Source organism: Echiichthys vipera, assembly GCF_963691815.1.
Source record: "Echiichthys vipera genome assembly, chromosome: 3".
Taxonomy (NCBI): Eukaryota; Metazoa; Chordata; class Actinopteri; order Perciformes; family Trachinidae; genus Echiichthys; species Echiichthys vipera.
Window position 1 is genome coordinate 34269745 of NC_139828.1, and position 144179 is coordinate 34413923.

Genomic DNA, 144179 nt, shown 5'->3' on the forward strand with positions numbered 1-144179 from the left:
GCAAGGCAAGGCAACTTTATTTGTATAGCACTTTTCATACACAAGGCAGACTCAAAGTGCTTCACAGCACAACATGTCATGAATTAAAATGCATTACAGAAAGACAAAGAGAATAAAATCATAGACAATAATAAAACGGTGCGGACGTTAAAAGTGCAAAGTTTTAGCAGAAAGCTAAGGTGAACATAAAAGTTTTCAGTCTAGTTTTAAAAGTGGTCAGAGTGGGTGAAAGTCTTACATCTTCAGGAAGTCTATTCCAGCTGTTTGTTGCATAATGACTGAAAGATGCTTTCCCTTGATTTGAGTTTACTCTGCGGACCACTAACAGATTGGCCTCAGAGGATCTTAGGGCATACTCACACTGTCCTTCCGTACCGCGACCCGGACTTTAGGGTACTTGTCCCCCCTCCCTCTCCCCCCCACACTGCCAGGGCCGGCCAATGCTTCTTGCTGTCCATACGACATCACACCGTAACACATCACACGCATTGATCGCGTGTGTGTGGCTTTGTTTACAAATCTTTCCACAGACCTCGGAGTTTTTGTGCGTCTTGTCGACTGTTTTTGAATATTTTCATCCGACCAAATCTGCAGTAGACACTCCACCTCCGCATCACACCAACATGAACCTTTCACTGCCATTGTTGTTGTTGTTAAATGTCCGCGCATGGTCCGTCCTTCTATTTACATGTCCGAACAGGCGGACATAACGCTACTGCCGTAGGGCTCGTGCTCGGGCTCGTGCTCCCACACGTGCGCACGCTCGTGCTCGTACATGTGCAAACTGCTCGTGGACGGCCCGCTTGCCGCAGTTGTGCGCGGAGCGGGTGCACTCACACTGCTTAAAGGTTCTAGAAGGCTTATGTAGTGGGAGCATATCAGTGATATACTTCGGCCCTAGACAATGTAGTGATTTATATGTGAGCAGGAGGATTTTAGAAATCAATTGTCTGACGTACAGGAAGCCAGTGTAATGATTTAAGAATTGGTGTAATGTGCTCACATTTTCTGGTCTTTGTTAGAACTCTAGCAGCAGCGTTCTGAACAAGCTGTAGCTGCCTGACAGTTTTTTGGGGAAGACCTGCAAGGAGACCATTACAGTAGTCTAGCCTACTGGTAATAAAGGCATGGACAAGTTTTTCTAAGTCTTGAGCTGACATGAGCCCTCTAAGTCTTGTTACATTTTTAAGGTGATAGTAGGCCGATTTTGTTACTGATTTGATGTGACCGTCGAAATGTAAATCAGAATCCATAATAACCCCAAGATTTCTGGCTTTATTTGAGGTTTTCAGGGACAGTGATTGAAGGTGTTGGATGACTTTAAACCTTTCTTTCTTAGCACCAAAAACAATTATCTCAGTTTTATCCTCATTTTGTTGAAGGAAATGTTGGCACATCCAGTGTTTGACTTGCTCAATGCACTGGCACAGACGATCTATGGGGCGATAGTCATTTGGTGATAGTGCTACATAGATTTGCGTATCATCGGCATAGCAATGGTGGTCAATGTTATCATTTTGCATGATTTGTCCTAGTGGGAGCATATAGATGTAAATAAAGTTGGCCCCAAGATTGAACCTTGGCGGACTCCACACGTTACGTTGGTTTGTTCTGAAACAAAGTCGCCAATGGAAACAAAATAGTTCCCACCCAGTTTTCCAACCTGTCCAAAAGTATTGAGTGGTCGACAGTGTCAAATGCAGCACTGAGGTCTAATAGCATTAATACTGAAGTTTTGCCAGAGTCTGTGTTAAGACGGATGTCATTTATAACTTTAATAAGGGCCGTCTCGGTGCTATGAAAAGGTCTAAATCCTGACTGGAGGTTGTTGTGGCAGCCAGTAGAAGCCAAGAAGTGATTTAGTAGTTGGAGTTCAACTTTCTCAATTATTTTACTTTTATGAATGGTAGATTTGAAATTGGTCTGTAGTTGTTGATAATAGAGGCATCTAGGCTCAGCTTTTTTAGAAGAGGTTTAATGACCGCAGTTTTGAAGGCCTTTGGGAAATTGCCCGATTGAATAGTTATTCTATTACTATTACTATACTATTTGCAATACGTCTGTTGATAGGCAGTCAAAAACATTCTTACAGAAGTTGGTAGGTAAAGCATCAAGACAGCAGGTGGTTGGCTTTAGATCTGTCACTGTTTCCACTAGAGTTTTAGAATCTATGGCATTAAAGCTTGCCATCATTGCTGTGTTATTTTGGCCTAAACAGGGTGGTGATCCAACTTTTTTTTTTGAGATATTGATGGCACGTCTGATGCCTTCAATTTTATCAGTATAAAAGAATGCAAACTCATTGCATTTCTGTGTGGAATGGAGTTCGGCTGGTATTTGTGTTGGGCGGTTGGTCAGTCTGTCGACAGTTGCAAATAGGGTTTTGGCCTTATTAGTGTTGCTGTTTATGATATTGGAGAAGAATGTTTCTCTCGCACTTTTTAAGACTACATTGTAGGCCTGGAGCCTCTCTTTATAGATGTTGTGGTGAATATGAAGTTTTGTATTTCGCCAGATTCGTTCAGCCTTCCTGCACTCTCTTCTCTGTGCTGTTACAACAGCAGCTTTTCTCCAGGGTGCCTTTTGCTTACCAGAAATTGTTTTAACTGTAACAGGTGCAATGACTAATATCTATGATATTCACAATTTTGGAATTAGTTGTTTACAAGATCATCAGCATGGCATGGGTTTAGAGGTGGTAGCGAGGAGATGGCATTTTTAAAGAGTACATTAGCATGTTCATTGATGTAGCTTTTTTGACATTCTTCTATTCTGTTTGTGTCTCCAGAATTAAAGAAATATTAAAGAAAACACAGAAGTGATCAGACAATGAAAGATCAGTCACAAGAACATCAGAAACATTGAGACCTTTTGTGATAATCAGGTCCAGGGTGTGTCCTTTACAATGAGTAGCCTGTTTCACATGTTGAGACAGTTCAAATGTATCTAAAATAGTAAAAAGTTCCTTTGCACCCTTGTCATTCAAATCGTCAATATGAAATATCATAAGTCACCAGTTATAACTAGGCAGTCAAAGTCAGTGGAGATGCTAGACAATAATTCGGTAAAATCATTGACAAAATTTGCTGAGTATTTAGGTGGCCTGTAAATAATTAACAGGAGAATTTTGGGAGAGCATTTCAACAAGGCACACAGGTATTCGAATGATGTAAAATCACAAAGGGACATCTGTTTCCCCTGAAATATGTTTTTAAATATAGCAGCAGCCCCTCCCCTCCTTTTCCCAGATCCGCATACATCAATAAAGTTATAGTTGGGGGGTGCCGTCTCGATCAGAATGCTTGCACTGTTATTTTGCTCCAGCCATGTTTCAGTTAAAAACATAAAATCAAGTTTGGAAGTGGTAATAAAATCATTGACTAAAAATGATTCTGAGGAGTGAGCAGCGTCAGAGCTGGAACGAACTACTGAAGGTGGACGTTGAGGGCGTAGAGGGGGTTGACGTGAGAGGGGCGAAGTAGGGCTGAGGGTTTGTGAAGCAGGCCTTCGTGGAGGGGGGGGGGCGGGTGAGAAGGGGTTGCCACTGAGATGACGCTGAGGGGGGGATCGCTGAAGTCGGTCAAGGGGGGTGAAAATAGAAGTAGGGCGGGGGTAGCTCCCGGAACTCCAAGGGGGAGAAGGGGGGAGAAAGGCTTACTTGAGGAAGGGAGAAGGATTGAGACCTGGATGGAGGCTTGCGGGGTGTGGGGGAGGGATCTTCACGCACATTCGAAATGAAGGGGGCGGTAGAGGGGGATGGACACCTCTCCTCTTTGCTCTGGTGTCTCTCATGGTCAGCACTCTCCTTTTGCAATGGCAGTCCTCCTTCAATGTTCATGATAAGCTGTGTTGTGTCTTCCTTTTTCGTTGGTTCCTCTTGTCTCTTGTCCTTGGTCATGAAAAGCTTTACTCCCAGCTTATTTAGACAAAGTCTGTCTGCCTTAAAAAGATGCCTGCAGTCCCAGAAAAAGCTAATATTGTCAATAAAATGCATTGAACGAGCAAGATAAGCGCTGGAGAGCCACTCATTCAGCGAGTAAAGACGACTGAATCTCTCAGCTCCTCTCCCGATCGGGGGTAGAGGACCACTGATAAACACCTCAGCATTCACAGCGCTGACTGTTTCAAAGAGTTTATTGAAGTGCTCTCTCAGCTCCCTTGATTGTTGTTTTTCAATGTCATTAAAACCAATGTGCAGAATGATATTTTTCACAATTCGGTGTGCAGCCACAATTTCCAGGATTCTGTTTTACGTCTAGGAAGACATTTCACCCCTCATCCAAGAGGCTTCATCAGTCCATGCCTCTCAGGTGCTTGTTTTCTTCCCCTTTGGCCTCTGAGCTTGTGGGTACGTTATCAGCTCTGTGTTGCAGGGTTCTGATAACTATTATTTAAAACAGTACAATTTCATGAAATAAATAACAAAAAAAAAAAAAAAATGTTGGATGTGTTATTGACTTATTGACTGATGATGCTTCCCCTGAGTTACCGGCGGTGTCAGTGGGTGCACTGTTGTCTGCCATCCTCGGCTTCCGCGCATCATTTGGGGTTCGATTCCTTTCCCCTGTGACCTCTGTGACGTCATTTCAACACTTTTTCTACTCGTACCAACAAACTGAATTCGTGTTCACAGGGGAGACTTCGTAGTCGTAGAAAATAGAGTCGTACTCACAGCTTTTGGATTCATACTCACATAAAAACAATCCTAACCCGAACAGTTTCTCAGACTTGTGCATGACAGCAGAATTTTGTGTACAACTTTTTTATTTACGAATACGAATGGTTAGAATCAAAGAGGAAACTTAATCATGGACACATCTTTTTGACAGCTTTCTTGCTCCATAAATAATGACTTACAGCTGTGTCTGACCTGCTGTGGCAGCATTTAGAATAGAAAATAACAGAAATAAAAACAGCCAATCATCTCATTTATTTAGTTAACACCCAACTGCAATCCATTAGTCACTGTTTCTTTGTCACTGAAGTGTCATTTAATACCCAGGTTCAACTTTTTTTTAAATGTTAGATGAACAATAAACATTACATTTATAACAAGTGACTTATAAGTTTATGTTGCTTTTCAAGATAAGACATAGTTCGACTTTTGACTGAATAACATTTAGATAAACAACATAATTATGTAGGTCTAGGCATTAATGAGATTAAGTTGGTTAATAATAACGCAACAGCACTTTAATGTGGATGCTGTACAAGTTCAAGAACCATTGTTAGGCATTTTCTGAGTCCTTCCCCTTTATCTTAGGCACAAAAAAAATGGCTGGTAAAAATCCACTACAGTGGCTCTGCCTCTAATTGGCTAGTACGCGCTGCTTTTAATGATTAGATTGGTTAACTGTAGGCATGACAAACAATGAGCCAATCAGAGGCAGAGAAGGGCGGGCCATGCCGAGGTAAATATTGCTAAAGACAAATTTATTTTAAAAAGTTTACCTGAAATTCAGGTAAATTGCTTCTAAAAAAACGTTTTTTTTTTCAACGTCAAACGCATAATTTTACGTAGGAGAAGGGAGTCGCGTTCTTTGACTCTGCCTAAGCTCAATGCGTGTCCATCATGGTGAATTATTGTGTTTGTGCAGGATGCACAAATTCCAACATGACATCGAATTCAATGGAGCTAGTTTTCATGCCTGGATCCGTAGTGTACAAGCTTAGCGACAGGACTTCAATTCAATTCAATTTTATTTATAGTGACAAATCATAACAAAACGTATCTCAAGACAGTTTACAGAGTAGGTAAAGACCACACTCAATGACTTATTTATGACAACCCCCCCCCCGTAACGGCAACGAAAACCTTCCCTACAACATTATTACTCTAACTTAAATAACTCCAAAGTGCTGTTTAGTACTCTCGACAAACTGGTTAATCCGCTTAGATCAATTCCTGCTGAGTTCCACTTTTCAGTGAAATGTAATGAATTTGCCACATACTTTAACGATAAAATTTCCAATATTAGAAATACAATTCTGGCTTCCCCTACTGATGGGTGTGACCAATTTCTCTGCACCCAACACAGCATTACCAGCACTCTTTCCAGCTTCACACTGATTCAGTCCAGTGAGCTTCAAGATGTGGTGCAGCAGCTCAGTTCTGCAACATGCTCTCTTGATCTGATGCCTACAAAATTATTCAAAAATGTTTTTAGCTGTTTGATAGAGGATGTCCTTGATATTGTTAATGCCTCCCTACATTCAGGAATCTTCCCCTCATTTCTCAAACATGCTATTGTAACACCTCTGTTAAAAAAGGGTAAACTTGAGCCACTTGTATTCAAAAATTAGCAATTATATACTGTAGGTATCTGTCAAACCACAATTTGTTTGATGTTTACCAGTCCGGTTTTAGATTTAACCATAGTACCGAAACTGCCCTGCTAAGAGTTGTTAATGATCTTAAAATGAGTACAGACAATCATGAAGTTTCTATTCTAGTTCTTCTTGACCTCAGTGCAGCTTTTGATACTGTCGATCATAAAATTCTTCTTCAGCGCCTTGAACACGGTCTAGGCCTTAAAGGCACAGTTCTTCATTGGTTTTCTTCATATCTTACTGGAAGGTCTTTCTCTGTGTCCATTGGTAATAATGAATCTGATGAGGTTGGCATTTCATGTGGAGTCCCCCAGGGGTCAATTCTCGGTCCTCTGTTGTTCAACTTGTACATGCTACCACTTGGGTCCATCATAGAGCAACATAATATTTCATATCAGTCATATGCTGATGACACACAGTTATACATTTCTGTTTCTATCGATAATCTATACCTAATAAATGATCTCATCCATTGCATCACAGACATCAGATGCTGGATAGTAAAAAAAAAATTACAACTTAATGAGGACAAAACAGAGATTCTTTTGGTGGGTAAAGTTTTAAGTTTACTCTTAAATATGGGGACAGTGTCTGCCTCCCGAATAACACTTGGGAGTTTGTTCCACAGGAGAGGAGCTTGGTAGCTGAAGGCTCTGCCTCCCATTTTACTTTTGTAGACATTAAGAACGCAAAGTAGCCCTGCATTCTCAGAGCGCAGTGATCGAGTCGGGTAATACAGTACTATGAGCTCTTTAAGATACGACGGAGCCCAACCAATAAGGGCTTTGTAGGTAAGAAAAGGAATTTTAAATTCTATTCTAGATTTTACAGGTAACCAGTGCAAAGAAGCTAATACAGGAGAAATGGATAATGATAATTGATAATAGCACTTTAATGATGGGGGGGATTCTTATTTGTATTTCATGTGTCCTCAATCCTTCGCCCTCGAGTGACCTGGAAATATATCTGGTTTGTCATCAAATCCCCTAAATCCCCTTATTCCTGTTCTGAAGAGCAAGGACACTGCCTGGAGAAGGCTTAGGCAAGGACACAAGAGGCCGTTCCTTGGCAGAAGTCTTGTATCAGGCGGACACACTCCTGCTCTGATACTACAACACTGCAGCTTTATACTGGGACAAATTCTGCTCAGGTGTAAGCTCACACTATGACTTTTTGTTCTGATTCCCTGTTTAGTTAATATCAACAGATGTGCGGTAATTGTAGGTTTGATTAATAAAGGAATCATATAATATCTTTCAACAGCAGATTGATTTTTCTTTGCATTAATTTTACCATTTTAGCTTGAATCATGGATAATACAGTCAGGGAGAGGAGGAGTATTTTGTCTCTCAGCAGTAGAACATTTTTTTTAAATATTAGTTTTATGAGACTGAAAATCCCTGTGCATCAGACATATAGTGTATTTGTATGTCATATATATTAACTAGTGATGTCCAAATGAAGCTTTATGAACCATTTTCTTTATTTCCTTTAAATCCACCAGATGGAGCTTTCTGTTCAACAAAGGGTTAGACACTGAATCACCATTCATTGAGCCCTTTTTCTTTAGACGCAGAGCTACATCTAGTGGACTCAACAAATACAAGTAATGCTTCATGAAGCTTCATTGTGTCGTTGGGCAAGACACTGAACCCCGAATTGACCCCCGTGCTGTGCATGGGTGTGTGAATGTGATATGAATGGTTAGATTAGATTAGATGGTATGTAGATGTTCACTGCCATCAGTGTGAACGTCTGTGTGAATGTGACAAGTAGTGTGAAAGCGCCTTGAGTAGTCAGAAGACTCGAAAGGTGCTATATAAGTCCATTTACCAATACATCACTATCATTAACATAATTTCCCCTCCCTCAAATGTAAATACTACTAAACTTTTTCTACAATTTGCAATCACAACCTGGATTATTACATAAGGAGACCGACAAACATATTACCATTTAATGCAGACATACATATTTAATAAATATTTAAAGTGTCGCTGGCTTCACACAGCAGCTGGCTCACATAATCAATTCAGAATAAATGTTCTTAATGAACGTGCAGATGTTTGTCAAACTGTTTATTTTAAGGGGCATCATGCAGAGACACAGTAAGTTACGCAGTAAGTGTGTGTAAATATTAAGTTTTTGGACAATACGTCACCACGTCTGTGGAAAAACAAACTCCAATAGTCGTTTTTGCTAAAAACACGTTTCCTCGACTCCACTCTCCTAGCATCTTTTCCTGGCATCGCTTCCTTGTGTGTTACATGGAAGGGACTATAGATGCCAAAATAATATGTCGTTGGAGTCACAGGAGGCCTTTTGTGAACAGTTGTTCTTTGAGGTTAGATTGTTGGATCTCCTGGGAAGGGATGAAAGGGCAGCATTGTAAATTGGAGATAAGTGGTGTCTAAGACCTCCTACTCTGTTTAGCGATGGTTTCTCTACTTTTACATAGATGGCTTCTTTTACTCCTCTTTCAAACCATCTGTCCTCTCTGTCCAGGATTTGGACATTGTATCAGAGAAAATCAGGTGGCTCTTCATCAAACACTGCATCCCTGTGTATTTCAAACCCGGTAACACACTCAGACAGAGACTAGTACATCCCAAGGACAGAACACCACACACCAACAAAAGCAATCTGGTTTATGCTGTTGTCAATGCAACGAGGAATGCAAAGATCTCTACATTGGAGAAACAAAACAACCACTGCATAAACGCATGACCCAACACAGGAGAGCTAACTCCTCAGGCCTGGACTCTGCGGTCCACTTACACCTCAAGGAGAAAGCCCACTCCTTTGATGACAACAATGTCCAAATCCTGGACAGAGAGGACAGATGGTTTGAAAGAGGAGTAAAAGAAGCCATCTATGTAAAAGTAGAGAAACCATCGCTAAACAGAGTAGGAGGTCTGAGACACCACTTATCTCCAATTTACAATGCTGCCCTTTCATCCCTTCCCAGGAGATCCAACAATCTAACCTCAAAGAACAACTGTTAACAAATGGCCTCCTGTGACTCCAACGACGGTCGTTTAGACTCAATAGAGCACTAACGAAGTCTAAATCAACTTCCCACCAACGACTGCCACTCTAATGACGATCGTTGGCACTTGGAGCACAAAGGGTTTCAGTGACATCATCAGCCTTGTGAGAGGTTAAATACCTGGATCTCACACCAGTCTCAAGATCAGAGTCAACAAAAAATTATTCCAGCAGTCAGGTTCCTCCATGTCAAGTGATAAATCCTACATGGTAATGACTAATTTGGACTAATCAATTCATTTTACAACAATATTTAACATTGGCCAGTGGAAGTCTTTCTTTGTGTGTAAAACCTAAAGACAGACCCGGCCCAGTAGCTACAGGAGACCGGAGTCTGTATGAGCCTGTTTGAACCCATCCCCTCCAGCAAATCACACCATAAAAACAAGGATTAGAGGAGTTTGACTGACAGTTGGCGTTAGCTGTTAGCGTTAGCCGTTCCAGCTAAGTAAAGACGAATGTGATGTTAGCGGTGAAGGAGAAACCTAGCCAGCCTACAGTAGCTGCGCTGAACAACAAACAATCCTGGCAACAAGCAACGCCCAACGCTGTTAGCTGCTACCATGGAAACAAAACGGGACAGAAAGTCATTGTCAAACCCCTCAAAAAAAATTGAAATACTAAATCAGACTAAATATATTTTTTTATGGAAAAGTAATACTTTCATTCTATACCCATCAAAATGCCCCGTGGGTGTATTCTTTTTTTTTTTTTTAATAGCTTTTTAATAAAGATTCTACGTATTCAACCTTTAAGAGACTGGCCCATGGTCTGAAAATGCTCTTGAGAAGTTCCTTCTCAACAGAAGGACTGTTATTTGCTCTTGGTGTAATTGAAAGCAAATGTGGGAAGCATGTAAGCATTCTGCAGATGATCCTCCTTCAGCAGATGATAACAAAAAAAAAACAGTCTTTGAGTATTATAAAAATAAAAATATGTAGAGGTACTTATCCCAGTGTTATCAGTGGAAACACACACACACACACACACACACACACACACACACACACACACACACACACACACACACACACACACACACACACACACACACACACACACACACACACACACACACACACACACACACACACACACACACACATACAGCTAAGACAAGTTAACAGGTCAGGTCACTTGAATATTTTAGATTAGTTATAGTAATGATATTTACACATAACATATTTTCTACCATATGTGATGCTGCTTGTTTTAAACCTCTACAATATTCAGGATCCAACAGTTTTTTATTGGTCAGATGTGGAATCTGAAACTGTGTTTCATGTTGAGCTATATGTGGTCCACTCAGATTTCTCAAAGTCTCATAAACATGTGCAGTGCAGTGGTGACAAAGCTTGCAACAGTTGCACACAAGTTACACACACACGCATAGTATTGCAAATATTACTTTTACAGTGTAATCACTATGTGCAATATCCAGATAAAACTGCAGCATACTATTTACATCCAGAGCCAGCATTTGGTGCCAATGCAAGAAAAGTGTGCCATGAAACTGATAATGTAACTGCAAAAAATGCAAGTACTTAAAAAAAATGTCATTAACCGAATATAATGTAATAAAAATGTTGAGCAGATAACCAAATACATTTTTGCATTTAATGTAATAAATAAATATGTTTCATGATTGTTACATTATAATTTCAGTGGCAAGAGACACAACTATCTCTTGTCATAGCTATGGGTTATGAGGAGCCTGCTACCACCAGTAGGTTCAGATGGCTGTTATCGTCTATATTCACATATTCCACTTTTTAACACTCAACTTCAAACTAAACCAAACCAAATTACTTATGGTAAGGCAACAAAACTACATGGTTAGGTTTAGGAAGAAATCATGGTTTGCATTATAATGCTCACCTTCGTGGTGTTAGGTCAGGCAACCAAACAACACCTCATTTAAATAAAGTCACTGTGACTTTTAGGCCGCACTCACACTGTCCATCCGTACCGTGCCCCCTGCTTTAGGGTACTTGTCTTTTTCATCCAACCAAATCTGCAGTAAACACTCTACCTCCGCATCACACCAACGTGAACCTTTCGCCACCATTGTTTTAAATGTCCGTGCATGGTCCATCCTTCTTTTTTCTATGTCCGAACATGGCCTCATGCTCGTACACTTGCGTACGCTGGTGCTCATACATGTGCAAACGTGCTTTACAAAAGCCCACCTCTCCCAAACGGGCCGTGGCTGGCAAGCGTACTGCACCTAGTTGCGGTACGGTTGCACTCACACTGGTCAAACGAACTAGACTTTACCCGTGAAACGTGCTTGGGCACGCTACGGATGGACAGTGTGAGTGCTCCCTTAGGGTATGTCCACATGTCCCAAAACAACCTTTCCTCCCCTTGTTTTCTGTATATGTGGAGCTGTAACTCTGCCACAGAAATACACCAAAAATGGAGAAGAAGAGACGGAGCATGCACAAATCTAGCGACTGTTTTTGGTGTTATTGGAGACTTTTGTGGTGTTTTGGACACTCTGACGTTAAAACAGTCACAGGCGGTCAGCAGTGGGTGTTGCACAAAAATATGCAGATTAGCTGGCCAGATGACAAAGCAAGGGCGCCATTCTGAAATTTATCCACTCTGGGACCCAGTTTCAGAAAATAACGTTTTCAGGCTCCTATAACGTCCCATCCATTTGGATGATCGCCCAAAACCATACAAAACCTTTGCATTTACAGAAAAACTCGTCTCGCGTGGATGGCCCCTTTCCAAGTTTCACATGGTATACAAATTGCGCTCTCTGTTTTAATGCTCCTCCTTACCCTGGTTGCGCTTCATACTTCCTCATCTAAGAGCAGCCATTCAAGATGTTGAGAGCAAGATGGGTGATCCAGCTTATCAACAGAATAGAGGGTAACAGCCTACTGAACCAACTAGGAAGTAGAGTAGGGCCATACTGCCTCATACTGTAACTATGGTAGTGAGAACAACTGATAATACAAATTCAATCGTCTGATAACATTTAAACCAGGAGTTGGTGGTGATAAATGTCACAGTCTAAATGGCTTCTTTGCAGACCTGTTTCTGCAACTAATCTGGATCAGTTAAATTAGATGTGACCACATTACATGTAATTATCGCTTTAAGAGTGATACACAAGCACACTTATTTGGTTCAAACTGCAGGCCTGGTGGTTGTGAGTGGAATCATGTCATGCCTGATCTGAAAATAGACCATGTGGTGAAAAGCTGTCACTCTGAGTGATGGTTGGCTCATGACTATATTCGTGATGGCATCCTGCAATAAACTGTTGACAGAGGTGTAAACAAACTGTGCTTAAACAAGAACCCCAGAGCTACTGTGGTATTTACAATTAGCATAGGTTGGCTAGAGGATAGAATGTTAGGATGTGATCTACTTTTCTGAATTTAGATAGCCACTGCGGTCATGTAAAGCGTTATGAATGTCAAATACTTTTGTATTGGTAAACTTAAAATGTGTGTGAGATACATTGAAAGACAATAGTTGCTTTCATTTGCTTTCCTTTCCTTGTTTGTGCTTTGTCATCCGCAGGTCTCTGCTGATCGTGGTGGTGCCTGCTGCCGTGGTCCTGCATGACGCTTCCTGCTACTATTATAATTTATAACCTTAGCTGTGCTTGTTTCTACTATTCTGCTGTATTAACTGCCATAACATATAAGTCATATTCACATTACTATAGATATTATTATAGTTACTGGAAGTGTGTCTGTCTTTGTGTCTGTCTTTGTCTTTCTCTGCCCATCTGTCTTTTCTCTCTTTCTCTCTCCTTTTCTTCCTCCCCAATCGGTCAAGACAGATGGCCTTCCTCCTTCCTCCACAGAGCTGGGTCTGTCTGACGTTCCTGCCTGTAATAGGGAAGGTTTTCGTTGCCACCGTACTCTACGGGGGAATTGTTGGGTCTATGTTTATCATAAATAAGTCATAGAGTGTGGTCCTTACCTAGTTTGTAAAGTGTCCTGAGATAACTTTTGTTATGATTTGGCACTATAAATAAAATTGAATTGAATTGACCTGAGGGCTGTACTATGAAGCGCGCTGAACATACCCAGGGTTTCTTTGGATAACCTGGATCGACGAATACGAAGTTCAACAGTCCCACAAAACTCACATTAGAGTTAATTTGTCAAGCTAGGTTTTCTGCTTTAGTTTCAATGCGCATTACCATAAAAAGGGTGCATATCGCGTCATTTGACTCACCCTTTGGATAGATAAAGGGCCGCAGATTTCACTCAAGAGGAGCAGATCATTATAATGAACTCCTGTAGAAAGTATGATAACAGCAAGGGGGCTAGGGAGGCGTTCTGGCAAAAAAAAGCCAGATCATGTAAATCTGTAAGTGAAAAGATTCTGCATATTGTCTAAAGATAACCATGCCAAATGCAGAATTTATCAACATTAATCCAAACAGATTGATAATGTTTTAAAAATGCTTTAAGTTATATTTCAGGGAATTCGAAGGTGTAATACACCACACTGGCCATAATTCCATAACCTTTAGTGAATATGTTTTCCATGTGACATAAGAATTGGATTTTTTTAAACTGCACATCGCATGGGAATCCCGCACCGTCTCACAGAGGACACTGCCTCCACTCTACCACTCTCTAACAGAGGCGGAGGTTTCCTTTTACCTGAAGGACTATGACCAGACTCGATTGGGCAAAAAGCTCAGAAACTTCACGAACATATTGAGCATTGAGTTGAGCACAGCTACAACCTTCAGGATAGCACAGCACACCGTATTTTTGCTCAGATTTTCAACATCACTGACTGCGTGCAAATATGGAATCGGCAAAGAATCACAGTGAACCAAAAACACACTGCTCAACACTAAGTGCACGTCTTCTTTGTGTAACATTGCCCACATAAGGTCCAACAAGGACGATCAAATAGTGAATACCCTCTGAAGAGAACCTGTGTCTCTCATAAAGGAAGTCTAGGAAGCTGATCTGAGCTTTAAGGAGCCGATTGAACACCAAAGTCTAGGTCACTTAGCTCTAAGTCTTACCTGAAAACCTCCTCCTGACCAGGTTTGGTTGAAATCACAAGTTACCATGGTAATACAGCGCTTCTTAAAGAGAGCGGCTTTTGTGTCACATGGTGAAAGCAAATGTTGGTCTTATGAAGACCATTATATTTATAAAATAAAACAAAACAAAACATAACACAAAAACCTCTATAAACTAAAACGTTCTTTATAGCGTGTCTTCACATCATAGTAGTTAAATGGAGGTTTGGGTCTACTTGGAGCTGTTTGTGTCATGCCGTCTTGACTTTGTTTTAATAGAGGCTTTGTGTTGATTTACTAATGTCCAGAAATCACATTTAACTCCATTATGGAGGTTCACAGCATAACTGGCTATTGGCAAATAATGGATAAGTATTATAGGCTAAAAACAACCATGTAAGAACGTGGTAGTGACAAGCACCACCTGGGTAGACCAACCCCTGCTGACTGACGGAAAAAATGTCACTAACTGTGCGGCACATTTGATTTTAGTGCAGGAATGTGGCCACCGACACTCGGATCGTATAACTCAGCAAAAAGGTAAGTGCAAGTTCCTTCATTAGTAGGTCATACAGTATACTCAATCCCCATTATTTTAACTCACTTTTTGATGGATAGGAATTTAACAGGCAATTAACTATATGAAAAATATTACTGACTAAAACTTTAAACTAAAAGTAAATGTCTGATAAGGTGAACTAGTTTTTCAGAGACAGTGATTACTGTGACCTGAACAAATTATTTCGTTTTTGTTTTTTTTAGCTCGCTAAATAGACGCCAAACTAACAGAAAGAAATGCCAATATTAAAATGTCTTACATGCAGACTTCTGAAGCTGATGAATCTCATTGCTAACCACATGTAAAACCATCAACCGTCTACAATTTAAAATATATTTTAATATAGATGCAATTCAATTCACACAGAATCTTTTTAAAGTTGCAATTGTATTTCAGGTTAGACTGTCATTGGGATGTTGCATTTCAACAATGTGACACAAAGACAGGACACATCACTGATTGATGTCAGCGCAAGGTGTAACTTTGCTTTTGAAAATGCACAGTCTTGGTTGGGTTTTAGCCACAAAATGGAGAGCAGCACAGAAAACAAGGTAATGTTATTGACTTATTTACACCCTTCTACAGGTGTAAATATGTCACTTCACAGGGTACAGTCGCAAAAAAATAGTCATCAGGACCGCCTTCTATGCTCGTGCTCCTTCATGTGCAGTCATGCTGTGCTAAAGCCCACCTCTCTCACCTGGGCCAGGGTCGGGAAGTGTACCTAGGCACGGAACGATACTGGTTGAATGAACTACACTTTAGCCATGAATCGTGCTTGGGCATGATATGAATGCCAAGTGTGAGTGCAACTTCTCATTCATTCGATGTACAGTGCTGGGATAAAGTCTGAGGCCCCTTTCACTATCTCTCATCTGTTTTGCGAGCACCATTGGCTTAGCGCCACCAAAGATGAGCACGATTTCTTCCCCCTTATCCCAGAATGATAATCAAGTGTTTATTAACCATACTCCACAGCATTGACAATACAAGAGGACACACACAATCTGAATGGACTGCCTTTATATTGCCTGTTTTTTTTAAATTATTGATGAAGATAAGAAGATTGCCTTCAGGTTTTCGATTTAAAGCTTAAGGTTGTGTTAGGGCTGGGCAATATGACAAAAATCATCATATATAAGTCATTTCATATCCTGATAACAATATATATCACGGTATAGCACATTATCTGTAAATCAAGTTAAAGAGTAGTTTATGTAAAATCACCACATAGAAAGGCTTATTTCCTATTACTTTGTGATTAAAATACTTGAAAAAATATACATTAAAAATTAAACAATAAATTTAGGGCTCAACCTAAATACTCAAATATTCTTTCATTGGGAAGGTATTTGATATTCATTGTCAGTATTCAGATAGGCCTATTTGTTTCTTAATTTAATGTTTAATTTAATGTAAGCTGTCACTACATGTGACCTGCAAAATACGTTTTCCCAGTACATTCTTGGACTATTTATTCTTTTTAATTGCACTGTGAACGTAATGCAGGCTTCAGCTGGCTGCTTCTTAAAGTGCATGATTTATGACACCGCGAGATAAATGAAAAAGCAAATCATGAAACGAAAGACATTTTTCTATCGTCACACGACACATATCGTCATATCGCACAGCCCTAGGTTGTGTAATCTTAGACATTCTTTGTTTTCAGGGAAATAGTTAATGATGTTGACAATCTATTAATTAATTGGCACAAATTAATCATTTGTGGACACAAATTAATACCTGCTGGAGTATGTCTGCATGGGGAGCATACCTATGTTCCCTTAAAAAAAAAAAAGGCAGATGTTTCCCGCTTTCCCCCAAAAAAGGTCCTATGTACTGCTTTGCTTTTCAGAGAAATTGTCCGATGTTCCCAGGTCTGTTATTTTTTCCACAATCAGTGCTGAATTCCACGGCAAATAGGCCTATGTAGACCCTAACACTACCCCCTTATCCTGACCCTAACCCTAACCGTAACCCCTAACTCTAACAAAATGCTGAATTAAATCAGCGAAGGCATAGGCTTATGAGAGCAGAGAACATAGGACCAGGGGAACATAGGGATGACCCTGTCTGCACGCAGTTAGCCTCTTCTACTGCTAGCATCTACTGGAGGAGTAGCTAGTGTAACTACTGTAGAAAGCTGATAACGAGGTACTGGTGAAATCAACAGCTCCCAGTCAAAAAGAACACAGAAGTTATCAATGAAACATACTAAATTCTGGTGAGAAAGCCAGGCTGCACAACTAGAAATGTTATCAGCTCCTCAGATTTTCTTTTGACAAAGAGCTGAAGCCCTCCACCATGGCTGCCGTAAGCCTTCAATAGGCTGAATAAAGGACACAAAATATAGTCCATTATGGACTGGCTCGTGCTTATTGCTGGTTGCATTTAAACAAACCTGCTACTGCACCAGGCTGGTGGCAAACATCCAGATATCCTGCTGGTGCCATATGGCTTTGTCTTAAGGTATCTGAACCTCCATAAATGACAGCCGAGCTATTAGCGGAGGGAAGGCCCTGGCCCAGGCCAACACCTCAGTTCACATGAACGAGGCTTCAGTCACCCACTATAGAGGCCAAGCCTCATGATATCCGGGTCTTTCACACAACAGCTTTTCTGTGTTTATGTAATGCAGATAGATCCTCTTCTTTACACTCAGCCCAAACAGCTACAGTTGGCCGCCGAGAGCCACTTAATTGTTTGCCAGGCAGTCTGGGTGTCCATGAAGGACACTGTCTCGTAACGGGTTGGCCGACAGCAGGGGTGACTGCTGACCTTCTTGCTGCCGGAGATGCTTCCATTGTCCATCAGAGCCTTGAGGGCCAGATCATAGTTCTTGCGGGAGCTATGGCATGTCCCAACACAATACTTAAAGAGAACAATTTCATCCGAGTCATAGCCAAGACCGAGATCCCTCACTCGCATCTCCTTTCTCTCCAAGTGGCAGTCATGACTGCTCTTTTTCTTCTTGCTGTTCCTCCTTGATGTTCTTGGCGAGTTTTTATCACGAGGGGAGCGCCGCCATCTGCTCTGCTGGATTTCCTCTTCCTGCATCAGTGACCACTCTTCTACAAGACAAACAAAACACAGACAGGACAGTTGGGTATTCTGATTGTCGATGCTGGTAAAAATATTATTATATTGAGATATTTGGAGAAATGTTTTAACTGAATTAAATATCAGTCGGATAGAATGATACATTTCTAATGATACAGAGTCTCTCATATTTGTTCGGTTGGTATCATTTGGATGTGTTGAGCTGTGTTAAATATTCAGTCTAGACAAGGCAAGGCAAGGCAAGGCAAGTTTATTTGTATAGCACAATTCAACAACAAGGCAATTCAACGTGCTTCACATAAAAAATTAAAAGCATGGGGAGAAATAAAACATATACATTTAAAACATATAAAAGGTAATCTAAAACATATAAAAGATTTAAAACGCATAAAAGTTCATTTAAAACATAAAAGATGGTTACAGTTACAGAAGTTACAATGCAGTTTACTGAAAAGCAGCAGCACATAGAAAAGTTTTCAGTCTTTGTTTAAAAGAAATAAGAGTTGCAGCAGACCTGTAGTTTTCTGGAAGTTTGTTCCAGATTTGGAGCATAAAAACTGAATGCTGCCTCTCCATGTTTAGTTCTGACTGTGGGGACACAGAGCAGACCTGTCCCATGTTTGGTCCTGACTCTGGGGACACAAAGCAGACCTGTCCCATGTTTAGTCCTGACTCTGGGGTCACAGAGCAGACCTGTCCCATGTTTAGTCCTGACACTGGGGACACAGAGCAGACCTGTCCCATGTTTAGTTCTGACTCTGGGGACACAGAGCAGACCTGTCCCATGTTTAGTTCTGACTCTGGGGACACAGAGCAGACCTGTCTCATGTTTAGTCCTGACTCTGGGGACACAGAGCAGACCTGACCCATGTTTAGTTCTGACTCTGGGGACACAGAGCAGACCTGTCCCATGTTTAGTTCTGACTCTGGGGACACAGAGCAGACCTGTCTCATGTTTAGTCCTGACTCTGGGGACACAGAGCAGACCTGACCCATGTTTAGTTCTGACTCTGGGGACACAGAGCAGACCTGTCCCATGTTTAGTTGTGACTCTGGGGACACAGAGCAGACCTCACCCATGTTCAGTTCTGACTCTGGGGACACAGAGCAGACCTGTTCCACGTTTAGGAAATGAAACTCACCTGCCCTCGTTCACTTCAGCCCAAACTATCATGGATCCACCACCAGGTGCAAGTTTAGAGCTCTACTGCTTCTTACTAATAATCACAAATACCTTTAGACTAATTTTAATGAGAGGAAGGCGTTTTTTCACGGATGATTGTAATATATCTGCACCTTCTACACTTTGTAAACAGCTGCATAATCTTTTATTCAGAAATTTCTGTTTTTGATCTGTATCAGGATTATAATCATTATTATTGCTCTGATAAATTGCAAAATAAAATTTATTCCATGTGTTTACAGATAATGTTAGGAAACCAGCAAGTCAAGTATAGATATTAGGGGTGGAACGGTTCACAAAATCCACTGTTCGGTTCATATCATGGTTTTGGGGTCACGGTTTTTTGGTTCGGTTCGGTTGTTTTTTCTATTTGTTTTAGATTCTAAAAATACCATGTATCAGATCTAAAGCCTAATAATTAAAAAAAAAATCAATCAGATATTCTTAAGGACATATCATGCAAACATGCAAAAACTGAAATGATAAGGCAGCTTGTTTAGGGATTACTGTAACAATCTTAAATGAGAGTGGAGTGAGATTTTGAAACAGTAGGAGACAAATTGCTACATTTACGCATTTATATATTTATTTGGCAAAATTCTAGGTAAGAATATGAACACTTTTACATTATCAAATCTTAGGAAAAAAAAGAAGAAAATAGGTTTTCTTTAACTAAAATACGCACAAACAGAAAGCACTGAACTGATTGAAATAGGGCATCAGGGTTATTTAATTAATTTGGACTTGAGGCCGGTTGACGAAAATGATCCAAAATGAGGGGCTGGGAAAATATGAGCATCACATTAATGGATATTGTAAAACAACGCAGCAACATAGGAGTGCATACAGTATATTGTCTTTATTGTATCAATGTAAATATTAGTCATAGGCCTCAACAAGCTTGTCAAAAAACAATCCTTGTTAAATTAACAAACCTGTTAACCAGAGGTTTTCACTTAATTATTGGACTAAAGTAAAGTTTATGGCTACTTGAGTATTTTATTTACATGCTACTTTATTCTTCTACTCTACTAGAAATCAGTGGAAATATTTGACTTTTTACTGCACTACATTTATCTGATCACTTCAGTAACTAGTTACTTTAACAGGCTTACAAGTACATATGAAACACTAGTTTACTAATAAAAAACTGGACTGACAAAAATGAACGTAACATAAATGCAGAGTAGCTTGATTTTTCTGAAAATGCCTTCTCAACTTATCCTCTTTACACACCGATATGGCTGCAGAGTAAACACAGGCTTCACTGTGACAGAAACAAAAACTTCTCCGTCCATTCTCTGTCAGAGTAGAAAGAGACGTTGATGTGGTGATTTAACCACAGATTTAACCAGACTGAAACGATTTAGAACAACAACAGAGCGGAGCTTAGCGAGCTGTTGCCAAGAGGATTCTGAAACCCACGAAGAAGAGCGGAGCGGGAGCGTTTGACGCGCTGAGACGTAGCGCTGAGATGGACACGAGAAAGGACAGCGGTCATGAAAGCTTACGCTACGTTGCACCTCATAAACCGAAAGGTACACACGTGTATCAAACTGTGACATGCTTACCGAACGGGTCAGATTTTTTCAATAAACCGTTCCACCCCTAATAGATATATAAACTAAGTAGACTAAATATTTACAGAAACCTGTCATTTTTCAGTAAAATATGAAGCATCAATGAGATTTTCTCCTGAAACTATCTGCTAAACAGGCGAACAGCCCACACATGTAATCAGATATCATTCATAGAAAACTGAAAAACATGTCAGATAGTGAAGTTTTTTGGTGATGATAAAAAGTTTCTTTATTTATGTATATTGTTTTTCTTTAGTGGTGAGCAATCACAGAGTTTTTCGTCCATCACTGCCACAAACCCCTGGATGTATTATCTTCCACCAAATGCACAACTGCAATGCATTGTGGGTGATATCCACCTCTAGTGGACCATCGTTCACTCGATCACTCAGCCCTCTGAGCGTCCATCTCACCAAGTTTCCTTCAGTTTATCAGACTAATGGAACGACCCTTAAGATAGGGGCGGGGATTCCCCCGAGGGAAAGTGGTGAGGTGAAGTGAACAAGGGCGTGTTGAACCACTACTGAAACGCAGCAATATTCTTATCTTCCACCAATTATGTCACATTTAAGACACAGCTATGGGTCCCTTGATAGTTTCTGAGGAAAGTGGTTACTAAGTACCTTCTAACAACACATGAGGAATTACTTAGGTAGTTAAGGGCAAACATTTAAGAAATTAAGGGTTTCCCTTACAACACCCAAAGGAAATCCTTAAATCCTATTTTTCCCTCAGGTATCCTTAGATGGAAATTCAAGAACAACCGTAGCAGTGGTTTAATGCATCTGGGCAATGGCCTTTAAAGACTGTATGGTGAAACATTTTCACACTTTACCTAGTTTATACATTGTTAGAATGGAGTTTATAAACTAGCAGAGGAAAGCATGTGTGATTAAAGTAAAAGCAGACATGGGCGTTGAAACTGGGAGTGAAATTCCTCTGGTTATCAGCTGAATGGTGCAAGATGTAGAGTCACTGTGTGGGGTCATTACCAGTATGGGAGTGGAGCTGCTGGCTGAACTCCAAGGAGCTGAAGTTGCCTTCTCATCTGCCAGGAACATTAAAAATAAAAACTCATCAAATGTACCTACTCCATTGTGCAGAGCTGGTCCAGGTGTTTGACTGATTTCTACTTCCTGAACTCAGGATGGATTTGCCCTGCACTTTTCCTAAATGCCTAACTGCGGGATTTCCTTGGGGAAAGGTATATAATGCTCATTTTCAGGAGCATAGGTGCTTGTCCGGTCATGCCTTGATGTTTACAAAAAGAAAACTTGTAATCACAAGGAAAAAAAGGACAGAAAAATGCATTGAAACATTCCCCAGGCAAAGAGCACGGAACTTCTTAGTCAAATCCTGCTCAGGTACATATTCAACCATGTTAAAACATGCCACACGGGTTTGCATTATTTCATGTAATTATACAACTATTCCGTGTTATAGTTGAATTGGGCAATGATCAGAAAATCATGTCTGTACTAAACATTAGTATTGTTTTTGGTAAGAGCGCAGTCATGAGAAATTCTTAGTATGATTCTCTGGTGTGTCAGTGTAATATTTTTCATAATATTATAATATAGCTCTTGAAGGAGAAACACAAATTAGGGGTGCCTGAAGCACCACAAAATAAGTCAGTATCACCAGTAATTGACATGCGCAGTAACTGCTTCAAGCACTACAATAACTGTACGGTAACCCTTTTTGGGCCTTTATTCTTTCAATGTATATCGGCTTGGGGAGAAGGCATGTCCCATCAGATAAAACTATCATCTTCAATAATTGTAAAAAGAAAAAGAAAAAGAAGAAAACAACATGACATGCAGATCTAATGGAATTTTACAGAATTTTAGGTAAATAGATTTTGACTGTCTCATCCAGCAGTTAATGTTCTTTTTCTACATCCATTGCTACTTTTTATTAAATTTTGAAGTGTCCTCAGTATCATCAGGAATCACAGTGAGACTATTACTAATGAGAGCCAGCAGTGGGTCCCGAGTTTTGTGAAATGCTGTCAAAGATCCACTCTGTGAAAACCTGAACTTCTCCAACCTTAGACATTGTAAAATTTCACGTATTAACTGTTATGAGTCGGTGGAGAATGTTATGTCTGGCGAGCAGGGTGGTAAAGGCCACGACACATTGTGTAGTAATGGGCAGATTTTTAGATGGAGGGGGCCCAAAAAGAGCAGTTAGGGGATTGGGTTCCAAATTTGGGTTAGGAGCCTGTTTGAGGGTTTGAAATATATCGGACCAAAATTCAGAAAGCTTTGTTCCAGAACATGTGTGTGGTCGGCTGGGGACTGCTTACAATGGTACCAAGCGTCACTGTGACTAGGGTATATCTAAGCCAATTTAGCGTTGGTGAAATGGGCTCTATGAAGCACCTTCCACTGTAATAGGCCGTGCCTGGCACAAATTGAGGATGAGTGGACCAGTTTTAAAATGTCCCTCCACTGGACCTCAGTAATGTCTACCCCCAAATCCTTTTCCCATGCATTTTTAGGTGCTACAGTGGGGACTGGGCTCATAAGAGCGATCTTATTATCAATATCAATAATAATATCAGTCTTTTATGTCGTACGTTGAGAGCCAGGAATTGGTCCATCTCAGCTTAAGGGGGGCAGTTTGGAAAATGTGGGAATTGCTTTTGGATCAAATGTCCCATTTGAAGGTACCGAAAGCAGTGGCTATTAGGCAGGCTGTATTTGTCCGACAAAAATGCAAAGGACACAAAAACAGCTTCGTCATACAGGTCATTAAGAGTTTTGAGGCCCTTATCTGACCATATGTGAAATGTTGGTTGGTTGGTGCCACAAGAAAGAAACGCATAGTTATTCAAAACTGGGGCAAGGATCGAAGCCCCACGCAAGCCGTACTGCTTCCTGAAGTGGATCCAAATTTTTTATGGTATAGGTGACGGTGCTAGCTTCGTGCTTGAGTGTGTTTGCGGGTGACGGTACTAAACACAGATGTGTAACATTAAGGCACTCTTTCTTATTTTGCCGGTCTGCTGTCGGTACAGCAGCTTTATTAGGCTCCAGTGCTGCTGACGCCCCGACTGTGAGGGATGGTCATTATCATGGAGACTCTGCGCACCCTAAGTTTAATTTTCTAATGTTTGTCAGCTTCCACATGAACCAACACAAGTGTTTCAGGAATAACAACCAAGCTGTGGTTTGTACTCTTGCTGTAAAGCAGCCGAAAGACACCAGCTAATGAGCTAATATTATTGTTAGCTGACATTAGCATTAGCAGTTAGCATCAGATTTTGTCAAACTCAAAGTCAATCCGAGGAAATCTGTAACGTCAGTTGGTGTGTTACAGCCGGGAGAAACCTAAAACATGCAGGACAGTGGCCCTCAAGGAGCAGGGTTCCCCACCCCTGATATATATATATATATATAGATAGATAGATATCTATATATATATATATATATATATATATATAGAGAGAGAGAGAGAGAGAGAGATTCGAAGCTTGAAATTAAATGTTTGCACTTGCTGTGTATATTTTGTTGTATGTATTGTACTTGATATGTTTTTTTTGCAAGCCAACAATGTTAATAAAATGATCAAATGCATTCAGTGGCACTCATGGCACTACTTTTATTTTCACTGGTAAAAAAACTTGCTAGTGGAAATTCTGATTGGCTGGAAACTATTTAAACTCCTGCCTATGCAATTATTACCAGTTCTATTTCATTTCATGCCTGATACCACAACACTAGAATGTTGTGCTGTTGCTGTTAGCGATCATCAGCTAAGGGAAGCATACCCAGTATGCCTTGCGAAACTCTTTGTGATTGGTCAATGAAACGCTACCAGGAACGCCGAGTGGGCGTTCTTGTGTCATGACGGAACCACCCATGTCTGCAGCTGGACCCTTCTCCCAGGATGGGCAGACATCTGCCACTTCACTGCGGAGTTTAATAATGTTGCAGGCCCAGAAGTAGTGGTGAAAATGAGGAAGTGCGAGTCCCCCTTCATATTTAGGGAGTTTTTTTGATACAGGCTGGTTTATTCCTTAGCAAGGATCTTACAATCTATGTTTAAAAGTGAGACCGGTCTGGATCCCTGTCTTTCTTCAGGAGCAATGTAATAGATGCCTCATACAAGGTCGCTGGTAGTCTGCCTTCAGTAAAGGAGTAATTGAACATTCTCACAAGGATGGGGACTAATAGCATCGAATACGCCTTAAAGAACTCGCCTGTAAAACCATCAGGACCAGGAGATTTCCTGTTTTGCATAGATTTGATCGCTTCATGCACTTCCAACAGAGAGATGGGTCTACCGAGTTCCCTAGAGATATTTATATCAATCTGAGGACACGGCAAACAATCTAAGTGATTAGGGTTCGCTGCAGTAATTGGGCTGCATTCAAAAGTATGTAGTGCATTGTAAAGATCAGAAAAATAAGTGTTGATAATCACTGCATCAGAAAGGTGGCTACTGTCCGGTAGTTGAATTTTAGAGATCAGCCTGGAAGCACTAGCTGCACGAGCCTGCTGTCCCAGGAGTCTCTCTGCCTTATTTTCCTGCTAAAAAAAAACTTTGTTTGGATTGTCACAGCTGTCTCTCCACTATGCGTGTCATTAAGAGTAAGGGAAGTGGAGTAAGTTCCATCAAGTTTTAACAGTTCCTCCGCAATGTCCACCAGCCTAGCCCATTCAGCCCTTCTCATTTGAGAAACATAGGATATCACTTGTCCCCAAATAGTAGCTTTAAGCGCTTCCCACAGAGTGCCACTGCTAACGCCAGGGGTGTCATTAAACTCTATTTAAGAGCATATTTAAGTCGCAACAAAATCTTTAAACTTACTATCCAAAAGTAAGAGTGAGCTTAACCTCCATGGTGAATGTGGAATTGTATTCAGTGGAAAACTAATGTCAACTGTGGTAGGAGCATGGTCAGAAGTGGCTATTGGGTGATGCATTCACACAGTCGTGGAGATTGTTATCGAGTAAAAAGAAATCAATTAGGGAGAATGTGTGGTGTACATCTAAAAAAAGGAGACAAAATTCCCGACTGTGTTGCATATGTTTTTACTGTGTTTGCTGATTTGGATCGTTTAATTTGTGTAGGGGAAGATCTGTCAAGAGTCACATCCTGCACCAGATTGAAGTCCGCACCCATGATAATGCGTTGACTGTCAGCGTTTGGGATGTTGGCAAATAGCCTTGTGAAAAACTGTTCATCGTCCCAGGTGGGTGCATAAACCAAAACCAAGACCACTGGTGTGTTCTGGAGTGTGCCCGAAACTGTGACATAGCGGCTGTCAGTATCTAGGATTACATTTGTCGCCTCCTTTTATGAATGATGATAGCTGCCCCTCTAACTCTATCTGTAAATTTGGAATGGAATAAGTGGCTCATCCATGCCCTCTTAATCCTTGTGTCTTTTTTGGGGGATTTTATGATTTTTTTGGCTGTATTTCAGGTTGTGGTAAGAACTCTTGTTTTTAGCCAAATTTGTGAAATCCAATGTTTTTTTGTCTGTCATGTCTTTTGTACTCTAGTTCTGCATTTTTCTCCCTTTGGAGACCTTCGTGGCTGAAAACGTCCATGCACAAAACACTGCTATAAAATCATCAGATATTAAATTCTTTTTCATTTTTTTTCATAAATTTCTTAAACAAAACCTGCTCAAAACGACCAAACATTCAATGATTTTCAGGATTTCAACCTATAAATAACTTAAAGTTTTAGTGATTTATCACAAAAAAATACAAAAGGACTTCCGGTTTGGCTGAGAAGGAGTAGACACGGGTCTTGCTCCCGCAATTTTACTTTTCATAACCCCTTTTCATAAGTCACTACAGTAATAATATTTGTCTTGGATACACCACCTAAATATGCAGACGCATGCAACCAGACAGACTGTAAAAGACCAGGAGGCGAAGGCTAGCCCCACAGAAAAGGCAGGCGGCGAGATTAGCATGGCCATTACTAACCTCTTGGAGCAGCACCGCACAGCCACATTTTAACACACTGTGGACATGTTGACTTGAGATCCAGTGTTCACATGTGGCTTTCAGTTCGTTATTATATATTTTCTTCACAGCTTTATTTTATTTAATTTGTAATTTTTATAACCCATCACCATAGGGTTAACCGAAGTATTCTTGTTCACTGTTTGGTCTAAGGGCTTTCATGAATCCTGACACTTATCATAGACTGATGTACAGAGGTGACCTGTACAGATGTGACCATGTGCATTCTAACCCAGAGTGGATGGTGGGGTTTCATACAGGGATTATATTTATCTTATCTGATGTAGAAAAATACCCTCATGGCCTGCCTGCCCTAAGGCGTCTTGGCGCACTCTGCTGGCTGATTTGACTTACTTCACACAGTTTGCTCTGGAATATACGGTATATCTTCTCAGTTTATTATTTTGTTTCTTCTCTAAGGGGTCAAACACTGTTAGTTAAGGGAGGAGACCCCGGAAGCTCAGTTTAGCTATTATTTGCGAGCTGGAGAGCTCAGAAGGTTTTTTTTTCTATGGGAGTAGCCCTCATATTGGTCAGAATGTCACTGTCTTATCTTATGTTGTTTTGTTCTGTTTTATGCGTCGTCGTCCCCTTTTTTTCTTTTCACCCTTTTTTTGTTTTGTTTTGTTTGCTCTGTTTTACCCTTCCTCCCCTCTCTTCCTTCCTCCACTACTGCAGAATACTTCAGGTCACACAGTGTCATTCTACTGTAACTTATTATCAGTGTTCCTATAGCTAATGCTGTAAAGACAGGTACAGGAGTGCGTCTGATCTCCTTGAATAATAAGGGAATGAACAACGCAATCAAAATCAGTAAGGTCCTGACACAGTTACAGCACCTTAAGGGTGATGTGATGTTTCTGCAGGAAACACATCTCAGATCAGCTGACACCCCACATATTAACTTATTCCATTCCAAATTTACAGATAGAGTTAGAGGGGTAGCCATCATCATTCATAAAAGGGTCCTGTTTGAGCAGACAAATGTAATCCTAGATACTGATGGCCATTATGTCATAGTTTCGGGCACACTCCAGAACACACCAGTGGTCTTAGTTTTGGTTTATGCCCCCACATGGGACGATGAACAGTTTTTTACAAGGCTATTTGCCAAAATCCCAAACGCTGACAGTCAACGCATTATCATGGATGGGGACTTCAGACTGGTGCAGGATGTGGCTCTTGACAGATCTTCTCTCACACAGATTATACTATCAAAATCAGCACACAGAGTAAAAACATATGCATCACATTTGGAAATTTCTGATCCCTGGAGGTTTAAAAATCCAATGGTAACTCTTTCTCCACACAACCTCCTCGACTGTGTGAATATGTGTTAATATCAACCAATAGTCACATCTGACCATGCTCCTTCCATCAGTTTTCCACGGGATACAATTCCAGGTTCACCATGGAGGTTCAGCTCACACTTGCTGTTGGACAGATAGTTTACAGACTTTGTTGCGACTCAAATCCGTTCTTACATAGAGTTCAATAACACCCCTGACATCAGCAGCGGCATTCTGTGGGAAGCGCTTAAAGCTACTGTCCGGGGACAGGTGATATCCTACATTTCTCAAACAGGCTAGGCTGGTGGAAATTGCTGAGGAACTTGTAAAACTCGATGGAACTTACTCCAGTTCTTTGAGGCATACTCAATGCTATTAGCCCCCATCCTTGTGAGAATGTTCAATGACTCCTTTAATGAAGGCAGACTGCCAGTGTCCTTGTATGAGGCATCTATTCCATTGCTCCTGAAGAAAGATGGGGATCCTACTTCATGTGGCAGCTACAGACCAGTCTCACTTTACAAAAGCGAGCGGAAAAAGCAAAGGTGGGGGACTCATCATGTCTATGAATAACTGCTGGTGTAACCCAGGACAAATCTCAGTAAAGACAGTCTCTTGTTGCCGGGACCTCGAGCTGCTAGCTCTTAGCCTTCGGACATATTATCTGCTGAGGGAGTTGAGTCACAAGATCACCGTCTGTGTTTACATCCCTCCGAGAGCGGACACTGCCTGTGACAAGATCCACTCAGTCACTGCAAGGCTGCAGACACAGCACCCTGAGGCATTTATGATCATCTCTGGGTATTTTTAATCATGCAACTTTAGATTTCTACTGTTTTTCACCAGGTTGTTGAATGTCCCACCAGAAACAACAGGACAATTGTATGCTTCCTCCCACTGTGGACGTGTGATCACAAACTGGTTCACCTACAGCCATTGTATACCCCCGGGCCAAAAACAGCCGGTGACAACTCACACCATCAAGAGGTGGTCCCCTGAGATGGAAAGTGCCCTGAGAGTCTGTTACAACACCACGGTCTGGGATGTGCAGATCAACCCGCACGGTGAAGACATAGAGGGAATGACACATTTTCTGACAGAGTACCTGAACTTCTGCACAGACGTGGTCTCTCAGCTCTTAACTTAATAACAAGCCATGGGTAACGCAGGAACAATAACCGATTCAACCATCCCTTGTCCCCCCCACCCTCACTGTAGCCATCGCTCCTTCTTCCCTCTACACCCCTCCCCCCGATACCACAACACCCCCCTCCTCCTCCTCCTCCACCTCAACACAATCCCCGCCTCACATCACCACAGACCAGGTCAGAGGGCAGCTGAGGGAGCTCCGTCCCAGGAAAGCAGCAGGCCCGGATAAAGTGTGTCCGAGACTACTGAAGATCTGCTCTGAACTGGGGGAACCACTACAACGGATCTTCAACCTTAGCTTGCAGCTAGGGAGAGTGCCTGCCCTCTGGAAGACATGATGCATCGTTATGGTTCCCAAGAAGAACAGGCCCAGCAGGCTGAATGACTTCTGACCAGTGGCAATCACTTCACACCTGATGTGAGACGTTGGAGCGGCTCTTCCTCAGCCTCCTCAGACATCAGGTACAACACGCCCAGGACCCCCTGCAGTTTGCGTACCAGCCAGATGTTGGTGTGTGGGATGCCATCCTCTACATGCTGCACCAGTCCACTCCCATCTGGATAAGGGAAGCGGCACAGTGATGATTCTCTTCTTGGACTTCTCCAGTGCCTTTAATACCATCCAGCCCCCTTTACTTCAGGACAAACTGAACAGGATGGAAGTGGACCCCTATCTGGTGTGCTGGGTCAGACAACACCTCACTGACAGGCCACAGTACGTCAGCCTGAAGGACACCATGCCTGACACTGTGGTCGGCAGCACTGTGGTCAGCAGGACTGGAGCCCCTCAGGGCACAGTGCCGGCCCCTCTTCTCTTCACCCTGTACACCTCACACTTCTGCTTCAACTCGGAGCTGAACATACAGAAGTACGCCGATGACACAGCCAGGATAGGATGTATCAGGGGTGACAGAGAGGAGGAGTATGGTGGGGGACTTTTCTCTCTGGTGCCACACTAACCACCTACAGCTCAACACCTCCAAGATGAAGGAGCTGGTCATTTATATTTTGGGGGGACATCATATCCAATAAGGACACCTCCAGACTGGATAAACTCATCAGGCAGACCGGCTCTTTGGTCGGCATGAAACTGGACAAACTGCTGGACATTATGGACAATGCCAGCCACCCCCTGCACACCGTCAACAGCAACCAGAGGAGCCTGTTCAGTGGAAGACTGCTTCTGCCCAAGTTTAGGACCAACAGACTCGAAAAAGTCCTTTGTCCCTCAGGTTATCATCCTCTACAACTCCTCACTCGAGGGGGAGGAGGAAATAAAGAGGACAGAAGGAGTAAGAGCCACGCATTGTGCAATTAGTAATCTACTCTTACCTCATACCTGGACACTTATCTTCTTTTTTTGTGTGCAATAACTTTATCCACCACTTAAGTGCAATAATTTAATCGTACTGCTCATTTCTGTCATATACATTCATACATATTTTATCTTATACATTTTCTCTACACTTAAGTTATCTGATTTCATTTTCCGCAAATTTTATTTTTACCTGTATCCTTACAACCACTAACTACGAGTTGATTGTTTACTGTTTTTCTATACTTTCTGTATTTATTTAGCTTAGAGTTTATTGATTATCCTATACTGTACTTTTTCATACTTCCCAAGTTTTTTTGTACGCTGCTGGAGATTCAATTTCCTTGCGGGAGTCAACCCAAAAGGATCAATAAAGAGAAGTTTAAGTCTATGTCACTTTTAAACGTAGACCCTAAGATCCTCGCTAAGGTCCTCACCCTCTGCCTCAAAGTGTGATGTCATCAATAATTTCGCTAGACCAGACAGGGTCACCTGAGACACCTTATTCTTCAACACTATTTTACCAATCTAGACCAACAACTTAACGACGTTATTTGGCAGAATAAACCAGAATAAACCAGCCCTAAACCTGAAGGGGGACTAGAACTCCCTCATTTCTGCCACTACTTCTGGGCCTGCAACATTAATAAACTTTCATATTGGCTCCTCAGTGGAGTTGCAGACATCTGCCCGCCATGGGCTCATACTGAGATAACATCTTCCTCCTGCTCTTTGCGTTCTACAATTTTCTCACAGCTCCCCATAGCTGCCCACAAGGTCTCTCCTAATCTGGTTGTCGTCAATACCATAAAAATTTGGATCCACTTAAGGAAGCAGTACGGCTTGCAAAGGGCTTCGATCCTTGCCCCAGTTTTTAATAACTATGCGTTTCTCCATTCCTGCACCGACCCTACATTCCACATATGGTCAGATAAGGGCCTCAAAAGGCTTAATGACCTGTATGGCATCAGCCTGCCTTTTAGTTACTTCTTTCTGTACCTTCAAATGAGACATTTTATCCAAAAGCAATTCCCACACTTTCCGAACCCCCCCCCCTGATGTTGAGATGGACCAATTCCTGGCTCTCAATGTACAACACAAATGACTGACATCTGTCATTTATAATAAGATTGCTCTTCTGAGCCCAGTCCCCACTGTATCACCTAAAAATGCATGGAAAAGGGATTTGGGGGTAGACATTACTGAGGCCCAGTGGAGGGACATTTCAAAACTGGTCCACTCATCCTCGATTTGTGCCAGACACGACCTATTACAGTGGAAGGTGCTTCATAAAGCCCATTTCACCAACGCTAAATCGGCTAAGATACACCCTAGTCACAGTGACGCTTGTAACCATTGTAAGCAGTCCCTTGCCAACCTCGTACACGTGTTCTGGACTTGCCCGAAGCTTTTTGAATTTGGGTCCAATAAATTTCAACCCTTAAAACAGGCTCTTAACACAAATTTGGAACCCAATCCCAAGACTGCTCTTTTTTGGCTCCCTCCGTCTAAAACTCTGCCCATTACTACAGGCGCCAGACGTAACATTCTCCTTAAATGGAAACATGCTTATCCACCAATTCATAATAGTTGGATACGTGAAATTTTACATCTACAGTTAGATAAGTTAAGGTTTACACAGAGTCGACCTTTGACAGCATTCCACTAAACCTGGGACCCACTGCTGGCTCTAATTAGTAATAGTCTTAGGGCGCACTCACACTGTCCTTCTGTACCGGGCCAAAAACGGTTTTTCAGCTAAAGCCTAGTACGTTTAAGCAGTGTGAGTGCACCCGTTCCGCGCATAACTGCAGACAGCGGGCCGTCCTCGGTCAGACGGAAAGAGGTGGGCTTTTGTAGAGCCTTTTGCACATGTACGAGCACGAGCGTGCGCACGTGTACGAGCACAAGCACGAGCCCTACTGCGGTAGCGGTATGTGCGCCTGCTCGGACATAGAAAATAGAACGACGGACCATGCGTGGATATTTAACAACAACAACAATGGCGTTGAAAGGTTCACGTTGGTGTGATGCGGAGGTGGAGTGTTTACTGCAGATTTGGTCAGATGAAAATATTCAAAAACAGTTGACAAGACGCACAAAAACTCCAAGGTCTATGGAAAGATTTGTATACAAAGCCACACACACGCGATCAATGCGTGTGACGTGTTACGGCATGATGACGTATGGACAGCAAGAAGGTTAAAGGTTACATTGGCCGAGGCCCAGGCAGTGTGAGTACAAACGGGGCTGGGGCGCGGGGGGAGAGGGAGGGGGGGGCAAGTACCCTAAAGCCCGGGGCGCGGTGCGGAAGGACAGTGTGAGTGCGCCCTTACTGTTACTGCTGATGATACTGAGGATACTTGCTAGGGCACCCCCCCTTTTTTTGTTATTTATTTATTTTTGTTGCTTTTCCTCTTCTTGCTTTACCTTATTCGTTTTGCTATTAGTTTTTTTTTTTTTTTTTTTTACATATTGTAGGTGCAACCGGCACCCAAAGAGGTTTGTTAATTTCTGGATTAACTCGAACTTTCAGTTTAACTATGAGAAGGCCTCAGCCTTGCTTAGACAAAGGAGAAAAGACTAGGCCATAAACCTGGCTGCCTTTGTCTCTGAGGACATGGCCACAAAACAAAGGCTGCCATGCCTTCTCCCCCACAAATCACACCCAGGTGTGATTCTCCAAGGGACCCCAAAACTGTTCATTGGCTGACTTGACCACTGACTATGACATTACCGATGTAAAGTGTAAAGTGTAGCACACAACCTGCACTTCCTCTTTTCTCCCGGCTCTTCCTCCCGATCTCTCTCCCGGAACACTCAACTCGACGCGATCCTGCGGATCCAGGAGACCAGTTTCCAGCTGTCCCTCGGCCCTGAACCTGGCGTATGGTGTAGGCAGCAAAGGTTAACCAACCGGTTATCCTCAACTGATTCAACCATTCTTCAAGCAGCCGCTGGCATCAAGCAACGCAAAACATCTCCCATCTCATTGACTGGTAACTAATCACCAACTGGGCATCACTACATGTTATAGGACTTCATGAACGGCTAGATACAATTGTAACTTTGTCATAAGAACTGAGAGATCAGGCTTCTGGTCTTTGTGTAACTTAAATGTTCACACCTTCTCTGCAGGGGTCCCAAGCCCCCACCTCTCCTCTTTGTCTCTCTCTCTCACACACACACACTCACACACACACACACACCCACACACACATTTGCTGTTAGCTTTAGTTAGTTATTGTGTTTTGTTTGTTGCATTTATTAATGTGTTAATAAATGTTTGTGTTTAGCATATGTCTGTTTATTTAATATTACACAAAGATGAATGAGCCAGCTTCTACTAAGGAAATAACTTTTAAATCCTTCAACTAATTAAACTATTACATTTATCGGTGTTTAACCCTTAATTAGTAGTTTAATATATTTAATGAGACTTTAATATTAGTTGTCACTCCGTCTATGACGGTGGTGCCCCGAGGAACTCTGGTTTGACTAGAGTAATTTTTATTATTATCTTTGATAATTATTGGTGATAACTAATATTTAATATACTTGATTAACGATAAGTTTATTGAGAATACTCAATCTCATAATATGAACATGAGTCAAGGCCCAACATTTGATTGGTTCTCCGTGTGAAGTTTTAATAAATTAAAGTTATTCATTTTTAGTAATTTTTCTTTATTAATTTTCTTTATCAAATATTTTATTTGATAGTCACATATTAATCCAATTAAACCCAAAGTACCTACAATATCTACTTATGTAACATGTTATCTGGTTACTTGGTTGGTTATTGTTACCGTGTCTGACGTGGGTTGTTGGGCGGGATCCATGTTGGGTTTTTTTTCTCTTCCTGCCTTTTTCTCACCTTAAAGCAAACACACTGTACAAATATTATACTTTTTTCTTGTGTATTTGTCTGCACAATTCAATTTTAAAAAATGGAAAAAAAAACTAAAATATGAAATATTTTGCATATAATACATAGTAGAAAGATGAAAACCTTTTTGGTGAGTAGTCTTGGATTTGTCAAAGATTAGCAAAAAAAAATTGATTGCATTAGTATTTTTATGAAGTTCAAGATACTGACTCTGGAGACCTCTGGGACTGGAAATGTCCACGCACAAAAACTGCTATAAAATCATCACATATCTGTATTTTTTTCTGATTTTGTTTTTCATTAATCTCTTAAACAACTTAAAACCTGCTCAAATCTACCAAACATTCAAACATTTTCAGGATTGTAACCCTATGATTAATGAATGATTTAAAGTTTTGGTGATTTATCACAAAACCCCCCACAAAAGATGAATTATTTTCCATATAATAAATAGTAGGGAGATGAAACTTTGCTGGTGATTAGAGTCTTGGATTGGTCAAAGATTAGCAAAAAATGTATTTGATTGCTTGAGCAATTTTTATATGGTTCAAGATACTGACTCTGGACACCTTTGTTGCTCATTAACTTCCATTATACAGCATTTTAAAAAATATCACTGCCATTACAGTATAAATGAATGCATTCTGTAATATCAGTATTTCCTCTTAAAAAAAGTAGTGATATTTGACATTTTTACTGTATTCCACCAGATTCAACCATTTTCCATTGTAGGCTGATGCGCGAAAATGTGTGTGAGTGTGTGTGTGTGTGTTTGTTTCATGTGTCTTTTGAAGGCGCTGGCCTCCTACCTTTGCTTCTTCCCTAAACAAAAACAACTGTGTGTTTGTGCACCTGGCAGTCAAAGGGAAACATGCAGCTTGTGTGAGTGGTCATAGCAGAAAAGGAGAAAGACCTGGAGCAAGGAGAAGCAGCCAAATAGGAGAGGCATTTTAGTATAGAACAGGGTTTAGAAATGATCATGCAGCCTTCATCTGCCAGCGAGCTGCAGGACTCATCTGACAAAGACACGAGCTTCGAGGAGGAATCTGACACTGAAAGCTCACTAGAGTCCTCCACTTCCTCCACAGTGTCTCTTACCCTTCATCTGAAAGAGGAAAGGATACTATGGATCTGTCCATCCTAACAGTGAGTGTCTCTGACCCTTCATCTGAAAGAGGAGAGGACACTATGGATCTGTCCATCCTAACCGTGAGTGTCTCTGACCCTTCATCTGAAAGAGGAGAGGACACTATGGATCTGTCCATCCTAACAGTGAGTGGACCAAAAAAGAGGTGTGTGTCGTTAGGGCACAGGCCTAAAAAGAGGTAGGCCAGCTGCACCAAGTGTAACAAGTGCATGACCTGCTGCTGGAAATGAACTAAACTAACTAACTAACTAACCAACTAACTTACGAACCAATTAGGGATGCAAACAATTAATTTTGATAAGAAATTACACGATTAAAATTAATTAGTTAAGTAAATAAGTTTTGAACCTGTAATCAACGGTTCGCGGCAGACATACTTTACGCACACGCAGGAACATAAGCAAAGCAGTTCTTTGTGAAAAGCAGGACCTTTGTGAAAACGGCAGCTGCTTCCAGAGAGAAAACCAAAGTTGTTGACAAAGAAAAATAAAACACGAGAAAGAATCTAAGATCTCTATATTGGAGAAACAAAACAACCACTGCATAAACGCATGGCCCAACACAGGAGAGCTAACACCTCAGGCCTGGACTCTGTGGTCCATTTACATCTCAAGGAGAAAGCCCACTTCTTTGATGACAACAATGTCCACATCCTGGACAGAGAGGACAGATGGTTTAAAAGAGGAGTAAAAAAGCCATCTATGTAAAAGTAGAGAAACCATTGCTAAACAGATGAGGAGGTCTGAGACACCACTTATTTCCAATTTACAATGCTGCCCTTTCATCCCTTCACAGGAGATTCAACAATCTAACCTCAAAGAACAACTGTTCACAAATGGCCTTCTGTGACTCCAATGACTGTCGTTAAGACTCAATAGAGCACAAATGAATTCGAAACCTACTTCCCACGAACGACTGTCACTCTAACGACGGTCTTTGGCACTTAGAGCACAAAGGGTTCCAGTGACAGGTTCCAGGAAAGGTTAAATACCTGGATCTCCACACCAGATAGTTAGACCAGTCCTAGCCTGGTCAGATGCATACATGAACTGATGAAGCCTCTTTGATGAGAGGTGAAACGTCTTCCTAGACAAATAACCAAGTCCAGTTGCTTTTGACTGAAATTGCTTAAGGGATAGTTCTCTGACGACAACAACAAACACAAACGAGGAGCGGTACACTGACACGGTGAAGAGGGTAAAACAGAGTGCAGTATTGAGCCACTTTAAGTTGGTCGATGACAACAAAGAAGGCAAATGCACATTATGTGGAAGTATTTTAAAGTACAACAACTCCACAACGTTGAATTACCACCTAAATATGTGACAGATTCAGCCGTGTTACAAGCAGCGAGTTGTTCTCAGCCTACAATCACCACAGCGTTGGGACGAAGGGTATGTCAGGCATGAAAATCAGTGACCTACGAACGTACGAACGAACGATGGAATACTTCCTGGCCCTTTGAGTGGAAGCCTGTGTGAAACAGTAATTCATGGCCGTGGTGACTGACGTTGAATGCTGTCCTCTCTGATCTGAATATATCTGGATATCTAAATATCAGAAAACACCGGATCTCAAATCAACATGTCCAACATGTGTTAAAATGTCTGTTTAGCAATTTCTGTTCAAAACTCTTGATAGTCAAAATATCAGCAATCTGTAAGGACTGTAACTACTAAAAATTAACTCCGGCCTGTTTGGGGTTGGTAATAGCACAGGTACAGTTGGCATCAACTCACGGTTATCCAGATAGCATGATAGGGGCTCGTCCAGATTGAGATCAATAGCCTTCCGCGGTTGTCAGGTCTCTTCCATGAGGATGGATGTTATGCTTAAGCCTTAGAGATCGAAGAGAGTCTCCTCCTACCTCCGTCCTTCATTACAATGACAATCCTGGCAGGGAATAACAATGCATGTTTGAAGCCCAGGTTGTAAAGCTCCAACATCCCCTCTCGGTATTTCTCTCGTAGATGGTGATGGGAGAGTACTGTACTGTAGCTTCCCTCTATTTGCCCAGGCTTCATGTATGATTTTCTCCTTTACTTGGTATCTGTAAAGCCTGATAATGACAGCCCGTGGTTTCTGCCCTGGCTTCGGCTTCTCGGATAGCATACGATGAGCGCTTTCACATTCTGGCCGTGATTCCAAGACGCCTTCCATGAGCAGCTCTGCAAAGGAGGCTGTCGGCCGCGGCCCCTCCAAACTGACCACTCTGATATTTTTTCACCGGGTCCGGGACTTAAGGTTGCTAAATTTAGCCAGCAGCTTAGCGTTTCTTTCTGCTAGCATGGCACAGGAGGTCTCCAGTGTTAGCAGACGTTCATGTTGTAGATTCACATTTACCTTGAGGGAGCCTGTCTTCTGAGCTCGGTCGTACACTGTGGCATGGACGTGGTCCAGCTTTGCTTTGAGCATTGAAATGGAAGCTTTAAATTCAGCGGAGAGGGCTTGGCGGAGTTCTTCCATAAGGTTAGCAATGGCCGCCATGCTAAGCTTGTCAACTGCCTCCTCTGTGGGGCTAACCTTCACCCCCTGGTCTTTTACAGTGTACCCACTCTATTGGTCTGGTTGCATACGTCAACATATTTTGGTGGTGTGTTCGTCAAACGAAATTAATATTAGTATTTGTTTGACTTTTGGGGTAATGAAACATGGAATTACCAAAAGTTGTGGGAGCGAGACTCAACACGCATCTACTCCATCTCAGCCAAACCGTAAGTCATTCCATTGTTACTTTGTTACAATGTCAAAAATAAAATACTAATACATTACTTGTCCAAAAAATAGAGGAATAGCAAAAATAAGTACAAAGACAAAGATGCATGATTTTAAAAGATACAGTAGATTAGACTGATTAATACATACACATGGCAGCACTAAACTCCTTTTTATTGTTGCCATCTGTCCTGTCTGACTGGTAGAATAAACATACATACAATCCACGGTCTTTTCTCCTTTTTCTCTGCCAGCTGTGAAGAATAAGACTATGATGCATGACAGAAACCAGCAAAGTGAATGGATTTTTTTACCCTGTTGTACATAGGGGCCTTGATTAGTTGACCAAGGCCATACTTAGGGCGCACTCACACTGTCCTTCCGCACCGCGCCCCGGGCTTAAGGGTACTTGTCCCCCCCTCCCTTTCCCCCCACTGGCCAGCCCGTTTGTACTCACACTGCCTGGGCCTCGCGCAAATGCTTCTTGCCTGTCCATACGTCATCATGCTGTAACAAGTCACATGCATTGATGACGTCATCGCGATGCGTTGCTCTGTTTACAAATCTTTCCATAGACTTCAGAGTTTTTGTTTTCGCAGCTAGGTGTGGAACGGTTGCACTCACACTAGTCAAACGCACTAGGCTTTACCCGCAAAACCTGTTTTGGCCCGGTGAGGGAAGGACAGTGTGAGTGCGCCCTTAGTGTTTAAAACTACCAGGCAAATTTCCAGAGGCTACTTGAGTCATCCAGGAGTGACATGCCGCTATTTTTTGGCCTCCATCTCAGATTTATGAAGCTTTGTTTTTCAGCATCTTAGCTGTACAAAAAGAGTAATGTTACAACGCACAATGGAAATTAAGAGTTCCTGTCACAGTTCCCAGTGTTCCCCTCTTATTTTGTCCATTTCTGTCCTGTGCTTCCTGTAGGTTATTTTGTTACTCACCTTGTGTTTCTGTTCTAGGTCCGTCAACTCTCCTTCTCTTCCTGTGTCCTTCCCTCCTTTGTGATTACCTGCCCTGCCCTGATGTGTTTCACCTGTGTCATTGTCTCATCCCCCTGTGTGCGTAATAGTCTGTTCCCTTCACATTCTGTGCCAGTTTGTTTAGTCGCGTCTATCATTCCAGCGTTTAAGTCCTTGTGTCCTTGTGTATTTTTCCAGTTGACTTTACCTCTGCCTAATCCTTATTGGATTTGTTGCCTTTCTGGACTGATTACGTGTACCGAAGCCTTTTCTGAAATAAAAATTTTCACCGTGCCCAGCATTTGGGTCCAACTCTGTCGTTCCTTAACAGTTCCCTTCCCAAAGTTATAAAAGCCTAGCAGTGTAAGCCTGCAGGTAGCCAATGTAACATGGCCCCTGCATATGCAGAAGTTATTAATATTTACTGGGCATAAAGTTTCCTAACAAACAATATGAATTTTTACTACTTTTTATAGTTTGATCGTTTATATATCAAGTGTCGTGATTAGTTCTGGACAGTTTCTCTCTTTTTTAATCGTTGTTTTTGTCTCCCTCTGTCGGTGTTTTTCTGTATGTGCTTTCTTTCTGTTTTCTGGTTTGAGTTTGTTTTCCTGGCAGGTGATCCTTGTCACACAACGGAGCGGTTGTGTTGTTGCCAAAACAACAATATTGCTAAAGCACGAAGAAAAGAGCACAGTACCGTTATACTTGCTGTGTGTTTGTTTTTGTGAAACAATAATAATAATAACTTTGAATACTATCACAATTAAGTTATCAGTCTGTGATGTAAATAACAAAATGCAAACAATAAAGGCTTTTTCTAAAAGTGTCTCTATTTTAATTGAGAATCGTTTTTACATAAATTACACAAAAGGAAAAGAAGATATGAGATGTTTTACATAATTCGGCCATAAGCAGTCAAACTGACTGCACATCGCTTCACTTCGGTTTCATTGTTACATTTTTCATGCGGTTTGCTTCTTTCATTGTCTCTCTTGTCTCTAACTTTGTTAGCAGTCTCCAGCTGTGCCACTTTGTGAATTTACTTGTAAGTCAATTATCATATAGCTGTATTATATCGCCTGTTTGGCACCATGGGCAAACAAAAACGGGAGTTCCCCTCTGTGAAACAGCGAGCGGAACAGTTCGGTGAGGAAATAATGCGACTCTGTGGTGCAGGGAAAGCCAAGGAAGACTGTCTGCATCCTGAGCACCTTGCGCTGGTGTGGGCACCTTTAGTGGGGCAAAGGCAACACCAGAAACTGTGATGTGCTATAGCAACACCAAGTATGACGAGGACAACCCGGACAAGATGCGAAAGGGGTAGGCTACTCTGTCAAAGGCGGTACGGAAGACGGCCGGTTCTGGATCAGAAGGCTGTTGTTTCGACCTATAGAAGTAGTTTATATTTATACACCGGTATATATACACACAAACTATTTTAAAGAGTTTAAAATCACAAACTTAGATAGTAGCGAACACAAAACAACATATACTGCAGCCATAATTACAAAATGAATTCAATGGATCTTTTGGGCAAGTTGAATGTATTTGACTTAGCGTTTCCTAAATAGAATCCCCGCTTTTCTTGCAATTCATAGTTTCAAAAGTGTGTGCTTTTAATTGGGTTACCTGTATATAAACTACTCCTATAGGTCCAGACAACAGCCTTCTGATCCAGAATATCACCTATAATGCGAGGGGGTGCATTTCACGGCAGGGGTGCTGAATACAGCACAACACCGGTCTAAAGAGCTGCAAACGAAACTGAACCTCAGACACTTGAAAGCTCTATTGGTCAGGCTCCGTCGTATGTTAAAGAGCTCATAGTACCGTATTACCCAACAAGATCGCTGCTCTCTGAGAATGCAGGGCTATTTGTCGTTCCTAGAGTCTCCAAAAGTAGAATGGGAGGCAGAGCCTTCAGCTACCAAGCTCCTGTCCTGTGGAATCAACTCCCAAGTGTTATTCGGGAGGTAGACACTATCCCCATATTTAAAAGTAAACTTAAAACTTTCCTCTTTGATAAAGCCTACAGCTAGGGCTTACAAGCCCTTAATAATGCTGCTATAGACCTAGTCTGCCGGGGGATAATCCTGTTCCTGATACTCTGAGCCTCTCTCCTCTCTGTCTGTATCATTCATGTCTCATGCATGTTACTAATTTAACTTCTTCCCCGAAGTTGTTTGTGCTTTGTCGTCTCTCAGGTCTCTGCTGAACATGGTGGTGCCTGCTGCTGTGGTCCTGCATGACGCTTCCTGCTGTTATTATCACTATTACTCATATATAATATCATTAGTTCTTTAAATTATAAAATTTGTAGCCATAAAAACATCATCAGTAATTTAACTTATTGCATCACAGGTGTCATTACCACTACTAATCATTGATCATATTTACCACCATAATTATTATCATTGTCATATTCTATCATCTTAGCTTGTTTCTACTACTCTATTCTATTAACTGTCATAATGTATAAGTCATAATCACATTACTATAGATACAGTGGCAGCTGCTGGTCTTTCAAGTAGGGGAAACTCATTTTTCTCGTTACTCTTCAAGAAAATGATCTGTGACCTTGTCCTTCCAACTAGGCGTCTTTTCCAGGGACTTGACCAGTGTCCTGTCAATGGCAGCAGAGCTAGGCTGCTTAAACGCCCATGGCCCAGCTGGAGCTGCTGCGCCAGGCTACTGTGAAGTGTGACCGCCTGTGAGTGTTAATGATGGTGACGGCATTTATCCAAAGACTGTCTAGTTTGGCTGCAGTGGAACAACCCGCTCTACGCTTCCCCATTGAAGTCAGTAGAAGCTGAGCGTCCGACTGTGTAAAGCGCTGTGTGCTGTGTGGATGAATGACAAGGAAGTTGTGCTGGTTACCTGTGATAAGTAGCTGATTCTGAACAAAAGATGAAGGCTTACTAGCGTGTATTTAGTCAATGAAATGTACACACAGCAGTTCATATTTCACCACTTTTTTTTTTCTTGGTGACATTTTAGGGGAAGCTGAGCTTCCCTTGCAGTTAATATTATAGTTACTGTTACTTTTGTGGTTGCTTGCATCTCTGGGACTGTCTTCGTCTTTGTGTATGCCTGTCTGTTTTTGTGTCTGTCTTTGTCTCTCTCTGTCCATCTGTCTGTCTTTTCTCTCTCCTTTTCTTCCTCCCCAACCGGTGCAGACAGATGTCCTTCCTCCATATAGCTGGGTCTGTTCCACGTTCCTGCCTGTTAAAGGGAAGGTTTTCAATGCCACAAGATTGCTGTTGCTGCTCATGGGGGAATTTTTGGGTCTATGTAAATCATAAATAAGTCATAGAGTGTGGTCTTTCCCTACGCTATATGTGAAGTGTCTTGAGATAACTTTTGTTATGATTTGGCACTGTATATAAAATTGAATATATATATATATATATAAAGCTGACTAGTGGATTAGTGGATGAAGATCAAATGTCATGTGAGGACATTGCAGTGACTCATATTCATTCTATAGAGGCTTACATTAACTTGACCAAAAAAACAAGTCAGAACTTTACAATTGTATGTATATATTAGGATATTTAACATTAATGGTTTGTAAACTACACGCAAATATTTGATATTAGATTATATGATATTCCTACAGACTCCAACTAGGCATCTAAGGGCGCACTCACACTGTCCATCCGTACCGTTTAGGGTACTTGCCCCCCCTGGCCAGGCTAACACTGCCTGGGCCTCGGCGAGAGCTTCTTTCCTGTCCATACGGCATCACGCCGTAGCACGTCACACGCATTGATGACGTCATCGCGATGCGACGCTTTGTTTACAAATCTTTCCACAGACCTCAGAGTTTTTGTGCGTCTTGTCCGACTGTTTTTAAATATATTCATCCGACCAAATCTGCAGTAATCACTCCAACTCCACATCACACCAACGTGAACCTTTCGCCACCATTGTTGTTCTTAAATGTCTGCGCATGGTCTGTCTTTTTGTTTTTTTTATGTCCGAACAGTCGCACATAAAATGACGTCTGATCCGCCGTAGGCCTTGTGCTCGTGCTCGTACATGTGCGCACGCTCGTGCTCGTACATGTGCAAACACGCTCTACAAAAGCCCACCTCTCTCAAGCGGGCCGTGGACGGCCAGCTGGACGCAGCTAGGCGCAGAGCGGTTGCACTCATACTGGTCAAACGAACTAGGCTTTACCCGAAAAACCTGTTTGGGCACGGTACGGAAGGACAGTGTGAGTGCGCCCTAAGACCTCAAGATGAAGATGACATACTGATGGAGGGAGGACGGGAACCAGGCTGCTTTTAAGGCCACTTTACAGTACAGGTGAGTGCCCACAAGGGAAGGATGGTTCACAGTTTAAAGCCGAGCTAGAGTTTGTTTTTTACAAACTTAGACGGCCCAGAGCCTGCTACTTGGATAGTGGTGTTCTGCTCTTTTGTTTGCAGGTACCAGGCTGACATGATTAGATGACTGGGAGCACCCGGCCATTCCTCCCAGCTAATTTAACCTCGCCTCCCCAGAGACCAGTGTGCATTTCCTTTCACCTGCACCAGGATATTTTCTTTGTTTAGTTGGTCCTTTGTTAAACACTGACAACATGCATGTCAAGATCTGGTTCTGTCAATACCCTCCTCTCTTCCTTTTTGTGTGAGTTTGTCTCCCTCTGTCTGTGTTTCCCTGCATGTGTCTTTCCCTTGTCTCTGTCTAAGTCCAGTAGGCGTTCCCCCAAGCTGCAGCCTATTATGCTGATTACCTCACCACCTTAAATACCTCAAGCTGACAGGCATGCAGCGCTGGACCGTCGTTGACCCTGTATTGTTTCCCGTGTTCCCGTTTCTCGTCCGTCTCCTTGATCTTCCGTCGTCTCCTCATTCCTGTTGTTTCCATGTTTGTTTAGTTAGTTATTGTATTTGTATTCTTTGTAGTGTTTTGCATTTATCCGTTTATATTCTTAGAAGTTTGATTTATACTTTTACTTTTTGTCTTGACAGAACGGTCCGGCCAGAACATGGACCCCGGGGACATGGAAACCGAACCCCCAGGCTTTTCCGTGCGTCACGCGGTCACTTCCCAAGGAGTACTCCTCTGTAAGCATTCACAGACGCTGCAAGGAATTCTGGAGAATCTCAGTCAGTTGACTGCCTGCGTTGCTCGTCTGGAGTCAAGAGGGGGACCTTTCCTTGCTGCTCCCGTGAATGTTGAGTCACCCGCTACTACCGTGAGTACTCTCCTCCCTCGTGAGCTCTATGTTCCGGCACCAGAGCGTTATTGTGGAACGTTGGGTGAATGCAGGATTTTTCTTTTCCAGTGCTCTCTGGTGTTCGGTCAACAGCCCCTCACATACGCTAACGATAGCACCAAGATAGCCTATGTGCTAGGCTTGTTGTCAGGTAGGGCTCGAGTCTGGGGAGTTGCGTTTTGGAACAATCCCCTGACTCGGCAGGCAACGTTCCAACAGTTCTCCAGTGAGATCATGTCTGTGTTCGATCATCCCGTCTCTAATAGCGATTCCAACAACCGGTTGCTGGATTTATGCCAGGGTTCCGCTTGTGCGGCGGATTACGTTGAGTTTCGCACGTAGGATGGGATGATCGGGCTCTTCAGAGCATTTTCTTTAAGGGGCTTAATGAGGAGGTAAAGGACAGTTTAGTGGGTAGATCTGAGACTGCTAACCTTCAGGAGCTCATTAGCCTCGCTATAAAGATTGACAACCGTCTGCGTGAGAGACGCCGCGAGAGACGGTCAGGGTTTCCCATGACTCCTGGTCCTCCTATTAGTTTTCCCGAGCAGATCGAGCAGATCCCCGTGAGTAGTCGGGTTCCTCTGTCCTCCGCTCCTGACCAGGAGGAACTCATGCAGCTAGGTCGTAGCCATTTGACTCCCGCTGAACGTGAGCGGCATATTCGTAACAGGCTATGCATTTATTGTGGAGATCCAAATCACCAAATAGCTAATTGTCGGAAAACGGTTAAACTGTCAGGCTCACCAGTCACAGGCGGGGTCCTGGTGAGTCGTTCAGTGGTCCCAAATAATCCCCGTCAGCGCATAAATCTGGATGTTGTGTTGTCGTGTGAGAGCAGGGAATATTCCCTTCAGGCACTTATTGACTCAGGTGCCGACACTAATATAATTGATTGTGAGTTTGTTGCTGTTAACCCCATCCCCGTGAACCAGCTGGAGACTCCCTTAAGTGTTAACAGTCTCAGTGGGAGCAAACTCGCTAAGATATCCGCTGAGACCTTACCCTTAACTATGTCTCTCGCTGGTAATCACTCTGAGTCTATAGCGTTTCATGTTATGCCTTCCACCAATGCCCCAGTAGTTCTTGGTTTTTCCTGGCTTATCACTCACAACCCGGTCACTGACTGGTTAACGGGTCGGATTGTGAGTTGGAGTAGCCATTGTCATTCTTCCTGTCTACGCTCAGCCCCTCCTAGTTGTCCTAGTGCTCTCAGTTCCGCTGTACCTGATCCGCCTGATTTGCCTTCCGTACCTCCTGTGTATCACAATCTTGCCGAGGTTTTCAGTAAGACCAAGGCTCTATCTTTACTTCCTCACCGTCCTTACGACTGCCCCATTGAGCTGTTACCCGAATCTACTTTTCCCACTAGTCGTCTTTAAATCTGTCAGGTCCCGAACGAGAGTCTATGGAGACTTACATAAACGACTCACTCATGTCAGGGATTATTCGCCCTTCATCTTCCCCACTGGGAGCGGGGTTTTTCTTTGTGGCCAAGAAGGATAAATCCCTGCGTCCCTGCATAGTTTACCGGGGACTTAATAACATCACCATCAAGAATAACTACCCTCTACCGTTCAATTCAATCAATTCAATCAATTCTGCATTCGAACCGTTGCATGGCGCAACCGTCTTCTCGAAGCTCGACCTCGGCAATGCATATCACCTCGTGAGGGTGAGGGACGAGTGGAAGACAGCCTTCAATACGCCACTCGGACATTTTGAGTACCTGGTCATGCCTTTCGGTTTAACTAATGCCCCGGCTGTGTTTCAGGCTCTGGTTAATGGCGTGCTTCGGGATATGCTCAACCGCTCCGTGTTTGTGTACCTAGACGACATCCTGATTTTCTCTAAAGACTTGAATGAACATGTGGTGCACGTTCGTCAGGTTCTTCAGCGTCTCCAGGAGAATCGTTTAGTTGTTAAAGCCGAGAAGTGTGAATTTCATGTGTCGTCGGTAGCTTTTTTGGGGTATATTGTGGAGAGCAGACAGGTTAGGGCTGACCCTGCAAAAGTCACGGCGGTGACCGAATGGCCCACACCTACCTCTTGTAAACAATTTCAGAGATTTTTGGGTTTCGCTAATTTCTACGATTTATGCCAATGCACTACACATTCTTCAACGCATTCATACACCCTCATACACCAATGATTCTGACCTCATTGTTTCTTTGTTTGCATATTTAATAAATGTTACTTTTGATTATCCTTAGTTGGTGGTGCCCACTTCATATAAATTACTGACATGTAGAATGTTTGCCCTTTTCAATACAGATGGGCCATTTCCTATCCATCACCTGTCTCTGCAGTATGTATGCAGAACTGAGTAATCCAGACCGAACTAACAGAAAATGTTGTTAATCATAGCACATTATGTTTAATCATCACATTAAGTAAAACACCTACAGCAATAATTACATTGCTGATGATCATGCTGATGAAATCAGAAAATTAAATACTTGCCAAGGGCTTTAGGCCAGGTTGCATGATCTCTTTTGTCCTGCTCCAGATTCTCAGCAGGAGACAAAGAGGGCTGTCTGAGGACACGTTGGAGGCCTGACTGAGCCTCTTTTGTGTCCTCCTCAGAAAACACATCTTCCACTAGTGTCAGCAATGATGCCACCACCCACAGGACCACCTGATGATATCAAGAACACATTTACTTTAGTCAGCAGGCTGGGTGGTTGTTAAGAAAGCTGGAAGATTCACTGATTCACTGCACTTCATCGTAAAACACATCAAGCAGCCTGGTCTCACCAAAAGGCGTGTGAATGACACGCTATTTCTCTCAAGCCATCTCGCGTATAATTACAACGCATGTCATGATTTTTGCGTGTCATTTCACGCCATGTAGTCTCAATTGACTTGTATAGTGCAGAGATGGCGTTGTCATTTCACGCACGCATGTCATTGAGGGAAAACCCACGTGTTCGTATTTGTCCGCCACCTTGCGGAGTAATACGAAGTGGTGGAGCTTTCTGTCAGAGGGTTGTTTTTAAATCAATATTTCATGTGAAGGAAGGCTAAAATAACGGGCGTGAAATGCCCTAACCCTAACCCTAACCCTAACCCTAACCCTGGGGAACTACGGGCGTTAAATGACACGCGAAAAGCTTAATATGCGTAGACATGCACGCGAAAAGTCATGAAAGTCATGAAAAGTGGCGTGCTATTTATACGCCCTCCCATGAGACCACGTAGCATCAAGCAGGAGATAGTTTGCAATCCCAGAGACACATGCAGTCAGAGTTAAATGTTTTTCACTGGAGCACACTGGTGGAAGGAGGGCAAAATTTACAACTCAAAGGGTGTGAATTCAGTTTCCAGTAACATCCGAGGCTTTGACTAATACCTTGAACAATCATTTCCATTTCATATTGATCTAATGCGATAGAAGCACTGTTCACTGCTCCAGTAAATAGGACCAACCTTAGCTACGATTTGGCCACGGGAGAAATTTCTTGTCCACTCAGCTCATAGAACTATTCAGCTCAGTTATGAGTCAGAACGCATGCTAGCTAGACTCAAAGTAAATAGCGTTATGTACGGTTGACAAACAGTACATTTAATACTATATATAACTGACTAACCAATAGGAGAACAATAGGGAGTTACACTTACACAGGAAGAAATAGATCCTAATAAATACTACATCCCTCCCCTTTTAAATTAACTCGACACAACTGAATGTGCAAAAATACAACAAAACATTCTGCTTTACAGATACTTGTTGAAACAGTACAGTGGCTGCATACATTATTTTTTTTTTTAAGAACTATCCATAACTTTGTATCAGCCACCTGTTAACAACACAGTTCATTTAGCTGGTGCCCTGGTTCTTTCTTGGTAATGCCTTGGCCCCTGTGGTGTCTTCTCTGGGGACACCCTTTCCTTTGCAGGTGTAATGGTTTTTGGTGTGTCATGAACAGGACTGAGCGATGGGTCTGGTGGTGAGTCTGATGGGTCAGGTGCAGGCAGCTGCTGTTTGGCTGCATGTTCAGTAACTGATCTACATACACAAAAAGAAAATTGTTTTATTTCTTGGCGGTTTGAACGCACCGTTCAGCCAACCCATTTGTTGCAGGGTGGTGTGGAGCTGACTTGAAGTGCTAGATGCCATTCATCTTCATGAAAAGTGTAAACTCTTCTAAAGTTAACTGTGGATCATTATCAATTCAATTCAATTCAATTCAAAAAACTTTATTTGTCCCCAGGGGGCAATTCAGGGCACACAGAGCAGCAAATAACGACAGTGCAACTATAGGAAACATTTTAACCTAACAACAAGAATAAAGTGTGAGAGAAGAATAAGTGTCAGGATGTTAGTGTGTTAGTACAGGTAGAACAAGTGTCAGGATGTTAGTGTGTTAGTACAGATAGAACAAGTGTCAGGATGTTAGTGTGTTAGTACAGGTTAGATACGGAGAACATCGTCGGCGTGAGATGTAGAAAGACATGCATGTATCAGATGTAAGCAGACATGTGAACGGGTGTACATGATGTAAACAATGTAAACATGCAGTAGACTGTTGAAACAGGTATGAACAGAACTGTAGTGCAGAAAAATTATAAGTGGACAGTGATCGGATTCAGATGAGGTCAGACATGATACATGTGTGTGATGAACAGACATAAACAGAACTATAGTGCAGTAATAGAGTATAAATATGTTATATAACTATAAGCTAAGTAATAAAGTGATAGTGGTGCATGGCAGGAAAACAGCAGTCTAAGTATATGCTGGCTCTGTGTAAACAGATGAATACTGAAAAATAAAGTGACCATAGTGCTATGATGGATACAATATAAGAGCTGATAGACAGAATAAAGTGGAGTAGTGCATTAATACCATAAATTAAAATAACTAACAGAATCAAGTAGACCAGTAAGACCATCGTAACAGAATAAGTCCGGTGTGAACATAATAACAGAATAAATAAGTAAGTGGAGTAGTGCAACAGACCGGAGTAACATTTAAAACGAATAAATAAGTGGCGTAGTGCAACAGACCAGAGTAACATTATAAACAGAGTGAACAGAATAAAGTGGAATTGTGCATCAGACTGGTAGTTCACAGCTTTGAGGACAGGAGTGGAGGTAGATAGCCAGTTCACGTGTCCGGTAAGTGTCCGGGGTGGGGGGGGGGGGTTGGGGGTGTCCAGGGGGTGAAGGTGTCCAGGGAAGGTGTCAGGGGTGGGAAGGGGGGGTGATGGTGATGGTGTCCAGGGAGGGTGTCTGGAGAGGGGAGGAGGAGGGGTGATGGGAGGGTCGTCCGGGGTGGAGAGGGGGGTGAGGTGTTCAGGGAGGGTGTCTGGAGTGGAGGGGGGTGATGGTGTCTAGGGAGGGGGGGGGGGGGGGTGAAGTGTCCAGGGGAGGGTGTTAAGAGTGGGGAGGGGGATGGTCAGCGGGGTCAGGAGTTGAGGAGCTGGACAGCCCTGGGGATGAAGGCTGCTCTTCTCCTCTGTGTCCTGCAGCAGGGACAGCGAAGACGGTGTCCTGAAGGGAGCCACTCAAACGCTGAGAAGAGAGCATGAGAGGGGTCCTGCATGATCCGACCAGCTAACCTGAGTGTCTGCTGCTCGTGGATGGTCGACAGAGTTCTAACAGGAAGTCCAATGATCTTAGAGCAGACCGTGGCTACGCTCTGCAGGCGGTTTCTGTTCTGGAGGCTGGTGGAGTAGAACCAGCATGTGATGGAGAACGTGATGATGCTCTCGATGAAGGAGTAGTAAAAGGTCAGGAGGATGTTCTTGGTGACTCCAAAGGAATTGAGCTTCCTAAGGAGGTATTTCCGCTGCTGACATTTCCTGAGAATCTCCTCTGTGTTGGAGGAGAATTTCAGCAGGCTGTCCAAGATGGTGCCCAGGTACCTGTACTCCTCAACTGCTTCAACAGGCTTCCCGTGGAACACGGTGTTTGCTGATGCAGCCAGTTCCCTCTGCTTGTTGGAGAAGGTCACCACCACGTCTTTGGTTTTGTTGACATTCAGCTCCAGGCAGGAGCTGTCACACCACTCCACAAACTCCTGAAGAGCTGGTCCGTGGTGCAGAGATGGGCCTGACAGCAGAGACAGGAGGACGGTGTCGTCAGCGTACTTCACCAGATGACAGTTAGGCTGTGTGGTTCTGCAGTCATCGGTGTAGAGGATGAAGAGCAGAGGTGAGAGCACACAGCCCTGGGGGGAGCCGGTTGAGGTGTGTTGGAGGTCGGAGAAGGTGCTGTTGACCAGGACTCTCTGTGAACAGTTTGTCAGGAAGTCCAGTATCCACAGGATTAGCTGTTGGTCCAGATGAAAGAGGGCTGAGAGTTTGTCAGCCAGGATGTGGGGCTGCATGGTGTTAAATGCAGAGGAGAAGTCTGCAAACAGGAGTCTGGCTGCGGTGTTGGGGCGCTCCAGGTGTTTGTGAACAGTGTCTATTATGAATGTTTTTGCATCATCGACGCCCCTGCCAGCTCGATAAGCGAATTGGAGCGGGTCCATCTGGGAGTGGGTTTCCCTGATGATGTGTTGTTTTACGATCCTCTCCATGGCCTTCATCACAAGAGAGGTGAGGGCCACCGGCCGGAGGTCATTCAGACATTTGACGGCACTCTTCTTGGGGATGGGGATCACTCACTATTTACTCAGGCAGGTAATTTCTGGAAAAGTACAGTAGTACAGTAAGTACAGAAAAAGTCCTTTCCGAGGCTGTGGATTTCATTTGTATCACCTCTGGCCATTTTGAGTGGGCGTCCACAGCTATTAAGAAGATGGAGTTTTTGAATGGGCCAGCAAAAATCAATATGCACTCTCTGCCAGGGTGCCGACGGCCACTCCCACGGGTGCAGGGGTGCTGGTGGGAGTGCATTTTAAACACTGTGGCATCCCGTATAGATCTTGGTGATACTGGATCTCTAGCTGTAGGCTTTTCTTCCTCAGTTATCAACAGAGGGAGGCATGACAAGCCATTAGTGTTACAGTGGTGATTAGTTCCCTTAAACTCAATGTCATATGAGCAAGCCCCCAGGAACAGTGGCCGTCCTGTTCTGTTTTTTTAATCCTGTAATGTCTTGTAGACTTTATATTTCACTAAGGCTTTTGTTTTCCATCAGATCACATACGTAGATATGTATTTTGTGCATGCGCAAAAAGTTGCATGCTGCCTGTTCGTGCCTACTCCAGCCTTTGAGTTTGCTTTTTTTTAAACTTTCTTAACTTTTACTCTCTTTTTGTTCATTCTGTTTCTTCACACTAACTTCTGTGAAGTTATGCCCTCTACAATGTTACCTTCGATTGTTTTCATGTTTCTTTTCATGCTGTTTTTATCAATGTTGCTTCCAACGGGACACGCTGTCTTTGTTTACTCCAGAGAACAGCTGATCGCGCCAATGCCGACCAGCATAGTGGCCAGACGAGCTAATATTCCACCCGAACTCTGGAGAAAAACACACCGGGGAAGCAGAGGTGGGAAGCAACATCGGGGCAATAGAGGAGGGTGGAGACAACAAAATGGATGAACTGACGGCACTAACGCAGAGCCATCCGGAGTACCGTGAGATCATAGATTGGTAGAAAAAGAAGAATTCCTTTATTCATCCCGCAATGGGGAAATTAAATTTTCACTCTATTTTTTTTTCATTTTACACACACACAGGCCCAAAATACACACACATGCACAGACAGGACCTATATACATGCAACTAGTGGAGAGATGTTAGAGCAAGGGGGCTGCCAGTGACCGGCGCCCCGAGCAGTTAGGGGTTCGGTGCCTTGCTCAACAGCACCTCATCAGTGCCCAGGAGATGAACTGGCATCTCTCCAGTCACCAGTCCACGCTCCATTCATGGTCCACACAGGGACTCGAACCAGCGACACTCCAGTTCCGGGCCAAGTCACCTATGGACTGAGCTACTGCCGCCCCAAGGTAACCTAGAGGAAGCCTACGACCACAAGGACTGTGAGGACTGCATTAATTTTGCATCCCGGCAGTTATTACTGGAAATGTAAGGTCCCATTTGATGAGATGGGACCTTACATGAGATGGACGAACTGGAAGCACTCGCCAGGACGCAGCGGGAAAAAAGATAGAGGTACAGTAATGTCAATGTGATGAAGTAAATGAAATAAATAGTTTAATGATGGTAGTTACCGTTGTTGGAGCAGAGTGTTAGCTTGCTAGCTTACTTCGGACGATACTAATCAATGAATAGCTGAGTCGACATGTGGTAATGTTACTCCACCTTAAATTCATCAAGGATGTTTGAAAAGTTGAGGTTATACCTGTTCAGGTGTTATTTTACAGGTGTCTACTGCTGGTACGTCAGTTAAATTGCTTTTAGTTTTCCACCCCCTTTGTAATAGTGAAGCTGTAAGCCTTTGTTAATTGTGCCGCAGTTATGTTTGTTAAAGTTTACAACAGTGTTTAAGTGCAGTTAAAGTGTATAACTGTTAATACTCCACACCTTAGCTTTCCCATATCATTCATAGACGAAATATACATATTAATTCCACTGCACATTACTGCTTTTTGCTCTCTGGTTAGACTGAATTGTATTGCAATGACAATAAAGTTTAATGAATCTCATCGTATTTTCATTTTAGTCTTATAGCACACCAAACATTGGTTTGTTATTAAAATGTAACATCCAGCGGTCAGATTTCTTTTCTGCACTTTTAAAGTATTTTAGTACCACCCCCAGTGACACAGCATAAGGTGCTCCTGTCCCATCTACCTTTGCACAGCCCAGTGCCACAGCATAAGGTGCTACTGTCCCATCTACCTCTGCAGAGCCCAGTGACACAGCATCAGGTGCTCCTGTCCCATCTACCTCTGCACAGCCCAGTGACACAGCATCAGGTGCTCCTGTACCATCTACCTCTGCACAGCCCAGTGACACAGCATCAGGTGCTCCTATCCCATCTACCTCTGCACAGCCCAGTGACACGGCATCAGGTGCTCCTGTCCCATCTACCTCTGCACAGGCCAGTGACACAGCATCAGGACTGAAAGCTGCACCAACAGACCCTGCTGACTGGCCAGCTCATCTTACAGACAAGGTAAGAAGAGAGTTAGTACACAGAGGATCATTTCAAACAAAAACAGTTACACATTTCCATAAAATAAAGATGGGAGAAGGTGTCAACATGACTTTTTTAAAAGAGCCTTAGTTAATGGGGAAACAACCAATAGAAGCTGGCTGATGTATTCCAAAACAAATGATAGCTTGCACTGCTTTTGCTGCCAAATATTCTCTACAAAAGATTACAATCTTAACAAAGAAGGACTAAAGGACTGGAAAAATGCAAGCCAGTTGCTGAAAGCTCACAAGGATTGCCAGGAGCATATTGCCCACATGGCAACATGGAGGGAGTTGGAGGTCTGTTTTGCAAAGGGGTTAACAATAGATAGGCAAGAGATGGCACTCGCTGAGGCTGAGAAAAACAGGGGGCGTGATGTTCTCTCATGTATCATGTAAATAGCGGTGTATAAAGAGGTCTCTCATTTTTCCCTACTGTGTGCAATAGTGTGTGTTTTCATATCTGCACTGGTTTCATTATTTATTTTGTGCAATACCATATTTATATTGCATTTTTAATTCATATTATGTCACTTGTTTACTTGTGCACTGTTTAGCTTAATATGTTTGCCTTATTTATTTTGTATTTTCAATTCATATTATATTACTTGTTTACATGTGCACTGTTTAGCTTAATATGTTTGCCTTATTTATTTTGTATTTTTAATTCATATTACATCACTTGTTTACATGTGCACTGTTTAGCTTAATATGTTTGCCTTATTTATTTTGTATTTTTAATTCATATTATATCACTTGTTTACGTGTGCACTGTTTAGCTTAATATGTTTGCCTTATTTATTTTGTTTTTAGTTGGTGTGATATTTTTTACTCAAAGAAATTAAATCTTGAATACACACATGCAGTTTCTGTGTAAGTGTATGAACGTTGATTGTGAAATTGACTGCTGTGATGCAAGGGGGGGCCGGCTAAAATCTTGCCTAGGGCACCAAATTACTCAGGGCTGGCACTGACCAGTGCCATCGCCATTACTGTTTACATTCCGCTGTCTGGAAATGCAGACGCAGCGTGTGATGTCATCAGCGCTGTGACCGCGGCACTACAGACGAAACACCCCGGAGAATTCGTCATCATCACATGTGACTTCAACCACGTCTCTCTCTCATCCATTCTCCTAACGTTTCACCAGTTTATCAAATGCACAACAAGGGAAAATAGAACCATACATCTGCTGTATGCAAATGTCAAAGAGGTATACTGCAGGGTGCCCTAGAAGCCATTGACTGGGATGCACTTTACAAACCACACTGCGAGGACATTGATGGCATCACTGATTGCGTCTCTGATTACATTGGGTTCTGCATAGACAACACCATCCCCAGCAAAGAGGTCCGCTGCTACCCAAACAACAAACCCTGGGTTACCAGCGACCTGAAGGCCGTACTCAACGAGAAAAAGAGGGCCTTCAGGTCAGGGGACCATGCAGAACTCAAGCGTGTTCAGAGAGAACTTAAACACAGCATCAGGGAGAGTAAGGAAAACTACAGGAGAAAACTGGAATCCAAACTGGAGAAGAATAACACCAGGGCTGTATGGAGGGGGATGAGTGAGATCACCGGCTTCCAGAGGAGAGGAGGAGAAACAGCTGAGGGAAATGAACAACGTGTGAATGAGTTTAACCTGTTTTTCAACAGGTTCGACCCCAGCTCCCCCAGCAGCCCCCCTGCTGCTCCTCCGAGCAACTACCTCTGGTCACAACCCCCCCACAGCTCCACACCAGCTACACAACCCCACACCAACCCCCGCAGCAGACACCAGGTTCCCCCAGCAGCTTCAGCAACAGACTCCTTCAACCTCGCTGCCTTAAAGAACGGAACAGGAAATTATTCCTACCTGCTGCCATCAGACTTCACAGCAACGCTGAGCAATACTGAGCAACGCTCAGGGAATAAACTCACAGTATTTGAAGTGACTTATTAGTGAAATGCACCTTTCTCTCTCTTGCACCTTAAAATCCACATAGTATATTGTAATATAGTGTTTATCTGCGATACTGTACTCTTATTGTAGTTCATATTTTGTATTTTATATTGTATTTTATTTTTTGTACTTCTGATTGTTTTGTACCGCTGCTACGATGACCTAAATTCCCCTCGGGGATTAATAAAGTTGTCTATCTATCTATCTATCTATCCATCTATCTATCTATGAACTCAGTCAAACAAATTTTAGAAAATGTGTTTGTTACTTCTATTACACAATTTCAGTAGATAAAGAAACTTCCAGAATCTTTCAAACTTTAATATAATGATATATTAAAATCATTTTCATCAATGAAAATAAAGTAAAGTTGTAGTACACTAGGACAATAAGGCTGTGCTGTGTGTCTGTAGTGGATATCCCTATATCCTTATGAGACACTGCAGGGCTGCTTTGAAGTGACTGCACATTGTGAGCCGTACAGGGAGGACATCGATGGACCCACTGAGTGCATCACAGCCTACATTAATTCTTGTGTGGACTGCAATGTCCCAGGGAGGACTGTAACCTGCTACACCAACAGCAAATCCTGGATCACCAAGGACATTAAGGCCATCCCGAATGAAAAGAAGAGAACATTCAGAGATGGCAACCGTGATGAGGTGAGGAGAGTGCAATGGGTTCTTAAACTTAAAATCAGGGAGGGTAAAGACAATTATAGGAGAGAGCTTGAGAACAAACTCCAGCAAAACAACATGAGGGACATGTGGAGTGGCATGAGAACCATCACCGGGTTCCATAAGACTGGTAGCACAGGGTTGGAGGACCATGTGGACCAGGCTAATAAACTGAGCCTATTTTTCAATAGGTTTGATACTGCGGCCCATCCCCCACATTACTCTGCTGCTGGCTGCCCTTCAACGACTGCCATTTTACCTCACCCTACTCCTCTACCTTACAGACCCCTTACCTTTCCCTCACCACCTCACTTCACACCTACCTAACCCCCCCTCCCCCTTGCTCTATCCATCATGTCCTCCACAACCTGACCGCCTCACACCTCCCCCAATGGACACCTCTACAGTGTCCTTCACGCCTGGTCTGGTGAGAAGACAGTTGAGAGACTCTTGCAAAGCTGCAGGCCCAGATGGCGTATTTCCCAAGGTGCTTAGAGCCTGTGTCTCCCAGCTGTGTTGAGTACTGAGTCAAGTCTTCAGCCTTAGCCTGTATCCCCAGAGAGTCCCTGTGCTGTGGAAGACGTCCTGCCTCATGCCTGTGCCAAAGACGCCGCGTCCTAGTGGCCTTCAGGACTAAAGACTGGTGGCCAGCACCATAAAGACCATTGAGAGACTCGTCCTGGAGCAGCTAAGGCCTATGGTCAGGCCCTACGCAGATCTACTACCAGCCCCGCCTGGGAGTTGAGGACTGCAAAACCAACCTGCTGAACAGAGTCTACAGTCATCTGGACAAGCCTGCGAGCACTGTGAGAGTCATGTTCTTTGATTTCTCCAGTGCATTCAACACCGTCCGTCCGGCTCTACTTAGGTGAGAAGATAACTGTGATGAAGGTGAAGGCCCTCATCGTGTCCTGGATTGTTAATTACCTGATGGGCAGACCGCAGTATGTACGCCTACAGAACTGTGTGTCTGACAGGGTGGTCAGCAACACTGGGGCCCCACAGGGGACTGTCCTCTCTCCCTTGCTCTTCACCCTCTTCACCTCAGACTTCAACTATTGCACCTGCCACCTTCTGAAATTTTCTGATGACTCTGAAATAGTTGGCTGCATCGGACAGGGGGATGAAAGTGAATACAGGATTGTTGTGGACAACTTTGTCACTTGGAGTTAGCTGAATCATCTGCAGCTAAGCGTGACTAGGAGCTGTGACTAGTGGATCTGAGGAGGGTGAAAACACCTGTGACCTTTGTCTCCTTCCAGGGGGTCCCTGTGGACACTGTAGAGGAGTACCTGGGGGTGTACTTCAATAATAAGTTGAACTGGACTAGGAACGCCGAGGCTGTCTACCAAAAGGGCCAAAGTCGACTCTTTTTTCTGAGGAGTCCGTTAACATCTGCTGGACAATGCTGAGGATGTTTTATGAGCCTGTTGTGGCCAGTGCGATCTTCTTGGCTGTCACAGTAGGCTGAAGGTCGCAGACCAACAGGCTGAACAGAACGATCATGTGATGTGATGTCGTGGGGGAGGAGCTGGACACCCATGTATAGTTTAATGACCACCCTGCCTGTGGTCATTAAACTATACAACACATTCCTTGGAGAGTCTGTCAAACCCTCTCTGTAATACGGACTCAACCACAGACAATCTGTTCTTTGAACATTTTTACAGTACTTTACACGTTATTACAGTACTTTTGGTCATTATATATTACCATTGTAGTTTTGGGAAACGGCTGGGATGAGGATCAGCACCTCTAAATCTGAGGCCATGGCTCTCAGGAAACCGGTGGATTGCTTACTCCAGGTAAGGAATGTGTCCTTACCCCAAGTGAAGGAGTTCAAGTACCTCGGGATCTTGTTCACGAGTGGAGCTTGAATTTGGCCGGAGAATCAGAGCAGCGGGGGCTGTATTGCAGTTGCTCTACCGCACCGTTGTGACGAAAAGAGAGGTGAGCCGGAAGGCAACCTCTCTTTTCTCTCTTTGCTAGTAAGGATGCCCCCTGGGCGCCTCCCTAGGGAGATGTTCTAGGCACGTCCAGCTGGGAGGAGGTCTCGGGGAAGACCCAGGACTAGGTGGAGAGATTATATCTCCACACTGGCCTGGGAATGCCTCGGGATCCCCCAGTTAGAGCTGGTTAATGTGGCCTGGGAAAGGGAAGTTTGGGGTCCCCTGCTAGAGCTGCTGCCCCCGCGACCAGACCCCAGATAAGCGGTTGAAGATGAGTGAGTGAGTATCCCTCCTCATTTTAGGACTTTTTAAGATAAGTGAAATTCAGAAAGCATTTTAGAACTAAAAGTAGCTCCTTAATCTATAAAAACGTAGGAATTCTCTCTTCCTACATTTAATTGAGAGAGCTTAATTGAGAGAGTCCTCAAGAGATCAGATGATGGTGAGCTTTTAAAAGGGTATGGCCTTAATGGAGATTAGATTAAGGCATTATGAACGTGGTAGAGTTGGTCAGGGATGACACTAATCACCAACCAATAAAAACCACCAATATCACCGCAGATTAAAGTTGGTACAACTCTCCACTGTTTGACCACAGGAAAAGGCAGCAGTGCAGCTCAGACGATCTTGGCGTCTCTCAGCTGTCAGTCAGGAGGATTTTGCTCCAGACGACAAATATCCTATCCAGACCACACAAAGTGCTCCAGTTCATTCACTTCCCCACTTAAGTGTTTCTATCATAAACTCACTCTTAGGCAGTGCCGGCCCTGAGTAATTTGGTGCCCTAGGCAAGATTTTAGCCGGTGCCCCCTTGCATCACAGCAGTCAATTTCACAATCAACGTTCATACACTCACATAGAAACTGCATGTGTGTATTCAAGATTTAATTTCTATGAGCAAACAATATCACACCAACTTAAAACTAAAGAAATAAACAAGTGATAAATTAAAAATGCAAAATAAATAAGGCAAACATATTAAGCTAAACAGTGCACACATAAACAAGTGACATTATACGAATTAAAAATACAAAATAAATAAGGCAAACATATTAAGCTAAACAGTGCACATGTAAACAAATTATATAATATGAATTAAAAATACAAAATAAATAAGGTAAACATATTAAGCTAAACAGTGCACAAGTAAACAAGTGACATAATATGAATTAAAAATGCAATATAAATATGGTATTGCACAAAATAAATAATGAAACCAGTGCAGATATGACAACACACACTATTGCACACAGTAAAGAAAAACGAGAGACCTCTTGATACAACGTTATTTACATGATACATGAGAGAACATCACGCCACCTATTTCTCTCAGCCTCAGCGAGTGCCATCTCTTGCCTATCTATTGTTAACCCCTTTGCAAAACAGACCTCCAACTTCTTCCATGTTGCCATGCGGGCAATATGCTCCTGGCTATCCTTGTGAGCTTTCAGCAATTGGCTTGCATTTTTCCAGTCCTTTAGTCCTTCTTTGTTAAGTTTGTAATCTTTGTAGAGAATATTTTGCAGCAAAAGCAGTGCAAGCTATCATTCGTTTTGGAATACATCAGCCAGCTTCTTTTGATTGTTTCCCCATTAACTAAGACTCTTTAAAAAAAGTCATGTTGACACCTTCTCCCATCTTTATTTTATGGAAATGTGCAACTGTTTTTGTTTGAAATGGTCCTCTGTGTACTAACTCTCTTCTTACTTTGTCTGTAAGATGAGCTGGCCAGTCAGCAGGGTCTGTTGGTGCAGCTTTCAGTCCTGATGCTGTGTCACTGGGCTGTGCAGAGGTAGATGGGACAGGAGCACCTGATGCTGTGTCACTGGGCTGTGCAGACGTAGATGGGACAGGAGCACCTGATGCTGTGTCACTGGGCTGTGCAGAGGTAGATAGGACAGTAGCACCTGATGCTGTGTCAGTGGGGGTGGTACTAAAATACTTTAAAAGTGCATCTGAAGAGAGAAGAGAAGAAATGTGACCGCTGGATGTTACATTTTAATAACAAACAGATGTTTGGTGTGCTATAAGACTAAAATGAAAATACGATGAGATTAATTAAACTTTATTGTCATTGCAATACAATTCAGTCTAACCAGAGAGCAAAAAGCAGTAATGTGCAGTGGAATTAATATGTATATTTCGTCTATGAATGATATGGGAAAGCTAAGGTGTGGAGTATTAACAGTAATACACTTTAACTGCACTTAAACACTGTTGTAAACTGTAACAAACATAACTGCGGCACAATTAACAAAGGCTTACAGCTACACTATTACAAAGGGGGTGGAAAACTAAAAGCATTTTAACTGAAATACCAGCAGTAGACACCTGTAAAATAACACCTGAACAGGTATAACGTCAACTTTTCAAACGTCCCTGATCAATTTAAGGTGGAGTAACATTACCACATGTCGACTCAGCTATTTATTGATTAGTAAACGATGCTGCTATTGTCCGGAGTAAGCTAGCAAGCTAACACTCTGCTCCAACAACGGTAACTACGGTCATTAAACTATTTATTTAATTTACGTCATCACATTGACATTACTGTACCTCTATCTTTATCACGTTTTTCTTCCTCTTCTTCCCTTCTTTTCCTTCTCTGGGCGCCCAACGGTTTCAGTCTTTTAGACATAATTCCACTACGGTGTCATTAATCTTCTTCTTTGTCTTGGGGTCACAGTCCGGTCAGATTCAGGCAACTGGCCTTTCGACCCGCCCCCCTCACGGAGGGCAGGTATAGTGCAGAGAGCCGGGAACCAGAAAAAAGGCCCCTTCATTATTTAATAGTCCTCGCTATTAAGTTATGTTTTTGTGGGCTTATATAATATTTCGGAATGGCGCTGGTAAAAATAAGAATTTATATACATATATACTGTTTTTTTTTTTTTCCTCCGCCCGTTTGCGGCGCCCCCCGCGGATGACGGCGCCCCTAGCATTTGCCTATACTGCCTATGCCCAGGCCGGCTCTGCTCTTAGGGACTCATTCCCTCTCAGCCAATCACTGTGGGCATAGGAGGGATGAACATGATGTCATCAACAAGGTAAACCCTCTAGTCTCAGGAGCCCCTCCCACTCCTTAGGAAAGTTGGTTTCAGAGGCTTTGGGAATAGCTTTGAAGAAATGACTCTGAACTAAGAACTTTTAGTGCTCCTTAGGAGAGCTCTTAGTGCTGAGATCAAATGTTTTAGGAATACAGCCCCTGGACAGTTGTGTCAGTCATAGAGGCAGGAAGTTTGCGGCTCACTTTACGGGACTCTCCTGCAGCTTCCACCGCCACAGCCTAAACACATTCAACATTAAAATGAATTTGAGGACTTGTGTTTCCACTGGGCAGCCTTATCTTGTCTGAAACTAATTTCCATGAGGGAGGGGAATTCTATTTCCCTAACCAATCACAAGAAGCGGTTAACTCCCGGTTTAACGCTATTCTAACATGAATATGGGTAAAATAATTGAATCGTGCAGAAAAATGTTACTGGCCCGAATTGATCTGATTCTTATAGGGACATGAGTCATTTCGCAGAGGTTGCAATACTCAAAACAATTAATCCACTGTTTTACAGCTGCAACAGTATGGTGGACCCTCATTGGCTTAAATGTTTTTTCAATCTAGCAACTGTAGTTTCATGTCATGATGCCAGACAAATCAGTCAACTTTGTGGAGTTCACCTATTCAAAGGTCCGGATCCAGGCAAAGGCAAAATGGCAAGGTGAGAAAAAACCTGCCCAATCAGAATCAGAGTATGTGCAAGCACGGACATTAGTAGTGACTTCTATTTATATTCACTGTTTCTCTCATGTGTTTTCTGATTGGTTGTCAGTTTCACATAGAATTAACCTGCCAGAGGACAGACACCAACAGAGATAAATACAAAAAGCCACTTTTTGTTAGGACTTTGATGGACAATACATGAAAACCCCCTATACATTTAGAAAAAATGTAAAACCTACATTAATTACGTCCATATGTGTCTTCTTCATCCTTTCTTTTGTTGGCTTATTGCTTCATTACTTATCACATCTATTTATCACCGATCAGTAAAAGGCACAAAACCACCAGCAAGACTGTACTTGTGCACATGTATGATACTCACAATTTACTATTAAAAACAAGATGCAAAAACTCCACTGGTAACCATGAATGTTTGTGACAAATTTTGTGCCAGTCCATCACATAGATCGAGAGATATTTCATTAACACCAACTAGCTGATTTCCATTCAGTCATTTGGATTCATCCCCTAGAGACCTTTAATGTCTAAACCAAATTCCATGAAAATTCATTTAATAGTTGTGGATATATTTCAGTTTGGACCAAAGTGGTGACTGACTGATGACTAAAGCTGATTTTGTTCTGCTTAGTTAATGATGCTGCTATAGACCTCTCTGTCTGTATCATCCATGTCTCATCAATGCATGTTACTAATTCAACTACTTCCCTGGAGTTGTTTGTGCTTTGTCGTCTCGCAGGTCTCTGCTGATCGTGGTCCTGCATGACGCTTCCTACAGCTATTATTACTATTAGTCACATTAGTTTTATGAAATAATAAAAAAGATCATCAGTTTTTTTCTAAATACCTGCATATAAGAAGCTATATTTTTAAGTTACAGAAGTCTTTATCTCTACCTACAAATAGCCCTATAGAAGAAATAGCAACAATTAAAAATCCTAAGAGGGGATTGACTTCAAGCTTCTATGCATCAATCATGGATAGATAGGAAAAGATTGGCATGGTGTGAGGATTTAAATTTAGTAATTTCCACTGAGGACTGGCAGAAGATTTGCTTAAAATCGCAAACAATAAATACCCATTTTAAACTACTTCAGTACAAGTAGAAAATGAGAATATATGTAACACCAACTCAGCTAAATAAATTCAACCCCAATAACCCTGACACGTGCTACAAGTATGGTAGAGAGGGCACACCTTTTGGAGTGAGGTGATGGTTATGATTGTGCAGGTTACAGGTATAAAACTAATATTAGACCCCAAACTGTGAATCCTTGGTATTTTTCCGATAAACCATGATCTTAGCAAGGCCAATCAATCTATGATTATTTTTTGCATGCTACAAGCCAAATACACTATAGCCAAATCATGGAAATCCACGACTAACCAAGGCTTGCAGGACTATCAGCTTCCCTGGCACTGGAAAAACTCACCTTCACGTTAAAGGGTGACATTATGTGGAGATTTTATTGTGTTCTTAGAGGGGAAAGAGAGGAAAGCATTGGAGAAATGTTCCCCCTGTATGTAAACCATCAACAAATGATATTCCCATGCGTTTATTATTACGTCTGTTTGTTTGTTTTTCACTCCTTTTTATTTTTATTTGCAATGCTTTCTTCTAAGGGAGTTGACAGATTATTTACATTTTGGACTGGGAAAAATGACACTGCCCTGTTATATTTATCTTATTGTAGATGAGCCTTACTTTGATAGTTTTGTTCTGCGCCTGTATTCTATTGTGTTGTAGTGTGATTATTTTTTTTGAAAATTTAATAAACACACAAAAAAAGATCATCATTATTATATCTCATTGTATCGCAGCTTTTATTACCACTACTCATCATTGATCATATTTACAACCATAATTATTATCATTGTCATATTCTATCACCTTAGCTGTGCGTGTTTCTACTCTTTTACTATATTAACTGTCATAACATATAAGTCATATTCACTTTACTATAGATATTATATTAGTTACTGTTACTTTTGTAGTTGCTTGCCTCTCTGGAAGTGTCTCTCTGTTTGTCTTTGTCTCTCTCTGTCCATCTGTCTGTCTTTGTCTCTCTCTGTCCATCTGTCTGTCTTTTCTGTCTTTCTCTCTTCTTCTCTTCCTCCCCAACTGGAGCAGACAGATGTCTGTCCTCCATAGAGCTGGGTCTGTTCCACGTTCCTGCCTGTTAAAGGGAACATTTTCAACGCCACTGTGTGCACAAGATTGCTGTTGTTGCTCATGGGGGAATTGTTGGGTCTATGTAAATCATGAATAGGTCATAGTGTGGTCTTTGCCTACTCTGTAAAGTGTCCTGAGATAACTTTTGTTATGAATTGGCACTGTAAATAAAATTGAATTGATGACCAACTTTGCCATGCCACTGGGATCACTTTTTTTTAATTTTTTTAGAATATTTGCATTTTATTTAGTGATCCATCCTGTTCCATTAGCTCTGTGACATGGAAACTGTGTCTGAGTTCCCTGACTGGCTTTTAGCCTACAGAGGGATGTCTCCATGGCCGGGATACCTGCAGCCAAACACCTGCACCTCTTTAATTACTTATTTCACACATGACACCATCCTATTGTTCCGGTAAGGTTAATATTTTAACATCACTTATGAAATGAGTTTCTCTGCAGTGTGTGGCAGGAACTCCCCAACCGGTGAAGACAGATGTCCGTCCTCCATAGAGCTGGGTCTGTTCGTTCCTGCCTGTTAAAGGGACGGTTTTCAACGTCACTGTGTGCACAATGTGGATTTATACTGTATATAATAACTATAATAATTTTAACTTTTTTTAATTAAATATAATGTGACTTGTTGCTGCTCATGGGGGGATCTGTTGGGTCTATGTAAAGCATAATTAAGTCATAGAGTGTACTTTCTTTACCTACTCTTTATGTAAAGTGTCCTTAGATAACTTTTGTTATGATTTGGCACTATAAATAAAATTGGATTGAATTGAACTGAACTGAGGAAGCTGATGGAGAAACATATATGCTAACAGTCTGGTCTTACTGACTTTCTTTTCTTGCTGATTCTCATACATTCCTTAATTTGTGAGCACCAGACACAAAAGGTACCCCTCACTGTATCCAAGGCTTAGCACTGCCCAAGACGATTGTGATTGGTTTAAAGAAATACAAACATGCCAGAATGTTTTTCCATTTTCCCAGAATGTTAAGCGGTCCAGCCAGCCTTTTGTCCAGCACTGACACGGCACTGTAGAGAGGTCTGCCAGTGCTTTAATAGATAGAGTGATAGCAGGCTTTAATCCTGTGCATTCGTTTTTGTCTATATTTTGATGTCTTTAGTAATGAAATGAAGTAACCTTTTCTCAGTGTAGGGCCCAGAGTAGGATGGCTTTTTGCCTTTTTCTTATGCCCCGGGGTACAATGGAGACCTAAAACCCTCCGACAGACACATGTTCTAACCCTTCATAGTGCAAACTTTACATAATAATTAAAATATGTAGAAAAAGCACAGCCAGGAGACATGTTCATGGGTTTTAAGCATGAATATATCCTTTGTAAACGTAGGTCAACATGTCACAGGAGTCACAGTTACTGATTGGCTGTTGGTATTACTATCTGACAACTTTGAAAGTCCTAAAGTGGGAAGTTACTTTACTGTGTGGAGGTTGGGATGGTGGATGGAGCTGTAGCACGTCAGACTTTCATGCAGCAGACCAGAGTTTGTGTCCTGTCACAGACCTGCATTTAATGTTTACTTTTTTATTCAATGCAGGCAGAAACTATTCTCCTTTTTAGACGTGGTTTGTTTAAGCATACTGAGACCTCAAACTGTAATGGAATGTTAAGGTTATGGAAGGAGTTGATACAGTATATTCCATAGCTGACACACATATTTATGATATATTATTATCCAGTAAACATACATTGTAGAAAAAGTATCATGTCTTTATCCAAATAAAACCCCTAGTGTTAACTGGTGTATGCTGGCATTAGTATATTAACTGACCTCTACATTTCTTGCCAGATAACCACACTGACTGCTTTGCTGTGAAACTCACCCTGAACATAGGGAAACATGCTCACCTTCCAGTTCTTCAGGTGATACTGGGGAGTCACCACCTCCTGCCGCCACCACCAGGTTTTTCCATCTGAAAAAAGAAAGTCATAATAACAATAATAAAGAAAATCACTCCTCATTCAGTAGCCTAGTCTAATTAACTGTTCTTTTTAAATGCCTGGTGGAATGTTTCTGGCTTTCCATCACTGTAATAACAAGGTATATTTGCTTTTGTTAAATCTTTTTCAATCAAAAGAGTTTCCATGAAGATTCAGGCTCTGTTTGCAACAGAGCAAATTCACTTCACTCAGGCAGGATGACACACTTCACTTCAACAGCATTTCAGACTAAAAGGTAGACCAGGATGTAAAAATAGCAAAACAAGACAGCAGGAGTAAAGTTTTTCTTTTTTACAACTGCATGTTTTTTCTCTCTGCTTCTGTCAGTAAAGCAGCCTTGAGTCGGCCAGAGTACATGAGATCAGGATCAGATTACACAATACTAACTCATGTAATGAGTCATTGAAGGCTTGCCTGCAGCTATACAGTTTAGAAAAGCAAACTGAAGATACAGCAAAGAGAAAGGTGAAGTGAACTGACTTTCTTTGATAAACATATGAAAAAATCTAGCACAGGTTGAGCTTGAGTCCAGAGTAGAACAAAATGTTCATAAGATATCTGAGGGTTTTGCATACTTTTACATACGTTTACCACATTATCTGAAGCTTTGGCCACATTTAATATGAACATACGACATTGTAACAATATATGACCCAAAATATGTAAAAACGATATCAATGCTTTTGAATCTGACAGTTATATTAACAGCGTCTAGGACTCAACAATCTACCTAGGTTGTCAAAAACCCAGACTATGTCTAAGATTAAACTTCTCTTTTACAGAACCACTCTTGGGAGACAGTAAACCATCCTGGTATCACACAGGAATGTACATGATTACATCTCTTGGTAACACATCTCTGACAGAAGCAAGCTAACACACACACACACACACACACACACACACACACACACACACACACACACACACACACACACACACACACACACACACACACACACACACACACACACACACACACACACACACACACACACACACACACACACACACACACACACACACACACACACACACACACACACACACTCCAGTCAACACTGAAACTCTCTAAGTGTCTGTGTGTAAGAACCAATGATTTAGGGAACCTCGTTGCCCAGTGGTTAGAGCGGGCGCCCTATAAACAGAGGCAGAAGTCCTCAACGCAGCGGCCGGGGTTTGATCCCCACCTGTGGCCCTTTGCTGCATGCAACCCCCCCCCCCCCCCTCATGTTTCCTGTTGCTCTTTAAAGCTGTCACTATCAAAAAAAAGGCCAAAAAAATGACCCAATGATTTAATGAGGCAAAGAATGAATGAATGAATCCAGACTTCATCCATTACACACACACACACTTCAGTCTCTCTCACAAACATGTCCACTGTATTCTATTTTTTCTACACCAATTCACATGATGTTGGGACATTGTGTAAAATGTAAATAAAAACTAAATACAAGGCTTTGCAAATCCTTTTCAACATATATTCATTTGAATACACTAACAAGACAAGATATTTAATATTCAAACAGATCAACTTTATTGTTTTTTGCACACATTTTCAATGGGAGACAGGTGTGGACTGCAGCAGGCCAGTCTAGTACATGCACTCTTTTACTACAAAGCCACGCTGTTGGAACACGTGCAGAATGTGGTTTGGCATTGTCTTACTGAAATAAACAGAGAGGGACTGCAGATAGAAATTAGCTTTTAGCTAGAATCTGGCACAAATAATATTTTTACACTATGTAACTGATGAACTTTGTACATGGTCCCTGAAACAAATAAACAAACTAAACTAAACCTCCCTGAAAAAGACATTGCTTGGATGGCAGCATATGTTCCTCCAAAACCTGTGTGTACCTTTCAGCATTATAGGGCCTTCACAGTTGTGCTGCCATGATGCCATGGGCACTAACACACCCCCATACCACCACAGATGCTGGCTTTGAACTTTGCTCTGATAACAATCTGGATGGTCCTTTTCCTCTTTGGCCCAGAGGACACGACGTCCATGATTTCCAAAAACAATCGTAAATGTGGACTCATCAGACCACAGCACACTTTTCCACTTTGGGTCAGTACATCTCAGATGAGCTTGGGCCCAGAGAAGCTGACGGTGTTTCTGGGTTTTGTTGATATGTGGCATTCACTTTGCATGAGTTTTAACCCCATGAAGACAGCGCGCACGGCTGTGCTGAAGTTTTTTATTACAGTCTCTATCAATATCTCAGTGACAATACAGCATAGAAATATGATTTAAATATTGTCAGAATCATCAATGGTGGACACCATTTTGAATTAAACTAACCATTAGACACTACCTACCACACTGAGCAAGCTACTGTGTCCATTTCCACGGCAACCTAGACAAGATAGAGGATCACGGGTTTTCTGGGCCAGAAGGGTTTGATTCCTCCGACAGAGAGTAACAAAAGAGATCCATTTGATGATGGAAAGGTGTATTTACTTTACCAAAACGATGTGCAAAGGGGACCAGATTGGCCAAATTGTGCTTCTGTGCGCAAAATTGGTTTGTATATCAATAGTCATGAACTATGTCTGACATAACTAACCAATAGTAAAGTTTTACTCTGTTATTTATTCTTAGGTGAGTTTCACTTAAAAATACTATAGATGAGTGGATATGTTTTGGCAACAAAAAGGGGAATTTACAAAAGTATGCAAAATCAAAGAATAGTCTTAGACCTCAGAGAGTTAACTTGCACTTGTAGATGTAGAGACAAACTGTTAACTGATAATGGTTTTTGAAGTGTTCCTGAGCCCACATGGTCATATGCTTTACATATCTGAAGGGTCAGGTGTAAGATCCCCACCCTGCCATAGTCGAAGTGTCCTTGGGCAAGACACTAAACCCCCGTATTACTCCCAGTGCTGTGCATGGGTGTGTGAATGGTAAGATTAGATTAGATTAGATGGTATGTAGACGTCCACAGCCATCAGTGTGAATGTCTGTGTGAATGGTTGAATGTGACAAGTAGTGTGAAAGCGTCTTCAGTAGTCACAAGACTAGAAAGGCGCTATATAAGTACAAGTCCATTTACCATTTACCATGTATGTCTGTGTGAATAAATGGAATCTGTACTCTGGAAAGCACCTTGAGTACTGAGAAAAGCCATGACAGAATGATGTCAGTTTTTAATGCAGTATAGTATTTTTTTTAGTTCTGTCTCTTGTGATTTAGTCAAAATAGTATTTTTTAGTTCTGTTTCTTGTGATTAAGTTAAAATAGTATTTTTTAGTTGTTGCTTGTGATTTAGTCAAAATAGTATTTTTTAGTTCCGTCTTTTGTGATTGTTAAAATTGTATTTTTTAGTTCTGTCTCTTGTGATTTAGTTAAAATAGTATTTCTTTTGTAGTTCTGTCTCTTGTGATTTAGTTAGAATAGTATTTTTTAGTTCTGTCTCTTGTGATTTAGTTAAAATAGTGGTGTTTAAACGAGAAGACTTATAGAGACTGTGTTTTCTAGTTAATTTTCGGTTTTTAAAATAGTTTTATTGCATTTCATTTGAGAGATTTTTTCTTCTATTCTATAATCCCTTGTGAAAATATTGCCCTGTTGATGCTGAGATTCTTATGGCTCCTAAAAAGAAAAGGGGTGTTCCTAACAACCTGTCAGTATTTTTTCAGAATTTCTTTTCTTATCATTCTAAGTTTTTATTCCTGACACTGTTACAGTTGTGGCAACCAGAGGGGTTGGGGTTGCAGACATATTCTAAAGGTGATGTGATTGGACATGTCCGTAGAGGTGTCTCATTGAAACTCTTTGAGGCAGCCTTTTTTCGAGATCCGCTCAAGGTGTCACTTCCCAGTGTCACCCTGTGCGGGTCTCGAAAAGGATACATCAAAGCGAGCAGTGAACCACCTCTACACAACGTCTTCCATAGCCTTATTTGGGCATAGGAAGTGTGTGTGTGTGTGTGTGTGTTTGTAAACGCCTTGAGGGAATGGCATTTCCCCTAAGCGACTACATAGCGTGGGTGGTTGAAGAGGTCATCCTACAAAAGAATGACTGCGAGACAAAGACTGCATTACATTCAAGTTATTTTTTCTTCTATTCTATGATCCCTTGTAAAAATACTGCCAAGGACATGGGTGACATGGGTAATTATAGCGGTGTCTTGACGCCAAAACGCCATATAAACCTTGTTGATGCTGAGATTCTTATGGCTCCTAAAAAGAAAAGGGGAGTTCCTAACAACATGTCAGTATTTTTGAATCAAAAAGTATGGTCTCCAATGTATGAATGGGATGTTACAGACTTTAGAGTGGCTGCTTATTTTTTTGAACAAGGAGCAGTATACTTGTATTTAAGAGAGGCCGATGAAATGTTTGTGCATGGTACAAATCCTCACATCCGTTTCTTTGCCAAAGACTGGTATCATTATAAAAACAAAATATGCCGTGATGGATCAGTGGCTGGAGATTCTTACCGTGTGGAGACTGATCTTGAGGTCTACGACCTCGATGCATACATTTTTTTTAGACACAGCATGAACAACAGCGTCATTCAAAAGACAAGGGTGGGTTCGTCTGATGAGGACAAACGTTTCCCTCTCACATCTAAAGAATGGGAAACATGGTTTACTACTGGATTTTTTATTGAGTGGGGCGATTGGAGGAGGGCCCTTAAAGTTTTTGCACGTATCGACACCTTATTCGGATTGAACAAGATCTACAAGAGCTATGAAAAGCTTAGCAAAACACTTTTTGACACCTCTAGCGCTCCAGAGAATAGACTGAGGGCCCATCCACACAAGAACGCGTTTCCTATAAGCGTTATCGGAGCCTGAAAACGGTATTTTCTGTAACCAGGTCCCAGAGTGGGAATATTTGAGAACGCCCCCCGTGGTGTTGTCGTCTGGATGGCGAAAACGCATACTTTGTTAACGATGCCGTCATCTCCACACCTCGGACCTCTAACCCCTGCGGCGTCACATAACAACAACAGTGCTGCTGGGTGGAGAGAGACAGGGACCAATAGACTGCACTGTACTCTGAGCCACATGCATGGGAATGAATTAGGCCGACCATATATCTCTCCCTTTTCCCTGATGGAATAAGACGCTAAATTGGTCGCTAGAAGCTTTTTATAAATAAAGTTGCCACGAAGGTCGCAAAAAGTAGCGAGACAGTGCCCGTCTGTGAGTGCTTTGGGATGGGGAAGGGTTCACAGCAGCACCCGCTGCTCATTGAGATCAGTTACTACAGAGTGATTTGTGCATCAGAGTCCAAAAACACCAGAAACAGTCGACAGATTTCTCTCTAGGATGGAGGAGGATTTGGGAAATCGCTAGTTCGGCGACAAACTCTCCGGTGTTTGTATTATGATTATACACAACAGCGGAGCTCTGTCTCTTCTTCTCCGTGTTGGTGTATTTCTGTGGCCGTTACAGCGGCATGTGTATTACAGCGTTTTTAGCTGGTATCACGGGTTTTCGTGTGGATGCAGATATTTCTTGAGCCAAGTTCGTGTGGACGGAAAACTTTTCAAGAACTGAGGGTGGAAAAAAAGGTGTTTTTTTCGATCGTGTGGACGTACCCTTAGATTTCTCTTTATTGATCCCTTTGGGATGACTCCTGCAAGGAAATTGAATTTCCAGCTGCTTACAAAAACACGAGGGGGGTATAAAAAAAGTACAGTATAGGATAACCAATAAGCTCTTAGCTAAATAAATACAGAAAGTATACATTACATTAAGCTAGCATATACTTAGACTGCTGTTTTCCTGCCATGCACCACTATCACTTTATTATCTAGCTTATAGTTATATATTATATTTATACTCTATTACTGCACTATAGTTCTGTTTACGTCTGCTCATTACACACATGTATCATGTCTGACCCCATCTGAATCCGATCATTGTCCACTTATATCTTTTCTGCACTACAGTTCTGTTCATACCTGTTTCAACAGTCTACTGCATGTTTACATTGTTTACATCATATACACCCGTTCACATGTCTGCTTACATCTGATACACACATGTCTTTCTACATCTCACGCCGCCGATGTCCTCTGTATCTAACCTGTACTAACACACTAACATCCTGACACTTACTCTTCTTTTACACTTTATTCTTGTGTTGGTTAAAATGTTTTTGTATAATTGCACTGTCGTTATTTGCTGCTCTGTGTGCCCTGAATTGCCCCCCGGGGACAAATAAAGTTTTTTGAATTGAATTGAATTGAATTATATACAGTAAAGAATAAACTATTTTAATAAATATGAGGTAGATGTAAGAATACAGGTAAAATAAAATTGATGGAAAATGAAATCAGATAAGTTAAATGTTAAGAAAATGTATAAGATTAAATATGTATGACTGTATATGACAGAAATGAGCAGTACGATTATTGCATTTAATAATGTGCACTTAAGTGGTGGATAAAGTTATTGTACAAAGAAAAGAAGATAGGTGTCCAGATATGTAAGAGTAGATTATAATTGCTCAGTGAGTGGCTCCCACTTATTCCCTTCTGTCCTCTTTACCCCCCCCACCCCCTGGGTAAGGAGTTGTAGAGGATGAGTTCTTGAGCCTGTTGGCCCTACACTTGGGCAGGGTCAGCCTCCCACCAGACTCCAATACTCCTCCTCTCTGTCACCCCTGATACATCCCACGATGGCTGTGTCATTGGCATACTTCTGTATGTGACACAGATCCGAGTTGTGTACCAGTAGTCCGAGGTGTACAGGCTGAAGAGAAGAGGGGCCCGAGGGGCTCCAGTGCTGCTGACCAGTGTCAGATGTGGTGTCCTTCAGCCTGACGTACTGTGACTTGTCAGTGAGGTAGTCTCTGACCAAGTCAACCAGATAGGGGTCCACCCCCATCCTGTTCAGTTTCAGAATCAGAATCAGAATCAGAATCAGGTTTATTGCTAAGTATGTTGGACATACAGAGAATTTGACTCCGGCTTATTCTTTGCTCACAGTTTCCAAACATTTAACAGGACAAACCTAAACATAACAATAACAATAACATTTACATAACAATAACAGAACAATAACAGAACAACACAGAACAATAATTTAAGATAAAAAAATAGAGGTAATATTAAAAATAGGTTAACAAGTAAATATGAGAAATTTAAAATAGAAAGATAAAATAATTGTGCAAAGTAAAGTGACCAGGCTGTTATAAATATCTTTGTTATATTATTTTACAGTGATATACATAAGGTGCATGAGGTGCATTTGTCTTTGGCATGTGTGTGTGATGTGTCGGGTGGGGTCAGTTGTTCAGCAGTGTGACGGCCTGGGGGTAGAAACTGTTTTTATGTCTGGCTGTTTTTGTGTACAGAGTTCTGTAACGCCTGCCAGAGGGGAGAAGTTCAAAGAGGTGATGTGCAGGGTGTAGAGGGTCTGCAGAGATGTGAACTGCCCTTTTCCTGACTCTGGATGAGTGCAGGTCCTGGATAGTGGGCAGTTTGACACCAATGATTCTCTCTGCAGTCCTGATTGTCCGTGTCAGTCTGTTCTTGTCCTGTTTGGTGGCCGATCCAAACCAAACAATGATGGAGGTGCAGAGAACAGACTGAACTATTGCCGTGTAGAACTGGATCAGCAGTTCTTGGGTCAGGTTGAACTTCCTCAGCTGACGCAGGAAGTACATACTCTGCTGGGCCTATTTGATTATGGAGTCCACGTTGTGGCTCCACTTCAGGTCCTGGGAGAGGATGGATTCCAGGAACCTGAAGGTTTCCACAGCAGACACGGTGTTGTTGAGGATGGTGATGGGGGGCAGTGTGGGGGGGGGGGGGGGCGGCTCCTGAAGTCCACTGTCATCTCCACAGTTTTGAGCGTGTTTAGCTCCAGATGGTTCTGACCGCACCAGAGGGCCAGCTGTCCCACCTCCCGTCTGTAAGCAGACTCGTCACCGTCCCGGATGAGACCGATGACGGTTGTGTCGTCTGCAAACTTCAGGAGTTTGACAGATGGGTCACTCAAGGTGCAGTCATTTGTATAAAGGGAGAAGAGCAATGGAGAGAGCACACACCCCTGGGGAGCGCCTGTGCTGATGGTCCGGGTGCTGGATGTGATCCGCCCCAGCCTCACCTGCTGTCTCCTGTCAGTCAAAAAGTTAGTAATCCACTGACAGGTGGAGGCTGGGACGGTGAGCTGGGAGAGTTTGTAGTGGAGGATGTCCGGGATGATTGTGTTGAAAGCCGAGCTAAAGTCTACAAACAGGATCCTTGCATAAGCCCCCGGGGTGTCAAGGTGTTGCAGGATGTGGTGCAGTCCCAGGTTGACTGCATCATCCGCTGACCTGTTTGCCCGATATGCAAACTGCAGGGGGTCCAGCAGGGGTCCTGTGATGTCTTTCAAGTGGCTCAACACCAGTCTCTCAAAGGACTTCATGACCACAGATGTCAGGGCCACAGGCCTGTAGTCATTTAGTCCTGTGATTGCTGGTTTTCTTGGGGACCGGGATTATTGTGGAGCGTTTTAAGCAGGAGGGGACTTCACACAGCTCCAGGGATCTGTTGAAGATCTGGGTGAAGATGGGGGTCAGCTGGTCAGCACAGACCTTCAGACAGGAGGGTGACACACCGTCTGGGCCTGGAGCTTTCTTGGTCTTTAGTTTCTTGAAGAGCTGACACACATCCTCTTCACAGATCCTGAGTGACGGTGGGGGGGAAGGGAGGGGTGATGAGGGTTGTGTGATGGTGGAGTGGGTGATGGGTGTGAAAGTTGGCGTCTCAAACCTGCAGTAGAAGACATTCAGGTCGTCAGCCAGTTGACGGTTCACTGCAGTGTGGGGGGATGGTCTCCTGTAGTTGGTTATGTCCTGTAGACCTCTCCACACTGACGCAGGGTCGTTAGCTGAGAAACTGCTCTTCAGCTTCTCAGTGTAGCACCTTTTTGCCACCTTGATCTCCTTTGTCAGTGTGTTCCTGGCCGTGTTGTACAGGACTCTGTCCCCACTTCTGTAGGCCTCCTCCTTGGCCTGGCGAAGCGTCCTGAGTTTTGCAGTGAACCAGGGTTTATTGTTGTTATATGTGCAGAAGGTTTTGGTCGGCACACACATGTCCTCACAAAAGCTGGTGTAGCTTGTCACAGTGTCAGTCAGTTCGTCCAGATCTGTAGCAGCAGCCTCAAAAACACTCCAATCAGTGCAGTCAAAGCAGGCCTGTAACTCCAGCTTTGACTCTGTGGTCCATCTCTTCACAGTCCTCACTACAGGCTTGGCAGATTTGAGTTTCTGCCTGTAGTTTGGAACAAGATGGACCATACAGTGATCAGAGAGCCCCAAAGCTGCACGGGGGACAGAGCGATAGGAGTCCTTTAAAACAGTGTAGCCATGGTCCAGAGTGTTTTTGTCCCTGTGGGACACTTGTCCTGAAGTATAGGGGGCTGGATGGAATTAAAGGCAATGGAGAAGTCCAAGAAGAGAATCATCGCTGTGCCGCTTCCCTTATCCAGATGGGAGTGGACTGGTGCAGCATGTAGAGGATGGCATCCCACACACCAACATCTGGCTGGTACGCAAACTGCAGGGGGTCCTGGGCGTGTTGTACCTGATGTCTGAGGAGGCTGAGGAAGAGCCGCTCCAACATCTTCATCAGGTGTAAGGTGAGTGTCAGAAGTCATTCAGCTCGCTGGGCCTGTTCTTCTTGGGAACTGGAACAATGCAGAATGTCTTCCAGAAGGTAGGCACTCTCCCTAGCTGCAGGCTAAGGTTGAAGAACCGTTGTGGTGGTTCCCCCAGTTCTGCAGCGCAGGTCCTCAGTAGTCTCGAACACACTTTATCCACGCCTGCTGCTTTCCTGGGCCTGAGCTACCTCAGCTGTCCTCTGACCCTGTTTGTGGTGATGTGAGAGGGGATTGTGTTGAGGTGGAGGAGGAGAAGGGGGGTGTTGTGGTGTCAGGGGGGAGGTGTGTAGAGGGAAGAAGGAGAGATGGCTGCAGTAAGGGTGGAGGTGGGGGGGGCAAGGGCTGGTTAAATCTGTTGAAGAATTTATTCAGCTCGTTCACCCTCTCCATTGTCCCCCCTGTAGCTCTGGTCTTTGTGTTGTGACCTGTGAGGGTCCTCACACCTTCCCAGACCTCCCTCATGTTGATTTCCCTCAGCTTCTGCTCCACCTTTCTCCTGTAGCTGTCCTTAGACAGTGTTTTAACTTATGCTGTGCTGCCTTCATAGCCTCCCTGTCCCTGCTCCTGAAGGCAGCCTTCTTCTTGTTGAGGACAGCCTTAACCTCCCGCGTTACCCATGGCTTGTTATTAGGGTAACAGCGGAAAGTCTTGACAGGGGAGACCACGTCTGCACGGAAGTTCAGGTACTCCGTCAGACAATGTGTCATCCCCTCACAGTGCGGGTCGATCAGCACATCCCAGACTGTGGTGTTGTAACAGTCTCTCAGGGCACTTTCCATCTCCGGGGACCAAGCCTTGCAGTGACTGAGTAGATCATGTCACAGGCAATGGCTGCGTCTGCTCTCGGAGGGATGTAAACACAGATGATGATCAAGTGACTGAACTCCCTCGGCAGATAATATGGCCGTAGGCTAACAGCTAGCAGCTTGAGGTCCTGGCACCATGAGACTGTCTTTAAGGAGATAAGTCCTGGGTTACACCAGCGGTTGTTCACAGACATGATGAGTCCCCCACCTTTGCTTTTTCTGCTCGCTTCTGTGTCTTTGTCGGCTCTCATGGCAGTGAATCCCGGCTGGTCCATGTTAGCATCCGTTACAAGGTGGTTTAGCCATGTCTCCGTAAAGATGAACAAGCCGCTCTCCGGTATATCCACTGGTTGTTCAGCGCGGGCAGCTCGTTGATCTAGCAGCTAGTTCACATTCCCCATGATTACGAAGGGAATCGATCGCTTGTAGCCCCTCGGATTCACCACTTGCTCTGCCTTTAGCTTCACCCCGGCCTTGCAGCCCCTGGGTCTCCTCCTCAGCTCCGCCGGGAGAGGGTGTCGTATCCCTACTAGTCCCTTTGTGCGTAGAGCCAGCAGTTCCTCTCTTGAGTAATTGAGAAAACTGGCTCTTGGTTGCAAAGTTAGAAATATGCACAGGATATATATACATAAAATACACAATCTCTCAGTAAAAAAAGTAGAAGGAAAGAGGTTAAAATAGGGTAAAAGAGCTAAAAGGAGCTAAAGACTGGAGAGCTGATGGAGAGGCAGCCTTCTCCTACAGCGCCAGACGCTAACTGGATGACAAGAACAGTTGTTTAACAAAGTGTAAAACAACAACGACAGAATCTTAGTTTTCTTTTTTTTATTTGATCTAATTTGTAGCGTATGCTTGTACAGGTGTTACCAATTGTTCATGCTGTGATACACCTCAGAAAAATGGCCTGGAGTCCTGAAGTGACAACTCCTGGGCGAAAGACTTTGCTGAAGATTTGGGGAAAAGAAATTTGAGATTTCTTACTTCTGGAGAAAAACCAACAGGTGACCCCTTCAGGGATAAACAGGACGACCAGGATGATGAGTCGATGGACAAATCCATGTGTATTAGGTTACATCCCCCCACAGGTCACGATGTTATCGAGGTCACAGTAGCCCAATATCTACACAGAGTTCTTCAACAAAAGGCTTAAAAAAGACTGTGTGTATTGTATTTATACATATGTGGACAGAACACTGCATTCATGCCTTGACATTCTTCCTTTACAGTACATTAAAGGACATCTAAGAGAGATATGTGTTCTCTGACCAGCATACGAGACGTGGCTGCAACTGCCTTATTGAAGTGGTTGACAAAACCATTTCTCATTTCCAAGTTAAAGCAGCAAACTAGAGAGTACAATAGACTGAATACTGTAGCTCAGAACTCTCTGAAGATTTGGTGTGTGGAAAACACTTCAGTATAATGGCGAGTGTCTCTAACATGCTAAATGGTGGCAAAAAGAAATGTACAATATGAGATCTTTGTGGAGTAACGCTGTTGATAATACGTTATATATCATCGACAGAAATCTGTATTGGACTAGATTCAAAAAACAAATGGATTGTGTGAGGCAAGGGACCATGGTACGGAGGGTTCTTCGGTAAATGTAGTGATATAAAGGTTGCCTTCGTCAATATGGTAAATTGTTTTCTCCAAATGATGACAAATACCATAAGGGCCATGTATTGTGTTTTTAGGTCTTGAGTTTTGAACTGTGTTCTGATTTTTTTATGTTAAAAAGAAGACGAAGACAGCGTGTAGATGCCGCCTTTAGTAGAAAACATTACATTATACATTATATCACAGTGTAAGCATATTTTTCTGTTTTATTGACAAGATTATGATGTGTATGAAGTATGATGGTGCAAACATAGATTGGCAATAAAAAGCCTTGATCACAAGGGAAATTAAAAAACTCAAAAGGGAATGCAGGAGTGCTGAAAGAAAAAAATATCAAAGTTAACAGTTTCTTGAGTTGAAAATTTATGTCGAAATTTACAATAAAACAGTCAAACAAGCAAGAATCTCCCACTTCCAAAAACTAATGAATGACCATAAACATAACCACAAATATCTATTTTCCACAATTGATCATTTAACTAACACAAATTTTAAAAGCTCCTCCAAGACACCAGATAAGGCCCTTTGTGAGGACTTTAAAGACCAATTCAGAAAAAAAAACAATGGCATCAGATCCAGTTTTTTATCCCAACAGCTTTGGACACCTGGATCATAGCTATTACCGGAGGAAACACTGGAGAGTTTTGCCCTGGTTGATGCGAGGACACCTGGTTGAATTTTCTCCCAGGTAAAGCACACAACCTGCCTTTTAGATCCAATTCCCACACCATTTTTTAAAACACTCTACGTATTCTTTGAGGAACAGTTGTTGTGTCTGGTTAATTGCTCTCTTAAAACCGTGGTGGTGAAGCCCCTTCTGAAGAGTGATGTAGACCCCAATGTTTTAAATAACTACCGGCCTGTATCCAACTTACCATTTTTAAGTAAGATCTTAGAAAAAAATTGTTTTTAATCAAGTGAACGATTTTTTAAACTCAAATCATATTTTAGAGACCCATCAGTCTGGTTTTAGGAGGAACCACAGTAGAGAGACTGCCCTTTTCAAAATTTTAAATGATATCAGGTGTTATTTAGATAATCATAAATTCACAGTCTTGGTACTACTGGATCTAACTGCAGCCTTTGATCCGGTAGACCATCACATTTTATTAAATAGACTGAGGAACCTGGTCAGCCTCTCTGGTACTGTTTTTTAATACGCCTAGGAGATCTGGAATAGATGTTTTGAGGAAAACTTGTACAAATGTTGGGGTTATACCCCGTGAGGTCTTTGAAACCCCAGAAGACAGGGCAATAGACGATGAACATATTTCACCCGTGGTGTATATAGCACCATATCAAGTTGATGTAAATGTAGGCATGTACAAATATTGTATTGTAGAATATAAGACAATGGGAGACAGTTATGTTCTGCTTTTACGAATTGTACATATTGAAGGATCCAACAACCAAATGATCACAAGAACATATAACAGACCAGACTATCATAGGCTCTGTAAAACACACATTGACACTATGATTATTTCTCATAATCTTCCTCAAGACAGATCAGAACCAACCTATTCCGTTTACATAGGGAAAAGTTATATTAAAACTACACTTCAGACCTGTGAAATATCACTTCTAGACGTTTCTAACACATATGTCTGTGCCTTTGTATAATTATCATTTAAAACCTCTTGCTTAATCTGTCTCAGATGTCCTTTAATGCAGTGTAAAGGAAGAATGTCAAGGTATGGATGCAGTGTTCTGTAGACATCATATGTATAAATACAGTCACACAGTATTTTTCAAACCTTTGTTGAAGAACTTTGTGTAGATAATGGGCTACTCTTACCTCGATAACATCGTGAGCTGTGGGGGGGTGTAACCTAATACACACAGATTTGTCCATCAACTCATCATCCTTGTCGTCCTGTGTATCCCTGAAGGGGTCGCCTGTTGGTTTTTCTACAGAAGTAAGAAATGTCAAATTTCTTTTCCCCAAATCTTCGGCAAAGTCTTTCACCCAGGAGTTGTCACTGCAGGACTCCTGGCCGTTTTCTGAGGTGTTTCACGGCGTGCACGATTGGTAACACCTATACAAACATATGCTACAAATTAGATCAAATAAAAAAAAGAAAAAAAAGAAACCAACATTCTGTCATTGTTGCTTTGACTCAAAAAGTCTTTTGCTAAGCTTTTCATAGATCTTGTAGCTCTTGTTCCATCCCAATAAGGTGTCGATACGTGCGAAAACATCAAGGGCCCTCCTCCAATCACCCCACTGGATTAAATCCAGTAGTAAACCATGTTTCCCATTCTTTAGATGTGAGAGGGAAACATTTGTCTTCATCAGGCGAACCCACCCTTGTCTTTTGAATGACGCTGTTGTCCATGCAGTGTCTGAAAAAACTGTATGCTTCGGGGTCGTAGACCTCAAGATCAGTCTCCACACGGTAAGAATCTCCAGCCACTGATCCATCACGGCATATTTTGTTTTTAAAATGATACCAGTCTTCGGCAAAGAAAAGGATGTGAGGTGTTGTACCATGCACAAACATTTAATCAGCCTCTCTTGAATACAGGTATACTGCTCCTTGTTCAAAAAAATAAGCAGCCACTCTAAAGTCTGCAACATCCCATTCATACATTGGAGACCATGCTTTTTGATTCAAAAATACTGACAGGTTGTTAGGAACTCCCCTTTTCTTTTTAGGAGCCATAAGAACCTCAGCATCAACAAGGCAGTATTTTCACAAGGGATTGTAGAATAGAAGAAAAAATCTCTCAAATGAAATGCCATCAAACTTTTTTAAAAGAAAACACAGCCTCTATAAGTCTTCTCACTTAAACACCCCTATTTTAACTAAATCACAAGAGACAGAACTAAAAAATACTATTCTAACTAAATCACAAGAGAAAGAACTAAAAACAATACTATTTTAACTAAATCACGAGAGACGGAACTAAAAAATACTATTTTGACTAAATAGTTGGCTCCTTTGCCACCTTCTGCACCCCCCATAGCACCTTTCTTAGGTGCAACTGGCAATCCACAGATGATTGGTCATTTCTGGATTAATTTGAACTTCCAGTTTGATTATGAAAAGGCCTCAACTGATCAAACAAAGGAATAAGACCAGGCCTGAAAGCCTGAAATCACATCCCTTTGTTCCTGAGCGCATGGTCTCAGACAAAGAAATGCCTACTGCGTAGGGGGTCGAACATGGAACTGCACTTTATCCTCCATCACCTTGACAAACCAGGGACGTAAGCCAGGATCCTGTCTGTGGACTTCTGCTCTGCATTCCACAAACCCTCCACCAGAAACTCTCACAGCCCACAGTGCCGGCCTCCAACTGTCAGTGGATCTATAACTTCCTCACTGACAGGAGGCAGCAAGTGAGGCTGGGGAGCATCATCTCCAGCACCAGGTCCATCAGCACCGTTGCCCCCCAGAGGTGTGTTCTTTCCTTGCTGCACTTCTCCCTTTACACGAATGACTGCTCCTCAGGGAACCTGTCCGTCAAACTGCTAAAGTTTGTGGACGACACAACAGTAGCTGGCCTCATCAGGGACGGGGATGAGGCCGCCTACAGACGTGAGGTTGTCCAGAAAGGTTCACTGCAGACCCCTCACATTTTTTTAATTTATATCTTTCATCTTATATTCTTTGGTAAATGCTTTATTTTTATTTTGTATTTTTCTGTGCTTTTTGTATTTTTTGTGTATTGTGTACACAGGAGAGAGAACAAATCCGGAGTCAAATACCTTGTATGTTTGTATGTTTATACGTGGCAAATAAAGCTAATTCTGATTCTTTTTCTGATTTCTACTAATATAAATTGTGGAATATGTAATAATGATAACTACAGCAAGTCAGAAAGTTGGATGTGGATCTATTAAGACTCTAAAGTCAGTTTAATTTCTCTGCATAACAACACTGCATAAACACTGGCATCCAATCACATGTGCTTTGGAACATAATGCACACCAACCATGTTTATGTCCACAGAGACAGTTGAGCCAGTATACCTTGTCTGAACCTCTTCATAGATGGCCAGAAGACATTTTAGGTATAAATTTGGAAGTTTGGATTTCCCAGCGTGTGAGCGTGACTGGAGTGGAGCAGATGTTAGGGGTGAGCTTAGCACCAGGTGGACTGCTTCCATCACCAGGCATGTGGCTGCAGCTTGTTCTTTTTGTAGGGTTTGACTCAAAAGTTACCAAGTCAGTGTAGTTGTTCTGAAATAAACCAGGATAATTCTGAATGTGAACAGCAAATGTAAGTCGACCAGTGTTTGGTACTGTACTGTATGCTTAAATCTGACATCAACACATGTTACTAATTCAACTTCTTCCCTGGAGTTGTTTGTGCTTTGTCGTCTCTCAGGTCTCTGCTGATCGTGGTGACTGCTGCCATGGTCCTGCGTGACACTTCCTGCTGCTATTATAACTATTACTCATATATACTATGCAGGGCTTGACACTAACTTTTTTGATCTCACTAGCCACAATTTTGTTTATATAGTATATTCAGAAAAAACTAGCCTATATAGTTGTAGCTGTGTTTCTCAACTGTTTTTGTTGTCCGTAGGGCTGTACGATATGATCTTAAATTTATATAACGATATACGTAATTTGGTACGGTAGGTATATACAGTGGGGGTAAAAAAGTATTTAGTAAGCCACCGATTGTGCAAGTTCTCCCACTCAAAATGATGACAGAGGTCTGTAATTTTATCAAAGGTACACTTCAACTGCGAGAGACAGAATGTTAAATTTTTTTTCTGGAAAACACATTTTTTGGAAACTATGGTGGAAAATATGTATTTGGTCACCTACGAACTAGCAAGATCTCTGGCTCTCACAGACCTGTAACTTCTTCAACTTGTATTAACTTACCTGTTTTAATGGCACCTGTTTGAACTCGTTATCTGTATAAAAGACACCTGTCCACACCCTCAAACAGTCAGACTCCAAACTCCACCATTGCCAAGACCACTGTGACAAGACCCTGGGGCTCCCCATAAGATCTCATCCCTAGGGGACGGTGAGCAAAGATCCCAGAACTACAGGGGGGCACCTGGGAAATGACCTGCAGAGCTGGGACCAAAATAAAAAAGGTTACCATCAGTAACACACTACACTGACAGGGAATCAAATCCTGCAGTGCCAGACGTGTCCCCCTGCTTAAGCCAGTACATGTCCAGGCCCGTCTGAAGTTTGCCAGAGAGCAGATGGATTATCCAGAAGAGGATTGGGAGAATGGGAGAAAACTCGACCAAGTGTCCTCGCATCAACCAGGGCAAAACTCTCCAGTGTTTCCTCCAGTAAAAGCAATGATCCAGGTGTTCAAAGCTGTTGGGATAAAAAACTGGATCTGATGCCATTGATTTTTCTTCTGAAGTGCTCTGTAAAGTCCTCACAAAGGGCCTTATCTGGAGCTTTTAAACGATCAATTGTGGAAAATAGGAATTTGTGGTTATGCTTATGGTCATTCATTAGTTTTTGGAAGTAGGAGATCCTTGCTTGTTTGACTGTTTTATTGTAAATTTTCGCAGAAAATTTCAACTCAAGAAACTGATAACTTTGATTTTTATTTTTTTAAATTTTTTTTCATACACATCATAATCTTATCATCAAAACAGACAAAAATGCTTACACTGTGATATAATGTTTAAAGTCTAAAAATATATAGGAAGGCCCTCCGTAACTTACAGCTTTTTTAAACAGACCCAGGCTTTTTAAACACGATGGCCGGTACCCTAACCAGGAGGGGTCAAGAGTTTTATCTGCCAACATTGACCTTACTGTCCGGTCCTACACTACCACCACCTCCTGACAACAACCCAGTGTTGGGATCAGAATGCAGAGTCACAGTTTAATACACCTCTCTTTGCTGCCCTTACCACGGACGCACAGGAAGCAGAGTTGCAGTCTTACACACCTCTGTGGATCACTTTCCAGCTCAGTATCCTATACAAACACTGTGTGCCTCACGATCATCTAAATTCATTTAATAAAAAATTAACAGAAGAGGAGCTATACAGAAAAAATTTGTACAAATCAACACCAAATCTGAGATAATGCAACAAAATTGTAAAATAAAATGTGGACTTAAACATCAGATCTCTGCCATCTAAAGCTGTATTAATAAATGATCTGATATCAGATAACCATATTGATTTATTCTGTCTGACTGAAACCTGGCTGTGTCATGAAGAATAGCCTAAATGAATTTACTCCGCCCAGTCGTATTAATACTCATATTCCTGGAGGCAGTGGTCGAGGAGGAGGCGTTGCAGGCCTATTAATCACCCCTAAACCTAAACTAAATTATAATTAATTTGAAAGTCTTGTTCTTTGTCTTTCACATTCAACCTGGAAAACTGTGCGCCAATTATACTCGTTATAGTGTACCGTGCTCCTGGTCCATACTCTGAATTTCTATCTGAATTCTCAGAGTTTCTGTCAAATTTAGTCCTTAAATCTGATAAAGTAATCACTGTAGGATATTTTAATATTCACGTGGACGTTGATAATAATAGCCTTAGTATTGCCTATATCCTTAGAGTGTATATAAACCTACTCACTGTTTTAATCAAACCCTCAACCTTGTTTTGGCTTATGGTGTGGAAATTAATGACTTAATAGTCTTTTTAAAGAATCCTATTTTATCAGACCATTACTTAATAACTTTTGAATCCATATTACAGCACTACTCACCTCTAGGCAAAAGTTTCTACACTAGATGTTTATCTGATATTGCTGTAACTAAATTTAAGCAATCGATTCCATCTGCATTTACTTTAATGCCTTATCCTAATATTCCAGATTCCTGTACTAACGTTAGTTTCTCTGAAATTGATCACCTTGTTGACAGTGTTGCAGGCTCACTATGAACAACACTCGACTCGCTACTTTAAAAAAGAAGATAATGAAACAGAGGATGTTAGCTCCATGGTATAATTCACAAACCCGTGAATTAAAACAAGTATCCCGAAAATTGGAAAGTAAGTGGCTTTCCACTAAATTGGAGGAATATCGCTTAGTTTGGCAAGAAAGTCTAAAAATATAAAGGAAGGCCCTCCGTAATGCCAGAGCAGCCTATTACTCATCTTTAATAGAGGAGAATAAGAACAATCCTAGATTTCAGCAATGTAGCCAGGCTGGCAGAAAGCCACAGCTCTATTGAGCCATGTATTCCTATAACCCTCAGTAGTAACGACTTCATGACCTTCTTTAATTACAAAATTATAACTATTAGAGAAAAAAATCAACTCGCTCTGCACCAAATTTTTTTTCAACCAAGGAACCTTAAAAAACAACTGTACGACCCAATATATATTCTTGAACTGCATTTCTACAGTTGACCTTAACAAATTAACCTCTACTATTTCCGCAACAAAGCCTTCTACTTGTCTCCTAGACTCTATTCCCACTAGGTTACTTAAAGGAGTGTTACCTTTAGTTAGCACTCCTGTATTAGATATGATTAATATGTCTTCATCAGCAGGTTATGTACCACATTCTTTTAAAGTAGCTGTAATTAAACCTCTACTTAAAAAGCCTAGTCCTGATCCTGAGGTACTAGCCAGCTATATACCTACCAGTCACTTCCAATCAGGATTTAGAATGAATCATAGCACTGAGACAGCACTGGTAAAAATTACTTTTGTGGTTGCTTGCATCTCTTGAAGTGTCTGTTACTTTTCTCTCTCTGTCCTTCTGTCTGTCTTTTCTCTCTCTCTCTCTCCTTTTCTGCCTCCCCAACCAGTGCAGACAGGTGTCCGTCATCCATAGAGCTGGGTCTGTTCCACGTTCCTGCCTGTTAAAGGGAAAGTTTTCAATGCCACTGTGTACTCAAGATTGCTACTCATGGGGGAATTGTTGGGTCTATATGAATCATAAATAAGTCATAGAGTGTGGTCTTTACCTACTCTGTATAGTGTCATGAGATAACTTTTGTTATGATTAGGCACTGTAAATAAAATTGAATTGAATCGAATTGACCCAGGCTACAGGAGCAACAGGTTAGCCGGCAGCTTGCTAGAGGTTAGCTGTGAAGAATATTTTTTGCTTCCATATTAAGCCTTCCACATTATCTAGTAAAAGAAAAATAACCAAAGCACAGCAGCCAGCACTACCTGCTTTCACACTGTACTAGAACTGAAATCTAAACACGGGCTGATTCCGAGCTCTAAAAGACTGGTACAGAATGTACAGCCCCTATTCTGGTCTAGGACTTATTTTACTCAGGGTAAGCTGTTGATATGCATCTTCATATCAATGTCTCCTACTTTTTCATGTGTGTATAATCTTAAACATTCTCTAAAATTATTACAAAATCTAATTTCACAGTCAGAGAAGCTGCACATTGTTTCCTAATTCCAGCAGATTAATGTATTCAATATTTAATTGAGGTATATCTGGGTTATGAAATATGATGTTTATCTACCTGCAGAGTACAATCTGTCAGAATACTCGAGATCTGAAACAAGTACAAACAAACCACAAAGAAGAGACAGAGACAGAGGCTGAATGTGAAGGCAGGGCCACCATGGAGGGTTCTCGGAGACAGAGCTTCAGTATGGAACCAAAACATGGCCTCAGGACAGACAGTGAAAAGCTCTTCAGTAGTGGCATGGTTTTAAGTCATAATGCTTTCCCACAACAAGGAAATGTAGACTTACCAGGACCAGCGTCAACTTCAAATTCTCACAATTCTCAAAGCCATAACCTCAAAGCTTGTCTACATAGAAAGTGTTTCAGACATACATACAGATAGGCTTCTACAGGTATTTCAATCACTACAGCTATCTACAATGGCTATGCAACGTCTGACATTTCTTTCGTTCTATATTGCTACACTTTTTATTTTCATTTTATGCACTGCCAAAAAACAGGTGAGTATGCAGTACTGCTGCTCTGCTAGCTGCTGTTTTTACTATGCAGGCTATGTAGACACAAAGAGGGCATTGACACTGAACAGCATGATACTGGACTGCCCAATATAATACAGTCATTATTAATGTTAATGTATGACATGTCACATGTCTCCTGTGTATTGAATGTGCTGTAAAATGAAGCCAACAGGTAGTGCCAAGTAGTGGCCGCTTGAGACTTGCTCCACATAGAGGAGGTGGTCCCCAGAGATGGAAAGTGCCCTGAGAGACTTTTACAACACCACAGTCTGGGATGTGCTGATCAACCTGCACGGTGAGGACATAGAGGGGATGACACATTGTCTGAAGGAGTACCTGAAATTCTGTGCAGACACCCTGTCAAGACTGTCCGCTGTTACCCTAATAACAAGCCATGGGTAATGCCGGAAGTTAAGGCTGTCCTCAACAAGAAGAAGGCTGCCTTAAGGAGCAGGGACAGGGAGTCCATGAAGGCAGCACAGCAGGAGGTGAAACACTGTGTGAGGGAAGCTAAGGACAGCTATTGGAGAAAGATGCAGCAGAAGCTGAGGGAGGTCTGAGAAGGTGTGAGGACCATCGCAGGTCACAACACAAAAACCAGAGCTACAGGGGGGACAATGGAGAGAGCAAACAAGCTAAACGACTTCTTCAAAAGGTTTAACCAGCCCTTGTCCCCCCCACCCCCACCCTCACTGCAGCCATCTCTCCTTCCTTCCTCTACCCACCTCCACAAAATCCCCCGCCTCCTCCATCTCAACAGCTGAGGAAGCTCCGGCCTCGGAAAGCAGCAGGCCCAGATAAAGTGTGTCCGAGACTACTGAAGACCTGCGCTTCAGAACTGGGGGAACCACTACAACAGATCTTTAACCTTAGCCGGCAGCTAGGGGAAGTGCCTACCCTCTGAAAGACATCCTGCATCGTTCCGGTTCCTAAGAAGAACAGGCCCAGCGAGCTGAATGACTTCCCAGTAGTGGCACTTACTTCACACCTGATGAAGACATTGGAGTGTCTCTTCCTCAGCCTCCTCAGACCCCAGGTACAACACGCCCAGGACCACCTGGAGTTTGCGTGCCAGCCAGATGTTGGTGTGGAGGATGCCATCCTCTACATGCTGCACTCAGTCCACTCCCATCTGGATAAGGGAAGTGGCACAGCGAGGATTCTCTTCTTGGACTTCTCCAGTGCCTTTAATACCATCCAGCCCCCTATATCCAAGCAGCATATCCAAGAAGGACACCTCCAGAGTGGATAAACTGATCAGACGGGACGGCTCTAAGGTCTGCATGAAACTGGACTCACTGGTGACGGTGGCAAAGAGGAGGACACTGGACAAACTACACATTATGGACAATGCCAGCCACCCCCTGCACACTGTCATCAGCAACCAGAGGAGCCTGTTCAGTGGAAGGCTGTTCCTGCCAGAGTGTAGGATCAACAGGCTCAAGAACTCCTTTGTCCCTCAGGCCACCCAATCTACAACTCCTCATTCAGGGGGAGGAGGAAATAAAGAGGACAGAAGGGAAGGAGTGGGAGCCACTCACTGTGCAATTAATAATCTACTCCTACATACCTGGACACTTATCTTCTTTTCTTTGTGCAATAACTTTATCCACCGCATAAGCGCAATACTATCATCTTACTGCTCATTTCTATCATATACAGTCATACATATTTCATCTGATTTCCTTTGCCATGAATTTTATTTTAACTGTATTCTTCTATCTATCTCATAAATATTTGACTAAGAGTTTATTGTTTACTGTATATACTGTGTACTTTTTGTATCTATTTAGCAAAGAGTTTATTGGTTATCCTATTTGTGTTTTTGTAAGTTGCTGGAAATTCAATCAATCAATAAAGAGAAGTCTAAGTCTAAGTCTAAGAATATGTTAGCCTAAATAAAATCCTCTCCTTCCAGTCATATTAATACTCATATTCCTTGAGGCAGTGGTTGAGGAGGAGGCGTTGCAGCTATTCAGACTTATTAATCAACCCTAAACCTAAACTAAATTATAATTCATTTGAAAGTCTTGTTCTTTGTCTTTCACATTCAACCTGGAAAACCGTGCAGCCAATTCTATTTGTTATAGTGTACCGTGCTCCTGGTCCATACTCTGAATTCTATCTGAATTCTCAGAGTTTCTGTCAAATTTAGTCCTTAATCTAATAAAGTTATCATTGTAGGAGATTTTAATATTCACGTAGACGTTGATAATGACATCCCTCTATTAGATTCAATTGGTTTTAGTCAGAGTGTACATAAACCTACTCACTGTTTTAGTCACACCCTCGTCCTTGTTTTGGCTTATGGTGTGGAAATCAGTGACTTAATAGTCTTCCCACAGAACCCTATATTTTCAGACGATTACTTAATAACTTTTGATTTTCTTATTACAGGACGTGATATGTCTTCATCAGCAGGAAATGTACCACAGTCTTTTAAAGTAGCTGTAACTAAACCTCATCTTAAAAAGCCCAGTCTTGATCCAGAGGTTCTAGCCAACTATAGACCTATATCTAACCTTCCTTTTCTCTCTAAGATCCTCGAGAAATTAGTTGCTTCAGCTGTGACTTTTTGAATAATAATGAGTTATTTGAGGACTTCCAGTCAGGATTCAGAATGAATCATAGCACTGAGACATTCCTGGTAAAAATGACTAATGACTTTCTAATAGCTTCAGACAAAGGACTTGTCTCTGTACTTGTTTTACTAGATCTTAGTGCGGCCTTCAACACTATTGATCATCACATCCTGTTACAGAGACTGGAGCATCTAATTGGCATTAAAGGAACCGCACTGAGCTGGTTTAAGTCTTATTCATCAGATCGATCTCCATTTGTACATGTTAATGACAAATCCTAAATCCTCCATGTACACTAAAGTTAGTCACGGAGTTCCACAGGGTTCTGTCCTTGGACCGATTCTATTCACCTTATATACGCTTTCCTTAGGAAATATTATAAGGAAGCACTCCATACATTTTCATTGTTATGCTGATGATACACAATCATATTTATCGATCAAACCAGAAGAAACCGATCAGTTACATAAACTTCAAATGTGCATTAAGGAAATAAAAAGCTGGATGACCTGCAATTTTTTGATGCTAAACTCAGATAAAACTGAAGTTATTGTACTTCGCCCCGAAGGCTTCCGAAACTTAATATCTAAAGATATTGTTACTCTGGATGATGTTGTTTTGTCCTCAAGCACCACAGTAAGAAATCTGGGTGTTACTTTTGATCTGGAAGTCTTTCGATTCTCACATAAAACTAACGACAAGGACTACATATTTTCACCTGCGTAATATTGCGAAAATTAGGAACATTGTGTTTCAGAAAGATGCAGAAAAACTAGTCCATGCATTTGTTACTTCTAGGCTGGACTACTGCAACTCCTTATTATCAGGCTGCTCCAATAAGTTGTTTAAGAGTCTCCAATTGGTCCAAAATGCTGCAGCTCATGTACTAACTAAAACAAATTGAAGAGAACATATTTCTCCTGTATTAGCTTCTTTGCACTGGCTACTAGTAAAATCTAGAATAGAATTTAAAATCCTTCTCCTTTTCTACAAAGCTCTTATTGGTCAGGCTCCATCATATCTTAAAGAGCTCATAGTACCATATTACCCGACTAGATCGCTGCGCTCTGAGAATGCAGGGCTACTTGTCGTTCCTAGAGTCTCCAAAAATTAAATGGGAGGCAGAGCCTTCAGCTACCAAGCTCCTCTCCTGTGGAACCAACTCCCAAGTGTTGTTCGGGAGGCAGACACCGTCCTCATATTTAAAAGAAAACATAAAACCTTCCTCTTTGATAGAGATTATAGTTATGGCTCACTAGCCCTTTATTATGCTGCTATAGGCCTAGAAGAACAAAATCTTGAGTTCTGACATGTATGTGCAAAACAATTGGGTAATGCATTGTTTTTAAATTGTACAGTGGTATTATATTATGGGATTTATGACAATAATAGATAGATAATAGATACTTTCATCATTGATAATTTTTTATTTCAAACATTACACTTCAATTTACATCAATTATGATTTTTCAAATACCAAGCCAACCAATAGTGTTAGGTTAATTAATTATATATCATTCTATTTATTGGGCCGAATAAGTTAGTTATAGGAATATTTTGGGCTTTGGCCTCTTTTGATTATTACAATTGAAAACACACAGGAGACCTGATCTGGGTCCTGAATTGACTCTGCATGTCATGAATGATGCTGAAAAATGTATTTATGATGGAAACACATACATTGTTGTTGTTGACTGAGGGCCCAAAACAAGGAGTGCATGATTCAAGAATGAAATGGGAATCAGATCTCAATGATAGAAATGAACAGTTTGGGGAAGAATTGTGTCAAAACAGTTTATCAGCTGTTATTAATGCCCAGTATAGATTTATTAACTATAATATTTTACATAAATTATAACTAACTCCAAAATAATTACATTCATTCAGATCTAACCTGTCAGAAAGGTGCTTCAGATGTGTCACTAAAGTTGGTTCCTTTTTGCTTTGTACCTGGCTGTGTATGAAAGTTAGGCCTTTTTGGCGGGATATCAGCTCCACTTTAACCAGGATCACAGGGGTTAATGTTCCTGTGGACCCTGAACATTGTTTATTGGGGAACTTCACAAGTATCCGCCGTTCTCTAACCAATGCACAACTCAAATTCATTGAAATTGCTCTATGTGTGGCTAAGAAGTGCATTGCCGTGTCATGGAAACCTGACTCCCTTCTTCTTATTGACAGGTGGTCTGTTGAGTATCTAAAATTATATACAAAGTTTCACTCAAAATGTTTGGGTGTAAACCCAGACTAAACTACCTGGTATTGTTGATGGTGCACGGAGTGGAGGGGCTGTTTAAAGAGGGGTCTGAATATTTTTGGGCAACGCGCAGCTCTACAGTGACATAAGATTTTTATACATTTTAAATAGGAAAAACAGTAATCAATATGTGGAGGTCAATGTTGATGTTATATTAAATCAATGTATGGGAAACTCTTAATGACAATGGTAGTCATGGTTAAAAGAGAAGAGGCATGAGTAATTGTACTTTTTAAGAACATGTCATGGACTTTTCCTCGGAACACTCTTAAGAACAAATTGAAGAATAGAAAACTTAGGAATATATTGGTGAATGAGGCCAATTGTTCTGTTGTATGTTAAATTTAACGCTAAAGTGTCCTTGGACACTGAACCCTAAATAGCTCCTTTTCCATCAGTGTAAAATCAGTACTGTAAAAAGTGCCTATATAATTAGTCCATTTACCAAGTCCATGCTGAATTTAGCAATCGCCTGTCTACTAAATCGACCTGTATAGAGAATAACAATGCATGCAATGAATTTCCGTCATTAATAATTGAGTGAATTGTTTGTCATTGTGACATTTCCATGTCACATTAAAATCAAATGAAAATGTGGGTTTGGATAACAGCACACTAAACTGTACATACACACCACAAGTCTGGACCACTTGTAATTTGTGTTTACACCTCAGACAAAATTTAAATTATTAGAAAAATGATGAATGCGGAAAGTTCTCCTAAATCACCTGTACAAGCCACTTACAGTAAGAACCAATCTATCTGTATGAGTGGTTCTTGCAGGAAGTCCATTGTATTCCCCTGACTGTTGTAGGTCTCAGATGCATAATTGATCACTGTGTGAGAAATGTAAGCTGCTGTGTTAATGGGCCCTTCCAACAAAAATTTAAGAGAACTTTGCTAATCATTAGCGCATTTTGCTTTTCTAGTCTTCTGACTACTCAAGGCGCTTTACACTACTTGTCACATTCACCCATTCACACAGACATTCTCACTGATGGCAGTGGACATCTACATACCATCTAAACTAATCGAACCATGGACCAGAGGAGCTGGGGATCTAACCGTCTTTTTGTTCTTTCTTACAAGCACTGATCTTACTGCTGTCAGCCAGAGCTGACATTGCTTTAGGATTCACAATCCCTCAGACAAGAATCGCTTTACAACACCCCCCCCCCCAAACACACACACACGCATGTACACACACACACACACATCTTGTCTGTCTCTCTCTCCCCGCCACACACTCACACTCAAACACACACACACACACACACACACACACACACACACACACACACACACACACACACACACACACACACACACACACACACACACACACACACACACACACACACACACACACACACACACACACACACACACACACACACACACACACACACACACACACACACACACACACACACACACCCCTGTTTAGTTACCACACCAAATAGGCCTACCCCAACCATAATATATTTTATTATACATTTTTAAAAAGTATTATTATTACTTGATTAATCGATGGAATAATCGGTAGAATACTTGATTAAAAAAAGTTTAGTACTCCAAGGACACAAGGTCCTGTGTATTGAGACCCATTCACCTTGACCCTCCTCCCTACATGGATATTGGATTACATACAAATTACAGTGCATTGCGTTTTGTAGTTCTATTCGTGAATAGTGAATGAGGACAGCCTGAACCTGAAATAAATTTGATGTCTATAAAACCAAAATAATGAACGAACAGAGACAAAAAGCTCCTAGACATGCAGAGTTGGGTGCTTATTCCCTACACATAAGGAATTCATGGAACTTTAATCGTGTAGATATATTAAAGTATATGGAACAACATGTAGCATTTTCAACATTGGTATGCCAGTCTACTTGTCCCTTTTGTAACCTCTATGATCCTCTCCAAAAAAAAGTTTATCAAGTAAAAGCATCAGAAGCCAAATTCCTCCCACACGTAATATTCTTGGCAAACAGATTCTGATTCTGCAAACAATACAAAGAGCTGTTAAATATTGCCTTAACACATTATAGTGATGTACCTGAAATAGACACTTGGACAGGGAAGCAAGTCACTGCTAAACTGAACTCAGTCCAACAAATCATTGTTGTCCCAAACTCCAAAAGAGGTTTATTTAATTTAAAGGGTAAAGAATACCCTCATTCTTCTTAATGTATGATATGTCCATGCTGGAAGGTGCAGATATTAGGATAACAGAAAGAGGTGGTTTAGAAAATGTGTTTGTGACTTCTATTACACAATTTCAGTAGATAAAGAAACTTCCAGAATCTTTCAAACTTTAATATAATGATATATTAAAATCATTTTCATCAATGAAACAAAAGTAAAGTTGTAGTACCCCAGGACAATAAGGCTGTGCTGTATGTATGTAGTGGATATCCCTATATCCTTATGAGACACTGCAGGGCTGCTTTGAAGTGACTGCACTTTGTGAGCCGAACAGGGAGGACATCGATGGACTCACTGAGTGCATCACAGGCTACATTAATTCTTGTGTGGACTGCAATGTCCCAGTAAGGACTGTAACCTGCTACACCAACAGCGAATCCTGGATCACCAAAGACATTAAGGCCATCCTGAATGAAAAGAAGAGAGCATTCAGAGATGGCAACCGTGATGAGGTAAGGAGAGTGCAATGGGTTCTCAAACTTAAAATCAGGGAGGGTAAAGACAATTATAGGAGAAAGCTGGAGAAAAAACTCCAGCGAAACAACATGAGGGATGTGCGGGGTGGCATGAGAACTATCACCGGGTTCCAGAAGACTGGTAGCACAGGGTTGGAGTCCCTGGAGAGGCTGGTCCTGTCACTTCTTCGGCCCCTGGTCAGCTCATCACTGGACCCGCTACAGTTTGCCTACCAGCCGAGACTAGGTATGGAGGACGCTATCATCTTCCTGCTCCACCGTGCCTTCGCCTACCTGGACAGACCGGGAACCACAATGAGAATCTTGTCCATGGACTTCTCCAGTGCGTTCAATACCATCCGGCCTGCTCTGCTGGGACTTAAGCTGACGGCGATGCAGGTGCGCCCTCCCCTGGTTTCCTGGATTACGGATAACTTAACGGGTCGACCAGAGTATGTCAGACTGCAGGACGGAGTGTCTGACACTGTGGTCAGCAGCACTGGAGCTCCACAGGGAACTGTTCTTTCCCCCTTTCTGTTCACCCTGTACACCTCAGACTTTCAGCTCCTCTCTGAGTCCTGTCACCTACAAAAGTTTGCTGACGATTCTGCTGTGTGAGTGAGGGGAAGGAGGAGGAGTACAGGGACGTTGTGGACTCCTTCATCGACTGGTGTGCAGCTAATCACCTGATTCTCAACCCCACCAAGACTAAGGAGCTAGTGGTGGATTTCCGCAGGAGTAAATCTGCCCACACCCATCTCCATCAATGGCGTGACTGTGGATGTTGTCCAGGATTACAAATACCTTGGAGTATACCTGGATAACAAACTGGACTGGTCCAAGAACACTGAGGCTGATTACAAGAAGGGCCAGAGTCGTCTCTATTTCCTGAGGAGGCTCCGGTCATTCAATGTATGTAACACCATGCTGAGGATGTTCTACCAGTCGGTGGTAGCCAGTGCCATCTTCTTTGCTGTTGTGTGCTGGGGCAGCAGACTGAGGGCAGCAGACGCCAAGAGAATCAGTAGGATTATCAGGAAGGCTGGCTCCGTCCTGGGGGTCAAACTGGACTCTTTGGTGGCGGTGTCTGAGAGGAGGATGCTGTCTAAACTGCACAGCATCCTGGACAACAACTCTCACCCTCTCCACCAGCTTCTGACCTCCAGCAAAAGCACCTTCAGTCATAAACTCATTCTCCCCCGGTGTAAAACTGAACGCCAGAGGAAGTCTTTTCTTCCAGCAGCCATCAAATTGTATAATTCATCTCCCCCCGGCCAGGTAAGGAACAGTGGAGACACTGTATCCTGAGAAAATGTCATTTTGTCACTTTATATCACCACTGCATCACTTTATTTAGTTGTATTGTAAACTTACTTCAGTCAGAAATGCTGCTACACTTTACTGTACTTTACTGTAACTAACTTACTTCAGTAAGAAATGCTGCTACACTTTACTGTACTTTACTGTAACTAACTTACTTCAGTCAGAAATGCTGCTAAACTTTACTGTTCTTTACTGTAACTAACTTACTTCAGTAAGAAAGGCTGTTACACTTCACTGTACTTTACTGTAAATTAGTTCTGTAGGAAATGCTGCTACATTTTTAACACTGTTTCAATTATCGCTCCTTATCACTTATTTAGCTTGTACTTATTTTATTTCAATATGCTGCTGAACTGCACAGTGCGTATTGTTGTATATTGTTTAAACCTGCGTTTAACCACAATGTCTGCTGCACTCTGTCACACTTAGTTATTGTTTGATTTATTTTAGGTTAGCTTTATTTTGATTTGATTATGTTAGCTTATTGTCACTCTGATCCTTTCCCACCTTTGTATTGAAACTGTTGCACAATCATTTCCCCCGGGATAAATAAAGCTTCTTGAATCTTGAATCTTGAATGTGGACCAGGCCAGCGACCTGAACCTATTTTTCAATAGGTTTGATACTGCGGCCCATCCCCCACAGGACTCTGCTGCTGGCTGCCCTTTACCTCCCCCTACTCCTCCTCCTTACAGACCCCTCGTCTGCCCCTCACCAAGGGACACCTCTACAGTGTCCTTCACGCCTGACCTGGTGAGAAGACAGCTGACAAGACTCCACTCTGGCAACGCTGCAGAGCAAAGCCTGTCCCCCCCAGCTGTGTGCAGTACCGAGTCAAGTCTTCAGCCTGAACCTGCACCTCCAGAGGGTCCCTGAGGAGGATCTCAGTAGGGGTTAAAACACCTGTGACCCCTGTCTCCATCCAGGGGGTCCCTGTGGACATTGTTGAGGAGTATAAGTACGATCCTGAGGATGTTTTAGGATTCTGTCGTGGCCAGTGTGATCTTCTTCGCTGTCACATGCTGGGGCAGTGGGCTGGAGGTCGCAGACCAACAGACTGAACAAACTGATCAGGAGGGCCGGTGATGTCGTAGGGGAGGAGCAAGACACCCTGACGACCGTGGCAGAGAGGAGGATGCTGTCCAGGCTCCGGCCTATCCTGGACAATGTCTTCCACCCTCTCTACGACACACTGGCCCATCAGAGGAGCACCTTCAGCAGAAGACTCCTAATACCCAGATGCACCACAGAGCGCCACAGAAAATCTTTCCTGCCTGTCGTCATTAAACTATACAATGCATCCCTTGGGGAGCCTGTCAACTCCTCTCTGTAATACGGACTCAACCACAGACAGTCCATATAATATTTGTTGTTAGTAGGTCTGGTAAATAGTAAATGGTAAATGGACTTGTACTTATATAGCGTCTTTCTAGTCTTCTGACAACTCAAGGCGCTTTCACACTACTTGTCACATTCACCCATTTACACAGACATTCACACAGATGGCGGTGGACCTCTACATACCATCTAATCTAATCTAACCATTCACACCCCATTTACACACCCATGCGTAGCACGGGGAGCAATTCGGGGTTCAGTGTCTTGCCCAAGAACACTTCGACATGTGGACATGTGCCACTGAGCCACAGTGTAACAAAAATAATTCCCCCCGTGTGATGATTAAAATATTTCTGATACTGATTCTGATCCTTAGGCATTCCGGCTCATTTACTACATGTGGGATAGATAGTTTTGTTTTCAGCATACTTAGGGAACTAAAACTAGACTTTAATGTCTATGTATGCCACAGAATACCAATGCCAATTAATGACATTTTAAAATCAATTGGCATTGGCCAAAATGTCTAAACTATTGAACGGCAAAGGACGTTTGTTTTCAAAACCATGCTCCTAGTTATAGCCTACAATTAGGGCTGCAAATAACAATTATTCTTTAATTATTTTCATTATTAAGGGATAAGTTGTTTGCTCGATAAATATCAGAAAATTGTGAAAAATGTGGATCAGTGTTTCCCAAAGCCCAAGATGACTTCCTAAAATGTCTTGTTTTGTCCAAAACTTAAATATATTCAGTTTATATTAAAGATATTTGTACATTTGGACATCACAATTGATCATCAAATAACTGGAAATTAATTTGATGATCAAAGTAAGATGATGATTTGAAACTGGTTATACTGATTTCTTTCTTTCAAATCTATAACCATCACTGAGGAGGAGCTGTATATCCATCTCTCAGAGATTTACAAGAGTTGGAGACATTAGGGGAAGCAAAAGCTTCAGCAAAATGTCTCCACATGTCTCAGCATGTATTCTGTTGGTATTCAGTATCCATCAAATACAAAGATTTTCAAATTACATATTTGGTTATCCTTGAAGTCACATTTGAAATATTTTCCTATGAAATGTGAGTATGCAAATGATTTTTTTCTATTTTACATGACATAAATTGTCGTTATCTTTAAATGCTGGCATAGCTGTTATAAAACAATGGAAGGTTTTAAAATATTTCATGTCAAGTATTGACCCGGGGTGCAGATCCGATGTCAGGATTGGGGGGGACACAAAACTGATTTTTTTTTTGCCCATATACAACTCATACCATGCCACCACAAATCACAACTTCATAGAGGCTCACCATATCATTCAAAAAGTACTGAACATGGAATTATTTACTCTTCTTACCTTTCTTGTTTATTCATCCTAAACCAGCCAACAGTATCACTGTTTACTGAACTGTTACATTAGTAAATCGTCATTTAACTGAACTGTTATATTAGTAAATCATCATTTAACTGAACTGTTATTTTAGTAAATCATCATTTTACTGAACTGTTATGTTAGTAAATCATCATTTTACTGAACTGTTATGTCAGTAAATCATCATTTTACTGAACTGTTACATTAGTGAATCATCATTTAACTGAACTGTTATTTTAGTAAATCATCATTTTACTGAACTGTTATGTTAGTAAATCATAATTTTACTGAACTGTTATATTAGTAAATCATCATTTTACTAAACTGATATATAAGTAAATCATCATTTTACTGAACTGTTATATTAGTAAAATATCATTTACTGAACTATTATATTAGTAAATCATCTTTTTACTGAACTGTTATATTGGTAAATCATCATTTTACCGAACTGTTATATTAGTAAATCATCATTTCAACTGTTATTTTAGTAAATCATCATTTACTGAACTATTATATTAGTAAATCAGCATTTTACTGAACTGTTACATTAGTGAATCATCATTTGCTGAACTGTTATATTAGTAAATCATCTTTTCAACTGTTATATCAGTAAATCATAATTTACTGAACTGTTATATTAGTAAATCATCCTTTAAGGGTCTTCATGTAAAGTCTCCTCAGCCCCAGTTCTTCTCACCATCTCCCTTTCTCCCGGTGTATGGGACTACTTCATGCGGGATTCATTGATATGGATGAATATCAAAATATGAAGCCCTAACCAAGTTGAGTAAACTAACTGATCATATTTTTATAATACCAACAGTATTATATAACAGTTCTAAATTCACAGCTCCAAGAGCACAATAAACACAACACAAGTCGACCCAACAAAATGATTTCAATCATTTCATTTTAAATGTGAATCTAAAATGTGAAAAATGTGAAGTCTGAAAATACATCTGTTCAATTTTGAATAATTAATTCTGTTTTTTGTTTTTTTGTAAATGTTTTCCAGAAATTGGGGGGGACATGTCCCCTCCGTCCCCCGAGGATCTGCACCCATGATATCGACCGATATCCCAAATTACAAAGTTGCCTTTCAAATGATTTTCTTTGATTGGAGTCGACGGGCTTCAGAAACTTTGAGGCTGAACTCAGGTCAGGGCTGTCATCTAAACTCTTACCTTTACCGAGTTTGCTCGCCCTCCCGATCATGGACGTGAGTGTAAACAGCGAGCTGCTGGCGTTCTGTTGCTGTAGTTATGCACACACACGGGTGTCCTCTGCGGAGCTCTGTGCTGCTTCCTCGGTTATATCCTGTGGCATAGTCGCGTAGACCTGACTCCGGTGCTCCTTTAGTCCTGAGACATGGCAGGGAGTGACAGCTCTGACCGCGGAGTTGATCCTGCGGGACTAAGCTGCCTGCTGTCAGAGGAGCTGCTGATGAGCCCCTGACGGATGCTGTGCTATGCCGTGCCGGGCCGGGCCGTGTGGTGCCGTGTCGTGCGTCAAGCTTCAATACAGGTGTGGGCCGACTGAAGCTTCACTGTCCAGATGTGTGTGTTTAAAGCGTGCGATGTCATATTGCCTCCTCCATCAACTCCATCCATCTGACCGTGGCATTAAAATCAACACAAGTTCACAGTTTAGAAAAGGGGGGAAGATTAACTTATTAGCCACTCCCACCACTTTAGATAGCAGCCTGATGGATCAGCTGGGGTGTAGATCCGGTGTCAGGATTGGGGGGGGGGGAAACACGATAGTCTAGTGTACTCAATTATTGTAGGAAACATCATTCAGGGTATCAATGTCAGAGGAGCAGGAGAATAGGCTATGGATCAGCATCTCATCTCTCTTCAATTGAGGCCTGACAGGCTGAAACAGCATTATGCCTCACTATAACAGATAATGTTCACATTAGTGTAGGTCATCTAAGACGACGGTAAACAAGGCTTCAGCTTAATAAAGCTTAAATACAGGTACTATTATTATTATTATTATTATTTTTATTATTGTATGCGTAAGTGAGCCTGATGTCCTCATTAAGTACGTTGTTTTTTGTTTGTTTGTTTTTTAAACAAACTTATTTTCAACAATATTATATTATAACAACATAAATACCACTACAGGGAGGAGTTTCAAAACGTGCACATATCGTATATACGTGAAAAATGAATTATCTCGTTATCACGGGAAAACGGATCAAAGTTATCTGAAATAAAATGTATGTTATGTATGTTATGTATGACCCTTTATGTATGACTCCCGTACTTAAAGGTTGGATATGTAGATTCTTTATTAAAAGCTATATTTTAAAAAATGGGGTTTTGAGGGGTACAGAATGAAAGTATTGCTTTTCCTTAAAAAAATATATTTAATCTGAATTATTATTTACATTTTTTTTGAGGGGTTTGACAATGACTCTGTCCCGTTCTGTTTTCTTGGTAGCAGCCACTAGCGTTGGGCGTTGCTGGTTGCCAGGGTTGTCTGTTGTTGGGTGCAGCTACTGTAGGCTGGCACTGAGTGAAATGGAGTTTGCCAATCCTGCAACTGCTTCGGAGCCTCAGTGAAAGGGGCCGTTATTTGTCCCAGCAGCTAAGTGAGCAGAGACGGGCAAAAACCAGAGTCAATATAGGCTGAGCATTCACTCCATGGACTGAGAGAAAGGAGAGAAACGCCATTAAAACACACGCCAAAATGGCTATGTTTCTCCTTGATCGCTAACATCACTTTCATCCTTACTTAGCTGGAATGGCTAACGCTAGTTGCTTACGCTAACTGTCAGTCAAACTCCTCTGTAATACTTTTTTATGGTGTGATTTGCTGGAGGGGATGGGTTCAAACAGACTCCGGTCTCCTGTAGCTACTGGGCAGTCTTGAGACACTAGATGGCGGTGTTTTGGTCATTCTCCATATTCAACCTTTAACTGTTATATTAGTAAATCATCATTTTACTGAACTGTTATATTAGTAAATCAATTTTTAAAGCCTGCTGATCATCAGCGTCTGTGTAAGAAACTACCGTTCATTGGGGGGCTTGTCCCCCCGGTCCTCCCGGGATCTACACCCATGTGTATCCATAAGGCAAGGTGAGCATTCTTACACCTTTGATCTCCTAGCCTCTATTGTAGGAGAAAGCCCTGTGCTCCTGTTGCAACTACAACATTACTTACAACATGTACCATGTGATTACATATAAACTTAGCTCTTTTTGTTGGCATTTAACCCTTTAATGATTTACAGTGAAGAGAGACTTAACCAGGATAAGCTTAGATGCGTACATGAACTGATGAAGCCTCTTGGATGAGAGGTGAAACGTCTTCCTAGACAAACAACCAGTCCAGTTGTTTTTTTGACTGAAATTGCTTTGAGGACAGGATAAGCTTAGTTTGACTCACAGGATATACAGTGGAGATCCAAATTAGAGAGCAAATTATTAACACTTGATTTATTCTAAAATATCGTTATTTTTTATTGTTCAGAATTTGATAGAATATCAGCTGTATCTATATCACTGCTGTACTATAATGCTTTTTAAATAACCAAGGCACTTCAACAAAAACCTTTATTTTGTGAAAAAAACAGTGATCAAAATTATCACTAGCCCTATTTATCTGGCAGCTCTCCTGGGGCCTTATTTATAAAACTGTGCGTAGAATCCTTCCCAAAACATTGTGTTTGCACAAAACCATGAATGTGCCGTGCAATTTCTTTTTAGATTTATATAACTGTTCATCGCAATCTCATCTCATCTCATCTTCATCCGCTTATCCAGGGTCGGGTCGCGGGGGCAGCAGCTTTAGCAGGGGACCCCAAACTTCCCTTTTCATCACAATCTTTCCTTTAAAAATACAAATCATTTACTATTACAGCTTTAGATGACACTGATCTGGTGTTAAAAGTCCACATTTTATTCTATTTTATTATGCACTATTGCAGATTTGGTGTTAATTTCTATCAAGTTTTTTTGTATAGCTCCTCTTCTGTTAATTTTTAATTTAATTAATTTAAATTATCATGGGGCAGACAGTGTTTGTATAGGATACAGAGCTGGAAAATGCTCCGGTAAGGGCAGTGCAGCGAGGTGTTTTAGACTGACACTCTGCTCCAGTTAAATTGGATATCACAGTCTTTTTCAGCATGAATATATCAAATAAGCCATCAAGACCATTTTTTTTGTTGATCACCTATTAACAGAGAAATCCCAGACAGTTGAGTAGCTCAGGGCAGAGCGCCAAATCATCCTAAACGTCTTTTTTAAACACTAATACTGCTCAACTACTGCTATTTTGAGCAATATATGGTTAAAATTACGTTTCCGTGGGCGGCCGGTGGCTGAGTGGTTAGAGCAGTTGTCCTGTGTAAAGAGGCTGAAGGTCCTCAAGGCAGCGGCCCTTTGCTGAATGTCTCCCCTTCTCTCTCTCACCCCTTTTACTGTTTGTTCTATATAATAAAGGCTTGAAAACTGTCAAAAAAAAAATCTTTAAAGAAAAATTATTACGTTTTGGATGGTTTCGGCGTCTAATTTTGCCCACTTTTTTTCACAAAATAAAGGTTTTTGTTGAAGTGCCTTGGTTATTTAAAAAATATTCTATTACAGCAGTGGTATAGACACAGACGATATTCTATCAAATTATGAACATAAAAAAACAACAGTATTTCAGAATAAATCAAGTATTTATAATTTGTTCTCTTATTTTGATCTCAACTGTATTTTGCTCTTATATTCCCAGTTTGCACTGTACAACTGCTTTGCAAGATGACAATAAAGATTGATTTGATTTGAAAAAAGTAGTGTAAAACGTTTTCCTTTTAGAACTCAAACATGTTAAGAAATGCAACTCAAAAAAGTTCAGTTTTTTGAGTTGACCATTTAGGGTTTAACATGGTGTCTGAGCCTAACCAACCCTAACCAGATCATAACAAGGGTGCAGCGATGCAACCTCAAAAGACAATAAATTTCACTGCAAAAATAAATAACAGATACAGCCACAAATTAAAGCAGATATAATAGCTAAAAGGTTAAGTAACAAATTAAGTAATAATATTATGAAAAAAAGATTGCAATATTTTGAGTCATAATAGAAAAGATTGCTCTGGGTCATATTTTATTTTTATATTTTGAACTGTTACCTGTGTTGTCCTTTACATAAATAAAAATTCACTTAAATGTGGGAAATTAAGTGTTCGATGCTCTCCACAATGTTGTATGGAATTCTGTGCTCTTGGGTCATAAACAGATGTAGCTTACTACTTACCTATACTTATCTTGTCATTGCTTTGTTGCTATGTGTGTATGTATCTACTATCTGTCTAAATGATTTATTTCGAGCATATGCGGTGGCTGTGGTTTCGGTGGTAGAGGTGGCAGCAAATCAGAGAGTTGGTGGTTTGATACCTGGCCCCTGCAGTCTACATGTCGATGTGTCATATGGCAAAATACCAAAGTGTGTGTGTGTGTGTGTGTGTGTGTGTGTGTGTGTGTGTGTGTGTGTGTGTGTGTGTGTGTGTGTGTGTGTTGTAAAGCGATGCTTGGCCGAGGGATTGTGCATCCTAAAGCAAGGTCAGCTCTCGGTGGATAAACAGCAGTCCAATCAGTGCTTGTAAGAAAGAAAAAAAGACTCTCAGGATTTTGTATAACCAGTAAAATATCTGTACAAATAGGAGTGAGATAATATCTGACCTCAGTTACTTTGCCTCTTAAGTCAATGTCTTTTAAATGACAAACTATCACTGACACAGCAAATTGTCTGTCCAGAGAGTACAGTTATAGAGTGTACAGATTTTAGGAACACATTTTCTGCAACCACGTACTAGTGTGCAACTCTCAATCCTGTGTGACTTATCAAGATTGGCTGGGACTCAAGTAAAACTCCACTTCAGCCTTTAAACCCCTCTCCTGATTGTGTCTCTCCAGTCAGGAACACCCCTCCACCCCTCCTCCCCTTTCCTCTACACAGCATCTCCAGCAGCCCCCAAGCCAAAACCACAAGATTAAAATCCTCTGAAGGCCATAGCTCCTTCTATGGGCAGCGATGGCTGGTTGATCGCTGCTTGAGCCTGGACCCACCACCCTCCGCCAACCCCGGTCTCTCAGCTTGAAAGGCTGTATAATATGTGGTGGTGAGGGGATTGTGGTGGATGCCTGGCAGGGGCAGCGGTCCAGGAGACAGCAGCTCAGAGGGGCACTGAGGAATGACCTGGAGCGCACCTCTCCAAGCACACATTTATTCATCACTAACCTACTCAGTGAAACTGCGTCTGCTCCACAGGAAGGACCACCTGCCACTGCTAAGTCAAAGATACTTGTAAAAACTTGTGAACAAAGGAGAAAAATGATCCAAAACATATTGGAGACCTTTTAAGTTTTGGACTTCCGCCATGGTGGAGTTACCTTCACCACCCATCCAGAGCAGGATCACCTCCACCCTCTCAACGAGTACCGCAACAAGTTATCGTTTCTCCCCTGCTCCAACTCTCCTCACTCATTGAACTCATCTTAAAGATAATTAAACTTTTTATTAAAGCACGTCACTTTTACAGGATCTTTTTATGTATGTTTTTACTATTGGCCATGAAGAGGAGGACATAAAGGAACTAAAGCCTCAATTGTGAAAGCTAGAATAATTAAATTCTGAACCAGAATAAGAAAGAATAATTATACCAGAGACCATCTTCCAATGGGATCTCACCAGATGGATTTCAAATCAAGCCAGTAGCATGAATTTAATTCAATTTACATTCCATTCAATTCAATTCAATTCAATTTTATTTACAGTGCCAAATCATAACAAAAGTTATCTGAGGACACTACATATAAAGTAGGTAAAGACCGCACTCTATGACTTATTTATGATTAACAGAGACCCAACAATTCCCCCATGAGCAGCAAAAAGTTGCACTATCTAATAATGATAATAATAATAATTATTATTATAGTTATTACCTACATTAATCAATCTTGTGCATATGGTGGCAACGAAAACCTTCCCTTTAACAGGCAGGAATGTGGAACAGACCCAGCTCTATGGAGGACAGACACCTGTCTTGAAAAGGAGAGAGAAAGAGAGAAAAGACAGGCAGATGGACAGAGAGAGACAAAGACAGACAGACAGAGAGAGACAAAGTCAGACAGAGAGACAGAGATGCAAGCATCCACAAAACAGTAACTGTAATAATATTACATGTTATGGCAGTTTATATACCAAAGTGATATAAATAGTACAAACAAGCACAGCTAAGGTGATAGAATATAACAACGATAATAATTATGGTGGTAAATATGAATTATGATGAGTAGTGGTAATAACAGCTGTGAGACAATGAGATATATTACTGATGATGTTTTTTTGGCTACAAATTCTTGAATTTATAAAAATAATGATAGTATATATGAGTAATAGTGATAATAGTAGCAGGAAGCGTCATGCAGGACCACGGCAGCAGGCACCACCAGGATCAGCAGAGACCTGAGAGACAACAAAGCACAAACAACTCCAGGGAAGAAGTTGAGTTACATGCATTGATGAGACATGAATGATACAGACAGAGAGGAGAAAAGCTCAGAGTATCAGGAACAGGATTATCCCCCGGCAGACTAGGCCAATAGCAGCATCATTAAGGGCGTGTAAGCCCTAGCTGTAAGCTTTATCAAAAAGGAAAGTTTTGTTTTGTTTTTTCCAATTTTTTTTATTGATTTTTGCAGACCTTAACACAGAAACAGGAAAAACACATGGACAGACATCATCCCATCAAAAACAGAAAAACCCCAACATGAATCCCGCTATCCCTCCCAACAACCCACGTCAGACACGGTCACAATAAAAAGAAAAAAAAAGTAGCCAAATAACGTGTAACAAAAGTAGATAACTTAAGATAAAGTTAAAAAAAGAAAAAAAGAAAGAAAGAGAAAAACACACTAAAACTAAAAGCAAAAATAATTAACGTAATTCAAGAAAGAGAAAGACAACAAAAAATAAATAAAAAGGGGGGTGGGGTGGGGTGGGGGGGGTTCTGTCTCCTTCCAGCACTAGGAAGTCTCCGCAGCATTGTCAGGAATAACAGTGATTCTTGTCATGAACGGTGGAGGGAATAACTCCGAGGAGCGAGACCCAAATGCAGACACAGACACTGAGTAAGATTTAGGCGAATAGTTAATAGAAAAACACATAACAAACAAGGGAACAGGGAATGGGAGGAACAGGTACGGGGTCCGGGTGTTGACGAGGAAGAACAAACGCGGGGATCAGGAGACATACGCGAACGGGTGGTTGACGAACAGGAACTTGGGAAACTAAAACAAAAGAAACAAAGAAACAATTAACAAACAGTGCAACACCAAATGAAAACACAAGCATAAGAAAATGGTAGAACATCCAGAATCAGAGCCGGAGACACCCAGCTCCTCTCTTCAAGTCCATAACCCTCCCAGTCCACCAGGTAGTGGAAGCCTCGTCCTCTGCGTCGTAGGTCCAGTGAGGAACTGACCGTAAAAACCGGATGGCCATCCACGGTACGGGGGGGTGGTGGGGCGACGGTAGGCGGGCAAAGCATGCTGGTCGACACCGGCTTCAGCTGGGAGAGGTGGAATGTGGGGTGAATCCTAAGGGAGGGAGCTTGAGGCAAACAGCACTGGGGTTGATGATTGCCTCAATCTCGAAGGGACCAATGAACCGGGGAGCGAGCTTCTTAGAGGTGACATTCAGGGGAATGTCACGAGAGTTTAGCCAGACCCTCTGACCCAGTCTGTACTTAGGAGCAGGGAAGCGACAGCGATCCGCCATCCTACGATTCTGCTCTGCTGTGCGGAGTAGTGACCCTCGGACCTCTCTCCAGATCCGACGGACCCTCCGGAGGTGGTGTTGAACTGAGGGAACAGCGATCTCTGCCTCCTAGGCAGGAAAGAGAGGAGGTAAGTAACCTAAGTAGGCCTCAAAGGGTGACATACCTGTGGCGGAGCTGGGGAGAGAATTGTGGGAGTATTCCACCCACGACAGTTGAGATGACCCTGATGAGGGATTGTGGGCACAGACACAACAAAGAGCGGTCTCCAGATCCTGATTGGCCCTCTCCGTGTTTCCGTTTGACTGAGGGTGGTAACCCGAAGACAAGCTAACACTGGCTCCCAAAGCTTGGCAGAAGGCTTTCCAGACCCCGGAAGTGAACTGGGTACCCCGGTCCGAGACAATGTCCAGACGGATCCCATGGAGACGGAATACATGATCCACCAAAAGTGATGCTGTCTCCATCGCTGACTGCAAGCTGTTGTGCTTGTCTCACCATTGTTTCTATCTCCCAGGTGAGGGCAGCCACAACGCAGGAAGGGGGTAAGATGTGGTCCGAACCAGTCTCCTCCTCTTCGTCTGGTCCAAACTGTCGGGACAGGGCATCTGGTTTGACGTTCTTGCTGCCTCGAATATAGGTCAGGGAGAAGTTAAGTTGCCTGAAGAACAAAGCCCACCGGGCTTAGCGAGAATTCAGTCTCTTGGCACGAAGGATCGGGCTGGACCAACACAGGGGCGGAGGAGAAGCGCTTCATCAGAGTCTAAAACTTATCATCTGCAGCAGATGACCACACAAAGGGAGTGGTAGGAGCGTTAATCTGGTCATCGGGGACACTATCTGGCTGTAGTTTCGGATAAACCGATGATAGAAGTTAGCAAATCCCAGAAAACGCTGTAATTGCTGCCTGGAAAAAGGCGTCGGCCACTCCGTCACTGCTTGGACCTTTGTCGGATCCGCCTTCACCTGTCCACTCTCCACATTGTAACCCGGAAAGCCACCGATGAAACATGGAACTCACATTTCTCTACCTTGACGTACAGCCGGTTCTCCTGTAAACGTTGTAAGACTTGGCAGTCGTGATTAACGTGTTCCGACACGTCCTTGGAGAAGATCAGAATGTCATCCATTTAAACAAACACAGAGCGGTTCAACAAGTCACAGAGAACGTCATTAACTAAGGCCTAAAACACAGCAGGGGCATTAGTTAGTCCAAACGGCATCACCAGGTACTAGTGACCTAAGGGTGTATTGAACGCGGTCTTCCACTAGTCTCTCTCCTTAATCCAAACCAGGTGATACGCGTTGCCGAGATCCAGTTTGGAGAAAACGGTAGCGCGGTGTAGTGGTTCGAACGTGGAGTTAATCAAAGGCAACGGGTACTTGTTTTTCACAGTTATGTTGTTCAAACCGCGGTAATCAATACATGGTCTTAAAGGCTTGTCCTTCTTGGCCACAAAGAAAAAAACAGCTCCCAGTGGAGAGGAGGAAGGACGAATGATCTCGGATTTGAGAGACTCATTGATATAAGTCTCCATAGACTCACGCCCAGGTTGACCCGGGTAACAAATCAACAGAACGATCGTATGGACAGTGAGGTGACAAGGATAGTGCCTTCATCTTTCTAAACACCTCATGGTAAACTGGCGGCACGGAGGACAGATCAGGAGGTTCAGGCAACAAGGGTCTGGGGTCACTAAGGCACCTAGCTGGGGCCGAACGAAGACAGGATGAGTGACAACTACTGCTCCAGCTCACCACCCTGCCTGTTACCCAGTCAATAACAGGATAGTGAGCCAATAAGCCAGGGGAGACCAAGAACAACGGGGGCATTAGCAGAAGGCATGATGTGAAAGGCTATGGTCTCAGTATGATTACCAGCTAGTGACAGGGTCATGGGAATCTTCTCGCCAGAGATCTGAGCTAGCTCCTTACCACTGAGACCATTAACCACCAGCAGAGTATCTAAGGAAAAAGTCGGGAACTGACTAGTTTGTACCAACTCGGAATCAATAATGTTAGTATCCGCCCCTGAGTTGATTAAAGCCTTAAGGGAGTAATCTCTGTCTTCACAGCTCAAACAATGTCCAAATGAACGCATCTCTGGAGAATAGCAGGGACAACATATCGACTCACCAGATCCCAGTTTTTTGATACGGTTTATTTTGCCAGATAAAGACGTTAAGTTGTTGGTCCAGGTTAGTGAAGAACGATTTGTTAGGACATATTGGGAGATGTTGAAGAAGGTACAGAAACTTTGGTAAAATTACCATCTTAATAAGATTAACCCGGCCTGCAAGGGTCAGGGGGAGGCCTGCCCATCTAGACAAGTCTAGTGACTTGCATTTATCCAATAGCGGCTGGAAGTTCTTTTGAAAAAGGTCCCTGAAGGAGCTCGTGATAAACACCCCCAAATACTTGAACCCCTCGTCAGCTGTTTTAAAGGGGAATATGGATTGTGGGAGAATAACTTGTTTTTCCTGAATATTCAATTTATACCCCGATAGGTGTCCAAACTGATGAAGGATTGGTAAAACTGGGGGGAGGGAGGTTGTGGGGTTTGAAATAAATAAGAGAAGGTCATCGGCATACAAGGAGAGTTTGTGGACCAGGCCAAAACGAGTGATGCCTTCAAACTTATTCTCGGTTCTAAGCCAGAGGGCTAATGCCTGGTCCCACGCTTGAGAGGGAAACATGCTGAACTGACACTGTTAGTGTTTACAGATGCAGAAGGGGTTACTTACAGAGTCTTAATCCAAGAAATAAATTAGGATTAAAATATAAAATAGGAAGCCCCACTTTACCCGGTGGAAGACTTTCTCTGCATCTAGTGCCACCACGACCTCAGGAGTGTCTGATCCATGTGAGAATATGATGTTGTGCTAGCCTTCTGATGTTGAAGAATAGATGTCTCCCTAATATGAAGCCTGTCTGGTCTTGTGAAATTATTGATGACAGCAGACTTTGGAGGCGGAGTCTGAGGACAAGAATCTTACAATCTATGTTTAAAAATGAGACCGGTCTGTAGCTGCCACATGAAGTAGTATCCCTGTCTTTCTTCAGTAGCAATGAAATAGATGGCTCATACTAGGTTGCTGGCAGTCTGCCTTCAGTAAAGGAGTCGTTAAACATTCTCACTAGGATGGAAGCCAATAGTGTTGAGTATGCCTCAAAGAACTCGACTGTAAAATCGTCAGGACCAGGAGATTTCCTGTTCTGCATAGTCTTTATCGCTTCATGCACTTCCAACAGAGAGATGGGTCTACCGAGCTCCCTATCGATATTTAGCGATAATTTTATCAATCTAAGGGTACGTTAAACAGTCTAAGGGGTTGGGGTCGCTGCAGTAATTGGGCTGCATTCAGAAGTATATAATACGCGTGTCATTAAGAGGCTGTGTTCCAATGTAGTAGTAGCTGTTTCTTATATAGAGGGGGGAATGGAGAGATGGAGTAAGTTCCATCGAGTTTTACTAGATCCTTTGCCATTTCCACAACCCTAACCCCTTCCGCCCTTCTCATTTGAGAAATATAGGATATCATATAGGATATAGGATATGTCCTCCAATATAGGATATGTCCTCGAACAGTAGCTTTAAGTGCTTCCCATAGAGTGCCCCTGCCGACATGAGGGTCGTCATTAAACTCTATGTAAGAGCGGATTTGAGTCGCAACAAAATCTTTAAACTTACTATCCGACAATAAGTGCGAGCTGAACCTCCACGTGATTGTGGAATTGTATCTCGTGGAATACTAATGTCAACTGTGGTAGGGGCATGGTCAAAAGTTACTATTGGGTGATATTCACATGCATTCACGCAGTCGAGGAGGTTGTTATCGTTTAAGAAGAAATCAATTCGGGAGAATGTGTGGTGTACATGGGGAAAAAAGGAGAATGCTTTCCCATGGGGGTTTCAAAACCTCCAGGGATCAGTAATTCCCATCTGTGATGCATATGTTTTAACTGTGTGTGCTTATTTGGATAGCGTAACCTGTGTAGGAGAAGATCTGTCAAGAGTCACATCCTGCACCAGGTTGAAGTTTCCGCCTATAATAATGCAATGACTGTCAGCGTTTGGGATTTTGGAGAATAGCCCCTTAAAAAAATGTTCATCGTCCCAGGTGGGTGCATAAACCGAAACTAAGGGTGCACTCACACTGTCCATCCGTACCGTGCCCCCTGCTTTAGGATACTTGGCCCCCTTCCCTCCCCCCACGCAGTCCAGGCCCGTTTGTACTCACACTACCTGGGCCTCGGCGAATGCTTCTTGCCTACCTATACTTCATCACGCCGTAACACCTTCAACAGATTCTGATAATCCAATCACTCTGATGTTATTGCGCCGGCTCCGGGACTCCAGGTCGCTGACTTTAGCCAGCAGCTTAGCGTTGCTTTCCATTTGCGCAGCACAGGAGGCCTCCAGTGTTAGAAGACGCTCGTCCTGCAAACTTGCACTTGCCTCGAGGGAGCCTATCTTTTGAGCGTGGTCGGTCACTGTGGCGTTGACGTGGTCCAGCTTTGCTTCGAGTGTTCAAATGGAGGCTTTGAACTCGGCAGAGAGGGCTTTAATTTTGGCGGAGAGGGCTTTGTTCTCGGCGGAGAGGGCTGCACGGTGATGCTCCAAGAGGTTAGTAATGGCCGCCATGCTAATCTCGCCACCTGCCTCCTTTGCGGGGCTAACCTTCGCCCCCTGGTCTTTTACAGTCTGTCTGGTCGAATGTGTCGGCACATTTAGGTGGTGTATCCGTTAAACGAGACGAATATTAATATTGTTGTGACTTTCGGGCTCCTGAAACGTAAAAATTATCAAAAGTTGCGGGAGCAAGACTCGACCCGTGTCTACTCCATCTCAGCCAAACCGGAAGTCAAAGAGGAAAGTGTTAAGTTTACTCTTTAATATGAGGACAGTGTCTGCCTCCTGAACAACACTTTGGAGTTGGTTCCACAGGAAAGGAGCTTGGTAGGGGGAAATGGCGATGTAAGTGAGGTGAAATATAGTTGAGTGTGGAGCAATCTTGAACGGACTAGCCTGGAGAGGCTTTGAGCGGCAGAGCAGCTTCACGCCCTGTCTGTTGCTCTTGCTCACATCACAACTGTTTTTGAATTCGGTCTTCTTTTTTATCTACACACCTGTAAAGTTTCGTTGCTGTATCTTGCATGGTTGGGACACTATCACAGTGACAGAATCTGTCCATAGGCAGACAGACGACAGACAGACGACAGACAGACAAAAGACGTTGGCATATGAAACATTGTTTCCTCTCCCCCTGAGTCTTTGTAGCCGCGCAGTCCTGTTCGGAGCTGTTTCCGTACGGTGCCAGGTGATGTTCCCTAAATCACACAAAATATCCCTAATGATGGATTACATAACTCATATGTCATACATGTCATACTCAAATAAGAAATAAATGTAAACCAATGTCTGCACACACACACACACACATATAGGTCTACTTTAGGTCAGCACATCAGATCTACAGTATAATAATCAGATAATGACCACATCAAAACATCACAGTATGATAATATGACCAATTCCAGCAGGGCACAGTGTACTCTGTAGAGTAACTCAAGTTTCTTTACTTCATTGGATGAGACGAGAATGGACTGTTCAGATATCGCTTGGATGGCTATGCATGGCGTAGGTAGTTTGGGATGACCAGAGGGTATTTGGGAAATAGATAGGAGTGTTGTTGAGGCTTGCATGTAGCGATGGGTTGTAGGTGGTAAATGATGGATGTCTGAGGAAACCAAAATTGCTAAGACAAACATTAAATCAAGAGTTGGGTGATGGGGGGAGAAGATGTATTCTGCACGTAGGATCTGGATGCCGCGGATGAGCAGGTCGGCTGCCGAGGGTGAGGAAAGTGTTAAGTTTACTCTTTAATATGAGGACAGTGTCTGCCTCCTGAACAACACTTTGGAGTTGGTTCCACAGGAAAGGAGCTTGGTAGGGGGAAATGGCGATGTAAGTGAGGTGAAATATAGTTGAGTGTGGAGCAATCTTGAACGGACTAGCCTGGAGAGGCTTTGAGCGGCAGAGCAGCTTCACGCCCTGTCTGTTGCTCTTGCTCACATCACAACTGTTTTTGAATTCGGTCTTCTTTTTTATCTACACACCTGTAAAGTTTCGTTGCTGTATCTTGCATGGTTGGGACACTATCACAGTGACAGAATCTGTCCATAGGCAGACAGACGACAGACAGACGACAGACAGACAAAAGACGTTGGCATATGAAACATTGTTTCCTCTCCCCCTGAGTCTTTGTAGCCGCGCAGTCCTGTTCGGAGCTGTTTCCGTACGGTGCCAGGTGATGTTCCCTAAATCACACAAAATATCCCTAATGATGGATTACATAACTCATATGTCATACATGTCATACTCAAATAAGAAATAAATGTAAACCAATGTCTGCACACACACACACACACATATAGGTCTACTTTAGGTCAGCACATCAGATCTACAGTATAATAATCAGATAATGACCACATCAAAACATCACAGTATGATAATATGACCAATTCCAGCAGGGCACAGTGTACTCTGTAGAGTAACTCAAGTTTCTTTACTTCATTGGATGAGACGAGAATGGACTGTTCAGATATCGCTTGGATGGCTATGCATGGCGTAGGTAGTTTGGGATGACCAGAGGGTATTTGGGAAATAGATAGGAGTGTTGTTGAGGCTTGCATGTAGCGATGGGTTGTAGGTGGTAAATGATGGATGTCTGAGGAAACCAAAATTGCTAAGACAAACATTAAATCAAGAGTTGGGTGATGGGGGGAGAAGATGTATTCTGCACGTAGGATCTGGATGCCGCGGATGAGCAGGTCGGCTGCCGAGGGTGAGGAAAGTGTTAAGTTTACTCTTTAATATGAGGACAGTGTCTGCCTCCTGAACAACACTTTGGAGTTGGTTCCACAGGAAAGGAGCTTGGTAGGGGGAAATGGCGATGTAAGTGAGGTGAAATATAGTTGAGTGTGGAGCAATCTTGAACGGACTAGCCTGGAGAGGCTTTGAGCGGCAGAGCAGCTTCACGCCCTGTCTGTTGCTCTTGCTCACATCACAACTGTTTTTGAATTCGGTCTTCTTTTTTATCTACACACCTGTAAAGTTTCGTTGCTGTATCTTGCATGGTTGGGACACTATCACAGTGACAGAATCTGTCCATAGGCAGACAGACGACAGACAGACGACAGACAGACAAAAGACGTTGGCATATGAAACATTGTTTCCTCTCCCCCTGAGTCTTTGTAGCCGCGCAGTCCTGTTCGGAGCTGTTTCCGTACGGTGCCAGGTGATGTTCCCTAAATCACACAAAATATCCCTAATGATGGATTACATAACTCATATGTCATACATGTCATACTCAAATAAGAAATAAATGTAAACCAATGTCTGCACACACACACACACACATATAGGTCTACTTTAGGTCAGCACATCAGATCTACAGTATAATAATCAGATAATGACCACATCAAAACATCACAGTATGATAATATGACCAATTCCAGCAGGGCACAGTGTACTCTGTAGAGTAACTCAAGTTTCTTTACTTCATTGGATGAGACGAGAATGGACTGTTCAGATATCGCTTGGATGGCTATGCATGGCGTAGGTAGTTTGGGATGACCAGAGGGTATTTGGGAAATAGATAGGAGTGTTGTTGAGGCTTGCATGTAGCGATGGGTTGTAGGTGGTAAATGATGGATGTCTGAGGAAACCAAAATTGCTAAGACAAACATTAAATCAAGAGTTGGGTGATGGGGGGAGAAGATGTATTCTGCACGTAGGATCTGGATGCCGCGGATGAGCAGGTCGGCTGCCGAGGGTGAGTGTTTGGAGCGATATGGGGTTCTGTGTTGCGTAGATCTGATTAACAAGTTTATGCGGGGGTAAAAAGCTGTTTGGGTTAGTATACGCAATTATTTGTATTTAGGAATGAGAGGGGGTTGGCGATGGAGATAGTAGACGGAGAGGAGAGAGAAGTGGAGCTAACGGCCGACTTTGAGGGACAGGGGGCTGCGTGGGCGCAGAGCCTGATGTCGCCGGATTGAGGTACATGGCCATCGTGGGTGAAGGAAGGTGAAGTAAAAGAGTCTGCGCAATGTGGGGTTACAGGGGAAAATGGACCCGATGTGGGCCTCGTTGCATAAATTCGATTTTATTCGATTTTCCCACCAAATTTATCTCGGGACACTTTACCTATGAAGTATGTAAAGACACCACTCTACGACTTACTTACTTACTTAGGCCTTTCAATTCCTTTCGGAACATGGGCCATTGATGAATCTTTTCCACCCTCGTCTGTCTTAGGCCTTTCTTTCCAGTTGTTTCCATGTCAGCCCTCTTTCTTTAGCTTCTTTCTCTGTGCTTCTTCTGCAGGTGTTTTTGGGTCTTCCTCTGTTCCATTTGCCTTGTGGGTTCCATGTTAGTGCCTGTTTGGTTATGGACTTTTTACCTTTTCTTAATGTGTGACCAATCCAGCTCCATTTCCTCCTCAATAGCTGTGCCTTTATTGGTTCTTGTTTGGCGCGTTCCCAAAGGTCGATGTTATTTATGCGGTTTGGCCAGAAGATTCTGAGGATACGTCTCGGGCAGCTGTTGATGAAAGTCTGCCGTTTATTTGTGGTGTTGGTAGTGGTCCTTAAGGTTTCTGATCTGTATAACAGTACGGATTTGACTTTGGAGTTAAATATTTTTAGTTTGGTACTTAGTGATATGTTTTTGGTTTTCCAGACTTTATTTAATATGTTGAAGGTGATTCTTGCTTTGCCTATTCTTGCCCTCACATCCTCTTCTGTCCCTCCATTTACAGTTAACACACGTCCCAGGTATGTGAACTTATCCACCTCTTCCAGTGTCTGGATGGTTATGGGATTTGTGTTTTTATTGTTTATCCGCATTATTTGTTTTTTTCTTGCATTTATTTTGTGCCCCAGTCCGGCTGCTGTTAATTCTAGCTGTTGGGATTCTTCTTGCATGTGCTGGTGGCTGTGTGAAAGTAGTTCTATGTCATCTGCAAAGTCGAGGTTCTCAAGATGTTCCATCAGACTCCATTGGATGCCTGTTTGTTTCATGACCCAGTCGATGCAGAGCAGGAAAAGGAGGGGGGAAGGCAGGCAGCCCTGCTTCACCCCAGTTAGCACTGAGAATGTTGCTTGTGCTTGTCCCTGGTGTAGTACTCTGCATTGCATATCTTGATAAGTGCTTTAAATTATGTTTGTGTATTTGGGGGTATTCCATAGTGTGCCATTACTTGCCATAGCAGCTGTCGGTCTACATTGTCGAATGCCTTTTCAGAGTCAATGAAATTGACATAGACAGGTGTGTTCCATTCCAAGGATTGTTCGATGATGATCCTGAGGGTAGCAACTTGGTCACTGCAAGATCTTGTATTCCTGAAACCCGCTTGGTTTTCTCTCAGCTCATCATCAACCCCCTTTCGCAGTCTCTCTAGGATTATCTGTTTGAGCACCTTGCCTGGTGTTGACAGCAACATGATCCCTCGGTGGTTGTTGCAATCCCTAAGGTCTCCTTTCTTGGGAATGACGGCAATGAGCCCATCCTTCCAGTCTGTAGGTATATTTTCCTCTTCCCAAATTTTCCTGATCAGCTGGTGTAGCATAGTGGTTGAGGTTTCAGCATCAGCTTGTAAGGCCTCTGCTGGGATGTCGTCTGTCCCTGCTGACTTGCCACGCCATAGTGCTGTAATGGCCCTCCTTACCTCGGATCTAGTTGGAGGGGCACAATTGATATCAAGCATTTGCGCAGCTGGTGGAATCTCCATTTGCTGGACAGGGGGTGGTCTGTTAAGCAGTTCTCTAAAATGCTCTATCCATCTTTGGTGTTGCTCTTCCTTGGTGGTAACGGGTCGTCCCTGCTTGTCACAGATTTGAGCGGGGCTCTGTCAAAACTTTTCGGATAGTTTCTTGGTAGTCATGTACAGTTCTTTGAGGTTGTTTTTTCCAGATACTTCCTCTGCTTCTTGTGCTAAGGCCTCAATGTAGTTTTGCTTGTCACGTTTGGCGCTTTTCTTCACCTCTTTGTTTGCTACCTCATATTCTCTGCGGGCTGCTGTCTTCTTTGCTCTAGTTTTACATTGTTTAATATGTCCTTTTTTGTCCTCCTCTCTTCTACTCTTTTCGGCGTTTCTGTGGACAGCCAGGGTTTGTGGTTTGTCTTCTTTTTCCCCAGAACTTCTAGACATGTGTCCTTCCATATTTCTTTCAGGCTGTTCCAGTGCTCTTCTACTGGTGGTGGAGGTTCTTACAAGGCTTGAAACCTGTTCTGTAAGGTGGTTTGGTACAGATTCCTTGTTTCAATGTCCTTGAAGAGCTGGATGTTGAATTTTTTTCTGCTGTTTGAGGGGTTATGGCAGCGCTTTAGTTTGTCAAGACTCTGTTCTGTCAGTACCCTCCTCTCTTCCTTTTGTGTGAGTTTGTCTCCCTCTGTCTGTGTTTCCCTGCATGTGTGTGTTCCTCTTGTTTCTCTTCGTCTAGGTCCGGTAGGCGTTCCCCCCAAGCTGCAGCCTGTTACGCTGATCACCTGGATCACTACTAAAACCCTGCGCGGGCAGGCATGCAGCGCTGGACCGTTGTATTCCTTCGTTGGTAAACTATTCCCCCCGGACCGGCTTTCCCTTTCTCGTTGTGGTATCACGCTTCCCGTCGCAGAGTATATCTAATCGTGTTTGTTTTCTTTTTCTCCGTAGTTTCCCGTGTTCCTGTTTCCTCGTCCGTCTCCCTGATTCTTCCGTCATCTCCTCGTTCCTGTTTTCCCTCGATCGCCTCGTTGTTTGTATTGCCTGTTTTCCCTGTAGTGTTTGCATTTGTGTGTGAGTATTATTAAACTTTTGTTTGTACTTTTACTTTGTGTCCGTGTCTGCATTGGGTCCACCCTTTTTGTGTATTATCTCTGTACCGTTCTTGACAGAGTTGGAATTTTGCAGCCAGGATGTGGTGGTTTGAACCAGCGTCTGCCCCCCTCTTTACTCGCATGTCTAGTAGAGAGCTCCTGAACTTCTTGTTTATATATATGTGGTCGATTTAGTTTTCGGTGGTGTGGTCAGGTGACATCCAAGTGGCTTTATGGATGGGCTTGTGGAGGAAGACCTCCGATGACCAGATTGTAGTCAGCACATACGTCTGCAAATCTCTGACCATTTTCGTTCATAGTGCAAAGTCCTTGCTGTCCCATAGCTATTTCATAACCACTGTTGTCGTTTCCAACCTTGGCGTTCATGTCGCCCATGAGTAGAAGGATGTCTCGCTCTTTTTTGGTCTGGAGTTGATGTTGTAGCTGATTGTAGAAGTGGTCCTTTATTTCCTCATCGGTATTGTTGGTGGGTGCATAGCACTTTATAATGTGTAGGTTAATTATTTTATGGGTGGTTTGGAATCTTGCAGCGATGATCCTTGAGTTGATAGGCTCCCAACTGATAAGGGGCTTCTGAGCTTCCTTGGAGAGCATAAGTGCCACTCCTTCCGTGTGTGGTGCATTTTCATCAGGGTGTCCAGAGTAGAGTATGGACTCGCTGCTGCCCAGTTTGACCTCTCCTGTCTGTAGCCATCTAGTTTCGCACAGGCCAAGGATTGAAACCTTGTATCTCCTCATTTCATCTGCAATGACTGATGTCTTCCCTGCTGTGTACATGGTCCTGATGTTCCTGGTTGCAATGTTGGTAGGTTGCCCAGGAGAGAGGGGATCGGTTGTTGTGGGATGAGGGATGAAAGGGGGTCAAAGGGGAAGGATGAAAGGCGTAGAAGGGGAGGGACAAGGGATGCAAAAGAGTAGAAGGGGAGGGATGAGGGATGGAAAGGAGTAGAAGGTGAGGGAACGGTCCTCGTGGGATGAGGGATGAATGGGGGTTGAAGGGGAGGGATGAGGGATAAAAGAGGGGAGTCAAAGGGGAGGGATCGGTAGTTGCGAAATGAGAGATGGTTGAATGGGAAGGAAGAAAGGAGTAGAAAGGGAGAGATGAGGGATGGAAAAGAGTAGAGGGGAGGGATCAGTCGTTGTGGGATGAGGGATGAACAGGAGTCGAAGAGGAGGGATGAGGGGAGAGGTCGGTCGTTGCGGGATGAATGGATGAGCTGGGTTGAAGGGGAGAGATGATGGGGAGAGGTCGGTCGATGACGGAAGAATGGGGGTCAAAGGGGAGGGGTCGTTCATTGCGGAATGAAAGAGGGGCAAAGGGGAGGGCTCAGGTGTTCAAGATGAAAGGGGAAGCAAAGGGGAGGGATAAGGAGAGGGGTCGGTCGTTGCGGGACGAACGAGGCTCAAAGGGGAGGGATGAGAGGAGAGGTTGGTCTTCGTGGGATGACAAGGGGGCGGTCGAACGAGAGGGACGGGGGGAGGGGCTGTTCATTCCGGGAGGAGGGATGAAAAGGAGTCGAAGGGGAGGGAAGAGGGGAGCGGTCGGCAGTTGCGGGTTGAATGGATGAACTGGGTTGAAGTGTGGCTGAGCGTCTGGGAACCATCAATGTATGGGGTGAGAATTAGCTGGTCTGACGTCGCTTAGATAGCTGTAGCTGTAACTTTGGTAGGCTCGGGATGACCAGCGCTCAAGAATTTATAGCGTGTCTGGTAGACCCTGCCCAGAAGCGGTCAAAGCGGCTTTGCAAAAGGAGTGGTCAGAATACCGTTTGTTCCTGATTTGACTGGATTCGGCGGAGATGGTGGTGGAACCAGAAGCGGGCTGCGACTTGGCCCGATACCGTGGTGAAAAGCTGGTCATGTGGCGAGGCATGGAGGGATAGTCTCTGATTTACAAAGGTGAGGATGGTTCGGAGTGGCATAGAGAGAGAGTCGAGACGGACAAGGCAAATGGGGTGAGAAACGCCGTACCGGTTGTTCCTATGTCTTTTGAGGTCGGATGTGAGGGTATCCCGGGAGTGGATGAAGATGTCGAAGAGGCTTGCGCACAGCAGGTTGTTTAATTGTGAGGCGTGCTTGGTGGAATTAGTGAAGGGAGAGGGGTATGGTCTTGTTCCTGAACCTCAGCTAAAATAACTTCATTTAAGATTCAAGATTCAAAATGGTTTATTTGGTTTGTATGGCAACTGTTGTTTGCAATGAAATTCTTGAGTCTCAGGCTCCTTCAACAATGCGATATAAAAAGAAAATGTATGTACGTAAGAGAAATATAAAGTCAAGCGAGCAACCTGAGACTGATACCCAAAAGTAGTGCAATGACATAGTGCACATTAAAATTTATGTGAAATAGAATGTTTATAGACAATATGTAAAGATGTACATTTGTTGAGTGTTTATGTTATAAATAGATGCAGCATAAACAGGTGTAAAACAAAAGTGGCATGGTGATAAGCTAAGGAGCTCAGAAGTTCAGCAGTCTAATGGCCTGTGGGATGAAACTGTCCCTGAATCTGGTGGTGTGAGACTGGAAGCTGCGGTAACGTCTACCAGACTACATTGTGGAGAGCATCAATACCAGGGTTATGTATTTCAATGCTTATTTTCACCAAAAAACCAGGGTTATGTATTTCAATGCTTGTTTTCACCAAAAAACCCTTTCACCTTTAAAATGACAACATTGGTTTGATCTGATGCATGGCATGCAAAAGTTGTTTTTCATGCTGCAAGAGCTAACTGATCACCACAAGTTATTGTAAATGACATTGTCCTGCCATGAGGACAGTTCTAAAAATGAAACAAAAGTAAATTGAAGAGAATTGAGTATCAAAGTAAACCTTGAGTTAAGATTATTTTGTCACAAGAGAATATGTTTTAAATGTGTAACTATAGTTCAGCTATGTTGTCATTGCATAAAACTGTTTGGCCTAGATGATGGATTGCCTTGTTGTCTTTAAGAGCATCGATGTTTGTAGTGAGTTTGTGTGCTACATTTAGAGTGTAGACTGTGTCCCTGACTTGTGCAGACTCTAAATTAAAACACACTTGAATAACACACACTTGTGTTTACTAGCTAAACTTTAATTGTCCATACTAAAAGATAAAGAGATAAAGAAAACTGCTTTTGCTCATCAATTCAGATGGTGTGCAAAGTGAAACTGATGGTTGGCAGAAAAGCTTTCTGTAGAGTGTAGGAGGTCCAAAGTAACAGCGAGATCTGGGAAGATGGTGACATCACTGCCACAGAGTCAGACGGGTCAAGAAACACAAGTAGTCAGAGTATTAGACAGGTTGGAAACAAACCAACAGATTATCCACATTATGTAAACCACCTCATTGAGTCACTCTGAAAGTGAGAGCGCTTGACAGTTTAATAATCCCTCACTGCTCAGGAATCTGCACAACCTCAGTTAGTACAGCAGGTCAAAGTCTGTAAACTGTGATGAGTGCTCACAACAAACACTTTGGGTCATAATTCTTTCTTCCAAATAAGTCTGACTAACCTGGGGGGTTGTTTATTGCCTCATCTGATTTCTGAGTCAGCCCCTCCAACAACTTATGAAATGATGGCCAATCATGTGCTGAAAGAAATCCATCCATCCATCATCTTCAACCGCTTGTCCCTATCGGGGTCGCGGGGGGCTGGAGCCGATCTCAACTGACATCGGGGTGAGGCGGGGTACACCCCTGAGAGGACGCCAGTCTATCTCAGGGCACAAAGAGACAAACAGAGACAGACAACCATTCACACTTACATTCACATTCACATTCAATTTAGAGTCATCAATTAACCTAACACATGCATGTCTTTGGACTGTGGGAGAAAGCCCACGCAGACACGGGGAGAACATGCAAACTCCCCACAGAAGGGCTCCAGTCCGGATTAGAACTAGGTACCCTCTGTGCTGTGAGGCGCCAGTGCTAACCACCACAACACCGAGCAGCCCTGCTGAAAAAGAATTGACAATTTAGATGTCTACATTTGCCTAACATCTGAGACACGTCACTCCACGTATTCAATTCAATTCAATTTTATTTTCAGTGCCGAATCATAACAAAAGTTACCTCAGGACACATATAGAGTAGGTAAAGACCACACTCTATGACTTATTTATGATTTACAGAGACCCAACCATTCCCCAATGAGCAGCAACAAGTCACACTATCTTTAATACTACTACTACTACTACTACTGCTACTACTAGTACAAATATCAATCCACAGACGGACATCTGTCTGCATCTTTTTGGGAGGAAGAAAAGAGAGAGAAAGAGAGAAAAGACAGATAGATGGACAGAGAGAGACAAAGACAGACCGAGAGACAGACAGACAAACAGACAGACACAAAGACAGACACAAAAACATACAGAGAGACACTTCCAGGGATGCAAGAAACCATGAAAGTAAAAGTACCTATAATAATATCTATAGTATTATGAATATGACTTATATTTTATGACAGTTAATATAGTAGAAACAAGCCCACCTAAGGTGATAGAATATGACAATGATAATAATTATGGTGGTAAATATGATCAAATATGAGTAGTAAAATTAATGATGTTTATATGAGTAATAGTGATAATAGCAGCAGGAAGGACGTATGAAGGTACTGCTAGAAGACTTGAGTTGAGATTGAGTTGTTTTGTAAACTTATACTCCTTAGTTGTGATTGATTTGACTCAGTGAACGCGAGGGCTTCCTTACTGTGACTGCACTGACAGCTTGACTGAGTGAACAGCCTCTCAAATGGAAATGGCTGATCTTTTTGATATGACATAATGAGCAAATAATTACATTAAAACCTAGCCTCTGGCAGCTTTAAATTCTTCAGAACACAGATATTTTCAAGCAGCAGGTTTTTTCCCCCGATTTCTTTTACCTTCCATGACTGCCGCTTCCATAAGTCATTTCAGCTCTGCTTCCCTTCCAGACTTCGCTTCTCATAATACTATATGAGTCTGACCGGCTGCACCTGATTATTTCCCCATAAATCTCTACCTAACACAGAGCACTACATCATCAGTCACTCTACTCCACACTTCCCAAAGGATGTAATTAACTTTTCCTTGTAAGCAGAATGATGGGTTAACCTTTCAGAGAGGAATTGATGGCTGAAATCGTTTTCATTTCAGTACTCATTTAAACTCAGTTTAGCCCCAGCATGATGTGTTTTCAGGCGTCTGGTTATCAGCTGCACAAACAGTGAGTTAGTGCAGGAGGAATAATGTGGGAAATGGGATCTCAGAAGAGGTTGCACAAACCTGTGTAACCTGACGCTCTATCAAAGCCAGAGTTATTGCATGTACTTTACCTTGTACGCTGCTGTTTACATGCACCCAAAAGCAACACATATGCCTGTGTTTTAAAGAGCAGAGTGGATGAGTGACAGGGACCGAGCCGACTGCCAAACATGACTCGCTTCTTCAGTCATGGACAATTACAACTGGCAGCTGGTGTTAGAGAGTGGCCATGCATAGACAGAAGCATCCCGACAAGATAACCCTGATCACCAGCACGTGCACCGAAGGCTGAACATTACCGTGCAATCAGCGCACACCCTGAGGTCAGGGCCCACACTGCTCATGCTATACCTCCCAGGATCTCACTCACAGGGCACACTGCTCCTCCTATAATCAAGGAGGCTCACAATAGCTCTCAAGCACCTGATACCTTAATGTCACTTTGTCCAAGCCAGCCTTTTGTCACTGATTCCATCCCCCCGGGGTCCAGCCAGAGTGTAGAGGATGACATGGGGTCACTGTTATCCAGGGTGGTCACACATGGTTCTCACAGCGTCCTGCTGTTGGCAGCATGCAGGCAGGCTGTCGTCAAGATGTCTGCCCAGGTTTACATTCCTGTGCTGAGGATGTTAAACTAAAATTATCCCAGGGTATTTTTCGGCAAAAACACTCATCAAATAAGCCATGGAGACAGTTTTTTTTGTGTATAAATTATTGACGGAGATATCCAGGAGAGTCACTAACAGTCGCTAACAGCTGGACGTGGCTAACACTGATTAGCCCGGGGCATTAAGGTGAAGGCATTAAATTGTCTTTTTTAACCACTAATACTGTTCAAAATAACACCAAACCTCTGCAGTAGCATGAGAATAGTCCCTACACAGAAAACAAAGCACCAACAGCGTAGTTAGTGAACCCAGAGTTTATTAAAAGAGTGTTTTAAAGACTTACCTACTGGCCTAGGTACCAGCTCCTCTCATAATAAAGTCCATTCAAGTGGATTACCAAAGTCAATCCAAAAGGAATAAGCCCATTTATGATTTGTTTTCTGTGTAGGGACACTTATCATGCTACTGCAGAGGGTTGGTGTTATTTTGAGCAGTAATAGTGGTTAAAAAAGACGTTCAAATGCCTTCACCTTACTGCACCAAGCTAATCAGTGTTACCCACATCCGACTGTTAAACCCTGGGATGATTTTACGCCGGAATCACACTTTAAAGAGTGGACTGTGGTACTTGTGTCCAGTCTTCACATATTCTGGCTCACCAGATGTACAGTGCTGGGATAAAGCTGAGCCATCCGCTAAGTGTCACCCATACCATCATTATTGGTTTAAATGGCACATGTTATTATTACTTAATTATTACTACTATTTGTACTGCAATTCAGCTGCATCAGTTCATACTACAATAATAACAAAATCAAGCTAACTTAAATAGAATAAACTTTCTTTCTTTTTGAGTGTGCTGTAAATACACTTTTGTGTATTGGACTTCAAGAGCCCTTACAACTGGAAAAACAATGTGCACTGTGATGTGATGGCTTCTGTAACAGCTCCCAAACAGATTTATAAGCATATTATTTTTATTTTTTGCACTTTACAATTAAAAAAAAAATTATTTCACCTATTCTTTTACACCTTTCTACAGCGTTTGAGAGGGTTAACCTCCAGATTCTTACTTCTTTCTTATTTCCCTTCAGGAATTAGGTATCTCAGGCTCTGCACTCTCCCTGCTCACATCCTACCTCAAAAACAACAGGTAACCTGGATAGGACCTTTGTCAGAACCTTGTCCACTCACACCGGGGTCCCTCAAAGTTCTGTCCCGGGTCCTCTCATCTTCTCTCTGTACACAAACTCTCTGGGTTCTGTTATTCACTCACAGCTATGCAGCACACCACCTGAAACTCAACCTAGACAAGGCCAAGCTACTTTTTCTTCGTGGTAAGGGCTCTCCCAACCTGACCTTACTATCACCTTGACTCTGGGGTAGCCCCCACACAGACTGCAAGGGACCTGGGAGTGAAATCCCACTTAAGGAGCTTGGGGTGGTGGATGGGTCCCAAAATGCAGGACTTTTCAAAAGCAATTTTTGCAGTCCACTTCCAGTCTGTTGCCATCTCACAGTCGACTTTCGTTCACCGTTAGATATACAATTTTTTTTGCAGAACCTGTCTTCACATCTGCATACTGCCCTTACTGAAAACATATAATGTGCTTGAGGCTATTTCTAAAACATCAGAGCCATGAATAGACAAAAAGACATGGAGTTGAAGGAGTCTAGACTGAGTGCGTTTGAGTCACTGCCAAGGCCATCAAGGAGCAGACAGTGGTAACCACTGTACCACTAGTTCTCTAAAGTGCAGCATTACTCAATTACATTCCAGTTAGTAGCAGGGGTTCCTCTGGTGTGCACCTCAATGCGACATTACGTGGTAAGAAGAAAAAACATCTGAGATTATTTTTCTGACAGGTAAAGACAGATGCATTCATTCCATCTGTAGAAGCCATCACTTGTACTGCTGTGGAGTGCAGGCTTTCACAGGGGATTGTGCTTTGGCCTTGCCCAGTGCAGATGCACTTTCAGTGGGAATAAAGGGGAATGCAACCTGAGCCTGTACAGCCACACTCTGCTGCAGAATGGAGCTCAGACTGCCTCCAGCTCCAGGATTAATTAAAACAAAGTGATGGTCTGGGTTGATTAGCCTGGGTCAGGTTCCACAGATGAAAAGAGAGTGAGTGAGATGAACACTTTGTCTGTAACTTAAGTCGGGCTGCTCATTGCAGCTGGCATGTGAATGCTGTCCCTCTGTGTCCTCACCTTTCCCATGTTGTCATACCCAGGCCACCTACATAGTAATAAGGAATTCTGTTAGTGTGTACTCACCAAGCAACTCCCCCACCCCCACCCACCCTGACATACACCCTGAGAACATTTCCAGGTCAAGGATCCTCTTTTAATAGTGGCCACCTGCTCATTCTGTCCATAGCAAAGACGTTTGTGATCTTACACTTTCTAAATCTGTTTTCTATCCGCTGCAGTGCTACAGTACACAGCCAGGATGAAGGCTGTAATAACACACTCTGAGTTTGTTTAAACTCTGACAGGGTTTGTTGATATTTGTCTGATATAAATCCTATCACTCGCTTTATATGTGGTGTTCATGCTACATTGCACATGTTATGAAGCATATCAAACAACCACTAAAACAGTTGACTCTTTAACCCTGCCCCCTGGAGACATTGTTATTAAAGTTGCATAAATGTATATTTTAATTGTAACGATAGACCAACAATATTTATGTGCAAGGTCATCCATTCAGTGGACCCACAGAGAATTCCCCTCAGCTCTATGGAGCTTTGTATTCTCTTTTACCTCATTTCTGGGGTTGGTTTACTTTCAGCTATCATCAACCTGGCTTCCAGCATCAGTAATAATCAATAAGTCATAGAGTGTGGTCTTTACCTACTCCATATGTAAAGTTCTTGAGATAACTTTTGTTATAAATTGGCACTGTAAATAAAATTGAATTGAATAGAATTGAATCAAGAAACATCAGACAGTCACAGTATGAGACCCAACTGGTGAACACAGTGGAGCATTTAGCAGCTAAAGATATTTTACCATGGAGTTGAGTAGAGACCAAAACACAGCTAAAAGAGAGTGAACATTCATCAGGGACCTAAATAAGTGTGTATGCATGCTAATATCGCTCCATCTCTGCTAGATGTTTGCTGCCATAAAGTGGCAAAAGTCCATTTCTGCAGCTTGAACTCTCTTTACCTATGTCAGGGTTTTTTCTGGCCAGAATTTGGGCTGAGGCGGGCAGGGGAACTTTATCTAGTTTGTTGCAGCTTTATTTCTGACTGACACAGGCTACTGTGGGCCGTAGCCGACACCAAAACAGGACAACCTTAAAACCCTCTATACACACTAGCTCCTAGCTTATTACCGTCCCACAACTCCCCCTATTTCCACGACCACCCCCCTTCTTCTCTCAACCAACTACAGGCTTACAGCATCTCAAAAACAACATGTAACTTCATTGAAGTCAGTGAAGTTACATGTTTTTCAAAACCCAAATGTTTAGCATTGCGCTGGTTCACACTATCCAAAATGGATTATGTCAGAAAATAAGATCTGTGACTCACGTTTATGATACTTACACGTTTTGTTCAGTCAATCATCACATACAGGCAGGACCGCTGGAAGTCATTTTGAACAGGGGGTGCTGTGAAAAAATTGTTCGTTTGTTTTTTGGATAAAAAACCTATGAGCCTATAGGCCTATTCAAAATACATTTTAAAAATAAATAGATTGAGATTTACTACTTTATTGTCATATACACCTCAGTGCACACAGCCAGGGTCTGTAACACACAGATGCCATCAGTTCTCAGATGAATATGCATTATTAATTAAACTTCACAATAACGCATAACAATGCAATAGATTTGGTCGGCTTGCGTGAAGCTGAGTCTCTGCACCATCTAAGTCTATGTCACACGATCACTGTGTTTTGAATGATGGGGTCGGTACATTGCTACGCACTGACCTGTAATGGTATTCTTAGCATCCTTCCACTATCTTTATATATTATTGTTCTCATTTAGGAATGCATTGCCAGAGACAGGTCTGCTTATCATTTTGGTGTGGGGGAAAAATGCTTTGGCTTTTTCTTTAAACAGCGTTTAAGGGTTTTGTACATAAATCCAGACCAAATGTGGTTTGAGCTGAGATTGCTGCTGGGTTTAGTGCACATCTACAGACTGTAATGCCCAAAGTTCATCAGACAAGTGGAAACAGTGCATGCCATTGGAAATAATTAGTTTAAGAGAGTCTTTTGTATTTTCAGCTGAACTAACTGGTTTGAACTTGGGCCATGTGGTTCTGTGCTGTTTCCGTACCAGGCAGTGAAGTTAACTGTCAGGAGGTTCTAGATGGTGCAGGGGTTGAAAATCTTTAGTATTTGAGGGGATACCTGGGATTTCCTCAGGTGCCTGTGGTGAAACAGTCTCTGCCTTGCCTTTCTCACCACTGAGTCAGTATGCAGCACCCAGGTCAGGCAACCAGTGGTGTGGACACCAAGCTTCTTGAAGTTCAGTCCACCCTCTCCACTGAGAGAGGGATCTAGTTCCTTCCCTGCTTCTTCCCAAAGTCCACTTTTATCTAGATGAGCTTTTGTGTATGCTTCTTCTTTTGACTGGAACTTGCTTCAGTGTGACTTATATCCTTGCAAGCTTTTAAAACCATTTACAATGTAGGCGAGCACACATAGCTGTCAGTGTTTCTGAACACTCAAATGATCATGAATATTAGGATAAACTGTGATCATCAGTCAGTCATCAGAAGTTTGAATCTACTGCACAACAGTTTTGATGTCGTTATAGTAGATCTATTCCTTTATTGTATCAAATCTTATTTTATCATTTTATCATTTGTATGTTTTGTTGCTCCTTAATTATTCTCTCCATATTTAGTCTATTCCATCATATGTGTGTCTTATATGTTTTGCATCCTCTGTGGTCTGTGTTGGCTTGACTAGGACACTCTTATAAAAGAGATGTTTGGGCTCAGTGAGGCCATTTCCTGGTTGGATAACACTAAAGTTAATACTAAATAATGGTATGATTAATTGCTTCAAATGCCAGCAAAGCAATAAAAACATCTATTATTGAAGCAGGATATGTCTGTGCCCTAATGGATATTTCTATGTTTCATTATTGTCAAACCAGACGACCAACTGAGACGACCAAGTGCCTCTCTGTTAAGGCTGCCCCACTCATGTGTGACTCTGGTCCAGGGTAAGAATGAACCCTGACCTCTTTCCCCCTCCCTGTCACCGTACATTCACCAACATCGACAAAGACCCAGATTTGGTTCCAACCTTTCAGCACTGCAGCCAGAGACGTACTGCAGAGTGACTGTAAGAAGGCTCATATTGCCTGTAGCAAGAGCAGCTCAATCATTGAAGCGGCATGTTGGATCAAGTTAATAAGCTTGTTGTGACAGAGTTTCCCTAAAATACCTTACAAAACACATACAGTATATAATAAGAACAAATATAGTGTCATGGAAACTTGCAAATTGTTCACGCAAGTCAGTTTTTCTCTGATTTTCAAGACGTGAACAATGCACAGAGGGACCTCCCCTTTGATTACCCGTGCTCCCCTCTGCTAACATTCTTCTGCTGTTAGTCACTGATTACCTTCAAAGCTGGAAATCACTGTAGTGTATTTGTAAGATTATCTTAACATCAGCCACCTCCCACTAGGCACAGTGAGTTTAAGGTCATGTTGGATTATATTTTGTATGTGCAGAGCCAACACATGGGTCATAATAATAATATTGATACTAAGTCGTTTATGTTTCACATACAGCCCTGCTGTTGTGCTGTGAGACTTGGCTTAGGGACACTGACACCATCTTTAAGAGCTTGCAGAGGTGATGCAAGGTGCCAGCCGCTGCTCCACCTGACAGCAACAACAATATAATTTGTCTTTCTCCTTTCTGTGCTCACAGCTGTGCTCCTATTGGTCAATGTTTGTTTGTCATCAGGGCTGTACCCAGGGTTTTACCAAGGTTCAAAAACTGAACCTGATTAAATTGTTTTAACTGACGGTTGGATAACAATAGTGCTCAAACCATGTCAATAGGCTTTGTCCCATCAAGGTAAAGTTTTTTAAAGACCACTTATAACTTGGTGGACTCAATTAGAGTAGGTAAAAAAGGATTTGTGAGATGCTGCTTTGGTTGATTTCAACTATGACATATCTTGCAAGACACGCATTTTGACCACTGATGCCCCACATATCTGTCGGGTCAGACCATTATTGGACAGCCACTGTGTTGTCTCAATATTAGAGTCTTCTGTGATTATTTATTAGATCTTTCTTTGAGAAAAGAAAAGTCTTTTGCAATACTTACTAGTATTTTTCCATCACATCAGTACGGGCTCTGCGATGAGAAAGACTTATATGCTGGCGTTTTATTTAACTTGTTTGTCTTCACTAAGTGGCCATTAAAAGTGTAACACAGGTGACTTGTAAACAGCTCAGCCTTGACTTGACTCAGCATACAATGACTCACTGAAGCCTTCATGTTTACCTCCTTTCACTCATAAACATCTGACTGCTTATAAATTTGCAGCTGGAAAATAAGTGGACTGCACAAACATCTTCATTGTTTGGTCTACTGCTGGACCCCGGAAATCTGAAAAATAAAAAATATCAAATATTCAAAGATTTTCTACAATAAAATGTGATTTGTCTTGACAATAGTGCAGAGGTCACAGGCTGAGGTCCTATTAGACTCTGCCCACTTCAGTCAAGCTGTTGACTTACTTCAGTCAAGCTGTTGACTTACAATCAGACAGCAGCACACAAAATAAGACACCTTTTATGCTTAAAAAGTTAGCGTCAAGGCTATCTGAACTAAGATATGTTTTTCTGACTCATAATAAGAAAAAAGTCCAAAACTGTTTTTACTACTACTACTACTACTCTAAAGTTTGCTGGTCTTAATCTTAGACACCAGGGCTTATATTCCCAAAACAATGTATCTTCTCACCAGGAGGACTCTAAACAGCCCTAAAATTTCCTCACTTGTGAGTGAGTGTCCTCTTCGAACCTCTTCACAACGCTAACAATTAGCAGGTAACCATGGAAGAAGCCTCTTAATGATCACACTACAATAACCATGATGACAGAGAGGTGAACAGCTTTCACTTCTTGTTAAAGGAAAATACCTGCAAAAATATATATATGCCTGGAAATAAATGCAGGTGGAAAACCTGCAATTTTTACTGTCTTCAAAGGTTTCTACAATGTTGAGGTGATTTTAACCATTTTAGGATTGTTTGTGATTTGCTCTGAGTCACTTAGGATTCCTCTTGACTACTACTACAGAATTTAAATTGAATAACTTCTTATGACCTGATTTTTTTATGTTAATATAAACAATAATACTACACTTGACTCAACCTTAATTCTTTACCTTGATCCAAATTATTTTCTTAACATTTTAGTTAATGAACCAACCTAATGTATTCACTTTTAACTGAATAACATGAATTAATGTTTGCATTGACACCAGTTAATTAATTGACATATACCCAAACTATATTTTTCACATTTTATTTTACTTTTTAAATAATTTGTGTTTCCAACCATATCAACTCTATAAAAAGACGCTTTGCCAACAGATTATGTGAAATGTACTTATTATCTTTAACATATTAACCATATGCAACATATTGACATTAGGCAATTGGCCTTCATTTGTTTTAATCTAATAGAGGGCAGACATATGTGAGTAACCCTGGCTAGCCCCAGCCAAAGCTGGCTAGCTAGCTTAAATTGCATCTACTATTGTGGAGCATTGTGGTTTAACAAAAGGTCATCAAAGAAATGACAGTATACATACTAATATATACAATTCAAACAAGGGGAGACACTCAAGTTTGCCACATCAACAATTCAAATCACAAAACAGCTTCAACTTCAATGTGACTGGGCAGAAAGAGTTGGCTGCTGGTTTTTGAACAATAGTTGAAATAAGTGACACAATATGTGCTTTGCTGTTAGTCAGCACATACGTCTATTTGGATTAACATAATATAAAGTGCATTTATTATGAGTATTAAATGTCTTTGTTTTTCTTAAAAACATGATTTTACTCTTGATGTTGCAATACCACTTATAGGACAACAGACGCTAAAATACAGCATCCTTATGTATTTATTCTGTAATACCTTCTTGTATACAGCCTACAATAAATATCTGAATACTTTGGCTTGATCATCTGACCAGCAAGTCTACACACACCTGCAGTGAGGTGAGCACAAACTATGCAGGCCAGGGTGTATAAAGCAACACAGAATCATACAGACCACACAATACAACTGATCTTAGTAAATCAAGCGAGATAGATTCATAAAGCTCAATTAAAATCTTTGACAGTAACACTGATGGAGATGTCTGCAGGCCTGAGATAGCAGACCTTGGCAGGGCTCAGTGAAGTGATTGAGGGGAATGTTTTGTGTTCTGCTATTATGCTGGGCAATGGATAGAAAAGAGAAAGATCAGAGTGACTTTTTAACTCTTGTTAAAGAAACAAATTCAACATCCAAGTTTTAACAGTAGTCTCCTGTTACGCATCAAATTAATGTTAAAGTATTGAATTCTACTTCTTTAGAGGCCAAAACTTTCATAAATGTGAATAATACATTTTCATTTTTATCGCTGTTAAAATAGTTATCAGTGAATGAAAAAACAAAAACATCAACAGCTCATTAAAAACCAAGGGGACATGGTTTTAAGTCTTGAGGGTTCCTCTTGAAAGAACAAACATAATGGGACTCTTCTGTCTGTTCAGTCAGTGTGTTAAGCTGAACTGTGCATTTGAGTGTGATGTTCATGCTGAGGCTTGTGTTCTCCAGCTTTCTGGAATAGAATAGCCATTATAAGGGCCTGAGCACCGACTTGTCGGTCAGGGACCTATTGAATTTTCTAAAATCATTAGGGCCAGAGCACCGACAACATTCCCAGCAATTAATTGCCTTTTTGGGGGCTTTATCATATTCAAAAACTACCAAAAGTGGTGAAAATTTCTGTATTTCATTGGTTTCAGTGGTGGACATGGTAAATTGACTTGCTAGCGCCCCCTAGACTACAGCCCCTACTCCCAGATTGACGTAAATGTATTAAAACTGGTAGGCATATAGAACTCTAGAATTCTCTTGGAACGCTATCCTAAACTCAACAGGAAGTCGTCCATTTTGAATTTTATGGCCATTTTACAACATTTGCACGTGTCATACTTTAATGAACTCCTCTTGCAGATTTAACAAGATAAACTTACAAATAGGTAAAAAAAAAACATCTAAAGACATGTGTGACGAAAAGTTACTTGGTGCCTTTAGTCACGCCTTTTGCCATAAAACAGGAAGTTGTTGTAACTTGACCATACATTGTCCAATCTCTTTCAAATTTCTTATGATTCATATGAGTCCTGGCCCAAACATGAATACATCTTAATTATGACTCGTGATAGTCATAGCCAGGCGCGTTACTAGCTTGTGAAAACATCCGGAGCTGTAGCCCAGAAGTCACAGTCCTTCCCAAACGAGGTTCAGGGATTTCGCCCTGAGAAATTCTTGAAATTGGGCTGATAAACATGCAATTGTGAGGTAGTTTGGGAATTAAAGGAAAGACTTGGTCATGTGTGACTCAGACTTGGGGGAGGTCTACTGAGGATGTTAATGTTTAGGTCAGCACAGACACCAGCAGCCAGAATGAGACATTAGAACAGCCTACAGCCTCAGAAACACTGACATGCACCGACCCGATGTCAAGTGGACAGGGTTGCATTACTGCAGGTCTCCTGAAACTGTGCAAACTAGAAGACATCACTGCTCCGACGGACGTTTTCTCTCCTGACCCGGTGTTTGGGTTCGACCCATATCTGGACACTTTCAGCTGAACGCGTCCGCGGTTGCCATAGTGACGGCAAATGCATAGCTGTCCTTGTGAATGCCTCTGTTTACTTTTCATGACACTTTTAAACATAACGTCACCTACCTGATCAGTCTATAGTTTTGTTTGAGTAAATGTGTCAGTGGCGTTTATATGTTGCTTGTTGTTACATTAATCAGGAGGAGAGCGAGTTGTTCTTCCTAATAATATCTATGTCTAATTCATTTTCTAAACAAATCTATTTATTTACACCTGCCTGTGTAAACACATGTGCGTAGAATTTTATTCACCACTTCAAAAAACAAAACTTTTTGTTTATAGGAAAATAAATTAAAGTTAAGGGGTACACAGTCTATGAGTATATATACATAACATACAGTATAAGTCATATTTACATTACTATATTATAGTTACTATTACTTTTTGTTTGCTTGCATCTCTGGAAGTGTGTCTCTGTCAGTCTTTGTCTCTCTCTCTGTACATCTGTCTTTCTTTTCTCTCTTTCTCTCTCCTCTTCTTCCTCCCCAACCGGTGCAGACAGATGTCCGTCCTCCATAGAACTGGGTCTGTCTGACGTCCCTGCCTGTTCTAGGGAAGGTTTTCATTGCCACTGTGTACTCAAGGGGGGAATTGTTCGGTCTATGTAAATCATAAATAAGTCATAGAGTGTGGTCTTTACCTACTCTGAAACGTGTCCTGACATAACTTTTGTTGTGATTTGGCACTGTAAATAAAATTGAATTGAATTGTACCATCTAAAGAAATTTCTGATCAAACTATACTGAAAACTTTACTTTTTGTTGCACCATGGTTGTGCGACAAAAATCCCCCTTTCACTATGCAACAGGAAGTTGCACCGAACCATATATTGTCCAATTGGCACCAAATTTCTCAAACATGACAAGAGTCCAGTTCTGAACACAAACCCATCTCAATATTGGCTAACAGTAACAGCTTCCCTTATTGGCACACCATTTCTCCTTTTGGTGCATTAAAAATACCAATTTAAAACCATTTTAAAAGAGGTACAAGAATACAGGAATAACTAAGCTATATAAATGGAAAAGAGGAGAATAGAAAGAAGTGGTTGCATTTGCTATGTATTTTTAAAAAGTAATAAGTAACTATACCTGCAAGCAGGTATCAACGGGGTCCAAGCCCCTGTGCAACTCAAACCTGGTGACCCGCAGAGACGATGCAATTCGGACCTGCAGGTCAATGGGAGGGATGCAGGTCACAGCTTGAACGCAGCACAGATTGTAGTTTGAAAAAGAAAGTGTAGGTATTTTAGTTAGTAGATATTGTGTTTGTTCACATAATGCATGCATTACTCAATTTTGCATAACAGCCCCAGCTTGTGGCAGATTGATGATGAGATTTTGCACAGACCCTCAGTGCGGCTCAGGAAATAACTTTTCCAAATTGTGTGATAATCAGAGAAACCACTTCAAAGTAACGCATCACTTTCTGTTTTGACTACAGTGTACAAAGTCTTTCCTCTATAACTTTCATATATTTTGGATTAAGAAAATTCTTTTGATAGCTTTTGATTTTAGCGCAAGAAAGATTATGTGTGCAAAATTTCGTGCTGATGAGACTCTAGGCCTAGGACGAGTTCTCAAAAGTAGGTTTGGATATTTTTTCGATTGATGCCATATTTTTCTCAAAGCCTCAGACGAGCATCTAAAACTATTGTTTTGTAAGTTTCTTGTTAATCTGACTTATAATTGCTCTGATATAATACATTCTGCAGCGCCAAATAGAGGTTGGTTGTTGTGAATTTATATAAGGCCTCAGTAACACATAGAGACCTAGATTACCAAGTTTTGTGTTGATCTGACACAATTTGAGGAAGTACAGTACCTCCTGTTTTCACTGTAATCTACAAGAAGTTATTTCTTTATCACTTCACCATTTATAAGAGTATCGAAATTCTTTTGATAACTTTTGGTCAAGACCATTCAAGCATTACGTGTACCAAGTTTTATCTTGATCGGAAATTCGGCCTAGGAGGAGTTCGAAAAAGTAGCTTTTGCATATATTGCGATATGAAATGGGCGTGTCCTTTATCCAGAGATTCACGTATGTTCACGAAACGCCTGAATGTAAGAATTTTGAATGTGCGACGTACGATGTGGGACTTACAGGCAGAAAACACGTTCTACTTGATTATAGCACCACCTGCTGGTGAATATGTGTTATTTTTGGTTTCTGCCGTACGTGCAGGAGTCTGAACCAAAGTTCAAAGTTTCACCTCCATAACTTGTACTGCAGTATGAGTTTTACCGATGGAAAAAAAATCCTAGTGTAAAAAGTAGGGTTCCCAGCACTGCTGGTACTGGGAGGCACGCTGCTGCTTGCATCACATAGCCCCAGCCCCCTCGGGCTTGGACCCCTAATAAATAGCATTGCACCTGAGAAAAAAGATTGCACTTTGTAGATATCACATTGCACCTTGTAAACAGATGAACGGATGGAAGTTTTGTGTGGTTCTGATTGGACATGTTAATTGTGGTGATAGCTGTGGGAAAGAAGCTATCCCTGAGTCTATTTGTCTGTGTTTTGTGTGGACTGACGTGCCGGCCAGAGGGTATGGTAGAACAATGTATTATAAAAATAGAAAGGTCTACAAGAAGGAGTCAGCAGAGAGGTCTCACGGCAATCAAGGAGAATTCATTGAATCAATTTTTCTGGCCAGTATTCTTTTTTCTTTTTTTATCACAGCTGCTGACACAGTCCAATGTTTCAAATTCTTGTTAGATCATAACAAATTTTAAAGAATTACAGCAGCTTTCCTGCATGCAGGAACACACAAGACAGCCAGAGGCCTCCTAGCTGACTCAGCCTGTTCAACTTGGAATGCACCTCAAAAACGCTACCCTGAGTCGAGGCTGAGCCTCAACAGGCATACAACTGTGCGAGATAGGATAAAAGTTCCTACCTTTTTGGCGCCTTCTGCACAGCCCCTGCAATGGTGAGCTTAGCCGTTGTCCCAGCAAGCAGGTCCAAACCGATCGAACGTTCGGGGTCACCAATTTATGGTAGAACAATCTATTATAAAAATAGAAAGGTCTACAAGAAGGAGTCAGCAGAGAGGTCTCACAGCAATCAAGGAGAATTTATTAAATCAAGGTCTGATACACTCATCACAGAGTTCCAAGATCCATAATACCAAATTCCTAAATTCCAAGTGTCTCTTAACAGAACTTCCTGTCTTATACCGAGGCTGACAACACTTACACGCCCTGTCAGGTTTTTCCAATACACACTCAGTACATTTACAATCAGTGGCGTCTACTTGGTGTCCAGACGTCATCATTGTTATTCACTTTCTCAATCATATTTTCTTCCACAAGGGCAGCAGGCAAAAGTTGATGGGGGGGATGTGAGTTATCCTTGATAATGTTGACAGTTCTGCTGAGGAAGCGGGAGCTGGCGATGTCCTCCAGGCTGGGGAGAGAGCAGCCAGCACTCTCCTGTATGCTGCTGTGCAACCAGCATACCATGCAGAAACGCAGTATGCAGAAGCTCTCGATGGTATCTCTGTAAAAGGTGACAAGCAGCTTCTCCTCCAGGTTGTTTTTCCTGAGCACTCTCAGGAAGTGGAGACGCTGCTGGGCCTTCTTCACCCCCGCCGTGGTGTTAGCAGTCAAGGAGAGGTCATCGGAGATTTGCACCCCTATGAATTTTAAAGAGTGTAGTCTTTCCACACAGTCCCTTTTAATGTAGAGCAGGGCTAGGTCCGCCCTGCCTTTCCTAAAGTCCACGATTATTAATTTTTGTTTTTGTGGTGTTCAGTAAGGTTGTTCTGAACACCACGCTGTCAGTCCTTTGACCTCATCCCTAAAGGCTGAGTCATCTCCACCTGGAAGAATCTCGCTTAATTTGGCAAGAAAGTCTTAAAAGATATAGGAAGACCCTTCGTAATGCCAGAGCAGCCTATTACTCATCTTTAATAGAGGAGAATAAGAACAATCCTAGATTTCTTTTCAGCACTGTAGCCAGGCTGGCAGAGAGCCACAGCTCTATTGAGCCATGTAGTCCTATAACCCTCAGGAGTAACAACTTGATTACCTTCTTTAGTGAAAAAATTATAACTATTAGAGACAAAATCAACTCGACTGGCACCAATTTTTCTTCAAACCCAGGTACCTTAGAAACAACTGTACGACCTGATATAATCTTGGACTGCTTTTCTACAGTTGACCTTAACAAAGTAACCTCTACTATTTCAGCATCAAAGCCCTCTACTTGTCTCCTAGACTCTATTCCAACTAGGTTACTTAAAGAAGTGTTACTAAGGTCACTAAAACTCAATAGCTAAAGATATTTTTACTCTGGATGATGTTGTGTTGTCCTCCAGCACCACAGTAAGGAATGGGTGTTATTTTTGATCAGGATATGTTGATTCTCACATAAAACTAACAACAAGGACTGCATATTTTTGTGAAAATGTATTTGTTACTTCTAGGCTTAGCTGTGCTTGTTTCTTACTATTGTGCTATATTAATTACCATAACATATAAGTCATATTCACATTACTATAGATATTATTATAGTTACTGTTACTTGTGCGGTTGCTTGCATTTCTGGAAGTGTGCCTCTGTCTGTCTTTGTCTCTCTCTGTCCATCTGTCTGTCTTTTCTCTCTTTCTCTCTTCTTTTCTTTCTCCCCAACCGATGAAGACAGATGGCCATCCTCCATCGAGCTGGGTCTTGGAAGGTTTTCGTGGCCACCGTACTTTTAAGTGTCCTGAGATAATTTTTGTTATGATTTGGCACTATAAATAAACTTGAATTGAATTGAATTAAATTATTATCAGGCTGCTCCAGTAAGACTGTTAAGAGACTCCAATTTGTCCAAAATGCTGCAGCTCGTGTACTAACTAAAACAAATCGAAGAGAACATTTTTCTCCTGTATTAACTTCTTTGCACTGGCTCCCTGAAAAATCTAAAATAGAATTTAAAATCCTTCGCCTTACCTACAAAGCTCTTGTTGGTCAGGCTCCGTTGTAAGAGCTCATAGTACTGTATTACCTGACTAGATTGCTGCGCTCTGAGAATGCAGGGCTATTTGTCGTTCCTAGAGTCTCCAAAAGTAGAATGGGAGGCAGAGCCTTCAGCTACCAAGCCTCTCTCCTGTTGAACCAACTCCCAAGTGTTGTTCAGGAGGCAGACACCGTCCCCATATTCAAAAGTGAACTTAAACCTTTTCTGTTTGATAAAGCTCATAGTTCCGGCTTACTAGCCCTTACTTATGCTGCTATAGGCCTAGTCTGCCGGGGGATAATCCTGTTCCTGATACTCTGAGCTTCTATCCTCTCGACCTGTATCATTCATGTCTCATCAATGCATGTTACTAGTTAAACTTCTTCCCTGGAGTTGTTTGTGCTTTGTCGTCTCTCAGGTCTCTGCTGATCGTGGTGGTGCCTGCTGCCGTGGTCCTGCATGATGCGTCCTGCTGCTATTATATCTATTATTGATAAAGATTATCTTAGTTTTATAAATTAAAATATTCATAGTATTTCTCATTGTATCACAGCTGTTAATACCACTACTCATCATTACTCATCTTTACCACCATAATTATTATTATTCATATGTTATCACCTTAACAGCAGTTTTTTCACTTGGTTAACTGCCATTACATATAAATAATATTCACATTACTATAGATGTGACGATAGTTTTTTTTTCTGTGTAAGAATGCTTCTCATGCTACTGCAGAGGTTTGGTGTTATTTTGAACAGTATTAGTGCTTAAAAAATACGTTTGAATGCCTTCACCGTACTACCCCGAGCTAATCAGTGTTAGCCACATACCACTGTTAGCGGCCCTCCCGGATTTCTCCGTTAATAGTTGTTACACTAAAAAAACTGTGTTAATGGCTTGATGTCTGTAAAAACCGAAAAAGACCATGGGATGATTTTGTGTCTGATTTACACTTTAACTAAAGCTCTGCTGATTGCTATGCTAGGCAATTTAATGAATCGGCTGTGTTGCGTTCGTAAGCTTTAAGAAATTTAAGAAATGTATTTCTTATAATTTCTAATTTAAGAAAGTGAGATAATAGTCTGGAAACACCACAAACATTTTTTCCATACTCTTTTCCCTTTTTCCATAATTATCCAGACCTGGAAATTGCTCAAATTCATTTCCATACTTTTCCATACTGCGTAGGAACCCTGCTTCATGATGCCAATTTAGATGATGGACTCAAATGTTTAAGGTCATTTTTAGTGTAAGTTATTGGTTTATTGAATAAACACATTAACTTATTATTATTATTTTATTTTATTTATTGTTTTGTTAACATGCTTACCTTCCATCTGTTCTGACACTAGAGACAGAGGAAACATGTAGGGAGTGAGGAGAAATGACACATAAGGCTATGATCAAAGAACAATCACTAAGGTATAATGGTTACAACCACTCCTCCTGAGCAGTAGGATCAGCCCATATTCATGGAGAGTCAGTGTGGCTAATGTCATGTGAACACAAAAACTCCATCTCCACCTGGTATTAACATTTGATCTATCTGGATACATTATCTGTATAATGACATTGGATCACAGGCCTGTGGATATATGCCTGTAAGAGAACACTTAAAGTCTTGTTTCTCTGTGCAGTGTGATCTCTGTATGCAAGGTGAGGGTCGTGTGACAGCTGGAGGCACATGTAGGCCACTGTATTGCTACTTTACAGTAGCCCTGCTCCCTAGGCTAACATTACTTACATACTTACTACATACTGTAGGAAGGTCATCAGAGTCAGTGAAAAAGCTCGATCAAATGCCAATATCTGAGTGATTATTTCAGCCTTCCTATAGTTCTGAACCCCATTCATTTATCATCCCATTATAAGTTAACTACTGACATGTTCTATTGGTTTGTCTACATCACTGGTTCTCAACTGTGGTACTTGTACCACTGGTGGTACTGTCATGAACGGTGCGGGGAAATAACACTGGGAAACTGGATCCAAATGCAGACACGGACACGGGGTAAAAGTACAAACAAAATGTTTAGTATAAACGACAAACAAACCTGAAATAACTACAGGGGAGACAGATACACTGAAGACTAGACGGTTGAGGAAATCAGGAACGGGAAATGACGGACGATCAGGGAACAGGACGAGGAAACAGGAACGTGGGATACTACAGAAGGAAACAAGAAAACAACGATTAGTATAACAAACAAAAAGGAGCGCAAAAACCAACGAACGAGTAAGGATAACAACGGTCCAGTGCTGCATGCCTGTCAGCTCAGGGTTTTTATAGTCCTCAGGTGATCAGCGTAATAGGCTGCAGCTGGGTAAGAACACGCCTACCAGACCTGGACAAACAAAACACCAAGGGGAGACACATGCAGGGAAAAACAGACAGAGGGAGACAAACTCAAACAAAAGGGAGAGAGGAGGGTACTGACAGAACCAACTCTTGACAGTAGTAGTGTTCTACCCAGGACAGCTGAGAAGACCACGACGAGACCAGATACAGCAAAGAGCGGTCTCCAGGTCCTGATTTGCTCTCTCCGTCTGCCCGTTAGACTGGGGATGGAAACCCGACTATAAGCTGACCTTAGCTCCCAAGGCCTGGCATGGGAGGTGAACTGGTGACACCCGGTCCGAGACGATGTCAGCCGGTATCCCGTGGAGGCGAAAGACATGGTCAACCAGGATAGATGCCATCTCCATGGCAGAAGGCAGCTTAGGCAGGGGAACGAAGTGAACCATCTTAGAGAATCTATCGACAATAGTGACGTTACCTTGGGACGCAGGAAGTCCAGTGACAAAGTCCGAAGCGATGTGACCAGGGCCGACCGGGAATGGGAAGAGGACGGAGAAGACCAGCTGGAGGGCGATGAGAGGCCTTTCCCCGGGCGCAGACGGTGCAGGCCAGCACAAACTCCTGAACACCAGAAGTGACAGCACAGGAGTGACAGGGTCCTGGTGATTCTGGGATGACAGGCAAAACGAGAGGAGTGTCCCCACTGGAGCACCTGGGAGCGAAAACTGGCGGGGAAAAACAGACCACCCGCTGGACCACCACCGGGGTCGGGGTCAGTGCGTTTAGTCTGTCTAACGGTTGACTCAATCTCCCATGTTAGTGCCGCCATAACACAGGTTGCAGGACCAAACTGACGGAAAGAGCGTCTGGCTTAATGTTTTTGCTGCCAGGAATGTAAGTCAAAGAAAACTTAAATCGGCCAAAAAACAAGGCCCAACGGGCTTGGCGGGAGTTTAGTCTTGTTGCCGTCTGGATGTAAGCCTAGTTTTTGTGGTCCGTCCAGACCACAAACAGAATCTTTGCCCCCTCTAACCAGTTCCGCCATTCCTCTAGTGCTAACTTGACTGCTAGCAGTTCACGGTTCCCAACGTCATAGTTCCTCTCAGCGGGAGACAGCTTCTTGGAGAAGAACATGCATGGGTGAACCTTGTTGTCAGAAAAAGCCAGCTGAGACAGAACCGCCCCCACTCGCAGATCAGGGGCATTCACGCGACAATAAACTGAAGGGCAGTATCTGGCTGAACTAACACGGGAGCGGACGAGAAACGCTTCTTAAGAGTCAAAAAAGCTTTGTTGGCGGCAGAAGACCAGGCAAATTTTGAGGGGGACGTCAACCTGGTCATAGGTGAAACTACCTGGCTGTAATTTCGGATGAAGCGATGTTAAAAGTTGGTGAAACCCCAAAAATCGCTGTAGTTGCTTCCTGGAGGTGGGCGTCGGCCATCCTGTCACCACTGTGACCTTCGAAGGATCTGCCCTAACCTGTCCACTCTCCACGGGGACATGGAACTCGCACTTTTCTGCTTTAACGAATAGACGATTTTCCTGAAGACGCTGAAGAACCTGACGGAAGTGCACCACATGTCCAGTCAAGTCCTTGGAAAAAATCAGAATGTCGTCCAGGTACACGAAGACCGAACGATTCAGCATATCGCGGAGCATGTCGTTTACTAGTGCCTGAAAAACGGCTGCCGCATTAGTTAAACTGAACACATGACTAGGTATTCGAAGTGTCCGAGTGGAGTGTTGAACGCTGTCTTCCATCCGTCCCCCTCCCTCACCCTCACAAGATTATACGTGTTGCGGAGTTTGGAGAAGACTGTTGCCCCATGCAACGGTTTGAATGTGGAATTGATCAAAGGGAGGGGGTACTTGTTCTTGATTGTGATGTTGTTGAGACCATGGAAATCAATGCAGGGGCATAGCAACTTGTCCTTCTTGGACAAGAAGAAAAACGAATGATCCCTGATTTAAGTGAGTCATTAATGTACGTCTCCATCGCCTCACGTTCGAGCCTTGACAGGTTATAGAGACGACTAGTAGGAAAGGTTGATCCGGGCAACAACTCAATGGGGCAATCATAAGGGCGGTGAGGAGGTAGGGATAACGCCTTAGTCTTGCTAAACACTTTGGCGAGATCATGATACACTGGTGGCACGGAAACCAGTCTGGAGGTTCAGGTAATGAGGGTGTGTGGTCACTGGGACATCTAGGAGGAGCTGAATGAAGGCAGGAAGAATGGCAATTGCTGCTCCAACTAACAACCCTGGCAGTTAACCAGTCAATAACTAGGTTTTGAGTGATAAGCCAGGGAAGACCAAGAACCACGGGAGCATTAGTGGACGACATAATGTGAAATGCAATCGACTCAGAGTGGTTACCAGCAGGTGACATGGTTAATGGCAAAGTCTCCGCAGAGATCTGTGCGAGTTCACTCCCACTGAGGCTGTCAACCATTAACGGAGTCTCGAGCTGGTTAACAGGGATCAAATTGGATTCCACAAACTCTGAATCAATTATGTTGGTGTCAGCCCCAGAATCAATTAGTGCTTGGAGGAAGAATTCTCTACCCTCACAGCTCAACACTATGTCCAGATTAACGCATTTACGGGGAATATCAGGGACAACCGAACGACTCACCAGAACCCCGTCTGCGACTGGTGAGTCTGATAGTTTAACCGCACCGGGCAGTTTGCTAAATGGTGATTTGGAGCTCCACAGTAAATGCATAACCTACCCCTAAAGCGCTGCTGATGTTCAGCGGGAGTTAAACGACTGCGACCTAGCTGCATGGATTCCTCCTGGACTGGAGCGAGTGACAGGGGAACCCGGTATGCACACAAGGAGTGGAATAATTCAATTCAATTCAATTTTATTTATAGTGCCAAATTATAACAAAAGTTATCTCAGGACACATCACAAACTAGGTAAAGACCACACTCTATGACTTATTTATAATAAACATAGACCCAACAATTCCCCCGTAGAGTATGGTGTCAACGGAAACCTTCCCTATTACAGGTAGGAACGTCAGACAGACCGAGCTCTGTGGAGGACGGCCATCTGTCTTGAC

General features: G+C 42.3%; 1 protein-coding gene across 1 annotated transcript; it reads right to left on the reverse strand.

Annotated features, from left to right (window-relative positions):
• Positions 1-17612: 17612 nt before the first annotated feature.
• artn (artemin) lies at positions 17613-65990 on the reverse strand (the record flags this gene model as incomplete). The annotated part of the gene is made up of 3 exons (XM_083911492.1): positions 17613-18025; positions 46926-47100; positions 65877-65990. The coding sequence occupies 3 exons, from the start codon at positions 65988-65990 to the stop codon at positions 17613-17615; spliced, it is 702 nt and encodes a 233-aa protein (XP_083767618.1).
• Positions 65991-144179: the final 78189 nt, after the last annotated feature.